The sequence below is a fragment of the Ictalurus furcatus genome, chromosome 1 (genome assembly GCF_023375685.1).
Source record: "Ictalurus furcatus strain D&B chromosome 1, Billie_1.0, whole genome shotgun sequence".
Classification (NCBI taxonomy): domain Eukaryota; kingdom Metazoa; phylum Chordata; class Actinopteri; order Siluriformes; family Ictaluridae; genus Ictalurus; species Ictalurus furcatus.
The window spans coordinates 8,907,576-9,051,754 of NC_071255.1; the positions used below are offsets into that span (position 1 = coordinate 8,907,576).

At 39.4% G+C, this 144,179-nt stretch overlaps 7 protein-coding genes across 10 annotated transcripts; 2 read left to right on the forward strand and 5 right to left on the reverse strand.

Moving 5' to 3' along the window:
• Positions 1 to 15,780: 15,780 nt before the first annotated feature.
• Positions 15,781 to 26,217, reverse strand: s100w (S100 calcium binding protein W). 3 transcript variants are annotated; one of them, XM_053623581.1, is made up of 4 exons: positions 26,124 to 26,217; positions 18,706 to 18,867; positions 18,119 to 18,258; positions 15,781 to 17,371 (listed from the first exon to the last, which is right to left on the reverse strand). In XM_053623581.1, the coding sequence occupies exons 3-4, from the start codon at positions 18,254 to 18,256 to the stop codon at positions 17,216 to 17,218; spliced, it is 294 nt and encodes a 97-aa protein (XP_053479556.1). In that variant the 5' UTR covers positions 18,257 to 18,258; positions 18,706 to 18,867; positions 26,124 to 26,217; the 3' UTR covers positions 15,781 to 17,215. The 3 variants fall into 3 exon arrangements, with proteins under 3 accessions (XP_053479556.1, XP_053479549.1, XP_053479542.1); XM_053623574.1 differs by lacking the exon at positions 26,124 to 26,217 and having other exon boundaries at positions 18,706 to 19,128; XM_053623567.1 differs by lacking the exons at positions 18,706 to 18,867; positions 26,124 to 26,217 and having other exon boundaries at positions 18,119 to 18,574.
• Positions 26,218 to 28,341: 2,124 nt separating this feature from the next.
• s100a10b (S100 calcium binding protein A10b) lies at positions 28,342 to 30,369 on the reverse strand. The gene is made up of 3 exons (XM_053623594.1): positions 30,217 to 30,369; positions 28,834 to 28,983; positions 28,342 to 28,578 (listed from the first exon to the last, which is right to left on the reverse strand). Exons 2-3 carry the CDS (start codon positions 28,972 to 28,974, stop codon positions 28,423 to 28,425), a joined length of 297 nt encoding a protein of 98 aa, XP_053479569.1. The 5' UTR covers positions 28,975 to 28,983; positions 30,217 to 30,369; the 3' UTR covers positions 28,342 to 28,422.
• A 3,676-nt stretch (positions 30,370 to 34,045) lies between these two features.
• Positions 34,046 to 38,444, reverse strand: krtcap2 (keratinocyte associated protein 2). Of its 2 annotated transcripts, none has more exons than XM_053623607.1 (5): positions 38,312 to 38,444; positions 36,367 to 36,521; positions 35,782 to 35,845; positions 35,630 to 35,696; positions 34,046 to 34,549 (listed from the first exon to the last, which is right to left on the reverse strand). In XM_053623607.1, exons 1-5 carry the CDS (start codon positions 38,313 to 38,315, stop codon positions 34,429 to 34,431), a joined length of 411 nt encoding a protein of 136 aa, XP_053479582.1. In that variant the 5' UTR covers positions 38,316 to 38,444; the 3' UTR covers positions 34,046 to 34,428. The 2 variants fall into 2 exon arrangements, with proteins under 2 accessions (XP_053479582.1, XP_053479591.1); XM_053623616.1 differs by having other exon boundaries at positions 36,367 to 36,518; positions 38,312 to 38,418.
• Positions 38,445 to 39,602: 1,158 nt separating this feature from the next.
• Positions 39,603 to 64,746, forward strand: trim46a (tripartite motif containing 46a). The gene is made up of 13 exons (XM_053623628.1): positions 39,603 to 40,336; positions 43,780 to 44,035; positions 44,287 to 44,437; positions 45,899 to 46,097; positions 46,730 to 46,876; positions 54,615 to 54,710; positions 55,060 to 55,313; positions 55,616 to 55,737; positions 56,403 to 56,741; positions 57,405 to 57,634; positions 57,795 to 57,862; positions 60,636 to 61,076; positions 61,536 to 64,746. The coding sequence occupies exons 1-12, from the start codon at positions 40,277 to 40,279 to the stop codon at positions 61,024 to 61,026; spliced, it is 2,313 nt and encodes a 770-aa protein (XP_053479603.1). The 5' UTR covers positions 39,603 to 40,276; the 3' UTR covers positions 61,027 to 61,076; positions 61,536 to 64,746.
• Positions 64,747 to 68,893: 4,147 nt separating this feature from the next.
• On the forward strand, positions 68,894 to 72,880 carry si:dkey-247k7.2 (uncharacterized protein LOC797677 homolog). Its single transcript, XM_053623638.1, has 4 exons — positions 68,894 to 68,994; positions 70,792 to 70,887; positions 71,388 to 71,503; positions 72,499 to 72,880. The coding sequence occupies exons 2-4, from the start codon at positions 70,815 to 70,817 to the stop codon at positions 72,631 to 72,633; spliced, it is 324 nt and encodes a 107-aa protein (XP_053479613.1). The 5' UTR covers positions 68,894 to 68,994; positions 70,792 to 70,814; the 3' UTR covers positions 72,634 to 72,880.
• A 12,645-nt stretch (positions 72,881 to 85,525) lies between these two features.
• On the reverse strand, positions 85,526 to 101,262 carry slc50a1 (solute carrier family 50 member 1). The gene is made up of 6 exons (XM_053623649.1): positions 101,084 to 101,262; positions 97,276 to 97,353; positions 96,985 to 97,108; positions 96,575 to 96,736; positions 89,272 to 89,391; positions 85,526 to 87,521 (listed from the first exon to the last, which is right to left on the reverse strand). Exons 1-6 carry the CDS (start codon positions 101,149 to 101,151, stop codon positions 87,414 to 87,416), a joined length of 660 nt encoding a protein of 219 aa, XP_053479624.1. The 5' UTR covers positions 101,152 to 101,262; the 3' UTR covers positions 85,526 to 87,413.
• A 4,363-nt stretch (positions 101,263 to 105,625) lies between these two features.
• efna1b (ephrin-A1b) lies at positions 105,626 to 118,060 on the reverse strand. Its single transcript, XM_053623661.1, has 5 exons — positions 117,764 to 118,060; positions 108,682 to 108,977; positions 107,251 to 107,316; positions 106,974 to 107,084; positions 105,626 to 106,829 (listed from the first exon to the last, which is right to left on the reverse strand). Exons 1-5 carry the CDS (start codon positions 117,862 to 117,864, stop codon positions 106,711 to 106,713), a joined length of 693 nt encoding a protein of 230 aa, XP_053479636.1. The 5' UTR covers positions 117,865 to 118,060; the 3' UTR covers positions 105,626 to 106,710.
• Between the last annotated feature and the right edge of the window lie 26,119 nt (positions 118,061 to 144,179).

Genomic DNA, 144,179 nt, shown 5'->3' on the forward strand with positions numbered 1-144,179 from the left:
GGATATCCACAGTAACCTGTTGGCAGTATTCTGACTCATTGCCTGTTTTTGAGTATGCCTCTGGATTTGTTGGGCTTCAATTATCACTCTTTTAGAAAAGTTGACTGTAATTGTCTGCATAAGTCAAAGTGAATTAAAATTTCTGCCAGATTTACCAAAGTTTTGTAAAAACTGATTTTCTTTGTACTCACTTACGTATGTTGAAACCAGTAAAATGCAAAGCAAGTTCCTGACACAGCTCATTTGCATGTAGTGACACCCACAAAACATAAAAGGTCAAGTGCACAGAGAGCTGGGGGCATGAAATGAATGATGAGGGAAAAGTCAGAAAGGCAAAAGTGGAAGTTATTTTGACTCACTTCCATGCCAATAAGAAATATTTAAGTGTAACATCACCTAAAAGGGTAAAAAAAAAAATTTTTTAGACAAATTATAGAAAATGTAAATTAGGTGTGAATTAAGTGAGGTGAAAAGAAACATGACATGAAAACAGCGGAGAAAAGAAGACCTACACTGTACCCAAGTAAAGATGAACACCAGTCATGCCAAACAGGGAAGTTCCATCCAACCATTTTCTATACTACTATCCTACTGGGTTGTGGGGAACCTGGAGCCTATCCCAGGGAGCATGGGACACAAGGTGGGGTACACCCTGGATGGGCTGGCACATTCACACACCCGCTCATACACTACAGACACTTTGGACATGCCAATCGGCCTGCCATGCATGTCTTCGGACTGTGGGAGGAAACTGGAGTACCTGGAGGAAACCCCTGCAGCATGGGGAGAACATGCAAACTCCAGACACACAGGGTCGTGGCAGGAATAGGACCTAACCAGAGGTGTGAGGCGAACATGCTAACCGCTAAGCCACCGTGCACCCACACAGAGAAGTTATAAAAATATTTTTAAATTGTGTTAAGTGTCACGGCTGAAGTGCTAGAAATATTAAAAGAAGATGCTGAATCTCCATGGCCGAAAGACTCACTTATACAACACTGACCCACTGAACCGGAATAATGCAAAATATTGGCCAAAAGGCTTTACTGACTCAAGGGTGCAGCTCAGGTTAGGCACACATGAATTTATAAATACTGTATACACAATTCATGAATGATTAAAAACAGTGAAAGATAAACATTTATGCAAACATATGCCAAATCTGTGTTTGATAATCATTAAGTCAGTTATCAGTATGTATGGAAATGCAGTGTTTTCACTTCCAAGTTACATTTTATCCAGTTTGCAATTGTGATGCCTGTCAGCAGCAAGTCAATGAAAGGAATGAATCAGTTCATGACAGTGACCATTTGCAATCATTTAATCAAAGTAATTCATTAAAAAAAGACTGAAACATTTGTGTCTAAGTGTCATGAAATAGAGGCTGAAGCAGATGCAAGTTCAGATTTGACATTTTGTTAAAAGGATTTGGCAAACAAATCCAAAATGTGAGGCAAAGACATAAACAGGAGACAGAAAGGGTCATGAGTTGAAAAACAATGATCTTAGGGCCAATTCAAAATGCAAAAAACAGGTAGCAAAACACAATAAAAACTAGAACATATACACACAGAATAAATGGCTTGCTAAAGTCAGGTATGGGCACACTGAGTGTTACTTTGCATTGAATGGGTGTTTGTGAGTCCTTTATATAGTGATGGTTGTGATTGGATATAGGTGTATATGATTACAAGTCTGGTGACTGTGAACACGACAGAAGTCTCCGCCCCCTGGCTGCCCCCTACCGACGTTGCCTGACTGCAGAACGGGATCCCAGCTGCTCGAGAAACCTCCAGCACAGCCCTGGCAGCCCCGCGGACAACCCCGGCGCCTGAGCACTTCACCCCACCGCATCACCTTTGCACCCACACCCTCACAGACTTTAAAATAAACTCTCTACAATTGACACTTAAACGGTCTCCTGTGTGTCTGTGCTCTGCCCACCGCTGGCTACATTCCCTACACGTGGAATACGTGACAGTTGTCCTGTCACAACAGTTTGAGGACAAGCCTAAGTTTCATCTCGCAGGTCAATAAGGAAAATGCAGACACCGCAGAGAAACAACACGATAGATGAGACTGAGACAGATGAGGCCAGCCAAACTCTGTTTCCTTTGGCTGGCTAGTGGTTCCCAAAGACTTTTGAAATCCCCAAGGATCTATGAAACTGAACCCCAGATATATTGGGACCTAGAATCAACAATGTCACTTACAAACTTGACTTACCATACAAACCTGGACCATTGGCCACGGATATCCCTCCATGACTCCATGTGCACTGCTCAACATTGAAGGACAGCCAGTGTACCTTGTTAAGTCCATACACAACTCACGTCGCAGAAATGGCAAGCTTGAATACCTCATAGAATGGGAGGTATAAGGTTCAGAAGAACAGTGCTAGATCTCAGCCCATGACATCCTCGAACCCAGCCTTTACCAAGAATTTCACTCCAGACAGCCCAAAAGTCTAGGTCCTAGGAAGAACAGTGCTCCCAGAGTGAACCCCTTTCTGGGCTCTGTCAGGTCAACCGAATGAACAAACGTTTCCCAGAACCCACCACAGCCTACAAACATGGCAACCCCAGACAACATTTCCCAAAACACACACACTGTGTTAGAAAGTAGGTGGAAGGGAGTCTCTGGTCTGGACTCTGGTCGACCCTTTTGATCTGACGCACCTGGGCCCAGCAATGCTTCAGGCGGTGGTCCTCTTTCTGCTCCCGCCTGAAGTTCCCCTGCCGGTTCACCTGTTGGAACACAGATGACATTGGATTAGTAGATGTGTGTGGCTCACCTTCTGCTATGGCGTCCCCTCATCTTGAGCCATGTAGGCCTGCCGAGCTTGTGCCTCCTTCGCTTGCTGGGGCACCTCCTGGACTTGGGAGCTGGGCTGGCCAGGAACCCTGGCCAGTCTCTTCCCAGGAGCAGTGGTACTGGGAGGTCAGGGATGACACCCACAAGGAGTGGCCAGGTGCCTGTATTTGGACCTCAGCAGCGGAGATTTCCCATGCATCCCCATGTGCGCAGGTCACCGTGATGGTTCCGTTCCTGCTGATCTTATTTGGCAGGATCGTCGGTCAAGCCAGGGTCACCGTGCTCCCTGAGTCCAACAGGGCGGTGACTGGGCTTCCATCTACCCACATGGTAAGGGTTGGTGCTTTTGGCGGGTCTGGCGTGTGGAGGGCATACCCTGCTAGCCAGGGTTTCTGGGCCTTCTTCGGCATCCCCGGGTCCAGCTCTGTCGACATGGGCTCATCCCTGGGTGTCCTGTGGATGGGGTTGCTTTGGTGGCTCTTTCCCTCCCCAGCATAGCGCTGGCGTTCGGTCTGGTGTGGCGGGAACCTTCTAGGGGGGCTAAGGGTTCGCCATCCTTCCCTGCCAAGTTCCAGGGTAGCCAAGGCGTGTTCCAGGGCGGTTAGTAGTTCCTTGGGCATCACAGGAGCTTGCATCCCCACGACCAAAAGGTCACTTAGATACTGTGGTGCGAGACCGTTCAATGCTTTATAAGTTAATAATAGTATTTTATAATCAATGCGAGATTTCACTGGGAGCCAATGCAGTGTTGATAAGATCGAGGTGATGTGGTCATATCTTCTGGTTCTAGTTAGGTCTCTAGCAGCTGTATTCTGGATTAACTGGAGTTTGTTTATGCTCCTACTGGAACATCCAGACTGTAAGGCATTACAATAATCTAGTCTAGAGATGAGATGACTAAAGCATGAACTAATATTTCTGCATCATGTTGTGACAATATATTTCTTATCTTAGAAATATTTCTGAGATGAAAGAAGGCTATCCTAGTAATATTATCTACATGAGCATCAAATGATAGACTGGAGTCAATAATCACACCAAGGTCTTTTACTACTGCACATGATGAAACAGAAAGGCCATCCCGAGTTACTATGAGAGCAGAAAGCTTACTTCTAGCTACACGTGGTCCTAGTACAAGTACTTCTGTCTTATCAGAATTAAGAAAAAGGAAGTTAATTAGCATCCAATGTCCAATGTCTTTTACACATTCCTCAACTTTACTAAGCTGCTGTCTGTCCTCTGGCTTTGCTGAAACATACAAATGTGTATCATCAGCATAACAGTGGAAGCTAATTCCATGATTATGAATAATTTGACCTAGAGGTAGCATATATAAAGTAAAAAGCAGTGGGCCTAAAACAGAACCTTGTGGAACACCAAATTTAACCTCGGTATACGTTGAGAAGTCTCCATTTACATCTACGAACTGATACCGATCGCTCAAATAAGACCTGAGCCAGGAGAGGACCCTTAATGCCAACAACATTTTCTAATCTATCAAGGAGAATAGTATGATCTATAGTATCAAAAGCTGCACTAAGGTCGAGTAATACAAGCAATGAGACACAGCCCTGATCAGAGGCCAGTAGTAGGTCATTTACTACTTTAACCAGCGCTGTCTCTGTGCTATGATGAGGTCTAAACCCAGACTGAAACATTTTATGAATGTTGTTCCTATACAAGTACGAGCATAGCTGCTGTGCTACAACCTTTTCTAAGATCTTGGAGGTGAAGGGGAGATTTGATATAGGTCTATAGCTGGACAGTTGAGAGGGGTCCAGGTCAGTTTTTTTTAAGCAGGGGTTTAATAACTGCTAATTTAAGTGATTTAGGTACATAGCCAGTGCTAAGGGAAGAATTGATTATATTTAAAAGCAGTTCAATTACTCCAGGACAAATCTGTTTAAAGAAACATGTAGGTACAGGTTCTAGTATGCAAGTTGATGATTTTGCTGAAGAGATTAATGAAGCTAGTTCGGTCTCTCTAAGGGGAGTAAAACATTCTAAACGTTGATCAGATACTGCTATATTACCATCTAATGGGTTAGTTATAAAACTGTCTGGTTTTAATTTAATAGCCTGAATTTCACATCTAATATTTTCATCTTTACCAATGAAAAAATTTCATGAAATCTTCGCTGCTATGTAATGATTAAGTGCTTCTTTCTGTAGTGGTTTTATTCCTAGTTAATTTTGCTACCGTGTTGAATAGAAATCTCAAATTGTTTTTGTTTTCTCCTATTAAGGTGGAGAGAGAGACTTTTCTAGCATCACTAATAGATTTTCTATAGTTCAGTAGGCTCTCCTTCCATGCTGTTTGAAATACTACCAATTTGGTTTGACGCCATTTATGTTCTAATTGTCGAGTGGTCTGTTTTAAGGTATGCATTTTATCGTTAAACCAGGGTACTTGCTTTTTCTCTCTAATTTATTTTCTTTTGATTGGAGCCACTCTATCTAGCGTGTAGCGGAGCATTGACTCTAAGCATTCAGTTGCCTGATCGAGTTCTATGGGATCAGACGGTGATCCAAATCTAACTGATGTCTCTGGGAGGCTATATACATATAGTAACTTACCCCTTGTTAACTAATATGGCAAATTTAGTCCTGTAGCCTAAGTGATGTGGAAAAATTGTGATATAAGATAAGTAAAATCTCTATTATCTTTTTAAAATGAAAATTTGAAGGCAAAAATGACAAGCTTTGAGACTAAAAAGCCAGTTCAGCAAGCAGTGCTGCATTTTTATGGAAATCAAAGTGCTGCTGCCAAATGTAAATGCAATTGTGAAATTAATAGTTTTACTGACTTTTACAGTAAGTGACATACAGTGGGTGTGTCACCACATTTGTGGATCTGTAGCCTAGTTTGTTTGTTTTTTATTTCATAATGTTTAAATTTTCTTTTAAAGGTTCTTTGGATTCATCTCTCCAACAAAAGTTGCCATTTTGTTATAATTATTTCTATAAATGTAAAAATAAAATACAATTAGGTTATATATATATATATATATATATATATATATATATATATATATATATATATATATATATATATATATATATAGTAGTGTCATTATCATATTCATTATTTTGACCACACACAGTCTGTTTACAATGTCTACCAGAGTGATAAGAATATGTAGTTAAATTAAACTTAGTAAAGTAGTTAAAGTAGTAGTCAAATTAGCTCTTTGGTGATATAGCCCTTTTTTTTTTTTTACATTTGAGTCCCTGCCCCTGAGGAATTCTCTGCATGTCCCTGGAGCAAGATAATACTTGCCAGTAACAAATCCATTATGAAAATGTTGTGTTTGTTTACATGAAATGAGGTTTGATCTTCATATCTGAGTAAGGCATGGCCAGGCTGCATTGCTGCATAGTGGTTGTTTTTATACTTTGTAGTCATTGGTTTTGAATGTACATTTGTTTGAGTGTCTTCTTTGTTAAATGTATTTGTCTAGATCAAATGTCTCCAAAACAATTCTGACAATTTTATTCAAAGAGCTCAATTACATTCAATTCAATTTTATTTGTATAGCTCTTTTAACAATGGACATTGTCTCAAAGCAGCTTTACAGAAACATATAGACATAGGATACAGATTTTAAGCGTGTGAATTTATCCCTACTGGGCAAGCCGGTGGCAACGGTGGCAAGGACAATAGATGATATGAGGAAGATACCTTGCTAACCTCCAGCCCTTTAATTTACTGGAATTAAGTGTAAAATTCAGTGATTAGCTATAGTAATGCATCGTTCTGTGGCTAATTTGAAGAATTTTATATGTTTAATATAAGCATTTGAGCGTCTGTGCATCGTTCCACAGTAGGAGGGAGGCCACGTACAGGAGAATAACAGGGAATGTAATAAGGGGAAAACACTTCAATACAACTTACAAAGCTCAGGAGACTTGTTTGAACATTTCAACAGCATGCAGTAACATTCTTGAAACATGCCTTTAACACACTGTGCAAATGGATACATTATACATACATATATACACTATCTAAACATTATATTTACTTAAAACTTCTACTTAGCAATATCCTAAGCAATATTCCATTTTGAATATATAACAAAACCCTAATAATATGAACTGATTAACTGCATTCAGTTTCCGTTCTTGTCCTAAAACATGGGATGCAATCACATATAATTCGTTACGCAAATAATAAAGTCAAGTGAAAGGTAATATTTGAATAAGGCCCAGAGAAGCCCTTTCAGTTTGTATATACCAGTTCAAACAGAGCAAGTAGGCTGCCATAAGAGAGTCATTCTCTCTTGCAATATGCCAGACAGGAGGCTTTGAGCCTTAAAGCTATTGTATTTAACACTACAGTGGGTGGTAGTGGATCCTACATAACGACCCAGTTAGGTAAACCAACAAATGATTCATCTATTCATTATGAGCAGATTACACTCTGGCTTGAAGGCACATACACACATGCACACACACCCAAGCAAATATATTTTAGTTTTGAGAACTCAATCTTTTATCCTTTATAACTTAATGAGGCAATTGAAATGAAGAAATAAGATTACAAATGCTTGAAAACGTTGGTTATCTCTCCAAAAGCCACTAACTGCAAAGAGTTTTACCTGATAAAACTCTTACTGAATATAGACATACAGTATAGTCATGGGCTGAAAAAATACTATGCATTATATTTACTAATATACAGTATATCAATATACATTGAGGAGAGATGTATTTGAATATATCCAGTTTACACACATAATGTATTTTGACTTTGTACTAATAAATATGAACAAATAAGTATGTATTCATAAGCATAAAAAGGATGTTTGCAAAATGAAATTAGTAGGGAAAAAATGATTCGGATACCACAAATGACCAACATTTGTCATCTCATGGCAAACTAGCAACTAATTTCCCAGAATGCACCACAAACCACAAACATGGCTGATGATGACTACAACTCCCAAACTACACACAGACACGTTAACCTACCCCAGAAGACACAGACACCTGTTCCCAATCACACTCACAATCACACCACACTTTAAAAGAAACTAGACCTTGGCAAAGTAAATTCTCAGTTGATCTAGTTGCTGTTGTTAACAAGTCGTTCTATTGTGTTCTGGTTGTGGTTTTGGTTTGCCCTTGACTCTGATTATCTGCCTTGCCTGCTCTAGTCTGTTTGCCTGATCGTTTGACCTCTGCCTGTCCTCGTTGTTGATTTTGCCTTGTCCTTTGGATTATATTCTCTTCAATAAAAGCTCTTAGCTGCACTTGCGTCCATCTCAACCTCCATTACATGACAACGTTAATAGTTTGTTGAAAAGTTGTTGTGAACTACAGCTTTGTGATGTCTTTATTATGAAGTATTGTTTTTTTTAAATATTGTGGTTCAAAATCGGCTTATTTCTTTTGCCAATTCATCTTCAATTGCTCAAGTTTAAAAGGGTCCCTCCAATGGACTTGCAATTTCAAAATCCTTGATAAATGTTCAGTGGGATTCCAGTGACAAGGTTGAGTTATTTTGACTCTTCTGTTAAAATAAAAATAAAACTAAATCATGTCAGATAATTTTCTACCTTTTAATGTGATATAGCAACCAAGAATTTTCAAGTGAAGTACAAATGGAAATATTTTGTGGATGAAAATTTACAATAACCTGGTTGCACGTGTGTGCACGCCCTTTTATAATGGGGCATGTGACTGTGCTCAGAATGCACCAATCACATTGAAACTAGAGTGTGTGATGTGTTAAGGGAATGACTCACACAGGGAAGTCTTCTTCTTTTTCTGATTGGCTCTAAGTCCACATTCTCCAAAACTCCCTGTTTTACTATTACCATTGAGAACAGCACAGTTAACATTTTCTCTCAAACAAAGAGCTTTTTTTTTGACAGTTGCTCCTCACATCAATAATATCTCATATACTGCCTTCTTCCACCTTCGCAATATTGCTAGACTCCGCCCTTCCCTCTCATATCACAGCACTCAAGTACTTATTCATGCTCTGGTAACATCCCGTATTGACTACTGTAATGCCATCCTTTTTTGGTGTATCTGATAAATTTCTCCACTGGCTCCAGATTATACAAAACTCAGCTGCAAGAATTATTACTCACACAAAGTCCACTGACCATATCACACCCTCCCTTATTCAGCTCCACTGGCTTCCTGTCCAACAACAAGTTCACTATAAAATTCTACCGCTCATTTTCAAAGCCATTCATAATCTGGCTCCCTCCTACCTCTCAGATCTTCTTCTCCATCCTTTCTTCTTTTTATTATTATTATTATTATTATTATTATTATTATTATTATTAAGTCCCTCACTATGACTGTTGCTGTAGTAATCTACCACTAGTGCCCTGTCCTGCTGTGTTGTAATGGTGGGCAATAACATCAATATAGTAAAATAGTGTCAAAATAGTGGCAGTAGAAATGTGGAGACTATGTTTGAATATCTCAAATAGATTCATGCTAAAATATTTTACAGTTTTTATCTCCCTGCTTTTTTCGATGATCAGATATTCACAAACATAAACAAATTATGAAAAGATAATGAAAATGCCATTGTCTCACTGTAATAGAAAATGTCATTGACTCACTATAACTAGTGTGCATACATCGTCAGTTAGCCTGGTCAGGGTTGCAGTAGATCAGCCTCTGTCGGGAACATTGGGTGTGAGGTGAAATACACTGAAATAAACGCGGCAAAAACAGATTGTTTAACGTGCTGCGAAAAATGTCCAGTTGTGAACAGGCCCTGAGAGTGAACTAGATGCTCCAAAATCAGATTCAATCAATGTAAAGTCAACAGGCAACATATTCAGTTACTCAACCATTAGACAATAAATTAGACAATAAACTTGCCAATAAATGCAACAATGTGGCATTCAGCAACAACATACAATACAGATGACATGGACTAGTGTACAGTCTTAATGTGGCACACTTTATGTAATATGGATTTGGAAATAATCCTTTAGGAAATTTTTAGCATGCCAAACATTCTTATCTGTGGCAGGAACATGTTTCATATGGCATATGAAAATGAAATATGATCTGTCCCATATTTCATTCATACATTCATTTGCTTTTTAAAAGGGAAAAATGTAAACCTAATGAAATTAATAAAGTCATGTTTTCATGTGAAAACTAACCATTATTGTTTATCTAAAACTGTTATTTACATGTATGGCATTTGGTAGACACCCTTATCCACAGCTTACATTTATCTTATTGATACATCTAAGCAGTTGAGGGTGAAGAGCCTTGCTCAAGCAGCCAACAGCAACAGCTTGGCAGTGCTGGGGTTTGAACTCATGACCATGATCAGTAACCCAACATCTTACACACTGAGCTACCACTGCAACTCAGCCATTTTGCCTCATTCAAACGCTTTAAGTTTGCTGGTCATATACATGACTTATACTGTGTAGTCTGATAATTAATTAATCCAGAGTAAAATATCTGTTAAAACATTTCCCATTAGCTAGAATTTGACTTGCTACTTAGCCAAATTATGTTAGCTACTGGAACTAATGCTAGTCTAACCTGGCATTTGCAAAGAAAACAAGTCAACTTCGGTAAACGCTAAATTCTCAACTGTGTGTGATCACAGCGGGTTTGCTTAGGTGTGCTCTGTTTGTCCTTTCAGTCTTTTCGCCTTGAACCTGAAAGAGAGAGGGACAGAGCTGACAAAGCGCTCTCTCACACACAGTGCCTTATCATCCTTGTGTGGATTTTCCACTGATATTATTAATTATGTTACTTAGTGCTATGCCTACACTGAAAACTACCCTTATCTTTAATATCAGTAACAAAAAGGAAAAATAAAGCTTTTGAAAAATAAAGCTGCAGGTTTTGTCATAGGTTTTCCTCCTGGGGACCATTCATCAATCGTCTGATATTCCCACAAAAAAAACAACAACATGCCTACTACCTGGAACTTTAGCCTTTTGTTTTGTTGAATACAGAGTCTCATTTGCATTTTGGATTGGGGTGTGGAGTACTGGATCAGTTTACCACACACCCTTCATTCATTACAACTTTAAAAAAGCTTTACAAAATCTTTAGAAGTCACATATGAATGCTACTTCCTCATGAAACTGTTCAGCATCATGTTTGTGTCTTACATTTAAATATGGGCAATAAGCTGCAAAGTAAACCAAGAAGACCTGTGATGAGAAATGCAATCTTTATGTTTTTGCTGACATCTGATGCTATGGTGCTCATTTTTAAGGCAGTTTATTATTATTATTATTATTATTATTATTATTATTATTATTATTATTAAACAATGCTGCCTGAAAATATAGTAACAAATATTTACACTCTGTTAGAATGAACATTTGAATATTTTTTTTTCTAATACCTTATTAACATCTGGCAAGAGACCTTAAAAAATATGTAATGTAAGACAAAAAAATGGGCAAATGGACAGGCTGAATAGAGTACAGTAAATGCTAGAGAAATATATTATGCAAGTGGTGAGGAAATTAAAACATGTCTGCACTAGTTGCTTTCAGCTATTATTAACCACTATTAACTCCTCTTCAACTTGTTTGCCAAGATCACATGCACAACACATGTGTCATCTGTGCAAAACAAGATCATGTTATCTGGTGTGGAAAAAAACAGAATAACAATGAAGCTTGACCAGCTCTGTTGGAGCGGTCACTACCCTTCATTGACATTAAAGGTTACTTTGATAGCTTTGATTTGTTTAGACAGGTCTCAAGATGACATAAGCGGTATTGGTAAACCCTTGCTAAAACTTGTGGGAGTAGAGCGATTGGGGAAAGGCGTACAGACGTGACCTCAGCCATGTGTGCACCATGGCACCAATGGTGCAGGAGGTGTGCGGGCGAACCACAGGGGACAGTGTGTTGTCTGCTCGGAAGCAAACACATAAAGTATATATATATATATATATATATATATATATATATATATATATATATATATATATACACAGTATCTCAAAAAGTGAGTACACCCCTCACATTTTTGTAAATATTTGATTATATCTTTTCATGTGACAACACTGAAGAAATGGCATTTTGCTACAATGTAAAGTAGTGAGTGTACAGCTTATGTAACAGTGTAAATTTGCTGTCCCCTCAAAATAACTCACATAGCCATTAATGTCTAAACCGCTGGCAACAAATGTGAGTACACCCCTAAGTGAAAATGTCCAAATTGGGCCCAATTAGCCATTTTCCCTCCCCGGTGTCATGTGGCTTGTTAGTGTTACAAGGTCTCAGGTGTGAATGGGGAGCAGGTGTATTAAATTTGGTGCCATCGCTCTCACACTCCCTCATACTGGTTACTGGAAGTTCAACATGGCACCTCATGGCAAAGATCTCTCTGAGGATCTGAAAAAAAGAATTGTTGCTCTACATAAAGATGGCCTGGGCTATGAGAAGATTGCCAAGACGCTGACACTGAGCTGCAGCACGGTGGCCAAGACCATACAGCGGTTTAACAGGACAGGTTCCACTTAGAACAGGACTCGCCATGGTCGACCAAAGAAGTTGAGTGCACGTGCTCAGCGTCATATCCAGAGGTTGTCTTTGGGAAATAGACGTATGAGTGCTGCCAGCATTGCTGCAGAGGTTGAAGGGGTGGGGGGGGGTGGGGGGGTCATCCTGTCAGTGCTCAGACCATACGCCGCACACTGCATCAAATTGGTCTGCATGGCTGTAGTCCCAGAAGGAAGCCTCTTCTAAAGATGGTGCACAAGAATGCCCGCAAACAGTTTGCTGAAGACAAACAGACCAAGGACATGGATTACTGGAACCATGTCCTGTGGTCTGATGAGACCAAGATAAACTTATTTGGTTCAGATGGTGTCAAGCAAGTGTGGCGGCAACCAGGTGAGGAGTACAAAGTCAAGCCTACAGTCAAGCATGGTGGTGGGAGTGTCATGGTCTGGGGCTGCATGAGTGCTGCCAGCACTGGGGAGCTACAGTTCATTGAGGAAACCATGAATGCCAACATGTCGTGTGACATACTGAAGCAGAGCATGATCCCCTCCCTTCGCAGACTGGGCCGCAGGGCAGTATTCCAGCATGATCACGACCCCAAACACACCTCCAAGACGACCACTGCCTTGCTAAAGGACTGGCCAAGCATGTCTCCAGACCTAAACCCTATTGAGAATCTGTGGGGCATCCTCAAACGGAAGGTGGAGGAGCACAAGATCTCTAACATGCACCAGCTCCGTGATGTCGTCATGGAGGAGTGGAAGAGGAATCCAGAGGCAACCTGTGAAGCTCTGGTGAACTCCATGCCCAAGAGGGTTAAGGCAGTGCTGGAAAATAATGGTGGCCACACAAAATATTGACACTTTGGGCCCAAATTGGACATTTTCACTTAGGGGTGTTCACAACTTTTGTTGCCAGCAGTTTAGACATTAATGGCTGTGTGTTGAGTTATTTTGAAGAGACAGCAAATTTACACTGTTATACAAGCTGTACACTCACTACTTTACATTGTAGCAAAGCGTCGTTTCTTCAGTGTTGTCACATGAAAAGATATAATCAAATGTTTACAAAAATGTGAGGGGTGTACTCACTTTTGTGATATAATCAGTTTACTTTTCTGTCCCTTTGGAAAAAAAAGAAAAGTATGAGTCAGGGAGAGTCTGTCTCTCTGTTTACTGATCTGCAGCGGAACACATTCAGAACAGGACATGAAGGTGGAAGGTGACAGGACTTTGAATGAAGTTTAGAGCAACACAGTGCAGTAATACAATCAAGTTTAAACACAGTAAATATCTGAATATCAAGAAATCCTGCGGGTCATACACAACTTTCTCTGATAACCAGCCTGTCACGTGCTGAGATGCGAATGTCTCCCCCCTCGCCCACACACAATATAACAAGCTATGTAGTGTATTCCACATTTTCAAAATATACTTTAGATATAATTCTTTCCACATTAGTTATTTTTGCTTTATTCTTGTAAGTGTTTTGGTTTTCTTTGCTTTACCCTGGGCTTAAACTAATAAGATGACTGTGAAAAACAGTGGTATACTTCAATTATATGCATTCATGTTGAAATTACTACATTTTCGTGTCAGTCCTTGTTCATTTTGACCAAGAACTATGCGCTATCACTTTAATTCAGTGTGTGAAGCACAGCAGACATAGACTCGCTGTGGAAACTATCGGTCCGCTGCTGCACGCACCGTTCCTGCAACGCACTGGCCATGCCACATCCGTGTGTAGTGTGAATGCTCTAACCTGTTAACATGGGCACAGGAAAAAAACATGCTCCAAATAGAGTATGTCTAACCCTGGCCTATAATCAGGCCGTTCCACTTGTGGCTCTCTCTCTTCTCGGCCAAAGGGAGTTGGGTTTTGAAGCCTCACGGATTTGGGCCGGCCGCTGCTGAGGCAACCAGTCGGCTCAGGACCTGGGGATCCCATTTGGATCTGGAGGAGGAGCCGGAGACGAGTGTTGCTTTATCTCCTGCTCTGTCTTTTGGGTTCAACTCTCTGCCAGGTTTTTGAGCTCGCGTCATGACTCGTCCTTCCGGTATGGAGCGTCAACCCACCCTCTCTGACTCCGAGGAGCCAGAGGGGGGAGCCATTGCACTAAAAATGGAGAGCCAGGTCCAGTTCAGAGCTTGACCCCCCCCCCAGTTCAGAGGGGTGATCACCACAGTAGTCAGCACAGGCTACTTGGACAAAGGGGCCATAGAACATGTACCCCTTTCTCTGAGGGAGGGAGGTATTTACTGCTGTTATTTCCTGGTCTGCAAAAAAGATGGGAGTATGTGGCCAATTTTAGATCTGCGCCATCTGAACCATACTCTTCGGACATACAGGTTCAAGATGTTGACACTCAAACTTATCGTTCCACAGATTCAGTTCGAGGACTGGTTTGTGACAGTAGATCTAAAAGATGCATATTTCCAGGAAGGCAAGTCGTCCTGGCCCAGTATATAAATGACTAAGAAATAATGTTTTTGTCTCATTTGTTTAATAGGGTTCTCTTGGTCTTCATTGAGGACTTTTGTGAAAATCTGATGTTGTTTCAGGTCATATTTATGCAGATATATTGAAAATTATAAAGGGTTAACTAACTTTCAAGCATCACTGTCCATATGCCATAAGAAGCTATCTACATAGCAGCTTGTGTGACTTGGGTCACAGTCACGGGTATCCTGTCTGTAAAACCTGGCGATAGCCTCCTCTCATATTTTCTGCCATGGTGTTTGTATTTTTTATACAGTGGGGGAAATAAGTATTGGACTCGTCAACATTTCTTTCAGTAAATATTTTTCCAATGAGGTTATTCACATGGTTTCAGATAAAAAATCAAGGCGTTAGAATGGCCCAGTCAATCACTTGACTTGAATCCAATTACACAAGATTTAAAGAAAATATGTTTAGAAGAATGGGCCAAAATCACACCTGAATGCTGCGGCCCATTAATTTCTTCATACAGGAAATGTCTTGAAGCTGTCATTACAAACAAAGGCTTCTCCACTAAGTATTAAATACATTTCAGTTAGCGTGTTCAATAATTTTTTCCTGTGTCATTCCACTTTATTACACATAACTTTATTAGTGTTGACTTTTATGTCGTGAATTCTTTATATTTGCGGATTTCTTGAGTTAATACTGATGTCTGATGAAAATATCATGTGGATAGCCTCATTGGAAATGTATTTACTGAACAAAATGTTGACGTGTCCAATACTTATTTCCCCCACTGTATATTGCTACAGAGCTCTGTAACACCCAATAATTTTGTGCATTACTGACCTGCAGCTGTGTAACTTACTCATTCTGTGGTATCATAAACAACGCATAACCTACAGAGTGAACTAGTTGTCTAATGATAGCTAGCTAGTAGGAGTGTAATGATGCATCACAATGCAAAATTGTGACGATATTGTTTACAGTATTAAACCTTGGTTCATAGAATTTTTTACATTTATTATATTTTATAGACAAAAGAATGCACAGTTTTGTATAGTTTATGATTCTGAAATAAAAAGGGAGTCTTTTCAGTCATAATTTTTCTTTATTAACTTTGTTCAAAATATTTTGAGAATTGAACTGAATAATGAAGCCAGTATTATGAACTGAATCAAAACTATAATGCCTTGTATAATGCCATGTTCTTTTTATCCAATCTCTGTGTTCTCCATGTCTTTTGATATCCAATTTTGTTATCCAGCTTGTCAAAAATAATTGTGGCACATATTTAGGCATGGGAGCCATTGGTGAATTTTGGTGGCCAACCAAATTGCAGTGTGGGCCTGCGTCACCCTAATGATTATGGGTTTTTTTCCCTGTAAAAATTCCTATCTTTAATATATTTAAATCCAAACTGTTTATCCAGCTGCAAGCAACTAAACAAACATTAAATCTGCTTAAATAGTGTACATAACAATATTCCCAGCAATATTGTTTCTTTAAAATAGAAGAAAAAAAAAACCCCCAGCTATTGGTATACAGTCCATGAACAAGTTGTAGTTAGTCTAAATTATAGTGTAGCCCTATAGCATAGGATGCAACCATACGCAACTCGATTGCTTCATAATAAGCTGAACAAATAATAAAGTCAGGTAAATAATAAAAAATAATGACACGGCTAGTATGGAATGGTAATGTTTGTATAATGATAAACAGGGCAAGGCGGTTGTCACCAGGAAGTCAATCTCCCTTGCAATTTGCTAGGCTAGAGCCTTTGAGCATTAAAGCTATTGTGCTACAGTAAGTGGAGATCCCACAAACTTGATGATGCAGAAAAAAAGAAAGCAGAAACCACAAAGTACACAAAATAAATGTATCTTTTAGTATATAAAGTGAATTGCAATTCTAGAGTGAAGTTGCATTTCTCTTTTTCTAAAAGTTTCTCAAAATCCTTTTTCTAAACCGAGTTTGTTTTAATGCATCATATCAGTCAACGTGTCAGGCAATGTGTGTGTCTGTTCAAGAAAACAGGCCCAGGAAACTCCTTTAAAGACTAGGTGTCACAGTCAGAAATTTTATAAAGCAATAACAAACAAACGACAAACATAACACTTCTAAAAAAATTTCAGTGGTGTGGGTGGTGTCTTAATTCATTAACAGTAAATTAATTATTTTAAGAAGCAACAGTCAATAATATGAAAAACAGCATTTAATTTATGTACATTTACAGAAATTAAAGTCTGTTTTCTGTCATTATGTATCTATATGCATGCATAAATTAATATTTTATTGTTTGCAGTAAACATGGCACATAAAAGTATGATAAATATATATAATAAATAAATCCATACTGAATGTATTACATAAGTATGAAATACAAAACCTAAAGAGCTTGCCCAAACCTCAATGATATTGCACCGATCAAACAGTTTTCTTTTCATTTTATAAAGATGGAGTGATGTATTAAGAAAAGTATATGAGGGATTTCACTGGTGAACTTTGCCCTTGCCCTTGCCATACTTGACAAAGCCTTGTGCAAGAATGGCCACCGATTGACTAAATTCTTTAAAGTTCACCTGGCCATTGTGGCTCTTGTCCATTTTTTGCAGGGCTTCATAGATATCCTCTTGGTCTACTTTACTCTGAGAGAGAGAGAGAGAGAGAGGGGGGGGGGATGTATGGAAGTGAAAGAACACACAGAGAAAAGGCTATTATGTCAACATTGATTGTTACTGTCAATATAATCCAAAAGATCTATAAAAAAAAAAAAACTTTGTAAAAGCATATTGCTTTATTCACTCTGAATTGTGAGTACACTAAACAGTACAGATCTGTTTCTGTTAAACCTGTTAAACCTCATTTTTATACCGGGTGTGCAATTGTGCAGATCTTTTAAAAAAATAAGATGCTGGATTCTTGCTTCACTTATGTTAGTGCTGGTCTCTCATTCTTTTCTCAACATATTACAATTTCCAATAGGGATGTTTATGCAAAACCTGCACTGTTAATATATAGCACTAAGACATGTAAAGAGATGGAATGACCTCCAGTATTCCAGTATTTGGCCAGGACATGAGTCATACAGTGAATCCCCTCATTGATTGATTTGAATGATAGACTGATTCATTTGTTTGTTCATTCATTCATCTTCACTAAGCACTTATACTGGTCAGGGTCATGTATCAGCTGCCTATCCTGGGAACACTGGGCATGAGACAGGAATACACACTGGATGGTATGTCAGTCCACTGCAGGGTGTCAGGCAAACTCACATTCACACATTCATTCCTAGGATTAATTCAGAGCCGTCTATTCACCTGTTTGCAAAGGCTTTTAAAGAGTATGTTTGAAATAAGTACTTATTTCATTTCTCTTTCAATCTCTCTCACCTGGAACTCAGGGCTCCTCAGTTGGCACATTATCCGAGCACTGAGCTCTTCATTGCTCAGTTGATTATCACTGTCTGTTCCAGCGTACTCCTCAAACATCTCCAGTATAGCAACAATGGCCTTCTCCAGCTTAGACATTGCTGAGAGAGAGAGAGAGAGACTGATTGGCAGAAACATTTTTCAGCAACAATACTTTCTGTCCCAATACACTCTCTCATTTCCAGACTAGAGTACATTTACAGTTGCTCTTGTGACACTGCTGATGAAGAGAAAAATCCATAGTAGAAAAACCTGTCTTCCTATAATAGCCAAGAAAAAGAGACTTCACCCATATACACCTAAAGAGAAACAACAAACCTAATAAAACTTTCATATCCGTCTTAGCATAAATGCTGGACATATGTCACTAACCAGTGCCCAAAGCGTTCATTCAAACTGTATGCTATACTGAAAAACAACCAACACTTGTAATAAATCACAATAAAATAAGGTACAGCAAAACTTCAAACTGCCACTGCCAGGATAATGTATATATTAGTCCTTAATCTTTGCATAATTTTCAACATTTAACATGAGCATCTACATACCTCAGATAAATGTGCTCAAGTGAGTGTTCACAGATTCTGGTGTCTCAAATGAAGAGTCACTGGAGAGTGGTAATGAATGCCTCTAGCAGCACTATAAGATGTTATTCATTACTGGTAAATACATAGTCTGCTTCTACCCTTTCCACACCCAGACTTTCCACCCTGCCAAAAGAAGAAGAAGACGACTTTTTCAATTTATAAAGCACATTTTCACACTCAAAAAGAAGACATAATTTAACACTACCAAAGACTCATGCAATACAAAGACATCCTACAGTTCTGTGCTTCCACCTATGTGGCAACAGTTTGGGGAAGACCCACATATGGGTGTGATAATTAGGTGTGCACATACATTTACATTTATTTACATTTATTCATATAGCAGACGCTTTTATCCATAGCGACTTACAAATGAGGAAACACAAGCAAAGTGATATATCAAGGGAGAACAAAAGTAGTGCTACCATACAAGATTTTTAAGTGAGTTCTAGAAAAACAAAATGTGCAGAGTAGAGTTGTAAGAGCCAGAGAAAGTTTATATATATATAAAATATATATATATAAAGGATAATGTGGGGGGTTGGTATTTTAGGGGTTAGTTACGTGCTCACGGAAGAGGTGGGTCTTTAGCTGTTTTCTGAAGATAGTGACAGATTCTGCTGTGGGGATTGAGGTTGGAAGTTCATTCCACCACTGAGGGATGGTTAGTGTGAAGGTTCTGGAAAGGGACCTTGAGCCACGTTGAGTAGGCACTACTAAGCTTCGGTTGCTAATCGATCGTAGATTGTGTGAGGGAACGTAAGCCTTCAGGAGAGTGTTGAGGTATGGGGGTGCTGTTACAGACAAGGTCTTGTATGTGAGCATCAAGGCCTTGAATTTGATGCGGCTGGCTACAGGAAGCCAGTGGAGGGAGATGAAGAGGGGTGTGACACAGGTCCTTTTGGGCTGGTTGAAGACGAGGCGTGCTGCTGCATTCTGAATCATCTGAAGGGGTTTGATGGAGCTGGCTGGGAGGCCCGAGGGTAGTGCATTGCAGTAGTCCAGTTTTGATATGACAAGAGCCTGGACTAGTAGCTGTGTCGCCTGATCAGTGAGATAGGTTCTGATTTTCTTGATGTTATACAGAATGAACCTACAGGACCGTGCAGTTGTTGAAATGTGGTCTGTAAAGGTCATTAAAAGTCACTCCAAGGTTCCTGGCTGTCCTGGTTGGCTTGACTGTGGTTGAGCCGAGCTGTACAGTGAGGTTGTGGTTGATTGAGGGGCAGGCTGGGATGACGAGAAGCTCAGATTTTGCCAAATTGAGCTTAAGGTGGTGTTCCCTCCTCCAGTCTGAGATGTCAGACTGGCAAGCAGTGATTCATACATTTAGCCACATAATGTATTCATGATATCAATAGAAAATGGGGTAAGTCAGGTCTCTGTACATGCCATTCGAGTTCTTCCACACCAACAATGGCAAACCGTATTTCAATAGACCTTGCTCTGTGCAGAGGCATTGTCTTGCTTGAAACGGTTTGGGCTAGGCCACTTTAGTACCAGGGAAGGGAAACCTGTAATGTTTAATGCTGCAGCATACAAAGACATTCTAGACAACTGTTTGCTTCAAACAAACAGTTTGGGAAAGGCATACATGTGGGTGTGATGGTCAGGTGTTCACGTACTCTCCACCCTAATAGAAGATAAAGGGTGGAGAGTATGTGAATTAGATTTTTATTTAATACTGTAGCAAAGTTAACTGGGAACAAGATGACCACAGAAGCACAACAGTGACGACTTTACGAATTTTTTGATGACAACATTGAGAATATTAGACAAGTAACAAGTATTAAATTGAAGTCAAACGTTTCCTTAAATAAAAAAAAACAGTACCTGAAGAAATCAAAAATTAAAAATAATTAAATCCTCCCTTAGCAGAGGCTATATACATAAATCCTTTAAACTAGCAGTTTTAACATCAGCCCTTGTCAGCTGATCTGAGGTTATCTCTAAGATCCTAAGATCCTAGAAATGTTTGTAGCAGAGCAACTAGGCTCAACTTGCATAGGAATCACATTCCTGAAATATTTCAGTCAAGATTTACGCCTCATCACTGTGCTGAGACAGCACTTGTCAAAGTGTTAAATAATTTATTATTCACCTCCAATCAGGGTTGTGTCTCCTTACTTGTGTTGCTTGACCAGTGCAGCTTTTGATACCATAGATCGTAATATTCTTCTAGATAGACCAGAAAATGTTGTTGGATTTAATGAAACAGCTCTTTTCCTGGCTTAGGTCTTACTTGATAGATCATGATTAATTAGTAAATGGGGACTCTATGCATACAAAAGTAAATATTGGGGTTCCAAAAGGTTCTTTTCTAGGCCCACTGCTTCTTCCTCCATATATCTACCTCATGGTATGATTATTTACAGACATGGTATTAGCTTCCAATGCTATGCTGATGACACACAGCTATATGTTTCAGCAAAGCCATATGTCCGACATCAGGTTAACAAAGTTTTAATAATAAAATTTAATAATTATAATAAAAAAATTTTAATAATAAGAAATTAGTATACGATGTTAGACGCAAGATGCAATGATGAGTTACTCTCTAATGATTCTGACAAGACAGAAGTACTTCACGTGCAGCTCTGAAAGACTTTGTTATGTAATATTATGCAGATAATATTGCAGGGATTGCATTTTCATTTCAGAAATATTGATATTGATAAAATAATAAATACTATAGTATCACTACATGATGCAGAAATACTAGTTCATGCTTTTGTTACCTTTGGTTGGATAACTGCTTTCAGTTTCAGTCATTGCCTTACTATCAGGAGGTGCATAAACAAGTTCTAGCAGCCATTACTAGAAGGGGAAGTCCTGACTACCAGATGGATCACATCACCCATATCTTATCCACACTGGAAACCATTCAAATTTCCCATTAATTATAAGATACTACTAAGGACCTATAAAGCACTGAATGGTCTCACACAACAGTATCTGAGTAAACATTTGGTCTTTTTGATCCACATCCCTGCTTTGATTAAAGTGTGCAGGCTCTTTATTAGTACCTAGAATAATGAAGACTACAGTAAGGGGTAAATGCTCCCAAATAAAAAGAACATCCTTCCAATTAGTGTTTGGCACACAGTTTTAATCATTAAATCTAGTCTGAAAACATATTTGTTTAGTCAAGACATTTATAATTAACATTTCTATTAGGCGAAGGTGCAGATCTTGGGGCATAGAGAGTTTTGGTAAACTGGGATGTTTAGATAATGTTGCCTTCCCCACACACCCACATGCTCATGCATTCACTCTGATTTGTTGACAGTGGAGTGGTGGGCCACTTTACTTTATGTCCCATTGTATCCTCATGCCTGTGCTACCTTCTAGTTATGCAGTCATAGCTAATTTTGCCAGAGTTCCTGCTTTGTGCACATGTAACATCCTCTTAAACCAATATAGGACAAGAACATACCCCCCGTTCCTCTGTCTGTCAAGATACATGTGTTAATCCTGCTATCTGATTAGATTCTGGTGCCTCCTTCTGTCCTCTATACCTTCCTGGACCACCCTGATGCCCTACTTCTACTTGGAGCTTCCTTTACCTGAGAATCACTCACTGCTGAGGATGGTTCAACATGGTATCCTAAAGATTACTGTTAGATGTGGATGGTACTAACTGTATACCGTAAATATTTCTGTGGATGGTCTGACCTGGATAGTCTAAAAATGACATTTACTGTACTGAATTCAGATTATGCCCAAGTCTTGTCGACTATTCAGTGGATAACTCCACTTGGATTCTATAGCATTAAAGCACAATCTAATGAAATCAAGAATATTCTGATACTTGTACTGAATATACACCCAAGAGGATGGGATCAGTTTTGATTCTGGTTCCTTTCAATGATTTTTTCTCATTGGACTGTTGCCAGTGTTGCGGATTTCTGTAAAGCTGCTTTGCAACAATATCCAGAAAATTTGAATCGGCTTGAATACTTTTGGCCATATAGTGCAACACCAAAGCAACCATATCACTCAATATGTGATTCTATCAGGCCACCACCTCCCATATTCACTGCCAGCTTACTTATTTAGTGCTTATTTAATACTGGTATAAAATATATTTTGTTAGCTGAGTACAGCAATGACTTTAGTCACATGGATATGTTGTCTTTTTTGGCTTTGGCTAATTGAATATTGGTTCCTCCACATTTCAGTTTAGATTGTTTTCATTGCCAAACACCTTTATAATTTAGAGAATACAAAAGTCTTAATTGTTCCACAGTGAAAATTGAATATGAATACTGGGCTTGGCTGACAATGTCCCTGTGTACTGTATAAGCCAGCGGCAGGGGCGTAGCCATGATTTCAGAATGGGGGGGGGGGGGGGGCTCAGAATGTCAAGGGTATTTTTTTTCTGACTCTTGTCTAATTGATGGGATTTATCTCTTCTGGCTCTTAATTGGCTTAATATGCAATTTATGATTCTGTACTTGCATGTTATATTCTATATTGCACTGTACTATTTAAATACTGCAGATTGTGTTTGGTGTACATTGTATTGCGTATACATAGCACACAGTATATAATATATACTTGTATATTCACACACTACTTTATTCTATTCTATTCAACAAAAGTCCACAGTTTAGAAAAGAAATAAGTCACTCAAACCACACTGTTGCAAAGAGACTGTAATTGAACTAAACTAACAAACACATCACTGTAAGGACAACTTATATCAGTACAAAAACTTTATATCAACAGTAGAAGAAACCATTATGTAACATGCAACGCTGTCTCATCCAGACATCTACGTCCCCTGCGGATTCCCTGGCCAGCGGGATACCAATCACAAGCATATTACTCATGAGCTTCTATTTAATGGCTCATTATCCAGTGTTCTATTCATGGTGACTAAAGTACTACCATTATGGACCCTATATATATATATATATATATATATATATATATATATATATATATATATATATATATATATATATATATATATATATTTTAGCAATACAAGGAAACACTTCCCTTCTCTGTATTCCAAGTTGTTGCATACAAAATGATGCAGTCAGATGACAAGATTGTATAATGTATCTTATCTCAAGGGTCAGCAATTGTATTTTGCAGAAGGTGTGGCTTCAGATATTCCAGCCAAGTAGAAGCACAGTGAGTTCACATAAGTTTCATCAGTTGATCATGGTAATCAACTCTTAGGTGTGCTGCTTTACAACCGAAATTTAATTCTATAGTCATGCTAGGACTGTCTTAGGTGTCCCACATATGCAAAAGAAAAAAACATGAGCAGCAAAGTGAATAAGGCCTAGCAGCTCTGATGACGGTTCATAATCATCATAATGTCATTTGCTGACATCTGGTGGTCATTTGGGGAACAGTCTTAAAATGATTTAGATATTAAAAATAATAATAATAATAATTAAGGTGGCCACTTTCCACTCAAGAACAGTGAACACATGCGTTCCCTAACTTAGCTGCTCAGGTAGTAACAAGTACAGAGTGAAAATACTGGAAACAGTGCACTTATCCAAATTAGGCAAATTGACAGTGATGGAGATAAATGTAGGAAAATTCATCCATCCATCCATCCATCCATCTTCTATACCACTTTATCCTTTTTTCAGGGTCACGGGGATACCTGGAGCCTATCCCAGGGAGCATCGGGCACAAGGCAGGGTACACCCTGGACAGGGTGCCAATCAACGTAGGAAAATGTTTTTGATATTGCACAGTACTGAATAATGGTAAAAATTTACAAACATGATGAGTTTATCATAGAGTACTCAGTGTAATGAATCCTAGGTGGTGCAAATTGTCTGTGCTAGTGGATACTAATGGGTGATAGAAATTCTGGCCTGTAGTGCTTGCAGACAGGTATATCACATTACCCTGCACACCTACAAAAAAACACCTACAAAGAGAATTTTAAAGAGAGCAGGCTTGCAGGATCCATTTTTGAGTTGTTCTTGAAAAACACTGTTTCAGCTGGTCATGTAAAAAGATTATTATTGATGGGGTCAACTGATGGAATCTTTGCTCCAGTGATTCCATGAATGTAGGTCAAGTTTACATACAATTTCTATTAGCATTTCATTGTGTAATACTAAACTTGACTACATCTTTGAGTAGGTTTTCTTCCTTTTAAAACAGTTGACATTTTTGTCATCAGTCCAAGCAAAAATACCAAGAGTTTCCAGTCATACCAGGAGAAAACAAAATGCCTTATTTATACATCTACATGTACGCTAGTTAATCTGGGACAGCATGTAGTTTGTGAGTAGCAGACTGCACCTTTAATGTAAGATAGTGTGATATGTCATTGTAGAACTCTAAGAAGATGGAACTTGGGCTGGTGTTCGGAATGGCTTTAGTTTGGAAGTGAAAGGGATGCTATTTTTAAATGTCATGTTTTCATGTGAAAACTAACTTTTATTACTTATCTAGAACTGTTATAAGCAACTATGCCTTTTTGCTGAAATCATCATTCAATCTCTGCATGTTTGCTTGTCATATGAAAGACTAATGCTACATAGTTTGCTAATGAATTAATCAGAAATCAAATATTCTGTAATTATACAATAGTTAGTTAATTTGTTTGGTTGAGCGGCATTGCAGAAGAGTGCTTACATTTCTTATAACCACACAGGGATATTTCACTGTGTGTATCACTCCGCTCATCTGTGTTTACCATGTAAAATTTCTACTTCCACATCATCAGTGGACATGGCAAATGATATTTTTCAGGAATATAACTTTTGCCTTAAAAATATGAAAAAAGCAATATCGCACTCACAGTCATGTGGCTATAATGTATGTTGGCACATCTGTGATTAACTACGGCACACAACCTATATTCAGTATAACCACACTCTTGCTCTTGCAATATTGCTTAAATGATCAGTATAGCTAGAATTTACCTTGCTACTTAGCCTAAGCACTGGAATCAATGCTATTCTAACATAAGAAGAAAAAAAAAAAACAAGAGACCTTCAGGGTTTTTATCTAGTACTTTGAAGGTCCAAATAAAAATGTAAGCAGTAAAAATGTTTAGTTTTTTTTTCTTTTCTTGGAAATATAAGAGTACAAGTACTCAATTTCAATAATACTCAATGAGAGTATAAATATACCAAAAATAATACTTAAGTATAGAAACAAAGTACAATTACTCAAGTATTTTCACCCCTGCTTAGCAATTAGATTAAAAGTGTTCTTATAAATAAACCACACAATGACCTCATAAAAACAATAGTGGAAAAGTGTACTATATTCTGACATTTAAACTGGCATTAATCATCCGAGAAAAACATTTTGTCAGTGGTTAGAAAATAAGGACATGAGTGTACACATTTTTTAATTGTTATATACAGTGTGACACCCTGTATTACCAGTTCCTCAGCAACCACTTTCTTTGTATAGATAACAGACACTCCCTCCTGCCCATGTGACCTGAGGGGAGGAAAAGGCATAGCAAAAAAAAAGTCAGAGGCAGAGGTCCAAGTAAAGTGTACTTACAAGTTTCAAACTTTAATACATTATGCATTTTAGTTATTTTAATGACTATTAAAGTGTTCAAGAAAAGACAATCAGGAATAGATTGAGAAATGTAGTATTGCAAATCCAAATAAAGTGCCAAAGTGGCACTTCCTTACTTTAATACTTACGTCATACTTTTTGCTAAATCACTGTTGGAAAGTTGTCTTAGAAAAACTGAGTGCCAAGAACTCAGTTTAGTAAGTAAATCTTGTGTGCCACTCTGATTCTGATACAAATTCCAAAACATTTAGTAGTATTTGAAAACTATTGTTATTGACTTTTAAATCTATTCACTACTTTAATGTTATCACAGTGCTAGCATGACTTTTTATTTAGCAAGGTTTTTATTTGTATACATAAATGATCCAGTCCTGAAGAGCAGGGTTTATTACTCTTGAGAAAATTGAGTCATATTTGTACATTTTGTCAAATAGGACTCAGACTATAGACAATTAACATTTACTATTTAATATTACTTATTGACTACAGACAATTAACATTAATGAGAAAAGATTATGAGATGGAGAACTCAGAGCAGATTGTGAGATAGAGCTAGTCTTTGTCCAAGTAAAAAAATGCACATCCTGTTTCAATGAGTCATGCGAACAACAAGCTGGATATGCAACTGACAAATGATCGCACTTCCTGTGATTTATACAATATACACTAATATTGGCACCCTTGGTAAATATGAGCAAAGCAGGACCTTGACTTTCTGGTCAGTAAACAATTTTTGTGTTGATTTTGATGTATGTTTTGGATCATTGTCCTGCTGGAAGATCCAACCACGACCCATTTTAAGCTTTCTGGCAGAGGCAGTCAGTAGAGTCCATGATGCCATGTATCCTAACCAAATGTCCAGGTCCTCTGGCAGAAAAAAACAGCCCCAAAACATTAAAGGGCCACCACCATATTTAACCGTGGGTATGAGGTACTTTTCCATATGGCTACCTCTCTGTTTGTGCTAAAACCACCTCTGGTGTTTATTGCCAAAAAGCTCTATTTTGGTTTCATCTGACCATGGAACCCGATCCCATTTGAAGTTCCAGTAGTGTCTGGCAAACTGAAGACGCTCGAGTTTGTTTTTGGATGAGAGTAGAGGCTTTTTTCTTAAAACTCTGCCAAACAACACGTGGTGATGTAGGTGACTTCGGATTGTAGTTTTGGAGACTTTCTGACCCCAAGACACAACTAACATCTGCCATTCTCCAGCTGTGATCCTTGGAGATTTTTTGGCCACTCAAACCATCCTCTTCACAGTGCGTTGAGACAATATAGACACACGTCTAATTCCAGATTGATTCATAACATTTCCACTTGACTGGAACTTCTTATTGCCCTGATGGTGGAAATGGGCATTTTCAATGCTTTTGCTATATTCTTATAGCCACTTCCCATTTTGTGAAGCTCAACAACCTTTTGCCGCACATCACAGCTATATGCCTTGGTCTTACACATTGTTATGAATGACTAAGGGAAGTTGGCCTTTGTGTTACCTCAAATTTATACCCCTGTGAAACAGGAAGTCATGGCTGAACAATTCCCTGTTCCTAGTCACCCAGGTGTCCTAATAAACTGTAAACTATCAGTGGGAATATACTTCAAATATATTTTTCTCAAATAAATTCATAAGGGTGCCAATAATTGTTGCACACTTATATTTAACAAAGTTTTTTTTTTTTTTTGATAAACCTGTTATGTTTGCAATTGATTGATTGTGATTATTTTTAATCAAAAGGTTAAAAAAAAAAAAAGACAATTTTTCACAGTCTTCTTTGCTCATATTTACCAAGGGTGCCAATATTAGTGGAGGGCGCTGTATGTTCATTGTATGGTGCCCTGGATAAAGCATCTGTTCCTGACACATTCTCAATCCTAGTTAATTTAATAAAGTTCCTATTTTGACACACCCATTTAAAACCCTTTATGAGCTGCTTTGGTTTATTGGCAGTGCATTGCATTGAAAAATGTTACAGCAAACTTACTACCCAAAACACAGGGTCTAACTAACATGTAAGTATAATTATAAAAACACAGACACAAAAGAAAATAAAGAGACATGGTTCGCAGTTGCATTTATTAAAACTTGTTTATTCAATAATATTCAGTAGAAAAATCATCTCCAACTCCCACTCTTTTGTTCCCCTGCTTTTACTTCTTTCCTTTAAGGTGCATCTGGTAACACTGTTCACAGGCAATGGACAGACCGACGACAAGGGACACAAACTCTTCAAAGCTCACCTCTCCATCCCCATTGGTGTCCAGATCTTTCATAATCTTGTCAACGGTGGCGGGGTCTTTCTGAGCCTGCAGAGAGAGGCAAAAAGATTTGATGCAGACAAAATGAAGTGGCACAACAATAACGGACAAAAAGAACTAAGGAAGCGTGAGTGTGGAGAGAAAAAAAAAAAATGACAAGCTTATGGTCTGGCAAGGGGAAAGTGTGTGCAAAATATCAGAGCCGGAAATTAAAGTACAAGACTTAGAGAGTGAGTCAGAGTTAAGAGCTATAATAAGAGAACAAAATAAGCTTAAGAGAGGAAGGGACATTGTCTGTGGTACCTTAAGGAAGTTAGCGAGCTCTGCCTCCATGAGCTGCCTGAGCTCTCGGCGGCTCAGAGTGGTGCTGTTGCCTTCTTTCCCTGCATAACGATGGAACACTGTGATCAGCGTTTCCATAGCTCTCTCCAGATCAGACGGCATGGTGAGTCACTGCAGATACAGGATGAATAGCACTTTTACAACATCCACCCGTCCTCTCACCATCTCACACACGCGCGCACACACACACACACCTGACCAGACTTTCTCACACTGTGTTATATGGAGTCATGAAATAACTGAAGTTTGAGAGAAAGGCCATGCCTGAAGCTTCACTTTCTTCTTGGGTAACTTCTTCTAAATTCCTATCTCTTTTTTTCTCCAACAGTTACACCACCTTCCCCATCTCCTCCCTAATATTCAACAAATTCCTGGGATCTGGCCATCTAGTGCAAAGCTGCCTGCTGGCACTCGCAAACTAATATGCATGACTTCATCAGACAGTCTGTCTTTTGCATGTATTCACACACCCCATGCTGAAAAGTATGCTTTGTTGATTGTTTTTTCAACCACATTTTCCAGTGATCCAAATATGACTAATGCTCCTGAATTGTGTTGGAAGCATTATTATTATTATTATTATTATTATTATTATTATTATAAAAAGCTGCTGAAGTGCTACACTTCACAATGAAACAGAGGCAAATAGGACACTGATGCTTTTCCAACAATGCATGAATTCAAGCTTTTACTTTGGGAGTTGCATCATGCACAGTGTCTGTTAGATTTGTTTGTGTGTTCCAATCCCAATCACACAAATCACTATAAATCAGTCCAAACTGTAAGTTTACCATCTGAATGGCAAAATAGTCTAAAGACCAAAGTCAAGCACTAGATTACAAATGACCAATCTGGCAACATTTCCCTCCCTCCATTGCGCACAGTGCTGGAAAAGTACACATACTAGTTCGATTAGACCAAAGTAAAGTTGAAGTAAAATGAATAGGTCGTGAAAATGTGTAGCCTGTAAGCTATATGCACCAGTAGGTTTAATGTTAATTTATATGCATAACACATTTCAAAGGAAATAATTACTCTTAGGTATGAAAAGTAGAAGCAGGCCAAGTGATTGGCGTTTTCTTTTGCAGTTTATAAACACAGTAGTGCAATAGGAAACGCCTCTTGCAAAGGGGATGGACATCAAAATAATTCATACATGTATTAAGTAGGATGCAATAGTGAAGTAGGTATAGCCTATGTGTTATTCTCCAACCCTGCGTCAGGCATTTCATATAGGTGGGGAAATGATGCCGGATGATGTTTCAATAAAACCTGAAATTAACATCCGGAAAGAAAGCTTGTGTTATGTATAGCGTTTTCTACTGCATGTACGCAGAAACTTACCTTTTTTTCCTGGGACAGAGAGGAAACTTTTGAAGCAGAAATTTTTGCCTGGAGCAGGGAAAAAAAGTGCACATTCCCCGTACTGAGCATTTATAAACCAGCCCCACCCCCGACCTGGGAGTGGGCGGATTTGTGCTGGATAATATGCGCATAACGAGTCACTTTAATGATTCGACTCTTTTGACCTACGTGTTTAAGTGAATCGAACTGTGGGAGTTGATCGCGTGATTCACCACTGAGGGCGTCGTCCAGAGTCAACTGCCTATAACTGCAACAACCTACAGTACACTTTGTCTATAGGCTATAAACATCTAGTTTTAAAAGCTAAGTAGTATCTTAAATCCACAATCACAATGCAATTTCTAATAGAAATATTGTGATAGTCAGTGCAAGACTTCACAGCTGAAAAAGCCATGAGTAAAATAGTAGCTTACAGCTCCAATAAGTGGCGTTGATGATCTTGGCTAACTTACACCCAGACATCAGCCCTGTGCCCTCCATACAAACCTCTCAAATCCTGCACCTTCAAAAACATGCACATGCATGGTGCAATTGCATTATAATGTAACATCACAATCCAAAAAGTTATAGTGTGAGTCCAAGATTATGTTCCGTGTTAGATGTTATTCACCTGATTAAATTTCAAGAAGTTCAGCAATCCCTGGTGAAAATCCAGCTGGGTGTGTCTTGTTAAAACACAGGCCGAACTGGTCAAACTGGTAGACCATCTTTTAAGTTATTAAGTCATTTTCCTTCTTGTTTGAGAACTCCTAATTGTGTTTGTTCCTTAAACAACGCTAATGAGTTAGTGTTAAAAGTAATCATTTAGAGACTGTTCTCTTTCTACCAGCACTTACCAGCTGGTATAGATGGTCTCTCAGCTCGATCAGCTCGGCCTGATCAAAGTCTGCAACCACACAAGTTTTTGGGAAATTTCATTCAAGCAAATGACACCAACCCTACAGAACACTAAGTCTTCTTTTTGGTTAAGCTAACTATGTATGTTTTTTTTTATGTTAAAATTGTTGTCTAGGTGGGAAATGTTCCGGGAGAAAGCCACTGTTGGAAACAGTCAATCCAGAACATTTGATTAAACATCAGCCATCACTTCCATAAGATATATTGATAATAAAATCAGTTGTAAACTTGGATTTATATCATACTCCATTGTCTTACTAACTGGTAAATACAGCTGGGTCATGTTGAAATGTTCTGCTGCTCTCACGGCTATAGAAATATTTTTAAGAGTGCTTTTGAATATCTGAGTGCTACCTATCAAGATGTAAAGACAGTTATGTCGAAGTGTTCATAAAAAATGATGAAGAATCTTTAATAATAAAAATTGCTAACATTTCACAACGCTAAATATAGTATTGGCTATACAGTACCTACAGAACAGGAAACATGTTGGATACTTTGATACCATGGTGAACAAACAGTTTGCTGAGCAGAAGTGGAGTCTGGTTCCACCCATCTCTCCTCCTCTATTTCCCAACTCAGTGAGTCATAGCTTCCAGCACTGCCCTTAACCCACAATCCTGTGTGAGTGTGTGTGTGAGAGAGAGTCAGGGAGGGAGGGAGGGAGGGAGGGAGAGAGAGAGAGAGAGAGAGAGAGTGAGTCAGGGAGAGAAAGAGAGAGAGAGAGAGAGAGAGAGAGAAGTGTATATTTTAGATCAAAAACTGTTTTTTATCAGACGAGTGGAGGGAAGGGCTGGTTTGGCGGCATACCACACATGCTATGTCAGATCAGCAGATCCTTTGTAATCTGACTCAAGGACTGCAGAAGTCATTTGGGTTGAAGAATTAAATATGCAGCAAAATCCCCCAAGTTAACTTTAAGTAGTTGTAGTTTGCTTTTATGTCCAGGGGAATCCATGTGAACACATTGTGTTGATTCAACACTGGGGACTTTTGGTGTTTAGGCTTACTCATGCGTACTCATGCTACATGAGTAGCTCCTCCACACTTTTGCTTTTTGCATGTTTTAATCAGAAGACCTTTTCTAAAATTAAATATCGAATAAGAATATAAAATATCTATTAAATTAAATTTAAAAGCCAGGTCCCATGAGGTAAAAGGATACTGTCAAAGCCACAGCCAAAATTCACCTTTTGAAGTGATTGTCAGTGTTGGGACTGGTATGGTAACATCATTCTCACGCGGACACGAACTACAAAGAATCCAACTAACGTCAGTTGCTTACAGGTCAGAGCAACATTCCTGTGTCTATCACTAAAACCTACTAATTAGTACAAACAGCAATTTTAACAGACACAGAAGAGAGGTGCACAATAGGACAAAAGAGCTTGCATAAGCCTGTGAGAATCACCACTCCTTAAGACTTGGAGTTTGCCTTGGGTGTGTCTACTATCATTAGAGACTATGAGTCTGAACGCATTGACTATCCTGCTCTGTTGCATTCTGTCTAAATTTTTCAGCAGCCCTCTCATTCTCTACAGTCTAGAACACGGTTGCTGCAAGTTTGAACGAGCACTGTTACAAGAATGTCATTATAAAAATCATTACTGCATTTATCCATCAATTTAAGACTCTGACATTTCATTTGCAAAGTTTGAAATATGCAAAAGTGACAGACTTTATTTAATTTGATATTGTACTCTACGTGGAGTTTCACATGTTCATGTCTATAATAGTTTTCCTCTGGGTTCTCCAGTTTCCTCACACCTCCCATAAAAACATCCGTATGTGGACCGGCTCCAGTTCCATTGTAACCCTGAGCAGGATAAAGCTGCTACTGAAGATCACAGTTGATTTGTATTAAGCTAAGCAGATTTGGTGAAACAGGAGAGTTGAATATTGTAAAAACATAACCTTTTTTTTTCTTCCTTTTAAACAAAGGAGAGTTCAGTGTTTCATTGTAGTAATAATAAATGGAACACAGAGGGATGTGACCTGTAAAGCTGTGAGGTCAAATCCTTACAATGTCAGAAGGCAATTTCTGGACTCTTGAGAAATCTCCCTATTCTTCTCTTATTCTTCTCAGTGCTTCAAGCTTTGATTGTATTCTGCCTCAACCTTTAGAGGTGCTGTATAAATGGCTTTATGTAATATACTAATCTGTAAATACACTCATGTCACAGAAATGCGAAACAATACATTTATTTGAAAAATTGTTTATTTTTGCAATTTAATACGTATTGCCGAGATAATTTAATACGTATAGGTCAGATATAATGTCAGGTCACGGCTAAAGACTGCTTTATTCAAACGTTCATGAGCCGAGTCGCATGACACTCAGCACTAATCACAAAAATAAATAAATAAATAAATAAACAAGTTCTATTTTATTCTGCCATGAGCAAGAAAATTAATGTTTTGGGTTTTTTTTTTTTTTATCCTAAGAGGCCTAAGATGCCATTTTAACAGTGGAAGAGAGCACAAAGTTATCTTTTGTCTATATTAGTCACATTATATTAATCTATACAGAAACTGGACCTCTAGTCAGCTCATAAGACAATCACAGCTTCAAATGTTCTAATAAAAAAATTCTATGACAATATCAAAATCTTAGAACACTGTGCTGTAAGGCTTGAAGAAGCTTGCTCATTTTACCAGAGTGTTACCATCCACACTAGATATCATTTCAAGACACTGTCAGAATATGATGAAGAATTTACCATACCACTGAAATAATTGGAATTCATTTTGTAACCTTTAAATGTTTTCATCCTGTAAATCGTGCAAAGCATCTAGCAGAAAGAGACTAAATAAATCTTGTTACATCAGTGTTTTAATTTGCTTGCATTCATTCGGCTACAGAATAAATAATAAATAAATAAATAAATAAAAAGAAACCAACACAAACAACAAGGTTTTTAATTGTTTTAATAGCAAAACCTTTAACAAAAGTACTTCATAAGAGAAACCAATTCACACAGCTATGACGGTAAGACATGAAACTGAGTAGTCTTTACAGATTCGATCAGGAATCAGTGCAGGTCAGTTTACTGCAGTGTGTGAACAAATGTAACACAATGATGTATTTGCATAAACAGACATATGTATGTGAGCAGTGTGTATTTTGGGTCATTAATAATCTGTTATTAATGACTCCTGATTGGGGATTTATATGTCTTGTGGAATGCAATGTAGTAAAATCGTAGAATGGGCCGAATTTCAAACAAAACATAACTGCAATATGCCAAATAATCAATATTGCTGTTGTTGGTATGATGGGGCAGGTTCAGTCATTTAGTTCTTCCTTTTGCCTTTGCCGGTAATTTTTGCGGGAGTTGCTACGGGAGCGGCCATCTGGTAAAGAGCTGCCGACACTTTGTTGATGTAGTACAGAGCGAAGAGCGAGAATATCAAGCTGTAAAGGGAAGACGAGGAGTAACTATTAAATGCGTGCGGAATATTACAGTTGTATCTCAAAAACGGACAGACATGTTAACTACAGGTGTAAACTACCTATATAACTTGTACAGTGAAAATGGCAGATATGATGGTGTAAAATGCCAATTTATTAGGTATACACATCTAGTAACTAATACACTAAGAACTGTTAACTTTGTTAGTATCAATTGTAAAACTATGACGACTAGGCAGAAAAGTACATAGTACAGATTATTAAACATGATTAAGATACTAGCAATGTTTATAAGTAGAGGTAGACCGACTGAACGGTCTTGCTGATTAATCGGCACTGATAACCGATTGCTAGAAATATCGGTTATCTGCAAAATTCCACACTGATTTTTCCAGGTTGTGGGCGTGGCTGAGAAGGGTCCTCTGTCATTATACAGTACGAGAGTGGCCTCTAGTGGCCTCTGTTGTGTTATTCGAAGTTTGTTTGTTTTTTTTTATCCAATTTGAAGGTCTCTATTTTTATTTGTTATTTAGAGTGTTACTTTCTTTGTTCAGTTTGGATGTATAAACTTAGTGATTGGTATCAGTAAAATCCACTATCGGTCGACCTTTATTTATAAGAAATATATGGGTAACTAGACACATTGTCCTCTTGTAAAGCCCACCCTAGAGTCGATAAAAATATTGAAATATGGCCACGTTTAATGATATTCATTTAGATTATTAGGATTTGGATTACTTTCATTCCTTCTACACCCGTGTTATTTTTAACTGCCGTTTATAGTTGTTATATATTCAAAAGAGCTTGTCCAAAAATGCTGTTAGTTCAGGAAAAAAGATTATTAAATGTGATTAAACATGTATTAAAAGTAGGCAGTTAGATATCTTTGCTTTGCGGTCTAAAATGTAAGTGAGACGCAGGAAAAAAAAACGCATCTATGAATAATGAACTGATTAGTCCGATTAAATATAATTCTGACTACAGCCTTGAAGAGCAGTGTTAAAACACTAAAATAACGAGTGCATGTCGTTACTACATGTCTGCCTAGCTACTGTTAATTAGCTTTTTTTTTTTGTTACTCACCATGTGGTGACACACACACGATGCACCAAACCAGACGCGAACAGGGACAGACACAGGCACAGAAAAACTGAAAAGAGAGCGAATTAGAATTATTCGTTTCTTACATGTCCAGGCATTGATATTATAATGAATAATAATTCATTATCACTCACTCTCTGGAAAGATCTTCGCCTGGAAACCTTTACCAAAGACAAGATTCTCCAGATTGTTAAATGCCTGAGAGTAAGCATTAAGGAGAAACAGACTCAGACATCATTTTCAGTACGTTACTACTTGAAAATACCGCAAAGGGGTACTAAACCAAGGCAAAACATATTGTAGGTCTCAAGCTTTTAACAAAAGGTATCTACATCCATTACATGAGCACAGGCCTCACGCTTCCTCCCTCACTGTAAAGGCAATCTTGTGAGGTTCCTGAGTGACTACAACAACTTAGAAATTTTAATGAATTGGTGGGGATTAAAAAGTGAAATATTAATAATACGACATTAAAAAATGAATTCATGCATTTGTTTCATTACTCTTTCATCCCAAGTGACCACATGTAAAGCAGAATCACGATTCCAGCACAGATTAAAGACCATTGTCACAGTGTCTCTCTGGCACTCCCCCAAGCTTCTGGCCTTAACTACGGTGATACAATTGTCTTACATTCTCTTCCAATCTGGTACAATGTAATGATGTATAGATTACAAAAAAACTGTACAATCTGAAGACCAGCAGCCATGTTAGGATACAGTGAGGGAGCAGATGAAGAGCAAGGAGCCCAGGAAACCTCCCAAGATGGTGAGCCACTCAGAGGAGGCCAGCTGCCTGCTAAACATCTGCATGCCAGCGAAGACCAGCACAGACAGCAGACTGGACAACACCAGAGACGTCCCTGTATTCACTGCTGAGAGAGAGTTTACAATAAGCATTAATCAGTACATCAGTTTATAAAATGAAAGGACTCGAATATTAAACCATCATTAGAACAAGAGTCTTTCAGCTGTTATGAATCAGTTCCCTCTTGATGATGATATTTTATTTTGTTATGGACTGAGTGCAAGCAGTGTTATGATCCTAGGCTTTTATACTGTGAGAAATTATGTTCCAAAATGCTTCTCTGAGCATAGATGGATACTATCATTAATTCTACCAAAAGGTTTGTGGAACACATATTTAGATGTTTGCATTAAGTAGATTAATGGAATTTAGCACATTGTCATTATCTTACATTATATTGATTTGTTTAATCACTAACAACTGACTTCTTGTCAGTCCTTGTTAAAATAACACACATATATACACACATATATATATATATATATATATATATATATATATATATATATATATATATATATATATATACACACACACACACATATATATATATATATATATATATATATACACACACACACATATATATATATATATATATATATATATACATATACATATATATATATATATATACATATATATATTGTAAATGTTTTTTTTTCTTTAAATCAAACTTCATATGCTTTTGTGAAAAACTAAATATGATACTTCACGTATGCTTTCCAGTGCCGTGTTGTTATAGCTGTGCCATAATCACATCACCAACCGCAAAATGGGGACTTGTTTTTCCTAAATACACATAGTCTACATCACTGTCCATCTCCAGTGTATGGAACAGGTTATAGATACATTATAGAGAAGGCCCAATGGGGGAGTTTCTCCAGGACACCGGGGTTATACCCCTACTCTTTTACTATAAGTGCCCTGAGATTTTTAATGACCACAGAGAGTACACTTATGAAATCCCACTATTTATACCAAAACGTTAGTGGCCAGACTGTGAACCCTAACCGGTTAAAACACCCCGAGTGTATTCCCTGCTGAAAAAAAAACAAAACAATTGAAACCATCACAGAAATTCTAATGGTTACCACTACAAACTCCATTACAAACCATCAGCTAACCATTACTGGTTCTTAAATGCTATCCACTAGACATAACATAGCGTGAATAGAAGGCAACAAAGTTCCAGTAGAGACCCACAGGGACCATCAGAGTTTCCATTAAAACCAATACAATTCCCATTATAACCATTACAAATTCCATGAAGGTTTCTATTGTGTTTCCCCCCCTCCCAGCAGGGTTTTGTCGTTTGTAGGCGGAAACAGCGCTAGTAAGAGGCCACGTCAGTGTCCGTCGCTCAATAAGTTCCGACTGGAAACAAGAACAGCAGTCTCCACTAAGTTATACTTCTTTTTTTAAAAATAAATAAATAAATAAATAAAAAAACACGGCGTGATTTGTGTTTCTGAAGTGAACACAGTGCTAAAACATCCAGAGTGTATTCCTACAGATTTATATAAACCAGGAAGACGCTTAGTTAAGACTGGAGATGAATGGCAATGAATGCGATTCAAAGACTGGGCAGATGTATTCACTGAACAGGCAATGAGACATTATAATTATAACAACCTCTGCACACATCTGTAGTTCATTTCTAATTTATATCTGCAGTTCATTTCTAACTTATATCTGCAAATGCACAGAAACAGCGCGCGAGATCCTCACAGCACTAATAATACTGCTCGCGTTAGACAAGTTATCTTTAATAGCTGGCTTATCTTCATTACGATTTTCAACCCTGTATTAGCTGATCTCTCTTGTTTTTGACTATGCGAAAGAATAAACACATACCCATAGTTTATTCCGAGTATGCAGGACTGTAAGGTAAATAAGCCGAAAGCTCGGTGTACGGTACAGCACTTTGGCGAGCAGAGACTGACGTCACACAACTGTCACCATGAAGGCCGTATCCCAAGTAGGGCCATAGGGTACACAAAGTGCCCTATATAGGGCGTAAAGGCTAGTTTTGCATATTCCCTAGGCAGTGTACTTATTTCTGATGTGAGAGTGTATTTGGGAGTTAACCAGAGTGAACGCCCCTTTCTTCTTCTTCATCATCAGGAATGGCAGACTGCAAATGAGCCGGGAATATCGCCCCACAGTGGACTACTGCTGAACTGGAGGATAAATAAAGGCAAAGTGGATGTTTAAAAAACAAACAAAAAACAAACAAACAAAAATAATAGTTAGTTTTCCTAGTTAGTTTTCTAATAATAGTTGTATTTCTTCTTCTTCTTCTTCTTCTTCTTCTTCTTCTTCTTCTTCTGCTTCTTCTTCTCATTGTTGTTGTTGTTATTATAATTACAGATGTTATCCTTACTGTTGTTGCTGTTGTTTTCATTACATTATTTCTATTATCATTATTGTTGTTGTTCTTGTTGTGGTTATTATTTCTGTTGGTTTTATCATTAATATTACTGTTGTTATTATCATTATTGATACTTATTATTACTGATACTGCTACTTATTTTAATTACTGTTGTTGTAGGTCTCATTGCATTGTTGCTATTATCATTACTGTTGTTGTTGTTTTCATTACTGTTGTTGCTGTTGTTATCATGTTGCTGTTTTTATCATTGTTGTTGTTGTTATCATTACTGTTGTTGTTATCATTACCTTTGTTGCTTTTATCATTACTGTTGTCGCTGTTGTTGTTATCATGTTGTTGTTGTTACATTACTGTTGTTGTTGATATCATTGTTACAACTGTTGTTATCATCACTGTTGTTATTATCATGACTGATGTTGTTATCATTACTGTTGTTGTTATCATTAATGTTACTGTTGTTGATATTATTACTGTTGTTGCAGTTGTTGTTATCAAGTTGTTGCTCTTGTTGTTTGCATGTTGTTGCTGTTGTTAGCATTAATGTTACTGTTGTTATTATTACTGTTGTTGCTGTGTCATTATCATTACTGTTGTTTCAATAAAGCCATACATACATTGATGACTCTTGCAAATCACAATATAATCTTTTAAGATTTCACTCTTTCGCACCTTTATTATTATTATTATTATTATTATTATTATTATTATTGTTATTATTATTATTATTTGTCATGGTCACGTGGCACTGCCCATTTTCCATGTGATGGTACATGTGACTCAGTGACTGTTTATTTACGGTATCGTCCGCCCTCTGGTGGTCAGCACTGTGAACTACACACGTTTACTATTTATCCCAGTGGATAACTGTGAGGATAATTCCAAGACCGCGATGAGAAAATCGAGGCAGCATATAAGCCAGTATTTTATTTATTAATTTATTTATTTGAGGATCTATTTCTAAAAATATTCCTATCTTCCTATGCTTTTTTTTTTCCTTCTCTAATTAATATATGTTCGGCTCACGCAGAAAAGAAAACCCCTCTAGCCTATAGCCTGTCCCCCAGCACGCATGCTCTACAGTGAGTGAACTCGTTTCATCATCGTGGACGTCTGTTTTTAGATGTTTTTGCTCCCTCTCTCTCTCTCTGTCTCTTTAATTTTAATTTTTTTTTTTTTTTACAGAGGGAGCATTAAGGCCATTTAAATATACAACCATCACAAAATGGAGAGAGTGAAACGGGACTGATGGATGGGTGAATTAGTTCATGATTATATGTAACAGGCTGCATTTTTTATGTGTGTCATGGCAGCTCCAGGTGAAGGCCATCACCGTGTCCGCGCTTCACTTCTTCTGATGCTCGACTGTCCGTGTGTAGCATTAACCCCTTAGATGGAATGATTTTCTGCACCTTGGCTCATTCGCAAACATGGCAGACGCGGAACTGCAGACTTTCACGTCTATAATGGACGCGCTCGTGCGCATCAGCGTGAGTATATGCAATGCTTTTATCTGCCTTTTATTTGCTTGTCACTGATGCGGATGTGCTTATTTATGTATCTGTCATCAGTTTGAACGTATTGCCGTTAATAGAGACTCTGTACCTCAATACCAGGCCATTGTACGCGTGATTCCTCATGTGATTTCATGTCATGAATTGCTATTTTTATCAGTAATATTCCTCAGAGGCGCGCGCGCGCGGCCACTGTGTTATTGATGCGCTTTAAAACATGAAACGCTCGCCGTTATATTAAGCAGAACTGTACGACATGGTGTATTCTGTGAATGACCACAGCACTGCACCTATCTGTTGTGGTTATTTTAGACTGAGTACGTAAACAGTATATTGAGAATAATCACAACGTCGATGATTAAAACACAAAGCCGCGCGAGGGACGCGCGAGTGGCACATGTTGCCATGGTGACGGACGGTGCGCATGCGCGGGGAAGGGGGAGGAGTTAAAGCTCAGTAGGAGACACTTCCGTCTAATGGAAGTCTAATGAATGTCTAAGATTGAAAAGGTTACTACTACTACTATTTAAATGTTCCCAGTTCAGGCCGTATAAACAAAAACAACAACAACAAATCTAGTTTATAATCTTAGTTTAAAACCATAGTATGGGTAGCACCATCAAGGATCGAATAAAACAGTGATTCCAGCTCGTGAAGTATTGTCGAGCTGAGGGTTATTTTCAGTTGTGTTGCACCCCACAATTCTAAACATGTTTTATACAAAGTCGCCTTGATCTCTGATTTAAAAATCTCTGATTACAAATCTGTGATTAAAACCGGGATGAAATTTTTGCCATGTCCAGAATGTACCACATGTACATAGTGCGTTAGGGCATTTTGGTGTAGGATATCCAGCTTGCTCATGAGACACCAGAATGCACTGCTCAGACTTGTGTGTCCAAATAATATCCCCCAAAAGTAGCCCTGCTGAAAAAAATACAATAGAAACCATCGCAGAAATTCTAATGGTTTCCACTACGAATACCATTAAAACCATTACTATGATTAGTCCTTAATGGTATCCACTAGACATAACATGCCACCTGAAGAAGACAATAAATTACCAGTAGAGACCTACATTGATCATTAAAGTTTCTATTAAAACCAATACAATTCCCATTATAACCATTAATACTATTACAAATGTTATTAGGGTTTCTATAGGGTTTTTTTCAGCAGGTAGAGAAGCTCCAACATACATAATTGTTTGCTTGGCATGGGAGTAAGGCACTATTTCAGACACAGAGAAGTACTGAAATATGACAAAGTAAACAAACAAACAAAAACAAAATGTTATGACTGAAAAACAGTATAAAGAATGTTATTAGTGGAACCTTTCTGTATGCTTGTTTCCTTGCCGAGTAGCTCCACGCAACATTATGTTCACCCTCTGACCATTCTCGTTGTCCACTTTCTCATTGAAAGTGACCAGGGTGGCATGGCAGTCCATCACTTTCTTCAGAACTAGTGGAAGACATCACTTCATGTAAAAAAAAAAAAAAATTAAAAAAAATAATAATTTCAGTTCTGATATTGTCCTTCACTGAGGATAAGAATAATTAAGAGTTCTGGTGCTGTCCTCTACTGAGGATGAGAATCACTCAGACACACCACAGTGTACTGTAATATACCACAGTGTGGTGTAATGGAGCAGCAATCAAGCTGCATGTCACTTTGATAATGTTTGAAAATGACACTTCTCTTAGTGCTGCACAAGAGGTGGCCATAGCGGATTGAGTGGAATTTCATGGAAGATGGAGCTTCTGGACTATGCCTGTGCAATCACTTCAGTTTCCAGCTGCATGACCTCAGTATTATCAGGTTCTATCTTCTCATGCCTTCTTAACCAAGATAGAACCATATAATACCAAAGAAGGGTTATCTCATGAATGAGATAACCTGTCTTTAGACATTTCAGCCGCTTTATGGAGCTCTATAAAGCAGCCATGTCTGTTACTTCCACATAGCATATGGACACAAGTCTAGCCTGGGCAGATTCTCATCTACAACAACAACAGATTACTTATTAATGTGCTGTAGCACCAGTACCTTTGGCAGAAATGCTGGGTTTAGCCACAAAGTGACATGTTTGAACTTGAGTCCCCAACACAGACATGACTCATCCGTCTGTAGTGATGACCAGCAAAAAAAGTCTTAATTGAAAGAAAAGATAGGCGTTCATGCCAGTCTTTCACACTGTAATGATACATTTTTTACATGCATACATAATTACAAAAATGTCTCTTTGGGAGCAGACCAGTATTCTGTACTTGAGCCTATGGGCCGTACTAAAACTTTCAGAGTGTGTGGTCTGCTGTGCCACAATGAGCTGTTAAAAAATCACATACCTGTATATTTGGCCAATCATGCACCAATGCATTCTGGACCAAAGTGTCTTTTTTCTGGGCTGTCTATGAACCTCACTGGACAGTGGGCTAGAAAAACAGATTGTCCTTTCTAATCATCCTATGGATTAAATTCTATAGCTGTTGAATAGATGTTCTATAGATTGCCTGAATTGTGGCTGATGCTGGCTGCTCACAATTTCATGAATGCATCCATAACTAAGATTTGTCTTTCATCAATAACTTTATTCTGCTGAATTGCCTGAACCTTGTCTGGTTCGTCACCTACTTACTTTGTGAACACCCTGGGTGTTCAGCTCACATTCTATCTAGTACACATAGCATGTTGACAGTTGTTTTAAGAAGAAGACATCTTAGATCCAGAATGGAGCAGATTCTGCAGACTTATTCTCTGTCTTTCAGTCTGCCTCGTGTACTATTTCTGTTCCTGTTTCTCTAGTAGCAAATCCCAGTGATTTACCGCGCTTCACTGCTGTGTCTCTTGCTGCCTGATTGCTGAGTGCCGCCTGTAGCATGTCTGCAGTCTCTGTCTGCAGCGTCAACACTGCTACATGCTGACACAAACAATAGGTCATGTGTCTGTTCTAACAATACAAATACTGTATGGCAAGAAAAGTAATGTCAAACTCTAGAATTGCCATCACCCACAAACTCATTTGATGGCACAGATAAAATTAGACCAAGAAACAATGGATTACAGCACTATATTTGGTGCTTTAGATTCCTCATCCTCAACTGCTTGGTGAGATGAGAATGGGAAAGAGGACAAACATGACGTAAAAGAGTTGTTTTATAGACTTCCTGTGTGGGGCGGTGGGGTCATGGTGATGAGGTAAAGACTTTTCTATTTCTACTCGGCAAGGAAACAAGCTCACAAGAAAACTTCACAAGTTATAAAGGAAACTGCCCTGTCAGTCTGAAAGGTAGGAAAGTAGAACTGAAAAGCATGAAATGAAATAAAACCCAAAACGCTAAATTAATAATCAAGATCTCGCTCTCTCTATCTCTCTCTCTTTCTCTCTATCTCTCTCTCTCTCTCTCTCTCTCTTGCAGTCCAATATGAAGAGTATGGAGCGGGAGCTCCGCTGTCCGGTGTGTGAGGAGATGGTGAAGCAGCCGATTGTGTTGCCGTGCATGCACAGTGTGTGTGTGTTGTGTGCGGCGGAGGTGTTGGTGCAGAGAGGTTACCCTCCTCCCGAACTCCCGCCAGAGCGCAACACACCCACGTCAAGCCCCAGCACCCGCTCACCACGACATGCTCGCCGACCACCCCCAAAAACTGACCGTTTCGAGCGTGTGCTCAAAACAGGTGTGTGTGTGTGTGTCTGTGTGTGTGTACAACTTCAATTCAACTGAAATTGCTTCAGTTTTTGAGTTACATAAAAATGTGTGACCACTGCTGCAGCTCTGCGCATGTCTCTTTGTGTGTGTGTGTGTGTGTGTGGGTGTGTGGGTGTGTTTTGTTTTCTCTCTTGTCTTTAGACAAACTGTTAATCTGATCCTTGTACAAATTGCTAATCTCTCTCTCTCTCTCTTTCTCTTTCACTTTTCCTCTCTTAGTATGTGGCACCTATCCAGGTCGGAGACGGAAAGACACGATTCCTCTGAACATGTTGTTTCCATGTCCCACTTGTTGTCGGGACGTGGAGCTGGGAGAAAGAGGCCTTGCCGACTGCCTACGCAATCTCACACTGGAGCGTATTATTGAGAGGTCAAACACACACCCACCCACCTGTTTTTCTTTGCTCTCAGTCGTAAAACACATGCTTCTTTATACAATTATAATATAAGACTAATAAAATAAATGGATGAGAAGCATTGAGATAAACATGTAATAGGGTTTTATTATATTGCCAGTATATTCCTAGTATAAAGCCAGTATATTACCTAAGTATCACATTAATCATTGCAATTGTGGTTTAATTTAACAATATGGCTCCCATCCTTGCTATTTGGCAGCTTGTAAAATAGCACCTGAGCCAGCATACCCTGTTATTTTGCATTGTATTATTTATATAGTGCACTAACATTTAACGTGTGGCCACATGTTACTAAATTGATGTCATGAAATCCTGATCTGTGTGTAGACTGAAGTTTATTTTATCACACTTTTAATTTGCTATTTTCGGTTGTCGAATTAACGAAATAATGCCAATGTTTTTGTGCCCTTTGTTGCTGAGGACCACATTCAGAAAATAAATATTTTATATTCAGGCGCACACACACAGACACACACACTCACAAAAATACATAATTATTTCCTGAATACATTGGATATCTTAGGAGGTGTTTATAATACTGTACTGAACGTTTCCCAGAAGCACATTCATTCCACATAAAGGTCTTACCAGGTAAACAACTATTTCTCAGCAGGGTTCTATTACACTTTGTTAACAGCACGACATTCTTCACGAAGCAGAATGCTACAAACCGGTTTTAGTAACATAGCTGCGAGGCAGAGCATTGAAAAAAGGATCGATGCCGAATGAGAAAAATGCTCTCAGACAGACAAGGATGCTTTGCTCGCTTTTTTCCTGGCAACAGCAGCTAGAAAGTCCACGTAGTCCTCCATTCTTCATACTGACAAATGTGCCTGTCTTGATATGGGCCAAAAAAAGCTCCTACAGAAGGAAGATCAGAGACACACTTAATTAAAGATAAGCAAAGCGAAAGGGACTGAAAAAGAAAGAATGAAAGAGAGAAGGGCCTGTAGTAGTGTGCTGATGTGGTGTTTTGTGCAGCTTTGATACGCTGAGCTGTTGCAGTGTGTGAAGATCTGCTGTGGTCATTCCTTTGCCAAACACTCTCAGGGGTTTGCACACACAGACACTTGTATTTTGGTTTTTAAACGTATAAATGAATATGTTTATGGTGTTTATGAAAATCCTGTTCGTTAGGGAAAAGTTTCATATAGTACAAGATATGCAATTTACGTGTGATAAGACATAAGATATAATTGACGATGTGTTACTGCAATTTTATGTAACTTCTTAAATATATGTTTAAATTGCTTATTTATTTATATTTTGTCCTCACGGTTTCAACTCTCCGTGATTGGAATTCATCAATGTATACATGTGAATATGAAGCAAATCAGGTTTATGATTCTGTAGTGTCTAATTGTGTGTGTGTGTGTGTGTGTGTGTGTGTGTGTGTGTGTGTGTGTATATAGGTACAGACAGACAGTGAGTCTAGGCAGCATGGCAGTCATGTGTCAGTTCTGCAAGCCCCCTCAAGCACTGGAGGCCACTAAAGGCTGCGCTGACTGCCGGGCCAATTTCTGTAACGAGTGTTTTAAGTTGTACCACCCCTGGGGTACCCCACGTGCCCAACACGAGCACGTTCTACCCACACACAGTTTCAGACCCAAGGTAAGCCCATAAGGATTTGGAGACTCCTAGGGGTATGTGGTCGTCATCATCATAGGCTTTGCCTCAAACATTTTTTAACCTAATCATTATCTGTAGCACATGTGTGATAAATACAAACATTTTTACACAGGGAAAATTAGATGATTATATGTAGACTTAGGTTATGCAGCTGCTTAAATTGATTTGTCTGGGCTCCTTAATCAGATTATGCTAATTATGTGTAGGCTTAAAAATTGGTTGCCTGATTTTTTTCTTAAGTAGAGTTTTCGGAGACAAGGGTTTTCAGTAGTATCTAGACCACCCCTTTAAACACAATCACTTGTGCTTGGAGATATAGTCAGGAAATACAGTGGCTAGTTTTAAATTTGTACGTGTACAATATGCACTGAAATTCTTCCTTGCATGTTCTCCTGCAGCAGTATTACACCAATAGACACAACGTACTTACAACATACAGCATACATATATATATATATATATATATATAAAGTCTGGCTTATGCATGTAACCCTGTTCCCTGACTCAGGGACGTACAGAAGGGGGCTTGAGCCCCTGTCCTTTTTCTAATTATAATAAGAGATGTAAATAGATGACACATTGTTAAATACTTCTTCTGTATGTCTCTCTTTCAGGTGCTGGTGTGTGTTGAGCACGAGCAGGAGCGGATGCAGTTTTACTGCTGCTCGTGTCAGCGTCTGTTGTGTGCGCTCTGTAAGCTGCGTCGTGTTCACAATGGGCACAAGGTCATGCCCGTAGCACATGCCTACCAGACTTTGAAGGTACTCCCTTAAAACCCCAAATACTTTGTGATATATAAAGCTATATCTGTCATCTGTATACTCACTGTCCACTTTAATAGGAACACCTGTACAACTGCTTATTCATGTAATTAGCCATTCATGTGGCAGCAGTGCATTGCATGAAAGCATACAGATGCAGGTCAAGAGCTTCAGTTAATGTTCACGGCAAACATCAAACAACAGTGAAAAAATTTGATTTTGGTGTCTTTGACCGTGGCATGGTTGTTGGTGCCATGTGGGCTGCTTTTGAGTATTTCAAAAACTGTTGATCTTCTGGTATTTTCACATATACAACAGTCTCTAGAGTGGGGGGGGGGGGGGTGATGACATCCAGTGAGCAGCAGTTCTGCAGGTGGAAATGCCTTGTTGTTGATGGAGGTTAGAGGAACATGACCAGGCTGGTTCAAACTGGTTCTTGGCTGATAGGAGTGGAACCCAATGTGGTCCTCTGCTGTTGTAGCCCATCCACCTCAAGGTTTTGGCATGCTATGCATTCTGAGATGCTTTACTGCTCACCATGGTTGTATTTGAGTTACTGTGGACTTCCTGTCATCTCGAACCACTCTGGCCATTCTCCTCTGATCTTGCTCAAGAGTATGGCTTTTCCCCCTGCCGAACTGCCACTTTGTGTAAACTCAAGAGACAGTTGTGCTTGAGCAGCAGTTTCTAAATACTCAAACTCAAACCCTTCTGGCACCAACAATCATACCACAGTCAAAGTTACTAAGATCATATTTTTCCCCCATTCGGATGTTTAACGTATTCATGACAACACTGGTTTTGTTAAGGCTTTAGTAAATTTAGCGAGTTAATTATTGTTTTGTTGTTTATCAGGATTATACAAATCTTTATAGTGATAAAAGAAAATTAAACCGAAAACAAAATGGCATTAGTGACAACGCTACAAACTTGAATAAGCTGCTGTACTGGTGTGGCCAATTGGTAGAAAATACACTACATACAGTTTCAATCAAAATTATCCAACCCACATTGAAAATCAGGTTTATTGTCAAAATTTACAGACTTTCAGCTGTTTTCAATGAACAAATCAAACAAAAGCAATTGAAATAGTTCAACCCAACGAATGCTTCAAGTGGTTTCCCCAAATTCAACTGAAAATGCAACTTATAATGACTTCTCCAGTTTCAAAATGATTCAACCCCGTCATGGCAAGCATCTTTAGTACTTAGTAGAGCACCCTTTTGCTGTTATGACCTGCTGCATACACGATGCAAAGCCAGACACCAGCTTCTGGCAGTGTTCCTGAGGAATCTTAGCCCATTCCTCATGAGCAATGGCCTCCAGTTCAGTAATATTCTTGGGTTTGCGTACTGCAACCAGTTTCTTCAAATCCCACCAGAGATTTGTGATGGCCCTGTAGAATCTTCCAGGACTTCTTCTGCAACCAAGCCTTGGTGGAATTTGAGGTATGCTTGGGTTCATTGTCCCGTTGGAAGGTCCAATGATGCCCAAGCTTCAGCTTCCTCACAGACGGCATGAAGTTTTCTCCTTGGATTTCCTGATACTTCAATGAATCCATCTTGCCTTCCACACGCTGCAGGTTTTCAGTGCCAGAGGATGCAAAGCAGTCACAGAGCATCACCATGCTCGACTGTGGACAGAGTGTTCTTTCTTCATTCTTCTTCCTCCAGACATACCGTTGATCCATCATGCCGAAAAGTTCCAGTTTTGTTTCGTCGCTCCACAGAACAGAATCCCAAAACTTCTGTGGCTTATTTATATTATTCTGAGCCGATTTTTCTTGTGATTTTGGGTCAGTAGTGGTGTACCTCTTGGAGTTCTGTCATAGAAACCTTCTGCGTTTAGTACTCGCCTTACTGTGCTCACTGAAACCTCAGTGTCTGTTACCACCAAGTCTTGCTGCAGGTCTTGCAGTCACTCAAGGGTTTTTCCACAACCTGCCTTCTCAGAAATCTGCTTGCAGCCATTGATAGCTTCCTTTATCTGCCCCATCCAAATATTTTATAAATTTTCTGCCCCTAGATAGTTCAGGCATTTCATGTGTTCCAGCTCAAGCACACCTGGTGCAACTAATGAAGCCCTTGTTGAATTGCATCAGGTGTGTTTGAGACAACACCTGTTTTGCATATTTGTGCTGTTTTAAGGGATTCTATTCAGGGGGTTAAATCATTTTGAAACTGGAGAAATCATTATAAGTTGCATATTTCAATTGCTTTTGTTTGATTTGTTCATTGCAAACAGCTGTAAATTTTGACACTAAACCTGATTTGCAACGGGGGTTGAATAAGATTGATTGCAGCTGTACCTGTGGGTATGTGTTTGTTACTGCATCATATGCAACTCAATATACAGTTCTTATCTGATAGTCAAATAAAATAAATAAGTAAATAAACAGATTTTAGTCTGTGTGACTAAATGCTGCACCTTTTGATTAATAATTACTTACTGTAAAATATCAATCAGAATAATTTTATTCACCATATATATTTACGTGTATTAGGATTTTTTCCTTTGGTGTTTGATCACATGATACAGTCAACACACCTCAGACAACACAATTACTATACTAATATACAAATATTGCACCAAATATACAAACATTGCACCTTAATTGGAAATGGTGTGATGCATAATAAATAATAGCAATGATATATAGTGTTGGAGATCAGTTAAGGAGGTACTCGGCGGCTTTGTTAACTTTAGTAAACAGGACAAAGACGTAATCCAGAAGCATGGTTAAACAACAGGCAAGGGTCAGGTGATGCACAAACAACATAAACAAGGGTAGGCAGGATCAAAAACGTGAATAGTAAAACTAGGTCAAAACCAGAGAATGATGAATCAATTGGCTTGGTATCGACTGGTACAAAAAGTCACAGAGTATACTTCGGAAACAGTATGAGAACTAAGAGTCTATTCATAGGTTTGTGTGGTGGTGACTGTGATTGAGTCTAAGTGTGTGTCATCAGTAATCTGCTGAGTATGAATGTGAGAGAATCTTGGTCTAGTGTCTTTCCATGTCGGTTGTATGCAAATTTCTTGTTAGTTTGGGCCATGTGCTCTAGACGTTGGTGGGCCTGCTCCCACACCTGCTTGCTCCACTGGAACTAGTTATCTAGAGTGCGTGAGTCCATGGGGTTGGCATTCCGAACAGGCGTGGCTGGTACCCCAGGATGCATTGGAAAGGGGTAAGATTAGTGATGCAGTGCTTGAGGGTGTTTTGGGCATACTTGGCCCAAGGACTGCCAGTTCCTCTTGATTGTCAGCACACAAGGTCCTTAGAAAATGCCCAATCTCTTGGTTTACCCTCTCCACTTTGCCATTAGCTTGTGGGTGGTACCCTGATGTAGCCAATTCATGGATGGAGATTATTAGGGGGCCATGATAGACAAGGGCCAATGGGGGAATTTCACCAGGACACCGGAGTATAACCATACTCTTTCACGATAAGTGTCCAGATCTTTATTTGAAAGGCTTTAAACAATGTTTTTCATGCTTGTTCAATGAACCATAAATGATTATTGCACATGTACTTGTGGAACAGTCCTTAAGACACTAACAGTTTACAGGCGGTAGCCAATTAAGGTCACAATTACAATAACTTAGGAGACTAAAGAGACCTTTCCACTGACTCTGATAAAACACCAGGAGAGAGAAGCCTGCTCAGGTGCCCAAACATGCTATAGGCCTGCTGCAAGGAGGCATGAGTACTGCAGATGTGGCCAGAGCAATAAAGTGCAATGTCTTTAATGTAAGATGCCTAAGACTGTGCTACAGGGAGATAGGAAGGACAGACGTGTCCCCACAGATGTGATTGAGAATTATTAAATGCCTTGGTGGAAGAGTGGGGTAACATCTCACAGCAAGAACTGACAAATCTGGTGCAGTCCTTGAGGATGAAATGCACTGTACTACTTATAGCAGCTGGTGGCTTTTATTGACCCCCCCCCCCAATTGGTGTGTATTTGCCCAAACTTGTTCACATCATTTGGAACCATTGGTCCACAAATGGGGAGTCAGTGGGGTTGGCATTCCATGAAAACAGAGGTGGCTGGTAGTCTAAAACACATTGGAACGGGGTGAGGCGTGTGGCTGAATGACGCAGGGAGTTCTGGGCATACACGGCCCAGATGATCTCCTCTGGGATTCCAGAGTACCCGAATACATGTTGGAACAGCAATTCGGCCACCGTAAAAGCAGATGGGATGGTTGGTATTGGAATTACGTGGAGCGATTTGGAAAACCAGTCCACAGCCACTAAGATAGTTGTGTTACCTTGTGATTCTGGTAGGTCGGTGATGAAGTCAGTGGAAAGGTGAGACCATGGGCATTCAGGTACGGGTAAGGGATTGAGCTTGCCAGCAGGCAGTGTTAGTGGAACCTTTGACTGGGCACACGTAAAGCAGGAAGACACTATGCGGTGCACATCCCTTAGCATGTTGAACCACCAGTACTTCTCCTGCAACAGATGGTAAGTGCGTTGTGCACCTGGGTGACCTATGGCGACCGTCGTGTGGGCCGAGGAAATGAGCTCCAGCCGGTGCTGCTCTGGAACAAACTGTTTCCTTGGGGGACATGCTGCTGGGATTTGTGATCTTTGTATGTGTGTGAGGACTTGATCCAACTCCCATTCTAGAGAGTTGACTACACAGGAAGGCGGGAGAATTAATTTGTCATGGTTTTCTTGGACCTCTATGCTGTGTAGATAGGAGAGGGGATTGGCCTTTGTATTCTTGTAACCTGGCTTGTAAGACAGGGTGAACTGGAAGCAGGAGAAGAATAATGACCAGCCGGCTTGACGAGGGGTCAGATGTTTGGCTGTGTGTAGGTACTCGAGGTTCTTGTGGTCTGTGAAAATGATAAAGGGGTGTGTTGCTTCCTCCAGGAGCAACATGCCATTCCTCCATGGCTAGTTTGATTGCCAAGAGTTCTCTGTTTCCCACATAATAGTTTTGTTATACTAGAACAGTTTCTTGGAAAAGAATGCCACGGGATGAAGCTTGGGATGATCTCCGAACCTCTGTGAGAGGATAACTCCCATTCCTGTCTCCGATGCATCAACCTCCACGACAAAAGGCTTGGACGGGTCCGGGTGCGCGATGGAGCTGAAACCTCTGATAAAACCTTGGTAGAAGTTGGCGAAGCCCAGAAATCATTGTAAATCCCTGACTGTGTGGAGTGGTGGAGTGGGCCAATCCACCACCGCCTCTACCTTACTTTGGTCCATGGTGACCCCCTCAGGGCTGATAATGTAGCGCAAGAATGAGATGGCATGCTGGTTGAATTCACATTTCTCCGCTTTAACATAGAGCTGGTGTTGAAGGAGTCTTTGTAATACTTGATGGACATGGAGGATATGTTCTCCAGGGGAACTAGAATATATCAGAATGTCATTGATGTATGCGATTACACGCAGGTCCCTTAGGACATCGTTCATGAAACAATGGAACACTGAGGGAGCATTAGAGGACCCATATGGCATAACCAAGTATTCATAGTAGCCCAAGGTGGTACTGAAGGCCGTCTGCCACTCATCTCCCTCTCGAATACGGACTAGGTTGTACGCACTGCCATGGTCCAGTTTCCCGAAGATTGTAGCTGATCTGAGTTGTTCTAGGGCTGCCGGAACCAGGGGCAGAGACTAGCGATACTTGCTGGAGCATCGGTTGAGGCCCCGGTAATCTATGCATGGCCTGAGACTGCCTCCCTTTTTCTCCACAAAGAAGAAACCAGCTGAAGCAGGGGATGTAGAGGGTCTGAGGTACCCTTGCTGGAGTGCCCCTCGAATATATTCCTCCATAGCTCATTGTTCTGTCTGTGATAGTGGATACACCCACCCTCGAGGTGGACTGGCACTGGGAAGCAGCTCAATAGCACACTCATATGGTCGGTGTGTTGGTAGTCTGCTGACTTTCTCCTTTGCTGAAAACCTCCAAGAGGTCCTGATATTTGGGAGGAACTTGAACTGGAGTGGGTTGGTTAGAGATTTCAATGTATGTAGCCGCCAGCAGAACTACTGGTGTTTGTAGGCAGTGTGCCAAGTTAGGATAGAAACAAGTGCAGGTTTACATAGTTTAATTCCCAAAACAGGTAGTCCAAAGGGTAATACAAAATCCACAAACTTAAACAGGCAGAGGTCAGGCAATCAGGCAAACAGTCAAAACAAGATTAGGCAGCGAGACGAGGTCAAAGAACAAGAATAAAGTCAAAACCAGAAAAACAAACACGATATCGAGGCTTGGTATATACAGAGAGCTGGTCAACTAAGCATATACTTCGCAAAGACATTGTGTGTGAACAGTCTCTATAAAGGAGTGGTGTGGGTGAAGGTGCAATTGGCAGCAGGTGTCTCTAATTAGAATTCAGGAGATGGTGAAGGTGTTTGTGTTTGAGTTTGGGAGTTGTAGTCTTTGTCGGCCATGTTTTTAGTTCGTGGTGAATTCTGGGAAATGGAGTGACTGGTTTGCTGTGATATGACAGTTAATTGAAAATGTCCTCAAAAAATGCAGATGGGTGTTTGAATTTCCAGATGAATAGCAAACTGAAGCATCTACTTCTGTGATAAAATAATGGCCCAGCTTATAATAATATTAGTTAATAAGTTAATACTTGTGATTCTACATGGAAGCAAAGATGCAATGCATAATAAGGGAAGGATTATCACCTTTAGTATGTACTTAGAAAGCTGAGTTTCAGATGTGATTAAAAATCTATATCTGGCGTTCGTACTATTTTTTTTAAACCCTATTTTTTTATACTATTTTTTAGTATTCTTATTAAGTATACTACGGCACTTTTAAATTCTGATTTAAACATTAACTATAATGGTTAAAAAGTGTTGTTCATTTATAAATAAATATAAGATTAGTGTTGGAAAGTTTCTATGGTGACTGAAAACACTTCAAGATATGCTGTTACTGGAAAATAATCAACTTTGTAGTGGTAACATTAACTGAACTTCTTGTTGGGCCACATCACACCACTTCATCTTTGAATATTTTCCTATAATAGCATGCCCTGTGATGTTTTATTCCTTACTGAATTATAATACAATAAACCTAAATATCTAATATCAGACATCACTAGTTTTAGTAGGATCATGTTACAGTAACTAATAAAACTGTAAGGATTATTTGATTCAAATCAGTGGGCCTCAATGTGTTAACCATGGCTAAACAGTGTTTATTAGCCAAAGGTTACAAAGCTGTGAATGAATCAATATGGACACCTTTGTATTTGTAAAGTCCAATACCACAAACACAATCATTCATTCATCATTCATCTTTAGTACGCATCCTGGTCAGGGTCAATGCGGCAGCACTATCCACTGCACCACTGTGCCGCTCACCTCAAACACAGCTCTTATTTATTATTAGTGTATTATTGTCGCCTCAGTGCTGGAGTCCCTGTGATAGAGGTGTGGACTTCCACTGCTCCAAGCTAAAACTTTTTCGCTGAAAACTAATGTTTTTATATGATTCATAATGATATTGAGCTGCATTATATTACATGTCATATCACATTGAGACAGTTATGAATCTAGCTATATTGAATCCCCGGCTATTATAAATGTATCTTTCATCAAGTTATTGCTAAACTATCGAGATATGCATTATATCTTCTCAGAAGGACATATGTACATGCACCCTTGATAAATATGCAACTAAAGACATTTGTGTAAACAGTGTCACAGTTATTGTTGTGCTCTGAGTGACTTCATGTTGTGATTTAACAGGATAAAATTACTAAACAGATGAGCTATGTTCTGGCCCATCAAGAGAGGGTGCAAGCCCAAATCACTCAAGTGGAGAGTGCCATCGCTCAGACAGAGGTAAGTGTTTATGTATTGGACATTTTCAAAAATCTGAATACAAGTCAATTAACTGAAATGTTCTGAACAGGTCAAAATATCTCAGAATGCACAGAACATTGTATACATTGAGCTTATTTTCACCTGAGTGTAAGATAAAATTTAGTTTTAAGTTTGAAATGACTGATCTTTGTATATATGATACAAGAAGTGATTTTCATTGCTATCACATGACCTCCCTTTCATATTTGCACCTATGCCTCATACACACCTTCTATTATGCTCTGACAACTCCATGTGTTGTTTCACTGTTATCGGTCTATGCTCTTAATGTAAAACAAATAATGTATTTGTGCACCTGTGTGTCTAGATGAACAGTGCTGTTGCTAAAGAACAGCTGAATCAGTGTGTGAACAACATGCGTGAAGAGCTGGCTGAACGGCAGTGTGCTCTGATCAAAACTCTGGAGGAGACTCGTGTTCAAAAATCGGAAGCTCTAAACACGCAACTTTCAGAGAAACAGAGTCTGCTCGACAATGCGGGGCTCGTCGTGTACACACAGGAGCTACTGAAAGAAAACGATCAGCCGTGCTTCGTGCAGGCCGCCAGAGTCACCCACAACCGGTGCGAGTGTGTCTGTGTGTGTGCATGTATGAGTCTTTTACTATGACTATGAATATATTAAAATTTTTTTGTTTTTTTTGACCATTTCTTAAAAATTTGGAGCATAGACTCAGCGGGCAGTAAAACCTTCTGTGGTATCATTATCTGTCTAAATATATTTCCTTATCACAGTATACATCAGTATATTGCACACCCCTATCCTACAGTTTATTAATCACCAAATGCCAGATGTACATTCAGCTGGACAGATTAATGTCGGAATTCTTTTGTCTTAATTTCTGTCTTCTCTGTGCCGTGGGCAGGTTCATTACAGCCATAGAGAACCTGCAGCGCTTCTCCATCTCTGCAGATCCCTCATTCCTCCGTTTCCATGTGGACATCTCCAGAGAGCTCAAGCTAATCAGCAGCATGAATTTCATACAAGGTTGTTATCAGATCCACCAAACTAAATCCATTCTTACAATGGAACTGTTAGGCCTATTTATGTGGACCTTCACCAGTTTCATAAGCCAAAGTTTTGATACAGGAATAGAAAATCGGCATTAACTTCTACCGCCAACGTGTGTTAGCCATTTCTCAATGAATTTGTTTATTGAAGATGCACTGCATTTTTAAGAATATCCATGATACCCATTCATGAATTCCTAATTTAACTTGCTCTGGTTTCCTTCTTCATTGTACTGTTTTTGGTTTATTACTTTAGCGTTCAGATTAATTGGGAAGTCTAGATAAAGTGATGTAGTGTGCTGATTCAGGACTTTACTTCACTGTGATGACTTAGCGTGCTGAATTGGTGTACTATATTGACAATAAGTCAATTATTAATTAAAAGTGCGCTAATTTAGTGTACTTAATCAGTTTTTTGCTTTATCGTGATGCCTCAGTGTGCTGATTTGTATGCAGATTCAATATGTGTTGACACAGATTTTGTATGTGTTGATTCAGTATTTTGCTTCAGTGTGATGATTCGGTATGCCCATTCAGTGTGCTAATTCATTCTAATTAATAATGCTCATTCAGTATCTTGATTTAGAGTGATGATTTAATGTGCTGGTTTGGGTCAACAAGCCTTTCTTGTTTTTTCTGCAGCTCCACTTGCTCCTGTAATCGACACCCAAAAGACTCTGGCCTATGATCATCTGTACCTCTGCTGGCGCCTCCCACAGGACTCTGCTCCCGCCTGGCACTACTCCGTGGAGTATCAGAGGAAAGATGGAAGAGATGGACCTAAGTGGGGCGGAGTCAAATCCGAAGGCTCTGGAGGCCCCAACAGTCCGTGGCAGCGCATAGACGAGGTGGGCGGGACTAGTGCAGTGATTGACAGACTGGAGATGGACAGCGTGTATGTGCTGAGAGTGAGAGGATGCAACAAGGCAGGTTTTGGGGAGTACAGTGAGGAAGTGTATCTACACACACCGCCTGCACAAGGTAACACACAATATTAGTGACAACACCTTTTCAAAGTTCAATGACGTTTTTGTATACAGTATTGCACACTCATGGGGATATTTGTCATCCTAAATTCAGTTTTCTTTAATTCATTTCTGCACTTATTTTCCATACCTTCACTTTTTCATCCATCATCCTTTGAATGCTCTGTTTACCTTCCTACTTCCTCACTTGTCTTCCCCATCCATCTAGCTTTTGTTCAGTTCCTCTCTCTCTCTCTGTCTCTCTCTCTCTCATCTTTCATTTTCCATTCATCCTTATGTTTGACTTATTTTCTCTTCACTTCTATCTGCTTTTCTTTTGTTCCTGCTCTGACTTGTATTCCTGTTTGATCTGGAATATATCAGCTGCTTGACCTTCTCCAAATCCTAGTATATGTACAATGTTCCTACTTTCCTCCTCCTCCTTGTTTCCTCTTCTCTTTAACCTGGCCAATTCTGTTCTTTTCCTTGTGTACTTCCTTTGTCCTTATTTTACCTTTGTCTTTACCTACTTGTCATACCTACTTTTTATTTCTGTCCTCCTTATGTTTGCTGTCCCTTTACTTTGTTTGTATATGATCCCCACCATTCCGTTCCCTACTACTCCCCTGCCTCTCTCCTTCTCTCTCTCTTTCTTTCTTTCGTGCCTTCTGTCTCTCAGTGCTGTCATTTTGTCTGGACTCTCGCTGGGGGCTCCATGCTGAGCGTGTGGCACTGGGTAAGGGGCAGACGTATGCCCGTAGCGTGCCTGGTCTCAATTTGCTGCAGGCTGCCGACCGCGCCCTCACTTCCTTTCATCTGACCTCTGACCTGCTGGTGGCAGACGTGTCAATCACACAGGGTCGTCACTATTGGGCATGTTCAGTGGAGCCTGGTTCTTACTTAGTCAAGGTGAGCAGCCATCTGATTAGACAGTGCAGACTTTATTATTCATAATATCTGAAAGAATTTGAGTGCTGCATTGTATGTTGTCATTGATTTATGTCTGCATGTGTCTCTGTGTGTGTGTGTGTGTGTGTGTGTGTGTGTGTGTGTGTGTGTGTGTGTGCAGGTTGGTGTTGGTCTAGAGACAAAGCTTCAAGAATGGTTTCATTTACCACAGGATATGGCAAGTCCCCGGTAAAGCTGAGAAACTCTAATCTGTTCACTATTTAAAGATACAGTGCTGTGACAAAGTATTTGATTTCTTCTGTTTTTGTTTATATCTCATACTGAATTGTTTCAGAAATGAAAAGAAAATCTAAGATAAAACAAAGGCCACCTGAGTAAACATGAAATACAGTTTTTAAATGATAATGTATTTACCCCCGTAGTTACTAATTCCCCAATTGTATGAAATTGCATACATAATGGGGTTCAGCTGGACTAGACACAACCAGGCATGTTTACTGCAAACCCTATTCAATCAAAACAACACTTAAATAGAACTTCAACAGCATGAAGTTGGTTAAAAGGTCTTACCCAGTAACACACTATGCCAAAATGGAAAGAAATTCCAGAAATTATGAGGAAGAAAGTGATGGAAAAACTTGGCACACTAGTGAACCTTTCCAGAAGTGTCTGACTTTCCAAAATTCCTCCAAGAGCACAGCAACGACTCATCCAGGAAGTCACAAAAGAGCCAAGGACAACATTAAAGGAACTACAGGCCTCTCTTGCATCAATAAAGGTCGCTGTTCATGAAAAACACTGGGCAAAAATGGCATCCATGGAAGAGTGGTGAGGTGAAAACTACTGCTAACCCAGAAGGGTTGTCTGAATTCTGCTGAAACACACCTTGATTATCCTCAAACCATTTGGGAGAATGTTCTGTGGATTGAGTCGAAAGTGGAACTGTTCACAAAAAAACATCATACCCACGGTCAAGCATGGTGGTGGAAGTGTGATGGTGTGGGGATGTTTTGCTGCTTCAGGGCCTGGGCAACTTGCAATAATTGAGGGAAACATGAATTCTGCTCTCTACCAGAAAATCCTAAAGGAGAATGTCTGGTCTTCAGTCCGTAATTTGAAACTCAAGCGCAACTGGATTATGCAGCAAGACAACGATCCAAAGCTTATGAGTAAATCCTAGTCCTAGAATTAAGTGTCGGAAGCGGTTCCATTATTGCTGCTAAAGCTGGCACAACCAGATTTTAAGTTGAAGGGGGCTGTTACTTTTTCACATGGGTGATAGGTGTTGGATAACTTTTGTTTTGCTTCAATAAAAAAAAAAAAACTGTATTGTGTGATTACTCAGGTTGCCTTTGTTTTATGTGGTATTTCATTTGAAAATCTAAAACTATTTAGTATGACACAAAAACAGAAGAAATCAGGACAAATAATTTTTTACAGCACTGTATATTTGTTTTGGTTTTTTTTACTTTTTATTTATTTATTTATTTTACATTTTTACATTTAAAGATACAAAATTGGTAGTTTAAGTGAAAATTCTGTCATGTTATTTATGTCATTCCACTTCACTATAAATGAGTATACTTCTTATTATATTTGATCCACCATCCAGCTAAATATAACTGACTGAATTATTTTATCTTTATACCACAGTGCTGTTGAATTCTCACTTGTAATTACTCAGAAGGGTGTTGATTAATTGTTTTATAAAAGCATGGTTTGAACAGTAGGTCCAACTGCACGGTTTATATTAGAGATGGCACCGATCCGATACTCAGGATGGTGGAGCAAATATCAAAGAAAAAATAACAAATTAGATTCAGTCCTGTAGCAAATTGAATTGGAAATTATTTTTGTGTGTATGTGTTTAAAAGAATTCGAAAAAGCTGCTGTTTTGTATAAGCCATGTTTTTCCTCTGTACTTTTCCCATGTATTTTTTTTTTTTTTTTTTACGTGCAGTGCTTCAGTTAAAAATCATTTTAAATCTTATGAGTTTTTAAAGGAAAAAAATGTTATCTGAGTAATGATATAGGCCGATACTCAAGGTTTCGGTACCTGTATCGGAAAAGAAAAGGCGGTATCATGCCACGTCTAATTTATATTCATGCGCTTGTTGTTATACATTATCGTTTCTATAGTTACAACTTACAAAGGAATTTACAAGGATGCACCACATAAACGGATTTGAAAAATGTGTGTTATCACTGATATGGTGAAGTGTTCTGTGAGGAGGTGTTTATTTAGGATTTTTTGGAAGGAGTCTCCGGTGTCAGGTTACAGTCAGAGGTACAGCTGTAACCTTTCTGACACAGGAAAAGACAGAGGGCTTTGTGCTTTTCAGTTACATTACAAGCAGCATTATCTAAAAGAAAGAGGGGAAAAAAAAAGAGAGCCTGGTTTATAGCTGCTGTAATTCAAATCATTTCTCTTGTTGATGTTCCGTAACAGTATACAATATATGGTACATATAACTATAAACAAAAATATGACATCACACCACCCCACTGATTATTTTCCTATAACGGCATACTCTGTTGTGTTTTAATCCTTATGTAACAAATAAGAACACATATAACAGTTGCGGCTATTAAATGTGATTCAGACAGTGTAACAAAGCTGATGAAATACCAGAAACTCTAAATGTATTGCCACCATGAGGAATTATGTCCTCAAGTGCTCACACCTCTTAGTGACGCTGACAAAACACAAAGAGAAAACAGAAAACACATTTTGTTGTTGTACCATCAAGTTATTTCTACCATTAAGTTACCAGTGAGCAAGTTATTATGAACTTGTCATTGTCTTGAAATGTTTTTAAAGTGAAGATTGAGAAGAGTTGATCTGATTTTAGATTAACTAGCCATATTGCTCCATATTATATTAATTCTGTCCCAGCCTCTTTTTGTAATTATACGATATTTACCAATAATATTTCTGGCACATATACATGTCCCAAGGATTAAATGTTGTCTTGCCCTTTTTTCTCTCTTCTCTTTGTAGATATGATCCTGACAGTGGGCATGACAGTGGAGCAGAGGATGCCCAGGACTGTCCACCTCCATTCTGCTTCCTCACTATGGGCATGGGTAAGATTCTCATGCCCAAATCCGGAGCATCTAATGGCATGTCTGGCCCTCTCACTGCCCCTTTGCCCCCGCGCCTCGGTGTGTGTCTGGACTTTGATAAAGGATGCGTTACTTTCTACGATGCCCACTCACTGCGAGTGCTGTGGGACGGGACTGTCGATTGCTCTGCCCCTGTTTGCCCGGCCTTTTGCTTCATTGGTGGCGGTGCACTGCAGCTGCAGGAGCTGATAGCCAATCGCAGCACGGAGCAAGCCCCGCCCAGGAGAGTCACCATTCAATCACATGCAACAACTCTGAGTAACTGAAGCCATAAACAGTTCTACAGCAAACTCTTAACTGTCAAGCACCTTTAAATGTTAGTATTTTTTATTTATTTATTTGAGACTTCGTGTTTATGTACGATTTGTTGTTTTGTTTCTGCCTCACAGGCAGGGCTTTATTTTAAGATTTGCTCCTGCATTATGCTTAGAACCCGCAGCATGCAGATAATCATGATTTCATGATGCAACCCTTTATGCTAAAACTAAAGTATGCCCAGTTTGGTGCATGAACAGCATAACTCACCTGTAGGCAAAAGTCACGAATGATGCGTTTCTATTGAAGGGGATGATGATTTCTAAGCTATTTTTACACATTTAGCCTGTGAAGCACCTAAAATGGATATGTTAATAATTTGTACAGGCTTTGACTAGTACCAGTGTGTTTGCTTTTTATAGGACTGTATAGTTGCCACATTTGGGTCTGTCGCCATTTGTTTAGATCGAGTCTAAGTTTAGTTTTGGTCTGATGAGCTTCTGTTTTGTGTGTAACACAGTAAGATCACCGCATAACTGTCGACAGCTCTGCCCCAGTTTGTGCTGCGTTTCACTTCATTGGTAGAGGGCCAATCACAGCAGGCCCAAACCAGAAGGGTCACCATCCAATCCAATGTCTATAATTGAAGCCATTAATGTTTGTAGTATGTGTGCGTTTTAGATGTAACATTAATGTCAGAATCATGTTGGTATATGGCAATTTCTCAAAATGATGTCACTCAAATTATTGTATTTTTAAGCATTCTTGGCCTAAATGTTTAAGTTTCACAACAAAGCTCGTTACTGTGATCTATCAGCAGACATAACAATATGAAAACAAACAATTTTAATGGAACATATCACAATATTACAGGTGTTAGTATATCACAATGTCATGTCTCAGTAAATATGCAGTATACATAGTAGAATACAATATCTAATGGATAAATATGTATGTTTATTACTGACACTGATTTTAGCAAAGCATGTTAAAATAACTTCCAGAAAATGCAAAGGTATTTTTTAAAACAGAACAGAAATCCATGTCTATGGTTAAATATCCAAAATCGGTATCAGATCCATATTTCTGCTTATGGAAATACCCTAAAATGAATAACTAAAATGTAATGCTGGTGTTTACTCAGGCCTTTAAAGTCACAACCAAATGTGAAACTACTGGAAAATGTGTGGGGGTTTTTTTTGTTGTTTTTGTTTTGTTTTGTTATTATTATACTACAGAATTTTTTATTCTGATCTGATCAGATTTTTTTTCAGCAGCTCTGTCCCAGCTGCAGTGTTTATATTGCATTCTCATACGTTATCGTTTCTATAGTAACTGCTCATTTGCAGGAACGTGTATGGCAGACGATTGAAAAGTATGTAATTATTGTTATACTGAAGTTTTCTGTGAGATTTAGCATTTTTGTAAGGAGTCTCTAGTGTCAGCACTTTGTAACAGAGGTAAAGCTGTAGCTTTTTTTTCCTTCCTGATATAGGAAAATCTTTAGGACAGAAGGCTCTGTGACATGACAAGCTGCATTTTTTTTTCCCTCTTATGAACTTCACCCGAGAGGAAATAAAATGGAAGAGGCTCTGGTGAGGGAATGACTGTTTATAGCTGCTATAACAACTTTGCAGGCATTAAACAACATTAAATGTAACTATAAATGAATAAAATGTATGATGTGGTGTTCTTTAATTGATCCAATATTTGCAATTGTTGACATTGTTTCGGTAGAAGAGGAATAAAACATGTCAGTCAGGACATGTTATGGGAAAATAATCAACTTCAGGGTGGTATCATATCACACCATCCTGTCTGTTTTTATGTTGTAGCTAACATGTACTGTCCATAGACAAACAGTACTGTATAAATGTCCTGGACATCCATTCATTCTTTCTTTTTTAAATTTTTTTTTAATTTAATTTAATTAATTATTTTTATTTTATGGCCCTTGCATTAGTGTGTCAGTGGAAAAGAGCAAAATGATGCTTCAGAGAATCATTTGTATGGTAAAGAAGTTCAAGTTTAAGTTCAAGTGGTTTTATTGTCATTTCAGCCATATATAGCTGGTACAGTACACAGTGAAACTAAACAGCGTTCCTCCAGGACCACGGTGCTACATAAAACAACACACTAACCACATGAAACACAGAACTAAATAAGATCTACACATTCTACATAAAGTGCACGTGCAGACATGTGTTAACAACACAGGACAGTACAATACTACTAAAACAGGACAATAGGCACAGGAAGTGACAGTGTAGCGCTGAACAGTACACGGTTTTAGCGTGGAAGTGTCTGATTTAACAGGTAGTGCAGAAGATAGGATAACAATATAATTTAAAAATGGTATAAATGTGAACATAACATGCTATGACTGAGTCCTCAGCAGATTAGCTTATACCAAATATGGACATAGCAGTTATTGTGGAAGCAGCTAGGTAAAGTGTTTAATAGTGACAATAAATTAAATACTATATTTTTATAATACAGTAGCAGCAAAAATGCAAATATTACAATTGGAGTGGGGTGGTGTTCAGTTCAGTGTGTGTGTGTGTGTGTCAGTCCAGTCTCTGAGTATTGAGGAGTCTGATGGCTTGGGGGAAGAAGCTGTTACACAGCCTGGCCGTGAGGGCTCGAATGCTTCACTACCTTTTTCTAGATGGCAGGAGAGTGAAGTGTGTGTGAGGGGTGTGTGGGGTTGTCCAATGCTGGCGGCTTTGCGGATGCAGTGTGTGGTGTGGTCTGTGATGGAGAGGAGAGAGACCCCAGTGATCTTCTCAGCTGTCCTCACTCTCCGTTACAGGGTCTTTACGATCCAATGAGGTGCAATTTCCGAACCAGACAGTGATGCAGCTACTCAGGATGCTCTGAATAGCTCCTCTGTAGAATATTGTGAGGATGGGAGGTGGGAAATGGGCTTTCTTCAGCCTTCGCAGAAAGTAGAGATGCTGCTAGGCTTTCTTGGTTATGGAGCTGGTGTTTAGGGACCAGGTGACGTTCTCTGTCAGGTGAAAACCAAGGAATTAATGCTCTTGATGATCTCCACAGAGGAGCCATTGATGTTTAGTGAAGAGTGGTCACTCTGTGCTCTCCTGAAGTCAACAATCATCTCTTTTGTTTTGTCCACATTCAGAGATAGGTTGTTGGCTCTGCACCAATCCATTAGCCACTGCACCTCCTCTCTGTATGCTGACTCGTCATTCTTGCTGATAAGACCCACCACGGTCGTGTCATCAGCGAACTTGATGATGTGATTGGAGCCGTGCCTTGCTGCACAGTCGTGAGTCAGCAGAGTGAACGGCAGTGGACTGAGCACATAGCCCTGAGGGGCTCCTGTGCTCAGTGTGGTGGTGGTGTTGTGGTGGAAAGGAGGATATTCAGTAATACATCATGTTTCATAAAAAAAACATCATTGATGCTGTCTGGAAACAGAAGAAACAGAAGCAAGTAAGAGCCAAAGTCTGCATAAGAGCTGTATCAGGTTCTTCAAGACACTTGGAACAACTACATAAAACTGCATGACATTGTACCTAATGATGTAGTTACACCACCTCCATCATGCTTGACCAATGAGCTTCTATATTATGGTTCATGAGCAGATCCATTCTTTCTCCACACTTTGGTAATGGTCAATCTTGGTTCCAGAACTTTTGTTGCTTATCTCTCATCTCTTTATTCTTTGCTAAAGCCAATCTAGCTTTCCTGTACTTGCTCATGATTGGTTTAAATTTGTGGTATAGCTTCTAGATTTCAGCTCTCGAAGTCTTCTTCAAACGGTGGATTATGATACCTTCACCCCTTACTTTTAACCCTTTCATGCACAGTGGTCCATTAGTCAAAATCCATTTTCTGGCTATTGCAAGGATTTCAATAGAATTCTAATTCTTCATTTGAACACATGCAGTCCACTGGAGTGGATACTTCAATAACTTTTTGAAAACTGTATGTAAAAGTAAAATGAAGGTAAAAACAAATGTTTATGCCTAAAGAAGAGTAAAAACATCCTTAATGTTTTTAAATTTAAATTAAATCCATAATTTATGCATGAAAGGGTTAAGGTTGTTGGTGATGTCACTCTCAGCTGTTGTTTTTGGGTTTTTCTTGTTTCTGTCATCAACTGCTGTTGTTTAACAAATACAAATACTGTCTTCACAGGTGAAACTAAACTCAAACCAAGAGTAGCTATTCAGAGCTATTAATTCTTTAAACAGTCACTCTAACAAGACACACCTGGGCAGCAAGAAACACCTATCAGTCACATGGTCCTATATTTACATCATTTGAAAAACTGGATCGGTTCAAACAAAAGGTGCCATGTTCTAAGTTGTTTACAACATCTAGACGTAAATATGAGGAAATGAACACTGAAATTCTGACCTGTTGTCTAATATTGTTCTTTTGATCTCAAACCCAAATGTCTTCAACGTGTAGTGAAAACAATAGAATTGGCTGTGTTCCAATACTTTCAGAGGGGACTGTAAACTTTTCATTTTGTTATTTTTAAAACGATCTCTGCTTTACAGAATTTCTTTACATGTGACTAAGACTTTTGAACAATACTGCACATCATGTGTACATACACGAAATGTGTTTGCATAGAAATATATAAATGTGGCTTTCTCTAGACTCTTTAATAAGGCAGTATATAAACTGGATAGTGGGCGCACGGTGGCTTAGTGGTTAGCACGTTCGCTTCACACCTCGGGCGTTCGATTCCCACCGTAGCCCTGTGTATGCAGAGTTTGCATGTTCTCCCTGTGCTGCGGGGGTTTCCTCCGGGTACTCCGGTTTCCTCCCCCACTCCAAAGACATGCATAGTAGGCTGATTGGCATGTCCAAAGTGTCCGTAGTGTGTGAATGTGTTTGTGATTGTGCCCTGCGATGGATTGGCACCCTGTCCAGGGTGTACCCCGCCTTGTGCCCGATAGGCTCCAGGTTTCCCCGTGACCCTGAAAAGGATAAGCGGTATAGAAGATGGATGGATGGATAAACTGGATAGTTCGAACGACAGGCTTGCATATGACACATCTCCACATATGATAAAGATCTTTTTTTTTTTTTTTTTAATGATCCCTTAAATGCACATGACAATTAATAACTAAAGTATAAACACAAGATGCCATAAACCATTTTTGAACATGTGGTCTTCAATAGTATTCCATAATATTAATTCAGTACTACAATACAATAGAACACAAGAAGGGTTATTAGTTTATCGGATGCCATGAAAACATAGCAAGAATGCAGGAAGAACATTTTAATGGTACATTCCAAAGGTGTACTTACTGGCAGCTGTGCTTTATGAAGGTGTCCATAGTGTACCTGAATTCCCATGAGCACTTCCTCATATTTTTGGTCTGTTATGACTGTATAGTTCAATATATGGTTATAAAGAAATAAGGGTAATACAGGTTTGTACTTTTCAAAAATGAATGCTGCTTAGACTGTGCAGCTGACAGGCAACTGTTTGAGAAAATGTATATTATGTATGCTAATTTTCATGTGTGTATGTGTGTGTGTATGTGTGTGTGTGTGTGTGTGTGTGTGTGTGTGTGTGTGTGTGTGTAAAGGGTGATTAATTGTATAAGTAATTGTGATTACTTGTGATTTAATTATGATTATGATTATTTAATTAATTATGATTAAATGTGCGTAATTATATATATATATATATATATATATATATATATATATATATATATATATATACTGTTGTTGGCTAAATCGGAATGGCAGAATAATGAAACAACAGATGAAAATAAAAATAGAATAAGTCATTATTACTCCTATTTATGGAACAGTATGAAATATAAACTCAGTGACCATTTTACTAGGTACATTCATGCAATTATCAAATCATCCAATAATCTGGAGGCAGCACAATGGTTAAAACGAGAAGAACAGGAATCTGAGACTACACTGGGCACAGAGTGACAGAAACTGGACAATTGAAAATTGGATAAACCACTTTAATTTCCAATTTCTATGAACCTGTACCGACTGGAGTATCAGATTCCTGTTCTTGGCTGACAGGAGCGGAACCCGAGCCCATCCTCCTCAAGGTTTTACTTTCGGTCAGATTGAACCAGTCTGGCCATTCTCCTCTGACCTCTCTCATCAACAAGGCGCCACAGAAATGCTGCGCACTGGATGCTTTGATTTAAAATAAATAAATAAATAATTGTTTGCACCTTCCTCTAGCTACCTGTGAGTGAAAATGTCAGTGATCCAAAAGTCACTATCCCCCCGCCCTCCCACCCCCAATGAATGAGAAGATGTGTTTTTAATACAGTGATCACCGAGCATATACTGAAATACATAATCCGAATATTATGGTATTTGACATATCATTTACATACACGTTTGGGTTTTTTTTTTTTCTATTTTTTCTGTTTCTTTTTTTTTTTTTTTTTACATTATCAGCTATATGTATAGATTTTCTCATCTCTGCAGGATAGCACCACAACCCTACTCATAATACTAATGAAAAACAAATCTGTAAAAATGTACAATATGAGACACTATGTGAAATCTAAAAAAAAAAAAAAAAAAGTTTGACTCTTATAAGGTGCAAAATATTTTTACTGGAGAACTATGGGTCAGTAATTACACTACAGTTGCAATAAAATACTTAAGTTTTTTTTTGTTTTGTTTTGTTTTTAATTGGCTGAAACGTGATTACTAAATACAAATTTAAGTAACTTCCTTCACTCAAAACTTATCAGCATTTTTCTGGATGTGCCTAACAGAAAAAGAAAAAAAAAAGGGGCACAATTTTGGAAACAGTACTAACCTTGAAAAAAATTAACAGTTAGCATAAACTAATAAGTTTCTTAACCTAGAACAAAGTTTAAATTTGTGTAAATGCTTGCAGCAACTGTATGAATTTTATTTCATTGATACCCTAATCACATTTACCTGACACTCATATTCAGATGCTCCTGAAATCTAAATCGGGTGTGTGGACTCAATAAATTGGTTAATGTAAGACACTGGTATGTCTGTCTCATGGATTCTTCTCTATAAAAAGTTAAAGTAAGAGTACATCGCTGCAAAGAAACTGAGTGAAACTGATATTAATAAATATCTTGTAAATAAATGTTGTGTGATTGACGTATAGGTTAATTTACTTCATTCTAAAATAATTCTAGGACTTTATTCATCACAGCGCTCTCACGCATTTGGATATATTTTTTCTTTTAAGGAAGTGTTTCTTTTTTTTTTCCCAATGACTTTGTACCTGCAGTGATTGCTGTATAACGTGTATAACAGCATTCCAAGAGGGAAAGATGGAACACCTGATATTACTCAAAAGAAAATAGTCTAGTAGTCCAATACTACTACTACTGCTACTACTACTACTACTACTACAAATAATAATAATAATAATAATAATAATAATAATAATAATAATAATGATAATAATGCATGTGTGTATGTGTGTGTGAAAGAGACAAATAGATAGAGAGAGAGAGAGAGAGAGAGAGAGAGAGAGAGAGAGAGAGAGAGAGAGTGCAATAAAGTCAGTTGCACATTGGTCATTTTTTCATATGTTTCTTGTACATTAATTGTAAATGTGTTGAAACTGTAGAAGCTCAAATATTTGGTAAATCAAAATAGATTGAATGAATATATGAATAAATACTGTAAATAATAATAATAATAAATGCCTCTGCATGTATTTACACAATACGTTCTGAATAATTGTATAATAATTCTGAATAATTTTCAGATTATCAAATTAGAAATACTTCTAATATTTTTACATGAACATGCCAACACACACACACACACACACACACACACACACACACACACACACACCCCTCACGTCTTTGTTCCTCCCTTATTTTGTTCTGGTTCCTGTAAATGACAAAGCACATAAATAAAAGGTCACGACGCATTTCGCTTTCAGTCTTCTCTTCCGACACAGCCAGAAGAAGCTCTATACTTCTGTACACCTAACACAGGTAATGATCTCATCTTTACCACAGATCTCACAGTTCATATCTTCTTTCCTCCTGGTTTTCTCTTTCTGACTTTTGGCTTACAACTGATTGTGTTTTTGATTATCACATTTTCAGAAACAATCTGCGGATCTACAAAATTATTTTGCTAAATATCTTCCACCTACAGCTCATATTACTACTAGTATTATTATTATTATTATTATTATCATTATTAATGAGTGTGGTTCCTTTCCCCCAGCTGAAATGTGAAATGTAAAATAATAATACAGACAAATGGCAACCTGCCGAAATAACATCAAGAATACAGACATTTGTGCTCTCCAGCATCAATGCGCAATTTAATAATGAGGTGATGAAAAGCAGGTGATTTATAACAGCAGTGTGTGCTAAGAAGATAAAGGACTAGGATTGGGGATAAAGGTGTGTTACATACCTTTACAGCTTAATGTCGGATGCACACACTGCCACAGTGTCTTGTTGAAACAGGCTAGATTAGTTATCATGAGGTGCAGGGGACAAAATGTAGACGGTTTTGTTTTGTAGAGCTCTGCACTTTCCATATTTACATGAATATATTGGGAAAACACTTACAGTTTAAGTATACCTTCTAAGAAATAAAGGTATCAAGCTGTTTTGCTTGTTGCAGGGGAAGTAAAGTGAAATAAAAGCTAGTTAAAAGTACATCATATATACCTTCCCAGGTAAAAGGTCCAAAATGTGTATCTTTGATGTACAGTTTGCTCCCTTTATTTCTCAGAGTGTACAGTGAGGCAGAATATAAAAACCAGGCGTGATATAGCTGCAGGAGGAGCAGAAAAACGTCTATCGGTCATTTACGTTCTCAAATTAATTCGAACTAAGACAAGCATGCAGTGCAGCAAGTCCATGACCTCCGAGTTCATAGCTTGAGTCGACTAACCAGTTCATCCTGTCACACAAATAGAACATAAGTATTGATTTCTCACTGCTGTTTTTTTTTTTTTTTTTTTTTTGTTCTCCTTCTCTCTCATACATACAGTGAACTTGGAGCTTTTGACCCCCTCTTGGGGATTTCTTCATCCTTTTTCAGAGATTTGACTGGCTCCCACAGACATACTGTCTCATCTCATACATCAGAACGATTGAAAAAAAAAAAAGAAGGAAGACTAATAAAAAAGAAAAAAGAAAAAGAAAGAAAGACTCATATTAAATCATGATGTGGAAGAATGCAAATATTTTGATAAGCAATTACAGTGGGGTCCAAAACTCTCAGGCCACTTTTTTTTCATTGAAATAAATAAAAACAAAATTTAAAGACTTTTATTTAAATACATTAAAAATAATAATAATAAAACAAAGAAAGTAAATATTCAATATCTTGAATATTTAATATTCAAGATATTGGTGTTGGGGAGGGTGGCGAATATAATATCTGACAGTTTTGACCTTGTGGGGATATTGGCTGTTTTTTTTTTTTTTTTTTTTTTTTTTTTTTGCTGAATTTATTTTTAAAAAAATTTCAAAAAGTGCAGCATTTTAATTTATTTATCTTTTTATGTAGGAGAGCCAAAAGGTTTCATTTTATTTACTTGGTTAGGGTTTAGGTGTAGACATAGAGTTAATTCATTGCATTAATAATGATGCCAGTGGAACGTCCTCACAAGGACAGTAAGACAAACGTGTGTGTGAGACAGGTTTAAACCTATTTCTTCATTTTCACCTAATCCCATATCCTCCTTTTATTGTCTTCACCTCTGCACATCATGTCCCTGACTGTCCCGTTCCCTGTGCTGATATAAATGTGTCTGTCTCTCGCAGTGCTTGGCTGAGACTTTGCTGTAATGGCTCGCTTCAGTCTCTGGGTTGCAGCGTTGAGCCTGGTTTGCCTCATCGCAGTGGTCACCTCCGACGATGGTTTGTATTCCTGGTTCAGGTTTTACAATTTCTACTTCAACACTAGAACTGTTGAGCACTCCAAACAACACAAAATCTCGGGCAAATATCTGTTATGGTTATTTAAGAAAGGGATCATTTCCCCAATGTCTCCATTGTCCGTAGTTGTCTCCACAATGTCTGTAGTTGTCTCCACAATGTCTCCACAATGTCTGTAGTTGACTGCTACAGAAGAACTCTCGATTCGTATTAAGGGACCCGGATAACAACGACAAATGGCTGTGTTAAATAAAGTTTTATTGCATACAGGCGATAGTCATTAGGCTTTTATTACAAGCTGGGATTTCAATCTCTCTCTCTCTCTCTCTCTCTCTCTAATCACACTCCTGCCAAAATGCAGAAAAGTAAGGTGAAAGTAGAAACAATTACCCTGTTAATAAATACTTCTCCTATTTAATAGCATTATTTATAACTTCTTCCATGTGGTTATAATTGGTTCTCCATCTCTCTCGCTCTCTCAGTTCCACAGATGACCACCAGTGAGAACGTCTGTCCCCAGTTCTTCAATGAAGGCTCCACCATGACTATTTCACGGGTCTTTGACATGGTCGCAATCAAATTCAGGGATTATGTGCCGGTGTGTATCTCCTTTCTGGCAAAATGTCTGTCGACACAGACATGCATACATACTGTATATGTCAGGTGTTTTTTTTTGTTGTTGTTTTTTTTTCTGCTCCTGTGCTGTGTTTCCTGTAACTGAAGCTGGCATGAGCACTGACAAGGCACTTTATATTTTGACACATTTCTCAGCCATACATTTGTACCAGTCACAACAGTGTGTAGCTAAAGAACACAACTTCTCTCTCTCTCTCTCTCTCTCTCTCTCTCTCTCTCTCTCAGTTTTCAGGGGGTTTTTTTCAGTCTTTCATGGGCTTTATTGGCATGACAAATAATTAAACATTTGTATTGCCAAAGCAAGTACAAGGAAGGGTAATGTAAAACCAAGAGAACTAAAGTATAACCAACAAAAGGACATAAAATATAATCAAAGACTTATATACACGGTGTCTAAAAAGTCTTGATATATAGGGGACTATTGCATCACGCTGATTGTGACTTCACCAGTGTATGTTCGTGGACGTCCACTTCTTGGTTGGTCCACAAGGCTTACAGTCTTTTTGGAATATATTAATAAGTTATATATTATTTATGTATGTAACATTTCGGATGACTATTTTGCTAAAAAGTGTTCATTTCCCCTATGTATGCATTTTTGACACCCTGTAGATTAAAAAAAAACAACAAAAAAAACAAGTGTACATAAATTAAAGACAATATAAAGGCACTATATAAAGAATCAATGAAAAATAAGGGTAAAATGACAGTATAAAAGTGAAATTACTAATGAAGGTAAGAACAATCATAACAATCATGAGAGAAACAAACGCGAGGCAGATCACTCACTGTCCCTCATATCGTGGCAGGCCGAGATATAACGTGCTGCCAATATACAGCGTCTTTATGTTCTCCTAGTTCTCACTGTCTCACACACAATGTTTAGGGTGTGTACTTAATTTGGGGGTATTTGGGGTTTTTTATAACCTCTCTCTCTCTCTCTCTCTCTCTCTCTAGGACCTGGGCACTGAGCTGATGCGTGACTTCATGAAGTATGCTGATAGTGACCGGGATGACCGTCTGAACCTAGCTGAATGTCAGCATCTCATTGATTTCATCAAGCATAGGACACCAGTCCAGCAAAGAAAGTAGCTTAAACGTTTGGAGGTTATAAAAGAAGCAGATACCTCAAGTGGATTTTAACAGATACACAGAATAAGAGCTTAAAATACTCCTTTTTTCTGTTTACTTTAATTACAATCAGATAGATTATATGTATATAATTTATTTTGTAGCAATTAGGATAATATACTACAACTGACTTAAGTTTACTTATAGGCAAGAGAAAGATTCTGATGTGACTGATTCGTGCAGGAATAAACTCTCATTAAAATGGGAAGTCTTGAACTGGGTGTTTACTGACATAAAGATCTGCATTTGTTTAAAAGTGTTGTATGAACATGCACATATATTGCGTATTTGGAATTTCAGCCTTTAAAGAGGTGCCATGAGTCACACTTCAACTCTCTCTCTCTCTCTCTCTAATATATATATATATATATATATATATATATATATATATATATATATATATCTTTTTCTCTCATGGTTACATAAAATTCTCTCACATTTACTACTTGACCTGTCACCCACGTATAATAAGCATTCGTATTCACTCATTGTAATTTTCACATAGACATAAAGTCTATCAAGATGTTAGAAGTAACCTGAACTGAATGAGAGGTGAAACTACTGAAGATGAGAACATTTTAGATGTATATGAGAAGCAAAGTTTGAATTATGGCACGGTTTCACATATGGACACACACATACAGACTAGAAACTGTGCTGTCAGAAACAGGAACAGAAATATCAGCGATAAATCTATAGGCAGGTTTATAATCGTAAAGTGCTGGCACAGGGGGGGAAAAAAAAGAAGCTCTTTCCCAGCGGAGAATCTTTCAGCAAAGAGAAAAGCCACACAACCTCATCAGTCATTTCCATCAGCACTTTAGCAAAACACTTAGGACAATATACATTATTAACCGGCGCTGATTATTTGGTCTGAAATATTAATGAACTGAAAGATCAACGGACCTGAAAACGAAACATAGAGGATGTCTGAGCAAAGTTTCAAATTAGAAAAGAGCTGAAGCAGAGACGCGTGAGAGCAGCACACAGGTATGTATACCAGAAACAGATGGTTCAGTAAAAAGTGAACATTAAAAGAAACAAATATCTCTGACCTGGAAAGTGCATGAGGCTCCTAATAAATACCTCCTGAAGCAGCCGCACATATAAAACCCAAACTCAGCGGGTGGTGAGGTGCAGATGCTCCACATGCAGCTTTATAAGCTGACCTCTGACCTCACCTGTTCCCTTAGCAACAGCTCTCCTCTCAGGCTTCCTGACAAACAGCTGAAAGGGTGTGCATGCATCTTTTACTCTGACTGTGTTTTTCTTTTTTTTTTTTTTTTTTACCAGTCATGATTGATTTATCTGTAAAATCATGTTTCCCTGCACTGACAAAAAAAAACTCAAAACTCACACATAAAGACACACAAACATGGAAGATGAAGAACACCTTCTGTGTTGAAGTTATAGAGAAATTAAACACAACAGGGCGTGCTGTTAAAGGACAACAATCAACAACGGAGTGATGTGATCCAGCCCGATGCAAAGCGCAGTTACTGTTACCACCCCAAAGTTGATTTTACATTAACAGCACATTCTGAAGTGTTTTATTCCACTTATACCTGCCAAGAATGATGAATTTGGCTTTATTACAAAGCAATAAGTCGTCCGTTTTAACATTTTATCGTTACATTTAATGTTGCGGAACACTAGCGAGACAAGTAGGTTCCTGTTATTGCTGATGTCACAGCTTTAAACAGTCATTCCCTCAACAGCCTCGTTTTTTTCTCTCTTGAAGTGAATATCAATATAGCCATCACTCACTTCCTGTTCACCTCTTATATAAAGCACAAGGTTCATTATGTTACTTACAAAGTCTTGCCAGTAGTTTGCTCTCATGTAAGAACTTAGCCTTTTGTATTTTTATTCCCTTACTGTGTTTGACCCTTGCTCTGCCTTTTTTACTACTCTTTTACTACTCTCTCTCATATCCCATTATATTTATGACTGACCTTTCAACAAGAATATAAAGATAAATAACAAGTGACATACTGAGTATTGTTTTCTGCTTCAAAAAGTCCAACTGTAACATTATGAAAAAAAAAAATATTTGTTTGCATTCAAACAAATATGAAGTATTTCAGTAAGAAATATACTTTTTTGGTACGAGCACTTGTGTGTGTCTGTGTGTGTGTGTGTGTGTGTGTGAGAGAGAGAGAGAGAGAGAGAGAGAGAGAGAGAGAGAGAGAGAGAGAGAGACAGCACTGAGCAAATGGCACTTTTTAATGCAGCATAAGTAACTGATGTGTACCATTTTATCGGTAAAATACTGGAAACAGGCAGGAGACCGCAAAAGTCTTTTTTAAATTTTTTTTAATTTTTTTACGTGCTTTCACTTTTTCGATAACAGAAATGCACAAAAAGTGGATGGAAACTTGGCAAATGATAACAAAATCTCAACATCCATTCTCTTCTCTCTTCTGGAATACGTTTCTTCGGTGCTTACACTGCTTTTCAAAACAGCTTTCTGTGCTATAGCGTCACCAATCTCGCCCATTCGTGCAACAGCAGCGTCGCCAGGCACGTGATCTAAAGCGCAAATCTCTCTGGATGGCCCGTTTCATTGCAGAGCGACAGGAAAAAAATCTACACACTGGATGAAAAAAAAAAAGCCTCACTTTGTCCCAATAGTGTGTTCCTGCAATACCAGACGCTGAAGTTTCAGGACCACAGTCCTAGGACGGCATTACTAGGACCCTAGTTTTTTATGAGAGCGCCACCTACTGAATTGGAGAACAGCAATCCTTTTGGAGGACCAAAAAAAGTGCAACCAAGGCAGCAGTTCCACCAAATACTAACTACTTATAGTTTTATTACACCTAAATACTACTTTTTTTCTTGCAACTCAACTTGGTTGCTAAGAGCGGCATGTTGAGAAATGTGTGTGCCCAATTAGCATAATTAACTCATCAAGGAAAATAAAGAAGGAATCATATGCTATGGCCGTTTCAATCACTAGATCTCAACCACATATTTTAAAGTACAGAGGCAAGACACAGGGATGACTCTGGGGGCAGATTCAAGATTGTGTATATGTTATAAAATAGTACATAACAACAATTGAACAGACACACACACACACACACACACACACACAAACCCATTTATTCATCAGATGCCACATGCATAGAACTTCTGTCTTCACCGACTCCTGAGAGAGAGAAAGACGGAGTGAGAGAGAGAGAATGAAATAAGGCACATTTACTTGAACATGTCACGAGGGAGTCCAGGGATGCAGATACAAAATGCAGAACTTCTTTATTGGGGGACAGACACAGGGAACAGGCTTGGGAGACAAACACAAGGAATAAACACACTAGGCACCGGGGCTAGTTGTAAAACTAGGAAAGAAACCCTAAGAAAACACAAAATATAAACAACCAGTGCATAAACCAAACACTAACAAATGTGAGAACTCAGAAACGCAAACAGAACCTGACTTTATGTGATGCTCCAGCAACTGAAGAGAAAAACCAGGGAACTTAAACAGAGCACTAATCAATCAGGGAAATGAAAACACATGAGAACGGAGGGAGACGATAGAAGAAGAAGTTCAGTTTCCTGCAAAGACAAATTCTGCAGCACAGCCAGGCTATATATGATGGCCGATCAAAAGAAAATGGTTCATTTAAATATACACAAGCAGCATACAGTATAGTAAACAGTAGGGTTTGAAAGTGCAGGAGCAGGAACATGCACAGATACATTATATTGTTAGGCGTAACTCTGGAAATAGAACACCACAGATGATCTGCACTTCATCTGTGAAGTTCAGTTGCGTTGGTGTTCCATGCAGTACTGACTTCAGATAAGCAAGAAGGGTTTCCTGTTGTTCTTCACTGTCGAGGTAGACAGGCACCCGGGAAGAGGACTTCTGAGGAAACCACTTTGAAGGGTACACCCTATAGGCAAATTATTTTGTACTAATAGAATTTTTAAATGTATTGTGTGCTAACAAAACATAATGGCAGTTGTTTGGATTCATTGCTCAAATGGAATTGATCATAACATCCAGGCTGCTTTTCATGCATCATAACTCGATTTGCATTTCCCGAGAGAATGTTTGCAAACTTTATGTTCGTGGAGAACTGCATGATTGAAACGGCTCTCTAAATGTGGTTCGACTTTACTCAACTTTGTTTGGTCTGTGAAATAAAGCCGAACTACAGAAGAAGTCCTTGCAGCATGTGGTGCATTTCTTCAGTTCGGGCAAGGATCTCCGTTCTTGGATTGTTATGTGCTTCTTGAAAAAGAGAGAGCCCAAGTGGTCAAATGAAATATTTTAAATTCAGTTCATAAACATACGTAGACATAAATTAGGCCTAAGCCTAGTACTTGATTTAAAAAAAAAAATCTTCTGTCATATTATTTCCTACATTTGAGCTAAATCGGTGTCCTTGAAATCACTTCATATAGACTATACAGTATATGACAGAATCTAACACGTGGTATTTTAATAGTCAATTATTATGCAGGCCTTTCTGTTATTTCTGACTATTAAAAATGTCAAATGTCTCATTCGACGTTACAAAAACAATGTCAAAATGAAGAGACGTGCTGATAACATGTATTGTGGGGTGAACAGGCAGTCAGCACATTGTAAATATTAAGATAATCTTAACTTAATTAAAATGGTAAAACAATGAACAATTAAACAATCTTTCAAAATGAAGACAGTAGCATTTAATGTAGCTGACAGACACGTCATATCGACACACTTTTATCAGATTTTTAAGTTCAATGCGCCGGCTAGGATTTATTATCATACTCATTAAGTCCACACATAGTTGCGGCTTGCCAGTCGCACTACAGTTTCATTAAACGAATATGCTAACAGTTTGTTTTACCACATTAGAAGCTAATATATTATGGTTTCTATATAGTGCGTTTAAGACTATAATTATCAACGCTCGGTCACTTCAGCTACGTTAACTTTGCTGTCCAATTCCATGCATCACGATTGTTTTTAATGTTAAACAAATAAAAATGGATCCACATTTGGTACTCACACCCTGATTGTCGTCCATGTTCTATGTTGCCAGAAAAAAATGCCGTCACTGGTGCTCTAATTCGTTAGGTGGCGTTATCAATAAAAACCTAGGGTCCCTAGAAATGGGGTCCTAGGACTGCGGTCCTGAAAACGCAGCCTCCAGTATTGCAGGATCATGCTACTCCTTTGTCACGCCCGGTGTGAATAGCTCCATAGGGATCGATTATTTCGATTCAAGAGCGTCATCACGTCAAACATTCGCATCGCTATAGACTATAAACCTTTCCAGTTTAACAAATACCCTTAGACCTGCATTTGCAATTAGTTTTGAGTTAATAGTTTTTCTGTTCTTTTCTCAGCACAGAAAATATATATATATATGTGAGAGGATGTGTGAGGATATGTGTGGATGTGTGTGGGTGTGTGCATTTACAGATCTTATACAAAAAAAAAAAAAGACTCCCATTCAATACTTTATCTCTCACAGTCAAACAACACGCTCTCATAGTCACACAAAAGGCTCTTGCATACACCACCTTACCTAACACATACAAAATAGTGGTTTCATATTCACCTGGAACAAGTGAATGTGAGAAGTAAATCACTGTATGTGCATAAAAATAAAAGATAATGTGGATAATATAAGCGCATTCTGTGTGCATATGTGAGAGACAATATTTTGAAAATGACACCTGTATTCCCTCCTTCACATTTTTTCTTTTATGCTCGTGGCTTTTCAGATGCGCCAGTGGCATTCACTTTTGGCCCTGTGTTTTTGTCTCTGACTTCAGTGATAGTGTATGGCTGACAAATCCAAGCAGCTGAACTGAAGGCGGCGGATGAGCACACACAATTATAGGAAAACGACAGAAATAAACACGGCAGGGAAAGAACCGATCGGACGGGAAGAAGGGCAACATTAAGGTTGAAAGAAAGCAGAGCAAATAAGAGGAGAGCGAATGAGAGAGGCGCATTCCTATTCCTCCTGCTCCTCCTCCTCTATTCCTTCTTTTCTCTACCTCGCTCTCAGTTCAAAACAACCTCTCAAGAGCTCACAGGTGGCTTCGAACTCAGAGTAAAAAAAAAAAAAAACAGCCCCTATACCCCCCTCCCTCACCCCAAAATGCAGTGCTAAGCAATCAACACTCACTTTTAAAGCAGTTCTATTTCAAGCCATTAGTGTCCATCTGGAGTTAACTCAATCTGCACTAAAGTAATGTTCACACACCAACACAGCGTCAGAGAGGAATGATATACACAAGCATGTGCACGCACCACTAAAGGTTTAATCTTAAACCATTAAAACAATCGATAAAGAATAATAAATTGCATTCCAATTCCTAATAAACTGCTTAAATAGCATAACGGCATCTTTACCCTTATTAAGGATGTATGAATATACACGAACGTGCAAAGTTTTTCTCCTGGCATCTTCGATATAGCCCGAGTCCTAAAAATATATATATATATATATATATATATATATATATATATATATATATATAACATGTCCACACATAGACAATTGTGCCACATGCAGGACCAAAGTGGATAGAAGTAGCACATACAAAACATTCCTAATAAAACATAGAATGTCATAGACACACACACACACACACACACACACACGCCATAGGCATAAACACAGAGTAAATTATTTCACCCAGCATTCACTGTCCTGCTGGGAAAAAACAAAAACAAAAAACAATAGAAACCCTCATAGAATTTGTAGTGGTTATAATGGGGCTTGAATTGGTTTTAATGGAAATTGTAATGGTCCCTGTGGGTCTCTACTGGTAAATTGTTGCGGACTATTCATGGCATTTTATGTCTAGTATCCTACTATGTAATAGAAACCATTTGGTAATGGTTTTAATGGTTAACATGTTATGGTTTGTAATGGTATATGTAGTGGAGACCATTCAAATTTCTATGATGGTTTCTATTGGGTTTTTTCAGCAGGAGGTTCAGGTTTGCATAAAAAAAAAAAAAAAAAAACACCCCAGAACCATCCTCAACACCATCCCAAAACTTGCTGTTGTGTGAACATGAACCTATTAACCTATGAATTAATGATAGCTTGAAATAGAACTTATTTAAAAGTGAGTGTTATTTGATTAGCACTGCATTATGCAGAAAGTATAAATAATTACAACATTTCAGTGTGGTAGATGATCATTTACAGGTTGTTTTTATTAATTTTTTTTTTTTTTTTTTACAGTTAGTGTGTAACTCATGTGTGAGTTCATGTTTTCAAAGCTCTTCGCATGGTTAGCACACCAGCGGTCTATGTGGATGGAACCGTAGATCAGCTTTCCCTGCTTGGACCCAAATTTGAAAATACACAAAATCTTTTCTCACTGTAACTCAACCTCCAGTTGTGCTTCTGGAGGATTTTTTACATGTACATACATATATATGTATTATTATTATTATTTTTTAACTGTTCAATATAAGTTCAAAACCCAACAACTTTGCATCTATTCCGATTCCCATGGCGTTTTTTTTTAATATACTGAATAAAAAAAAAAATCTCAATGTAAATGAATAAATCATCAACCAATCACAGCTGATTCTCAGTTTCTCAAGACCTACCCAGGTGGTTTGTTTCCACAGCATACATATACATATACATATATATATATATATATATATATACAGTGTATATCAACTATCAACTCTCTACCTGAGAGAGTTTAATGAAAACCATAAAAATGCATTTTCATGAAAGAAGTTTTCCACATATCTCTTCTCCGGTCCGTAAAATGGTTTAGTCCGATGGTTGTTAATTATTTCAGCTAAGTCAGTGACAAACAGCAGAGGGACCCAATATATAGGCAATTTTATAGGCTTGAATTAAATAAAAACATAATATACGAAAATTTTAATGAGGCTATATTTTAGCACTTCCGTCACTGAAACAACTCAATACAGCCTTTTTGTGTCGTGTTGTTGCAGTGAGAAACAGCCTTAGGGTGCTGTGGGATTAGGTATTGTGATTAACCCACAGAGGAGAGGAGAAGAAGTGAAACACGCACATTGCTCTGAGGAATACTTTATTTATTTTACAAGTGTAGTACACCACAAGCCTATAACACTGAAAGAAATACCAGTAGGATGGTAACCTAAATAATATGTTAAAAAGCTAAATATTAAATTTAAAAAAAATGCGGTGGGGTGTCATGCCTGGAGATGGATCCTGAGATGTGTAGGCTAGTGTTTTGCCCGTTTAACACTTACTGTTTCCCCACAAAGCCGACATATGGCTTCATCCAAATGTTTTGGTTCAGCTCGTTCGTTTAAAACGCTCCCAGATCGCCAATGTAACATCTGGTTTCCCAACAAGATCCATCGCAGCGGCAGAACCCGAAGTGAAATTGCAGAATTCCCCTGATCGGATTTTGCCACGCTCAAACAAACCCGCGCCAAACTAACAGACAATATTATATAAGGCGTTTGATTATGATTACGTAATTTGTGTATTGATATAAAATCTCCCATTATATGGTAGGCTATAAATACAGCTGAAAAAAATAATAAATAAATAAAAAATCCCTAACTCAGGTAGACCGAATTGATTTTGATAGTTTTCGTGCTTTTTGGATGTGAGGTAACCTGCTGTACTGAGCTGCATGTTGCTAAAGAGAAATGTGTAAAACCCAGTATTGAGAGATGCGTGTAACCAATGGTAAAACAAAAAAAACATTATAATAAATAAAAAAAAATTGAAAACTAGAACCAAAACATTATGAATGAGCCTCCCCAATACACCATGTGCTTCGTGCATGAAAGCAGCCATGATCAACACCAAGATGTGCTTTAACATGAAGAAGGAAGCTGAGACAACACACAAATCCTTCATAAATCAAAAAACTACTCCGGTGCCAAATTCGGACCTGCACCTACACGTTAGCGGGTAGCACCACCCATCATGAAAGAATATGTGTTTGTTTACAGTCTGCCTACACCCCAACATGAGACAAAGAGCCACAGCATAGGAAGATAATCTGGTCTATGTGTGTGTCTGAGACATAATATGACTGCAACAGCGTAGTGTGTGAGTGATAGATAATCAGAAATGGCCTGTGCGTGAGTGTGTATGTGAATCCCATGGAGACCACTCAGGAAACACAGGGATCCTGTTTTTGAGCTTTGTGCAAACATCCATTGTTGGACTGATTAGTCTCACACACACACACACACACACACACACACACACACACACACACACGCAGAGTTGTGTGTTACAAGTCTCAGAAATCTATTGTCATTTAAAGACCCTTGTGTACGTCCTGTCCATTATTCATTTAAATACTTAATACTGTAGTTAGAGCATGCCAAACATAGTCTTCTTCAGTGGACTCTCCTTTCCTATACACACACACACACACACACACACACACACACACACACAGTAATCTCACTGTCTCCATGCTTGCTGAACATTACAGCTGACCATAACTGTATGCTCAAGCTCTTTTCATTAATATACATGAATATGACGCAAAAAGTAAAGCCTTTTTCCGTCACACTTTATACACAGCACATAGCTCCAGGGTCCTAACTTCAATCCTGAGCCTGGGATAATGTGCAGTTTTGCGTGTACTTCCCGTGTCTCTGTGGGTTTCCTGTGCATTCTCCGGTTTCCTCCCACCACCCAGAAACATGTCAGTAGTGGGATTGAACGAGTGTGTGTTCACGGTGCCCTACGATGGACTGGTATCCCATCCAGGATGTCTTCCCACCAGTGTTCCTGAGCTAGGCTCTAGACCTACAGTGTCCCTGACAAGGATAAATTGGTTAACTCTTTAACTGGCTGCCGCATTCTCAGCCAGGAAGATCGCAGAAAGCATCTACCCGACTGAATCACATGGCAGCAAAGCAACATCTCTCCACCTCTAATTAAAGTAATGACAGCTTCATATCCACAGCACGTAATAAACATCAAACGTTCAGCCGGTGACATCACCGAGCGTCTGTTTAAAAAAAAGAAAAGAAAAAACAAACGAGCTAAACACCTGAAGCAATTTGGCTTTTGAAAGAAAAAGACATTCCCCCTGAAACATCACTAAACTCAGCAGAATCTTCTTCATAGCTGGCAGTCAGCATCAATGACTCACATGCAGCAGAATTAGTGTGTTAGTGTTAGTGTAAGCATCCTTGCAAAAGTATCAGACACTTTAACAACCATCACAGGAATAAGATGCATAGGAAAGTGCGTAGCATCCATTCTAACAAGACCTCTTGATAGTTCTTTTCAAACGTTATAATGTACAACACAGCAGCCCAAGTGGTGCGTTTATAACCTAGAATGATCTGTGTGGTTTCATTGTAATACTGAAAATGGCTGCAAGCATCTGGTAATATTTGCAAACGTAAGATTCAAACGACTATGGAAAGAAATACAGTAAAGATTTCAATTTGGTTTTTCGTTTATTTACACGTTCGGTTCATTTGACTTTATCACTATTACTGTTGCCACCAGGTCACTTAAGGAGATCAGCTGCAGATATTGGCAGGAAATGAACCTCAGCTGTGTGAGGGGAAAAAACAAACTGTCATTAAACTGGCCAACAGATTTCCACTCTTCGCTCAGACCTACGGCTACTCGCGGCGACAAAGTGACCGGAGACCATTTTCATTGAAAGCTGGCTACTTCCAGCAAAGTTGAGAAAAGTTTAACTTCATGCAAATTTGGGGCGACTTGGTTGCAGTGACGACCAATGGGAGTGAAGACAGTAACGCGCACGAGCCCGAATTGTTTCGTGGACCGAGACAGTCCAGCACCGCAGAGAGATGGCCGCAATGGCAAAGAGCACACACCGTTTCTCCTTCATCTCGTATATGACGATGCGCATATACACTGGCGAATTTTATATACAAACGCTCTCCGTTCAGAATGTTTCATTTTAGCGGCAAGAAAACTGGTTTGTTGTCAAAAGTGGAATGCTAGTTGCGCCACCCGCTGATAAATGTTAGTATGGCAACCAGTAGTAGGAACACCTACTGGCAACTTCATAGTACAGCAGACTTGCCTGATCCATCATGATGCCCTACCTCATCAACTGGAGGCTACAGCCTGGAGATTGCTGAGGATGGTACCGCTTAAAGTACCATGGAAATGGTTTTGGACCTCAATTCCACATGGACATTCTTGCCGTGGTTGCTGCGATGGTCTTAGGACTGCAATTACCACATACAATTTTGTACTCAAGTCACTGGACTAGTTCAACAAACAGATTTCATATAAAAACCATAATGAACTTTCTTTTACTTTCACACTATCCGTTATTACCCAGATGAGGACGGGTTCCCTTCTGAGTCTGGTTCCTCTCAAGGTTTCTTCCTCATATCATCTTAGGGAGTTTTTCCTCGCCACCATCTCCACCGGCTCGCTCAATAGGGATAAATTCACACACTTTAAATCTGTATCCTGTGTTTATATGTTTCTTTAAAGCTGCTTTGAGACAATGTCCATTATTAAAAGTGCTATACAAATCAAATTGAATTGAATTGGCGACTTGCAGCGATAAAATCACTGTATGTTTGAGCGTACTTTTAGCCATATGTCCTGTGATTACTGCATGAAGGGTTGCCAGGTCTCAGTGATCTATCCATCTCGAAAAAACAACACATAAAGACCTGAAACTATCACAAAGAGTTTGTGCATCCTTTGCGAAAACGATGGGAATTCTTCTTCTTCTTTTTCTCAGTCTTTTCAGGGGGGGAAAAAATCATGCACACAAATTTCTGACTTACAATATCAGAAATGCAGCTTTTTGCAATTACCTAGAATGGTCGTAATCCCCCTCTCCCAACCTTTACAATATGTCTTAGCACTAACAGAAACGCTTCTGTACATCGCAGATACACCGTCTGAATTTACGCATTCACTTTGTTTGCCCTCGCCTATGTGTGCATACTTGATTCGATTTGATTCCAGTTATTTGCGTTAAAACAAGACCTTGGTGACCACCCCATGGACTTGCTTTTTCCACTTGCAACCCTCTTCCAAAACAAGCTGACTGCATAAAATGCAACAGTTTTGGGTGGGACCAAGTAAAGACCTTTTCATAATTCATAATGCTGCCCTCATAAACATAGCATACACATTTTTGCACAATGTACTAAGTGCACTTAAATGCATTAGCTTAAACCGGAGTGCTTTATTCAGTATCAGTGTTGTGTCGTTCCGTGTAGTGTAGAGAGCTAGACACTTAATGGGGAGAAGCAGCAAAACAAAAGCACCTTCACCAACTGCAGACTTTGGTTCCACTCTGCCTCGTAGAACTGCTATTAAAGTCATAAAAGTGTCTACTCATGTATATTTAGAGACAAATTAAAGGGCTGTACGTGGGGGTACAAATGTTGTGTACAACCACGGTCTCTGATATGCATGTATTATATATCTGTTTCTTAACACAACAATTAAACCTTCTTAAATCTGTCCCGAACACCCACCACCCCGTGTCTTTTAAGTTGACCTCCAGACATTTGTGATTATCAATCACTCCCATGTTCCCTGCTTTTATCTCTCCCTGACCAGAGGGAAGGAGGTGCATGCAGAGCCGCCCTAGGATACACTGACAATTATTGCATTCATGCTAGTGGTGACATTACAAGCACCAAAAACAAAAAAAAAAAACTGTCAGGCAATCTCCCACAGTAGTACTTGTAGCTAGCTATTCCTATGAATCGCATTCCATGTAGTGAGCTATAATACCAAGGATAATTTTTTGTTTGCCTGCGCTTTTCACTGAGAGATTATCCTCTCTGAGAGAAAATCCACCGGCATTCACATGCTAAGCTGTGCTCGTCTACTCTAATTCTTCCTTCAAAATCAGACACAGAAGATACCCATTACATAAAGATCATCATCATATAAGCTTTTATTTCTGAGACATTCAGGCAAAAACGGAAAACAGTGAACAAAACATCCACTCAGTCCACACTGATAAACCGTAGCGCATAAGAACATTGCACACGGTAAAACTCCTCACACATCATTATGGAAAGTGTTACACTTTACAAACATATTCAATATATTTGATCTGAATAACAGCATAATGATCATTGAGGTAAATATTTATTTTTTTGTATCGAAAGTCCCTGGCTTGAAACACCCCGGTTTAGTGTATAAAACGTTGTTAAACACAACGAAGCACAGATAAAACAGTATCAGAAGCTTTTTGTCTACACCACTGACAATAAAGCACTTTATGAGAAATAAGATGCTGGTTCCAATAGCTCGTTCTTTTATTTGCTTTGTATAATATGTGAACGCATACGAGTAAATATGTACCTCTGTTGGTCTCTTAACGCGAACCTTGTGGACTTGAGCAGATGTACTGGAGCAACATGCCAAGAACTCCATCTGCGCTCTCTCACCTTCTCACGGATCGGTCGTTTTTCACTCCTCACTCGACGCCTTGCTCTAGATTTTTGGTGAAATCTAATGCAAGGTGCAAGGAGTCTGGACATGTATATCTGTACCGCTGATAAAGGATACACTGCTCATTCTTCATGCTGCAATTCTTTGGGAATTTTTTTTTTGGACTAGTTGACTAGTGGAAGTGAAAGAGCGTAACATTTACTATCGTCACCAGTCCCAGGTCAGCTGCTTCACATAAAAACATCATTAAATCCGCTTTTCTGGGTTGAAGACGGAAGTGAAGTGAATTATAAAAAATACTTTAATAGGGGCTGTGATGGCTTAGCATCTTTATACAATCCAGTGTGGGATACAAATATAGAGTACTATGGGAATAAATGTCTAAAGGCCAGTAAAAAAAAAAAAAAAAAGAAAGAAATGTAGGACACTAAAGCAACAGATAAACTCTGGAGTAAAGTTCTGTGTAGATTTAAAAACTAGACCCAAACCAAATCAAGGAGTCAAGGGCTTCTCTAGGTTTAGCGTAAGTGCACAAGCTCTTGGCCCATCAACAGATGTAAACTAAGTCACACCCAGAGATCAGGGTGTGTGCGTGTTCGCTCCAGCCCAAACCAAACACACCCGATAACGCTATTTAAGAACCAGGGGTGTGTCAGAGTGGAGCTGCAGCGAAAAGCTGCCAAGCACGAGTTTTAAATCGTTGTCTGTCTGGTCCTGGGTCAGCTTTTACACTGTATACCTTCGGCAAATCGTCACGTAAAGGCATTTACACGGAAATTACGAATCACAGAATTCGAAAATAGAAATAAATTGGCAATTAACAGGCATGTTTGTATAAAACAATAGCTGAACATATTGCTTCAGGATATCAGGATCTAATTTGCAGATAAGACCGCAATTTCATTTTACTGCTCTTATCTGTTAGCGAGCACAACTCTTGAGGTGTCATTTGTAAATTCGCGGATCAATCGACCAAGGCTTGGGGAAAATGTCTTCCCGCATAACCGTGCTTTTTAAATTGGGGTCACAGTGCATACAGACACCATGAAGCATTTGTGGGTGGAGGGTCTTATTCAAAGTGGCAGTGTGACAAAGCTTGGAGCTGAATTTACAAAACTTCCAGCAGACGACCATAACCGCTGAGCTGAATCATATTCTCTCAGGATTGTTTGAGCAATGGTGAGTTTGGTTTAGGTTAGAATCGGCTTCTACTAATAGCGCTAAAGTGAATAGGCAAAGAAAACCTCATACATACATGGTATAAGGACAGGGTGTGATGTAAGAGGTGTCAGGGGATTTGGTTTAGATTGGCATAGGGAACATGGCTAAGGCACTTGGTGACTTAATTAGATCTGCTCAGATCTGGAGGGATTTAGAAGATGGCTTGCCTTGACTAGCCGAGTCGAAAAGCCGGAAGAGGAGGAAACGGATGAGACTTGTTGCAATGCCTGGTGTGTTGGGCACCTGAGAAAGAGAGAGAGAGAGAGAGAGCGAGAGAGAGAGAAATGAAATCATTCATAAACAGTATGTTTTTTATTCCTTAAAGTGCACCTATTATGCTTTTTCCGATGTTACCCTTCATGTAGTGTGCTCTATAGCTGTTTGTGAATGTAAAACAAATCATAAGTGCATGACAAATGGAGTTATTGACTCCCAAAAGAAGGAACCGATTCTGAACAGCTGAAACGAGTCGTCAGAAATTCCAGATTTACTTCCTGTACTAACCTACGTAGCTTTGTGACAAAAAACCCGCCTCTGGTCTTCATTGGCTGCGCGTGAACTTTGACCCGCCCTCAAACACTACAGTTCCGGTTGCGTCCTGAAACAGTTAGGTTCGTGTCTAGAAGACGTCGTTTTCTGTGCTGCAAAACCAAAACCACTTTGCATGGACTCCCAAAGGATGAGGATGTAAAGCGTCAGGTGGTTAGAATTCATTTTAAAACGATACCACAGCAGTTCAACTCCGACCTTCATTTGTGTTTTTCACCGACGACTGCTTCTCAAATCTAGCTGAAGACAACGCGGGATTTGCGAAACGATTATTCATTAAAGATGCGGCTGTACCCACTTTATTTGGACAACCTGTAAGTATGATTAATTATTTATGTATATATTTTCTACAGAGTGTTCCAAATACGTGGTTTTGTGTTGTATACATGTACAGACAGCGCACAGCTGTTAGCCTCTGCTAACCGGCTAACTCACGTGATTGCCAAACTACATATAAACTTACCACTGAGAAACGTCCTGTTCTCGTCGTGCTTGCGATGGTGGTTCGGGTTGATCTTCCGATGCATCACTATCAGACTCGGGCTCAAATTGCTAATGTAAAACCGACATTATTACGGATCTGATAAACTCGGATATGGTAGAGGGCGTTTCCTTTCCGACACGCGCTGTCTGACCAATCAGAGCAGAGTAGGTTCTCTGAAAGGAGGAGTTTAGAATGAACGGATCCTTGAACGAGACACTGGGAAAAAAAGGTAATGCTGCAATGTACATTATGAGAAAATGAAAGTGTGTTTTGACCTTGCTTGCATGTAAACCTATTGTATGAGACTTTTAAAACAAAATTAGGCACGTTTAAAAACCATAATAGGTGCACTTTAAACACATTTGCATTTGCAATTGCATCTCAAAACGACTCGTCTGCCAATTTAACCCCTTAAACTCTAAGGCAGGTCCAGAATCACATCAATCAATCTTAACAGCAACATCACAATCATATAAACTTAAGACGAATAACTGAACAATAACATGGCTTTAAAAAGAAGCATTTAAAGTGTTCTTTATTATTAAACTGCGGGTTTCAAAATTACGAGCGGCATGAAATGTGGTCTTCGCCTCTGCTCTAAGGTTCTAGTGATGTTACACACATGCCTACGAGAGCTAAAAGACAAATTCCTTCATCATCAAAAGTCACAAGTGAAAGCTATTAATAACAACTGAACCAAAATACATTACATTTAGTACACGCCACATTTCGGCTTTACACCAATGATACTAAAGACCTGAAAGCACTTCAATCTGGAGCCGTTTCAAAAAGCCGGGTTAAGTAAGATGAGATGAATAAATTGGGCTTCTTGTGAACTCAAAGACATGACGCTCGCCGAGAACAGGACACCAAGCTCTTCATCTCGTTACGCTTGTCAAGAGCACGTCGGTGGTATACAAATGGCTAAATATGAATTATGTATGAATGGTCTTTCCTCACCATAATGTAGTAATCCCCCAGCTGAAGGCCATACAGAGTCCAGGAGGTGGATGTCAAGAAGGTGGCAACGGTGAGGGAGAAGGACAAACGCTCTACTGAACGAGTGCGTATTATCTCCAGCTGGAAGAGACACAGAACATAATGGATTAAAATCTGTTAATCGCTTAAAGGCTCCAAGATTTTAAGTTGTTGACGAGTTGTGTTTCAGTATCACACACACACACACGCAGAGTGAGAGACACAGACACAGAGACACCATTTCCCAGCACAAAGACATAAAAGACATGGATACTCACACAGTGACATGAAAAACAGGAAGAAACAAAAAGAGCGAAAAGAAAGACAGGAAACTAATTATAGCTTCGTGTAGACAGAGCAATGGATCAAAACGCATACAATAGCATGAGACGGAAAAAAAAAGACACATAGAGAGACAGACAGACAGAAAAGCTGTTCAGCAACCTTACTTTTCATGTTTCAGTCGGTCTGCTCTGTTCCATTGCCAAACAAACACACTTATAATCCGAAACAGTATTGCTCTTATGACACTGATGATGAAGAGAAAAATCCATGATGTGAAAAACAAAAAACAACAACCATGTCTTCCTATTATAGCTAAGAAAAGAAAGATTTCTCTCGAAATGTTAATATTAATGCTCTAAGACCTAAATATATAAGTATTAAACAAGCGTGTAATTGTAAACAGTGTTTGGGGTGGTGGGGGGGACAAGATTTAAATGCCAAACACACCTGCCCTTTACAAAATGACTGCACCATATGGCAGGTATAGCATTAAAATAAACCTACATCTCATTTTTATGCAATTTATTATTCAGCAAATTCAAATGAGCTCCAAAACCATTGCTGTAGTCGAAGGAACCCGCATTGCTGAGAGAAACTGCTCACAAACTTGTCATGATGACTGTGACAGATTGCAGTTCTATTCAAAGGGCTTATCTCACAGCAGTCCTCTTCTTGAAAAATAATCTCGTTTCTTTTTAGATTTGCTATCGCTGGCATGCATGAGGCATCAAAATCAGGTTTTTCATGGGCTAAGCCAGTGAATGTAGTCTACAGTTGATGGGCAGGAACAGTTTAAATGCACCTGTAATTACGTAATGGTATGCCAGTGCTGCTGTATGTTTGCCATGCCTAAGCTTTTATTTAGCACAAACGTTTCTAATTTATTTCTTAAGACAATGGATGGGTCTGGCGTTGTAAAGCTTCCATCACAGAAGTCTGATCATCATCATCTTCATCATCATCATACAAGAGATGACACTGTCGTTCCAAAGAAGCACTCTCGGGCCTGATTTATATCTTTACATCTGCGTATTTGTGAACACGTGAGGGCGTTGTGCGTGGGAGGTCGCACAGGTGTCTGCCAACATACTCGCAAGGAACAGGTACATATCCACAAATGAAAAACATGAAATGAAAGGCTCGCGCTTCGTTCCAGAACGAACTGGAGAGAAGAAGTGAATCAATACTGCTTATTTCCAGGTTCTAACTCAACAATGCACTGCTATTAAAGTATTAAAGCGCACCTGTTATGGTTTTGAAATGTGTTGTTTTAAAGGTCTCGTACAATAGATTTACATGCATCCAAGCTCAAAAAACACTTTAACGTGCTCATAATTTAAACTGCAGCATTACCTGTTTCCCCCAGTGTCACAAACGACTCGTTCAATGATCCGTTCTAAATGATTCATTCTAAACTCCTCCTTTCAGAGAGCATACGCTGCTCTGATTGGTCAGATGTCCCAGTCTGTTGTGATTGGCCTACCGCCATCAGAAAAGGAAACGCCCACTACCATAACGACTTTCAGCTCCGTCTGTCAGCGGGCAGCCGATGAAGACCAGAGGCGGGGCTTTTTTATTACAAACCTACGTAGGTTAGTACAGGAAGTAAAGTCTGGAATCACTAACGACTCGTTTCAGCTGTTCAGAATCGCTTCCTTCTTCCGGGAGTCAATAACTCCGTTTGTCGTGCGCTTTGATTTTTGAAACTTTGCAGACGTTTTTACATTCACAAACAGCTCTAATACACTACATGAAAGGTAATATCTGACAAACCATAACAGGTGCACTTTAATAAGCACTGCGGCTTTGAAACGCTGTTCATATTCTGCTAACAAACATCTACCTGATGCTCATGTTAACTACTGAAACAGTTAAAATATCTAACTAATATGATCTGAAACAAACTTGGAGGACTGCACGCTAGTACATCAATGAGCCACGTTTACCCACAAACCCTCTCTCATTACTACATTGCTGCAAATATACTGTAATGCAGAAGAATAAACGAGGGATAAGAAAGACAGGGTTCTTAGCTTCCTAAAAAGGTTCTAGTTTAGAACCCTTTCTGATGTGGAAACATTTTGTTGTATACATAGAATTGAATTTTTAAGGGTTACATAAGAAGGACAAGCCAGTGAATCCTAGATTAGAGTTCTAGATGCTGATTATGTTGAACATCGTCGCAAGTTCATACGACTATGCGAGTTGACATCGACACATGGAAAGGATTTGTAGACTGTTCTAATAGACCTGATAAGGGCAACTTAATCACAGAATGAAAAGTCTTTAATTCATTCTACTTTTTAACCCCAAAATGCTGAACTGTCTAACACAAAGTAAAGTTGACATGTTTCTATCTACTGGGGAACTGAAAATCTATGCCCCTTTCCCAAACCACAACAGCTACAGTGGATTGATTCATTTTCCATTATTAAGATGATAAATTCCAGATCCTTTAAGATGATAAATTCCAGGATTCTGAGTCTGGCGAGGAAATGCTGTCCCGGTTGTTTCCCCAAATGTTTACAATGACGTCGTCATTTTCAATGACCAAAAGAAGAACAAGAAGGCTTTAAAGCCAGACACTAGAACAGAAACAAGAAAGTAACACAGACTGAAATGGTGATGTGATGGCTGAAGAAACAGTTTGAATAATATTATATTGTCTGTGTAATATTCCAGCCACCCATTCATTTTCTGTACTGATTATCTTATATGGGGTTGTGGGGAGCCTGAAGCCTATCCCAGGGAACTACTACAGCGCATGTCTTTGGACTGGGGGAGGAAACATCCAAAAACTCCATGCACACATAGGGCGGAGGTGGGAATTGAACCCCCAACCTTGGAGGTGTGAGGTAAACATGCTAACCATTAAGCCGCCATAACCCTAGTGTAAGATTCAAATTATGTTCTCGGTTCCTATATCAAGATGTTACACACCATGAATTTAAAATTATTTTTATACTAACAGTTTGTTCTGGTCCATTAATTTGATTGGACACTCAGCTTTCCAAGAGTGTTAATATTTAATACTGGTACGTTGCACTGTTCGTATCACGCCCCTTTCTCTTTGTTTGCTACATTAAATTCCAATCTTAGCGATAGTTCATTACATTGAAACCTTTACTACACTTACTACGAGCTGTCGGTCAGTCTGTGTTGTCATGGCAACGTTCTATTCAAAGTTCTATCCAGCTGTGGCTTCTTTGCGAATTATTTTCCTTGACGGCGCAAAAACCCCTCGAAATATTTGCCTATATGGGGTCTGAAATGCCAGTTTCACAATATTAATTACTTGTTTATAGAACTTGCTGTCTAAAAGCAATATAACACTCGCAGTCGTGCAGATGCAGTGAATATTCTTGGCATTCAGCATATCGGCACTCTTGCTCATGCGATATTGCTTATTTCTAACATTATTATCATATACAGAATACCACAATATTAGAATAACTTAACAGAGAAAAATATTGATATGACCTCTACCAGAAGCACCATTCATATTCCATTCATATTAATGCTTTGCCCTTTTGAAACACATCAGCTACTGCTCTGTCTGTTCACGGCACTGCTTGCTGCTTCTCTGCGTTTCTGTGTATCTGTCCTACTTTCAGAATTCAAATGTGCCATTGTGTTGCATTAGGTCTCTCTTCTGATTGCCTTCCACAGCAGGAGCACAAAAATTAAAGCTGACTTTTCCGACTGGAAAATCTGGCGTATAAGAATAACGTATAGCTTCATGGAATTCTCATGATCTGATAAACATACACTGGCCACTTCATTAAGAACACATTGTCACCCAATCCAATCGGGCAATCATGTGGCAGTAGTGCAATCATAAAATTATCCAGATACAAGTCAAGAGCTTTTACTGATGTTCATATCAAACATCAGACAATGGGGTAAAATGTGATCTAAGTGACCATAGCATTTCAGAAACTGCTGATCTCCTGGGCAGTTCTGCGGGCAAAAGCGCCTTGTTGATGAGAAAGGTCAGAGGACAATGGCCAGACTGGTCATTCTCCTTTGTGCTGACAGGAAGATTATGGTAACTCAAGTAACCACTCTGTGAGCAGAAAAGCATCTCAGAATGCACAAAACATTGAGCCTTGAGGCTGATGGACCAAAACAGCAGAAGACCACATCGGGTTCCACTCCTGTCAGCCAAGAAGAGGACTCTGAGGCTATCATGGGCCCAGGCTCACAGAAACTGGACAAATAGATCAGGTGATGTTTTTCCAGTTACAGTGAGCCTGTGCCCATGATAGGCTCAAGTTCCTGTTCTTGGCTGAGAAGAGTGCAATCCAATGAGGTCTTCTGCATCTCAACACAAAGTAGGAGTTATAATACATTAGCTTCCCAGTGAACTTTCATATCAAAATGAAATGTTGCCTTTAAATTTAAATTACAGGCTTGAATTGTGTCCGTTGACGCGTGCACTATCAACTGTTCAAGATTTCTCAGGAAACGCTCATTTAACAACAAGCACATTGAATGAATTCAACTGTGATGGAGCACCCCGTGGTTCCTACACTTCAAATACACTATGTGGCCAAAAGTTTGTGGACACCTGACCCCATTCTATGGATTTAAAAACTCTGTTAAACACACACCCCTGTGTATGGCAGGTTTTTTTTTTGTCATGTAAAAGTTAAATCAATCATGTCAGAACCTTTTTCACCTTTATAGTGAAATTGCGACGTATAAATATCATGTGACAAACACCCAGAAATGTTTTTTTTGGGGTGGGGAAAGGAAAAACAAAAAACTTGTGTGCACACCCTTTTATAATTGGGAATGTGGCAGTGTTCAGAATCAACCAATCTCATGTTAAATACTAATTAGTATACACCTGCCATCAACTAAAGTGACTGATTAACCCCAAATAATGTACAACTGTTCCTATCGGATTTTACTGACACCTTCTTGGTAACATCCAACTGGACAAGCCATTGGCCACAAAGAGCTTACAAAGCAGGTACGAGATCTCATTGTTGAAAAATATCAATCAGTAGAGTGTTAGAAATTTTTTACAAGGCATTAAATATACCATAGAACACTGTATAGACAATAATCAACAAGGAAAAATATACCACGACAGTGACACTACTAAGAACAGGACGTCCCTCTAAAATTGATGAGAAGATCAGGAGAAAACTGGTCAGGGAGGCTTCCAAGAGACCTACAGCAACATCAAAAGAATGGCAGCAGTTTCTGGAAAGTACTGGTTGCTCCCTACATGTGACAACAGCCGCTCAAATTCTTCATATATCTGGGCTTTGGGGTAGGGTGGCAAGGCGAAAGCCTTTTTTTAACCAGGAAATAAATTTTAAAAATATATCAAATCTCCCAAAACCATGTGGAATAATGTGTTATGATATCTGATGAGACCAAAGTTGAACTTTTTTCGCCATAATATCAAAATATATGTTTGTCACAAAAAAAAAAACACCACCACCAAAAGAACACCATGCCCATGCTGAAGCATGGTGGTGGCAGCATCATACTTTGGGGCTGTTTGTCTTCAATTGAAACCTGTGCTTTAATTAGGGTGGAGGGAATAATGAATAGCTCCAAATACCAGTCAATTTTGATGCAAAAACTTAAGGCTTCTGCTAAAACACTTAAGATAAAGAGGAATTTCACCTTTCAGCATGACAATCACCCAAAGCAAATCTCTAGAACAAACAAATGGTTTCACCAAAACAAGTTCAAGGTTTTGGACAGGCCTAGCCAGAGTCCAGGACTCCAGACCTAAATCCAATCTAAATCTGTGTGGTGACCTGAAGAGGTCTGTGCACAAGACATGCCCAGCCAATCTGACAGAATTATAATGCTTTTGCAAGGAAGTATGGCAAAATATCGCTAAGTCAAGATGTGCCAAACTGACTGACTCTTACCACAAAAGACCGAAGGCTGTGATAAAATCTAAAATCAACTAAAGTTTACACTTACACAACCAGGTTATTGTACTTTCTTCCCTTCATAATGTTTTTCACTTTAATTAATAGGTTAAAAATTCACAATAAAGGTAGAAAAGGATCTGATATGATTTATCTTGGTTTATTTTATTTATTTATTTTTTAAATCACAAAAACCTGCCACCCCAATAGGGGTGTGTAGACTTTATATCCACTGTATGTACTTTTTGAACATTTCCCTTCACTGGAACTAAGGGGCCCAAACCTGTTCCAGCATGACAGTGCTCCTGAGCACAAATGTGTGTCCCTATCCAAGCAGTGTGTGTTGCATGTTGCATTATAGTAATGATAATGATAATGAGTCTTTATTGATCACATATACATATGTACAATGAAATTCTTTTCTTTGCATACCCCAGCATGTCAGGAAGCTGAGGTCAGAGTGCAGGGTCAGCCATGATACAGCGCCCCTGGGGCAGAGAGGGTTAAGGGCCCTTGCTCAAGGGCCCAACAGTGGCAGCCTGGCAGTGCTGGGGCTTGAACCCCCGACCTTCTGATCAGTAACCCAGAGCCTTAACCGCTGCCCCTGTGGTGTAACAGTAGCCACCTGTTTCCCCTGTCCAGTACTAGTTAAAAAGTTAGACTTGTGCATATAACCAAGATCTTTTTATCTAAAGCTTACACTTAACATTTGTTTCTAAGATACATCCAAATATTTACGCTAATGAGCTAAGTCGATTAAAATTAATTGATTATATTCTTCTTTTTTTTTGTGAAATACTAAAATTATATATATTTGTTCCTTCTATAAATCATTTTTATTCAGACTATAGAAAAAAAAAAATCTGCCAAGAAGTGCACAGCATATGGGAACTTCTTGAAGCATCCCAGCTGCATGCTAAAAGAATGCCAAAGCTGTCATCGAGGATACTCTGAAGTACCTTAAAGCTACGTTTTGATTTTTTTTTTAAAGCACTTTTCAGTCAGTGAACAATTCCACATGCCTCATTTCATAGTTTGATGTCTTCACTATTCGAGTATGTGGAAAAGTCAAAGAAACAGTGGAGATGTTTTCATACCAGGTCAGCGAGCGGTGAAAGGTACATGGCGATGGTGAAGACGCTGCAGGCGAGGCCGAGCTGCGAAAGCTGAGTGCTTCCAGTAGGAACAATCATGCTGAAATACACCCACGATACACACAACACACACACCATGCCCAGTGTCTGCACAAACACATTCCTCTGAGATAGACACCCACCCCACACACACACACACACACACACAAACAAAGAAACAATCCAAAAATTAATTTGAAATCTCTACTGCATGCCCAAACACTATATATAACTTGGTAACTATTTAGTGCATCTTCTGTAAAATGCCATATAAATGCCACAAAGCTTTCACTATAAACAACAGCCAACATGCCAGATTTTTATTTGTTGTAAAGATTAGTTAATATTTTGGCTCTGGATCTTATTGTACCCACCTTCTCTTTGGCATAATGGAAGTAGGTGAGGATATACAGACACTGTAGAGAGGCTCCGATGGAATTAACGAACATCAGCGTGCCATCGTTTTTCAACACGCCATAGTACAGCCAGCCTAGATTACTGAAGATATACAGAGACACTGTAAACGTGTCTGGTTGTTTTATCATCTAGTATGCAAAACTGTTGTGCACACAAGCAAATGTAGGCATTCATACATACATACAAGCACGTACGCACAAGACGACACTAACAGACGGTATACATTTGCATGAATCCTGGGCACTCACTTTAAGCACGTGGTAATGAAAGGCAGGAACTGGACACTCTCGGCACTCTGGGTGGCTCTCATTTTCCTCAAATCGGTCCTGCAATATACACACACACGCATACACTGAAGGATTTGTCAGACAGAAATAGAACTATGCTGGCCCAGTCCGTTTGGATAAAGGCTCACAAAAATTTTTTTGCACTAAATAAACGCACACACTGCCAAGTAAGGTTCAGCAAAGACTTCAGAGGCATTTGAAGCGTGCATCCCCTCACAGTGTGGAAGTATGACCTGTATGACTCGAGTGTTCACTTTATAGTCAGGAGCAGATTTTTCCAAACACATCAAAGCTGATTTGTACTTCTCTCTGACAGTCCGTACTGGGTTTTGTAATTTTTTGGGCAGAAAACAACTTGAAAACTGCAGAAATTGCAATTGCACTGACTTGTCTTTCACAGTGATATTTGTTGGTAAATGAGACCTTTTAGCTGTACTCATGTTCGACGCACGTGAATCGAAGAGGGCGCTGACCGAATGCGCGCCGTGATGACGTCCGATTGGATCCGAATTGATGGAAATTTTGAAAAACTGAAAGATCTTCTGAATACTGCAGAGTTTGCTTGATTTTGCGTTCATTTCTGTGATTGCAAAATCGCTCAATCCTGGAGGGACTGTTCTGAACAGGCTGCCAGTGCTTTCAGAGGGATGGGATTTAGACAGAGGGGAGCAGCAAGAAAATTCATTGATTCATCTTTATCCTGGGTCAGAGTGGTGGTGGATCAGGAGTCTATCCTGGGAACACTGGGCATGAGGCAGGAATACACCCTGGATCAGATGCCTCGTTATATATACACATATTATATATATATATATATATATATATATATATATATATATATATATATATATATATATATATGTAACCTGCTGCATCCATACACACCAGTACGCACTCGTTGTTCTTCTGAGTCCAAATTGTTGTCTGTCCCTAGATGTCGCCTATCCACTTTTGATAGGAGATCCTTCAGTGTAGTTGCACCTAAACTGTGGAGCCTCCATCGCCTCTATTTCTATTTTTAAAACTCAGTCTTTTCTCTGACTATTACTGATTGGTGTTTTATAATCGAGATAATAACTTATGTTCAAATGTATATTAATCTACTTTGTCCTGTTAAACGTATATGAAGTGTAAAGTGTCCTTGAGCTTGTAGAAAGGCGCTATATAAATAAAACGTTTTATTATTATGCCTGTCCGTCTAAAGGCACGACACACATTCACACACTCATTCACACCTAGGGGCAATTTAGCATAGTCAGTCCACCTACTGGAATGTTTTCGGGAGGTGGGAGGAAACCCACTAACTCGTGGGCAGAGGGCGAACAGGTGAACCCCTATACATAATAGTACCCCAAGTTTAGGATTGCACCAAGGACCCTGAAGCTGTTATGTGGCAAGAAACAATCTTTGTGACTAGACAGTCCATCCATCCATTTTCCATACCACCCTTCGGGCAAGATCTGTTCCTGAAGGTTACGGTCATGTTGCCTCAAAATCTTTGGTCCATAAAAGAATAATCTAAAACGTCACTCGAGCCAATAAAGTATTGAAATGGCCCTTAAAATGCCAGTGATTCCCCCAAGGGAAAAACGGTGAGAAGAAGCTAAAAGTAGCACATTAAAAAAACAGATTGGAAAGAGATGAGATATACAGAGTGGAAGAATGAGGATAGTATCAGTTCAGCCCAGTGACGATTGAGTTATAATAAAAAAATATATTTGTTTTTATGTACGTTCTAAACCAGCTAATATTGGCAGAACATCTCAAGTTAATACTGGCTGAAGTAAACTAAATCAGGCTAATAATCACCTCAGAGAGATACAAAAAGGCCTACAGAGTGCCCGTCATTTCATGCTGCACCTTCAAAAGATCAACATTAACCTAACGTAGTAAGGAAAGCTTTAAAAAAATAAATTAATTCAAGCAGAACATAAACTTGTAAACCTGCTTTCCTGTTCAAATTGATCAGCTGTGGATTTAACACTTTAAACAAATGTTTAACAAGATTTAGCAAGTATGATGAGTAGGTGTCTTGTAACTGTGCCAAGCTGAGTGACTGAATCCAAAATGGCTTCTTATAGAACATACAGTATTCGACACGGAGTGTAAAATCATTCATTTAAATACACTGCCAGTCAAAAAAAAAAAAAAAAAGTTGCTGAACACTCTTATATCACACGTTTTTATTTCAATGGCGACATTTTAAATACTAACCATGTAATAAGTATAAGTGAATTGACAAATGTTTATTATTAAATGTTTAGTGAATTGAGAAATGTTCAATCTAGATCTAATCTAATCTAATCTAAATGGAAGAGGTCAAAATGTTTAATCGGTCTACAACTAGGCATTTTCGACACATTTTATGTTTTACAGTTCACACTAGCATTGAGACTCGTTTATCTGTAGGCATAGTGAGTTTCTCCTCCAAATGGGTCATCCTTTAACAATCTCCATTAGGACGTGAAAGTGAAGAGTTATGTTCCACAAAGATTTAGGTTTCCTTATGTAATTGCTATCCTGTATCATTTTGGGTTGTAGCAATAATAGCTCCTGTATGATATGGATATACACAGATCAGCCATAACATTAAAACCACTGACGTGAATAACATTGATTGTCTAATTACAACGGCACCTGTCAAAGGGAGGGATATATAAGGTAGCAAGTGAACAGTCAGTTCTCAAAGTTGATGTGTTGGAAGCAGGAAAAATGGGCAAGCGTAAGGATCTGAATGACTTTGACACGGGCCAAATTGTGATGGTTAGACGACTGGGTCAGAGCATGTCCAAAACAGCAGGTCTTGTGGGGTGTTCCCTGTACGAAGTGGTTAGTACCAAAAGTGGACCACGGAAGGACAACCGGTGAACTGGTGACAGGGTCATGGGCACCCAAGGCTCATTGATGCGTGTGGGGAGCGAAGTCTAGCCCATCTGGTCCGATCCCACAGAAGAGCTACTGTAGCACAAACTGCTGATAAAGTTAATACTGGCTATGACAGAAAGGAGTCAGAACACACAGTGCATCACAGCTTGCTGTGTATGGGGCTGCGTAGCTGCAGACCGGTCAGAGTGTCCATGCTGACCCCTGTCCATCGCCGAAAGTGCCTACAATGTGCACATGAGCATCAGAACTGGACCATGAAGCAATGGAAGGTGGTCTGGTCTGATGAACCACGTTTTCTTTTACATCATGTGGACAGCTTTGTGCGTCACTTACCTGGCGAAGAGATGGAACCAGGATGCACTATGGAAAGAACGCAAGCTGTTGATGGCAACATGTGATGTGCAATGTTCTGCTGGGAAACCTTGGGTCTTGGCATTCATTTACATGTTACTTTGACACCTACCACCTACCTAAACATTGTTGCAAACCAAGTACACCCCTTCATAGCAACAGTATACCCTAATTCAGCAGGATAATTGTTCAGGAATGGTTTGAGGAACATGACAAAGAGCTCAAGGTGTTGACTTGGCCTCCAAATTCCCCAGATCTCCATCCGATCTGAGGAGCTGGCCAAACAATTCCGATATGATCCAACTTACAAGACTTAAAGGATCTGTTAGACAGATCTACACAATATTGAGCAGATAGTTTTAATGTTATGGCTGATCGGTGTAACTCTCGTGAGTAACGCTTGATAAGGTTTGATGAGATGCGTTTTGTGCGCAGATATTATTACGAGATTGTTGACAGTGGTGTTAATTCCTTTACAGGAAGTAAATGTACACTTCGGTTCATAAATGTGGAGAATAACGTGGCAGCTTACAGTCCTGTGGAGAACATGCCGATGGTAAACAGGATGCACGACCATGATAACAACTCCAGAAAATCCATAGAACGAGAAAGTAAACTGGACTTCAATTATTAATTATTAATAAAAGTTCAACAGTGCAAAAAATATCCACAAAAACCTAACGCTGTATGCACCGTTGACGTCTACGCTATCTATTTCCGTGTTTGTATCCGGAGGCTGCATATTCCTCCGCTCTGATTGGTTACTGAACCAGGAAGTAAAACAGAAACACAGCCAATGGAGAACTAGTTATACAGTATGACGTGTCTCTGTAGCCCGGTTAGATTTCCCCTTTGACCAGAACAGCAAAACAACAACATGAAACGGTTTTTTTTTTTTTTTTTTTTTTTTTTAAAGTTTAATTGAAACTTTTACTGTATCAGCAGCTCTGACAATAGTTCCAGCTGCAATTCAGTATTAATGCGTTGTAATGTTATACATCATCGTTTCCATAGTAACGGCTCATGCACTTGTATGCTGGACACCACATAATCTAAGCCTAATAATACACTGATTAAAAACATGTTGTTGTTGTTTATAACAAAGAAAAACTTCGTTTTCTTTTCTGTAAGGAGATAACATTTAGGGAAAGAGCCTTGGATGCCAGGAAAAAAAAAAAGTTTGCACTGCAGTTTTATAAATGAAATAACAAGCTTTGTTGTTGTTGTTGTTTTATTAACTTCAAGAGAGAGCAAAGAAAATATAGCTATTGTGACGCAAGCGATAAAATGAACTAACATCTCTCACTGATTTTTGATCTACAAAATGAAATGTAACTATAAATGATTAAAAAGTATAAAGTGTCCTTCATTGATACATTGGTATTTTTAATCATTCACAAATCACTGAGGTGTAAAGGGAATAAAACACATCAGGACGTGTTGTAATTGGAAAATAATCCACTACAGGTTGGTTACAGTAACTCTACTTCACATCAGGCCACGCCACACCACCCTGTTTTCGGTTCTTTTCCTGTAACAGCGCACCCCATTGTGTTTTATCCCTTACATAATCGTTGATCCTTTGTAATTAGTGTTGTTGTCTGTTGCAGCAGTTGGTAATAATATTGTAATATGTGTGTAAATAATTAAAAAGCATCTAAGCCACCAGAGTCCTTGGTTACTTTAATGCTGGAACAAAACATGTTATAGGAGATTGATTATTATGTATAATAATAATCCCCCCCCCCCCCCCACTCTTTCCAACACAAATGCTCTAGAGCTATCAAATTGCAAAGAAATCTCCTGTACACAGCCCTCTTCAAGTCCTTCCACCAGATTTTGATAGAATTTAGATCTGAGCTCTGACTGGGCCATTCCTTTATTGACTTGGATTTGTGCTTTGGATCATTATCGTGCTGAAGGTGAAATGTTTATTCATCTTTAGTTGTGTAACAGAAGCCCACAGGTTTTGTGCCAAAACTGATTGGCATTTGGAGCTATCCATTATCTCGACTAGACCCCCAGTCCCAGTTGAAGAGAAGCACGATGCTGCCACCACCATGCTTCACCACGGGTATGGTGTAGCTGTTTTGTTTTTATGTCCAAAATTTTCTACTTTGGTCTCATCAGACCATAACACATTTTGTCACATGGTTTGAAGTGATTTAGGCATGAGAAAGGCCTTCCGTCTATCCACTCCACCCCATAGCCCAGACAAGACATGTGAAGAATACAAGAGATAGTTGTCACATGCAAGGAGGGACCACTACTTGCCAGCTATCCCTACAGTGGATGTTTAATGTTGGCATAGATCTCTTGGCAGCCTCCCTGGTAAGTTTTCTACTTGTTCTATTATTAATTTTAGAGAGGCGTCCTGTTTTTTTTTTTTATAACGTCACTGTAAAGAAAATCCTACACAAACAACGGATCTTTATTTGGGGTTAATCTAAATCACTTCATTGATGACAGGTGTATGATGATTACGTTGGGATATGATTGGTTAATTCTGAGCACAGTCACATGACCCATTATAAAAGGATGTGCACACTTATACAACCAGGTTACTGTAAGTTTTTTTCTTATTTTTTTCCCCTGAAATGTTTCTATTTGTTTATTTATTTATTTATTTTTTTACATGAATTTTATTGCTAGCTATATCACATTAAAGACTGAAATCTTTCAGACATGATTTATCTTGGTTTCATTTTTAACATCACAAAAAGGTGCAATTTTAACAGGGGTATGTAGACTTTTTATATCCACTGTATAACTAAGGTCACAAGCCAAATAAAAACTGTGCTTTCAGTGCTATACTGAAAACCATACGATCAGCAAAATGAAGAATTTGAAGACAGGACACATACTAGCTCTTATATTAGTTTATTTACAATGTATGAGTTTATTAAAGGTGTGCTGTTTGTTTGAGGTTTGTCATATCAGACATTTTGCAGCCAGTGACCCTTTCAACTGTAAAATAAATGGCAGGGACCCCCCTCAGCTCATTATTTAAATTTGTACCAAATATTTTGGCTATTTACTGCAGCCATGAACTGAGATTTCCACTCAAGGAACATGTTTTTATTAGATTCAAATTTACATTATTCATAGAACTACTTGTTTTTAGATCAGATATTTTGTTTACCTCACCACTCAAATGGGTGACTAGCTATAAGATAAATAATACTAAAGAATAACTCCGATAATGGTCAGTTTTGATTTCCACCACTATAACAAAGAACTCATGAACCTATGCAGACATCAACAATATCGTCAGCTCTTCACAGATCTGGCGTCTATGGGAGCGTGGCCAGTGGGAAGCCACTTACTATATGACAAAGGCTAATATATAAACGATCTTCAAAATCTTCAAAAGCTTTTGAAAAGAAAAGTGAGCCATTGTTCCTAAAATCTAAGCATTATGTTAAAAACAGTCTAACATGCAATTAACACCACTCCTACCATAAAGGGCGGTGGTGGTTGCATCATGCTCTTGGGTTGCTTTTCAGCAAGAGGAATCATTGTTGCCATCACAGGCAACGTAGATGGAGCCAAATATAAGCAAATTGTTGAGGAGAACCTGTTCTAGTCAGTCAGACATCTACATTTAGGGTGAAAATATACAATCAGATCCATAAGTATTTGGACAGTGACACAGTTACTTTCGGCTTTAATTCAAGGGGTTTAACAAAAAATATTGCATTAAATGTTTAGGAAATAACGAGTCTTTATTGATCACATATACATATGTACAGTGAAATTCTTTTCTTCGCATATCCCCAGCATGTCAGGAAGTTGGGGTCAGAGCGCAGAGTCAGCCATGATACAGTGCCCCTGGAGCAAAGAGGGTTAAGGGCCTTGCTAAAGGGCCCAACAGTGGCAGCCTGGCAGTGCTGGGGCTTGAACCCCCATCCTTCCGATCAGTAAGCCAAAGCCTTAACCGCCAAGCCACCACTACCCCGAATACAGCCATTTAATTTTACATAGTCCATTCTCACAGACTCAAAAGTAATGGACCCAACTGTATATTTTCCAAAGTAATGGCTTGAAAAAAAGGAAGATTTGTGATCTGTTATGGCCAAAATCCTGACTTAAACCCAATTGAAAATCTGTGGCATGACTTGAAAATTGCTGTCCACCAACATTCTCCATCTAATCTGGCAGATCTGGAGAATGCACTGAGGAACGGAAGAAAACGTACAAAGCTAAATCAAAATGTACAAAGCTCATAGAGACACAAACGAGACAACTTAAATCCGTAATTGCTGCAAACTGACAATTTACACGGAGGGGTTGAATACTTATCAGTTAAGCGGTTTTGAAGATTTTTTTTTTTTTTTTTTTTTTACAATTTTTAAATAATTCTGAGTACATCTAAATACTTTATTTCATTTTTATTTCTGTAAAGAGTGACTTCTTAAGGAGTAGAAAACATACACAAGTTCTGATATGCTTAAAGTTCATGTTGCATTAAAGAACAAAAAACCAGAAATAATCAAAGGGGGGCGAATACTTTCCTGAGGCACAAACAGAAAAAGTATGCAGTCAAATGTACCGAGACTGATTGCTTGAGCGTATTCTACACGCGCGACTTCGGTCATTTCGTTGACCCCAACACCATCTGCATTAGTGCTGTTTTCCTTTTCAGCAAATTTAGTGAAATCAATGGAACATTGTGTACATTTGCTGGCCAAACAAAACTAGCGCTGACAACTATTGACTTTTCTCAGGAGAAAGATGTAGAAAGCAGGGTGGAAGTGCCAGAGAAAATGCACTAAAGTGACGTCCTCGCACCCTGGTGACAGTTTACACTCCTTGCTCTCCTTTCATTCCCCCCCCCCTCCTGGTGCTCGGGTGTTTGGATAACGAGTGTGAAGCCGTGGCCGGGGAACGAGGGATGAAAAGAGGAACAGAGGAGAGGAAAAGAGCGAGATGGAGCACAGGGCTGACATTTGGCTTGGCTAAGATGGGATTTGCTCACACCTCATGAATAAATCTTCAGAAAACCACCAATGTGTGTGTGTATGTGTGTGTGTGTGCGCCCCTCGCTGCACTCAATAGTAAGAAAACACAACCGTTTTTTTTTCCTTTACGTATCACAATTTTTTTATTATTTTCTTTCACAATTTTGCACATTTTCATAATTAACAAAGGCATTATATAACTCTCTGTACACTTTTTTTTTTTTACACAATTATTTACAGATCCGCAGAAATAAAGAAAACACAGCTTGTCTTGTGAACTTGGAGAGCTCCACACATCCCTGCGTCCATGAGTGTGTGTGTGTGTACAGTTGTACTGAGCATGTTCTAATGTCAGAGAAGACCAGCTCCTCTCTCTCTTGCTCTCTCTCTCTCTCTCTCTCTCTCTCTCTCTCTCACACACACACACACACACACACACACACACACACACACACACACTCAGCACAACTGCACATCTGTGTGTATATGTACATTTATGTCAGTTTGCCTGTATAAAACAGATTTAGTGTCTGTCAAATTATATATAGTGCTTCGTTACATAAACCACCCTGTAGGCTTTGAGGCAAAAAAAACAACAACAACAACAACAAAAAAATAGTACACGTGACAAAACACTAGCAAATGGCTACATTTCAGGTTGCACATACGTGACGACATGCACGAGTATTTTCCTCTGAGGTCCAATAAGCAGGACATATTTGAGAAGATCAGCATATTTTTTGGCTCACGTTCTGAGAACTTATTATTTTTTTTAAATACATACTGCATATATGACACTAATAAAAACTAACAAAAAAAAAAAAAAAATGCAGTTACACATAGGGTCCATGAAGATCTTCCAGCTACTGCTTAAAGAAGGCGTCCAATCTGTGCTCTTTACACAGACTACAAGAGTAATGTCAAAAAAAAAAAACCTCAAACAAACAAACAGGGAACGCTGTCAGGTAATAATCTTCCTCTTTAAAAACAAAGAGGAGAGCAAAAAAAAAAACAATTTTTTTTAAATCACTCGCACAAACACAAGCACGTCACTCAACAACTTACACACCAGCACCCATGCTTCACATCATTTCACATATAAAAAAACATCCGTGTATAAAATCAGATCCGGCGACCAGCACTGGTAAAAAGTCTGTTCATCGGCAGGTCTTCACGACCAGGGAAGATGACGCTCGTCTCAGTGTAAGAGCAGGAGGAAGACGGGAACGAGCGTGACGAAGAAGGAGAGTGCTGTGACGTGGACGGCGGAGCTGCCTACGCTCCTCTCGACAACTGGGATCATAACAATAGGATCATCTGAAATAGAAAGAAAGACAGAGAGGAGCGATGAGAACACGGCATATAGGGTCGCAGGCTTCTTCCTGCAGATCTTTGTAGAAACGCGATGCTGGAATAAACCCGCAGAGATGAATGGAGGGAGGACGGATCGACATCGCTCACCTGCCGGAAGCCTGTTGGACGGGTTGTGCGCTCCTCCTGCGCCCGTCCGTCCGTGCTTTCCTCCTTCCGTCTCCTCCTCTTTCTCCGTCGTCTTCTTGTGGGTTTTGGAACCTAAGAGCATCAATCAGCACCGTTACGGTATACGCAAGAAAGCTGTAATTAAACAGATGCGCTAAAAATAGCCGTGTCTGTCAGGTGCTAGCACATGCTAAGCATGTGTTGAATAAAACAGGCTGTGGTTACTGCTAGGAATGATAATAATATAGTCGGGGCTTACCATGAGGTCCGACTACGTCGACCTTTAGCCGCAGGCAGTCGCTCCCATGCTGGTGCAGAGGCTTGGCTGTGAATACAAGGGGAACATATAGAAATGTTTAGAAATGCAATAAAGGACATATTTAGTGGCTATAAAATAAAAAATAAAAACTTACGGGAACTTTTAAACCTAAATTCAACTTCAGACAGCTGGTTCATATACGCATTGGTTGTATGTACAGTGATCTCACTGGTTCACGAGACTAAATAAAGGAGCCAGACACTATGTCCAACAATGTATAGAGTTTATGGTGCTAGTTTATGGCTAGTGTTACAGTTCATTGCACCGAATAAGTTCAGACAGCAAATGAATTCAGCTGCAAGGCAAGTATTACATTTGCAGCTCGCCTGCCTCAAACCCATTAAAGTGCTCAGATTGGTTGTTTTTTTTTTTTTGGTAAAAAACACTTTTGCAACTACTGACCTTTTCTTTTAGTTTCACTGTAGGCACTGTAGTTCGTAATGCACCTTAATTACTGAATAACGTCTTTAAATGGCGTTTGCCGAGGGAAAACGAACAAGATTTATGCCAGGTGTGTTCTTTAAAAAGACGTCTATACCGGTTTAAACACGTCACGTTCTCAGATATAAAAGGTACTAAACTGTTCCTGGGGTGGTACCCCGTGTACATCTTTTGTACCTTTAGTATGCATCTTTGAGGGCGTTTTCAGACCTGTAGATCTGCGCTTTGTTCCGAAACGGTGACTTAAATTGTTTTCTCCTTGGCTCGGTTCGCTTTCACGGGGCGAGGCGTACGAACATGTGTTTATGCAAGTTGCACGTGACTACACCGTCCTCTTCTCAGTAAGAGCACGCCTGTTTATGTTCCTGGGATCCGAGCATATCGGTCCTCCATTAAGATGGGTAGACAGCAGCTCCGCGAGCTTATAGTGGCTTTCTTTTTTTTTATCTGTGGTTGTTAGAATTGATCTAATTCATATGTTGAACGGCGCGATTAAAGCCCGTCTCCTTGAGACGCTCGTTAAACACCTCGTAAACCTCACGGTTTTTATGCGTTTTTGGAAGCTGTTCAGAAATATGTCCGCCGGACTAAATTTAAACGAGGCTTTTTACCTCGTCTTTGGTCCGAGTTAAACCGCAATTAATACTGCGAGACGTTAGCAAAACAAACACGCTTTTTCCCGTAACGCAGTTCCCATCGTGCGTCGCTAAACAGGTTGGTCCGTTGGCTCGGATTGCTTTCTCGCACAGAGTTTCGTTTGCACTGGACGAGGTGGTCTCGGGTGGATCGTTTTGGTGTGGAACCGAGCGCTATTGCCGTGTTCATATATACCCTTACATCTGAGGGTGTATACTACCCCATGTGTTAGCTTCCTGCTCTCTTCCTATATCTCACACGTCTCAGCTAGTTCGTATCTGGTGTGACACTCACAGATGTAGTAGTAGCTCTCTCCTTGGCGGAACTCCTTGCCCAGCGTGAAAGGTGTGAAGCGTTGGAACTTTTCGGAGAACTTCTCAGGCGCGTGGGCGGCGAAGGGCCTGGAACACTCCCAGCGCAGCTGATCGAACGAGTGCGGCTTGCACACCTCGTAGTCCTCAAAGTCCACCATGTAGAGGACGTAGCGCTCGGCCTGCTGGGACGGGACCTCGCCACGCTTGTAGTGCGGGCAGACGATGTCCAAGTAGTCGTTGATGCGCACGTTCACTGTGTACTCGTCACCTATAAAGCTGGAGAGAGAGAGAGAGAGAGAGAGAGAGAGAGATGATTGGTTATGATCTTAACCTGATAGAGGGCTGACAGACGTTATCTATGCGAGATCATGTACCCTTCACCTCATTCTACTGGTTCTGTCAAAAGACATAAACACCTTTTTTTTTTATGACCCCGCCACCTCCTCCTCCACCTCCTCGGTGTCTCCGTCAGTGTTTGTGTTTTCTGTCACGTGTGCTATGTGAAGAATTTGGATTGCGCGATGAGGTCTTGAGATCTTGACATGACCACCTGGGTCCAGATATCTTTCTCTTGTGTGCGAAAATCACGCGCTCTCATTTGTGCCGCCTCTTATCCATGCGGGGTTTATAATCGTTCAACTTTGAACTTTTGCGCATGCTGCTTCGAAGTCATGACCCGTGTCCTGCCATCTTTCCTTCGTTTATCAAAACGGAGACGGCTCAGGAGACGCCCAGGCTCCGTCTGCTTTCCCGGCCGTCCCCCCTCCGTGTGTTTACGGCCTTCTGTCTCTTGACCGTCTCAGTCGTTCCCTGTGTTTTCCTGTCTTCCCATTTTTCCCATGAACAGAGTCTCTACTTTCATCATTGTGGTGTACGGTTTACCAGATGAACACCTGAAATTTCTGTTCTCTCTTTTCTGTTGCTTTAAAAACATTTAAAAAAAAAAAAAATTATTTATGCCACTGACGAGCATGAGTGATTCAAATCCTGTGGTAAAAGCTACACGTAAGAACGATTTACAGTGATTGCAGTTTTGGATTTGACTAAGTGTGTAATTTTTTCCTTCCCTAAATGCACCCCTCTCCTGTGGTGACCACGAGAACTGGTTGCACGGCAACGTTTCGATCCCGCTGTCTAACGAGACGCCTGATTGGCTGCTACTACCCGGCCGTGTTACTATGCTATAAACTCCGCTTGCAGATTTGCATTTTACAGACCTTGGGTCTTTAAGCGGAACATAACTGACAAGCAAACTTGTGTGTGTGTGTGTGTGTGTGTGTGTGTGTGTGTGTGTGTGAGCGAGCTGCCATCAAAGCAAAAGCTGTCCTCTCAACCCTCACCCTTTCTCTCATGTTGTTGTCAGGACCCCTGGTTGAGTTTCAGACAGAGATGCGCTGGATCCTACACCTCAGCCACACACTCACTCCTACTCTCTCTCTCTCACACACACTCACAACTCCATCTCACACCAGTGTTTTTCTCTGTTAGAATTAGCAGACCTGTCAAAACAGCCTTACAGTCTATTCAGAATGAGGTAAACACACACACACACAGCTCTTGTTAGCACAGGCTGCTGCTGGGATTAGAGCCCATCTTGCCCAGCCTTGTAATCAAAGCCACGTTCAAACGGCGGGGTGTATATGCTGCTAAGCCTGTAGCCTTTTCGCCGTGTGGGAAAATGGCACGTGCGTCGTCTGTTTTCTGGCGGAGCACGCGGACGTCTGAGAATAGTCGGCCATTGTGCTAATCCGCAAAGTCGCAGCGGCGCTCACACCTCTTACACCACTCTTTAAACCTGACTGCTCTACTTCACTGACCAGTGGAACACTCTCTTAATCACCCTGACTAGATCTCACTCAGTCAGCTCCGTGGCGTTCAACACGACACGGGGAAATCCTGCGTAACAGAACTCACGTGCTAACTTGCTAGCGAATATGAACGCCGAATGTAAACTTCGCTAGTTTGACAGATTTCCCCCCACCCCCCCACTACTACTACAGTAAATAAATAAATAAAATCGTTGACATTAGGTCTATGCAAAATCAACACTGAAATCTCACTCGTGGCTATGCGTGACAAAGTGAGCTAATTTACTAGCGGTTAGCTTGCCAGCTCATTTAGCATGACAGGAAGACATTTGGCAGTTGCTTTTTATTTTTTAAATTTTTTTAAACATATGATCAGAGATCCTGGTGTTTTTATGAGATGTAGAGACATTCCTGGCCTATATTTAGTCGCTTTTCGAGTTTTTTTTGGTGCTTTTATTTATTTATTTATTTAGAAAAGCTACTTGAGTATTTCGCGCAATACCTGAACTACTCAAGTATTGCACGCAATACTTTTTCACAGTGATGTTTGTTGGCAAATGAGACCTTTTAGCTATACTCGTGTTTGACGCACGGGAATCAAAGACGTACGCGCGTTGTGATGACGTCACGTGACGCGTCTCGGCCCAGGACCTCCGGAGATCTGCCGTAACTGGGATGAAATTATGATGAAAATGATTCAGAGAACGCAAAAAACCCAGAAGCGACTGACTTCTTGGGCATGAAACATATTAAAGCTGTATATTGTTCTATATGTTGTCTCCCTCTCTTTTTTCTCTCTCGCTTTCCCTCATCCCCCCGCTCCGTTTCTTTGAAGCAGAGGTGATTAGGAGCTGTTTAAGACCTGCTTGCAATGTGGTTCTCAAAAAAGGAGGAGTCTAAACGGAGGCGTCGTTAAGATGCTTGAAGTGTCAGTGCTCGTTGTAGTGAGTGTGTATTACTAATAAAGTGTGTGTGTGTGCATGTGTATTTAATATATCCGCCTTGATCCGAGGCCTAACAATCACACACACACACGAGTGCGTTTTGTTGTTTTTTCTCCTCTTGGCCACGCCACTTCAAACGCCTGCTGTGCTTGTGCAGCCGGTCCGTCCTCTCGTTCCCGTGTGATAGTTAGCACAGTGAGGTGCTGGCTCAGAGCGAGTGAGGGATGCTGGTAAGAAATCAACTGGAGATCAACCTGCTTTGCTCAGTTTCTGTTTCTCATCTAGCTTTCCTCTGTTCCATCTGTTAACTCGGTGTCTCTAGGAGTCTATGCAGCTGCAGGGCCTTAGGCACAAGCTATGTAAGGAAAACACTGTGTGTGTGTGTGTGTGTGTGTGTGTGTGTGTGTGTGTGTGTCTCTCAACAGGTACTAAGATTAGAGAACTTCATACTGTCCAAGAGCTCTGTCTGCCATATGTTATGTGTGCTTTTTGCATTTCTCTACGTGTGTGTGTGTGTGTGTGTGTGTGTGTGTATATATATGAGTGAAGAGCGTGTCTCGGGATGTACAAGATGCAGGTTCAGCGTTCGGCCCGAACCATCTTTCTTTCTCCCTCTGGAATGTCTCAAGCTGCCGAGCTGTCAAGCAGGTCAGCAGAGTCAAAGTGCAGGGTCAGACGTTTCACACACACTGTCGGAGTCAGCACAACACACACACACACACACACACACACACACACACACACACGTTACACAACATGTTCAGACAGTCAGCACTGAACACATGCCCTCCACAACAACTGCACTATAATGGCAGTCGGCACTCCACACACTCTCTCACACACACACACACACACTACACACACACACACGCACACGCACTACATTTGCACACCTGTGTGCTCGGTTTTTGGAAAACCTTACCCGGGGTAGAGGGAGGGTGGGGGGTGGCAGCATGTCGTGACAAGCATTTTGAGTCTATTTTGGAGCTTTGTTCTTAGACTGCTGGGTAATAAAACCAGTCTATCCACACCCACACACACACACACACACACACACACACACACTCAAGCGCTTACTCTGTATTACCAGCGGATTTCTGGGGGAAATTCCATATTACTGGATTCATTGTCAGTTGCTTGGAAATATTACGACACGTTATCGATAACGTTAAACTTCGTCATGACACACTTTTCGTATTCTTCTCGGTTAGTAGTATGAGGCCGACTGACTCCACCGTTACTCATTCGTCGGTCTGATGTATTTCCCGTTCCCCTTCGTTTTTTCCCCCGGTGTGTATGTAAACAGAAATATATGTGAAACCATCATGCCATCCAAACGCCCACGAAATTTCACAATTCAGCGGGGACTTAGTGATACGTGTGATCACGTGTGCTGGAAATGTCTCCGGGAGAACAGCGATGCATTTCTGCTGTATTACACAAGCCTGGTGCTAATAAGCGGCTGATCGTCTCGTTATCGACCATGGCAGTGATTAGTCCAGCCACAGAGGACCAGGCCGGAATGCTAAGCGGCTCCTCTGGTATTCCCAAGCGGAATTATTACATCTAGCTTCTCTAAAGTTACCCCAAATACAGTGAGTGTGCGTGTGTGTGCGCACTAGACAGTGAAATCTTAATCAACTCAACGATGTGCCTTTTTTTTTTTTTTTTTGTCCCTACTAAACATTTTCTCTGGCCACCTCTTTAAAACCTCATTGGAGGCGCCTTGCCCTTTTCCGCAGCCTCTCAATTCCATCCCATCCATCACTGTCCCCATCTCTCCTCCCCCTCTTTGTCCATCTTTTATTTCTCCGTCTTCGGCCCATCCCCCTCTCGGTCAGTCTCTCGTCCTTTTTCTCTTTAAGATCACATAATAAACCTCTTTATCGGGACTAATTTTTAAGCGACTCGCCCCTTTCTTTCTGTCTGACCCCTTCGCCCCTCCGCCCATCCCCCGCTCTCTCTTTCTGTCTTTAATGCCCTCTCCCCATCTCTTTCACTTTTAAATGGATGCTAATCGCTAGCCGGTAGGACATCCTGTGAATCTCAAGCCATGCCCGAAGTCATCCGACTCCGCGCCGTTAACAGGATATGGATTTTTGTCTTTATTAATTCAATTCGCGCCTGGGTTAAAAACAATCAACACATACAGCCTTGATGATAACGATTCGCTTTGAACGCTCAATAGGTGGCAACAGTGAGCTAGCCGGGACACTACGGCTGGATGTAAAGTAATCCGGTCGGGCTAGATGGCGGAGCAGACACTAATTAAAACACCCGGGCCTCGTGTGTAAACAAAAGCTGCCAGATCGTGCGCGCTACTCTACGACGAGTGCAGCGCACCAGATCACAAAACGGTGTGTACACAAGGAGAACAATACCTTTCAGAGTACTACAAAAGCGGTGACAGGAAAACGCTGACTCTTTGGTGTGGTGAGAATCCAAACACTAATCAGCGTGGGAGACGGAGAACGGAGATGGTGTAGAGAAAGACTACGAGCGAGGAAGGGGAAGAAGAAGAAGAAGAAGAAGAAGAAGAGAAAAAAAAACAAAAACGAGCGCAGGAAGAGAACAGAGGAGCGACTGTGAGAATGGGGACGTGAAGAAGAAATCAAGGAAGGCTGAGGAGGAAGTCTGGGATGGAGATAAGACGGAGAGGTGGGGCGCGGGGCTGAGAGTAAGGAAAACACGGGGAACGGAGTGGGAACAGGATGGGGGTGAAAAACAACTTAAAACCAGTCTTAAAAATCGACTTACTTACTGGGAACCTACATTACAGGAATTACCGAGTCAGTCTAGGATCGCATGCATAACACCGACTGCGAAGGGATTTCGGATTACTTTAAAACTCCGTGATGGTTTTGAATGGTTTCGTCTGCCCGGATTACAGAACCTGCGCCTGTAATCTGAGCCTGAACTCTGCCCTTACAGCAGATTACAGTCGTCTGTATGCACGCAGCTGTGCGTGCGATTAAAGCAGAACTGTCAGGGGAAGGCTTAGAAAAAGACAGACGACGCTATCCGGAGCCGAGAGAACAAAGCTGACGCATCTAAACAGCTACTTTTCTTGAAGATTACGCTTGCCTTCCAACTCACACTTTGAGACACCAATACAAAAACAGAGTCGCATAAAATGCGAGGAGACCTACAGCGGAAGACGATACGGGTGCCTCGATACGAACGCTGATACAACGCAGGCTGTGTAGGGTTCTACTGTACTAGTAAAAAGGACAGAGAGTACTTCGCTGCTCAAGAGTAAAAACAGGGAGGCGATCGCATTTGAGGGATGGAGGGAGTGGAGACGGAGAGTGGTACGGACAGGTACTGGGAAAAAGGAGGGGAGAGAGTGAGCGAGAGACATTGGGAGGATGAGTGGACAGCTGACGGTCAAGTATAGCAGTGCATCTGCTGCCAGCGCTCTACACTTACTAAATATACCCAAATCAGACATTCCGTGTGTGTGTGTGTGACCTGTAGATCACCGAATAAATCCAATCCTCCTCACTGAACGCTTAAACGCCAACGAACACGCCAACGACCCAGTGCCTTTCGCCCCAGCTGTTTCTCACTTCGTTATGTTTTTCCCCCTGCAGCGCCCAAACACTTATACACACACACTGCAAGCCGAGGCACGCCGTCACTGCTGGAAGACGCTCACAAACAAGTTTGCGTCGCCCAGACGGGGTGTAGAGACATCAGACCTGACAGGCCCGTCACCTTGGGCATTTACACGCCAAACCAGAGAGGCGACTTTCCAAAGATGCACGCAAGGGATTAAATCATTACTGTCCACACTCCAACATAAATGACTGCACACACGCCCCCCCCCCCCCCCCCCACACACACACACCCAGAAGCAACTGGTGCGCTTCATGTCCAAGCACGTACATGTGTGTGTGTGTGTGTGTGTGTGTGTGTTTGTGTACAACTGACAGGTTCTCGGATCACACACACGAGTAGGCTGATGGTCCACTAGGGCCATCCATTAGGGACTAATCCACTCATCCATTGATTAATTGAGCGTTATGCTGTGATTCATGGCAGTATCGGCGAAATTCGCCGAAACACTAATCTCCGAGTGCATTAGCAGAATCCGAGTGGAAAATAGCAAGGAAACGCGAGTGAAAAGAGAAGAAGATTAATTGTAACTGATGAACCAACACTGCATTTCCGTCCCTTCCGGCGCAGGCGAGATTAAGAGGCTTTACAGCGAAAAACGCTGTATGAATAGCAAATAAATAAATAAATAAATCGCCTACCAGATTAGGCTCGTTATAAGCGTGTCGTGTGCTGTTTACAAGTAGAAAAAAGAAGAAAAAAAAAAAACCGACAGCTTGAGTGCCTACGACTTAAGAGTGTATTTTAAGGCTGTCTTAATTTAGTAGTGGTCAGAAGAGATGGCGTCATGTTATATGGATTTCTTTTCATTATGCAAGTGAAAGCTCTGGCGTGAATGTGGGATTGAAACGGAAAGGAAAACTGGACTACAGATGAGGTGTTGTGATGCAAATTTTAAACATTTGTTTTTTTATCCCTGTCTCCTTTCTCATTCAAATATAATAATTTCTATTCTCTTGCTGATTCCGAGCGTCCCTGACTGACTTCTGTCTTCTCTTCTCCTCACATCCGAAAGAGATCGGCTTCGACCACGCAATCTCTCTCTCTCTCTCTCTCTCACCTAGCTGTTGATCTGTCTCACTCTCTCTACGCAACCGTGCTGACTGATGGTGAGTCAGCCAGTGCAGAGTCTGGTCGAAGCAGGAACAGGTAGGAAAGTTACGCAATCCCATTAACTGTGACGCACTCTATGACATGTGATTGACTTAACAGCGCACCCTGAGAGTGGCTTACACCACCACCACGCTGGGAAAAAAAACTTCCCAGGAAATTTTCCAATGATTGATTTTTCAAATGTGGAGGTTTAATTAATCGCTTGTTTGTGACAGAGCAGGACTTCTGATAAAACGGTCATGACGCTCGATTCCTGCGCATTAAAGCTGTTTCTGGTGAACCATGTGACTGCAGCTCGCTGAAATGTAAGACATATCCCTGAGCACCTCTATTAAGACTTAACGGCCCGGCCACTAAAAGGCTATAAAATTCCACAATCCTGTCTTCAGGTTTGCCTCGAAAAGCTCGATGCGATCACCCCGAAATGCCCTGTCTCGTATTGATCCCTACAAAGTGCCTGTTTGTCATTTCAACCTTCCTATGCAGAGTGAAATGAGAACGCAATCAATTACACAAACGACTTTAAAGCCCTATTTCTGCACGGCCGAAAATCGACTGCGTTGAATTAACACCTACCGTGTTGACGTAAGTCCAGATGGACGTGTACGAACACAGTAAAAAGGTACATTTAACCTTGGGGGAATTTACAGGGGCGGATTTGAGCTTCATTCACATTCTGATTGCACCGGCAGGGCTGTGTGATGCCTTCTTGCCCCTGGTAACACACTGTAACATAAGACTTCCCTTAAAATTAGTAGTCTACTACAGACATGCCTACTGTCTAGTTTGCTTATGGTGGTCTATTTATTGCTCTGGACATATGTGTGTGTGTGTACGTGTGTGTTTGTGTGTGTATGTGTGTGTGTGTGTGTGTGTGTGTGTATCAGAACACTACAGAAACGTGTGATTATATTTAATCTGATTAGTCTAACTGTTTGTGGTCATGCTTTATCCCTGTGTGTGTGTGTGTGTGTGTGTGTGTGTGTCAGAATACCACAGAAGTGTGTGATTAGTATTAATCTGATTAGTCTAACTGTTTGTGGTCATGCTTTATCCCAGTGTGTGTGTGTGTGTGTGTGTGTGTGTGTGTGTGTGTGTGTGTTTTAGGGTGGGGGGTTGAATGGGCCTGAAGTAATTACAGTCCAGTTAGTGTCATTTAAAACTTGGAACCAGATGTAAATCCAAAACCTCATGACACACACACACACACACACACACTCCAAGAGTCCATGGAAATGAACTGCTGCATATATATATATATATATATATATATATATATATATATATATATATATATATATATATAAATAATGCACTCTGAGGCTTGTGTTGGTGAACAAACCCATAATCCTTCCAGTGTTAAAGCTGGCACAAGTGGCACCGCTCGTGCTTTGTTTACACGCTAGTGCGCGCGCGATAAGGAGCAATCCCGTTCATTCCCGTTTTAACACCAACATGCATGCGCGAAGTCAAGTCCACTCGTGCATTAAGACGCGCAGTGCCTACAGTCAGACTGTGCAGACCGAAGAAGTAAATAAAACAAGAGAAGACGCACAATAACAGAGAAGAAGCTACTCACTTTGGATTGCTGCTGTTCCAGTAGACGCTGTGGCGCTCCGCGGACACGCACATGACGCACAGGACGCTCAGCAGCGCGCACAACAACCCCAGAAAATCCATGGGTCACTCTTAGCGAAGTTAGTCTTCAAGAGGATTTAAAAAAATAATAAAATAAATAATAATAATAAAACTGGCAGCTTTTGCAGAAATGGCAGCTTTTGCAGAGAAAACGCGAGGCTCTGTAAAGAGCTGAGTATGAGAAGAACACAACTCTGACCAGTAAATAACCGCGCGAGAGAATAAACACAGCGCGCCGCGTGCTGCTAGTTTTAATAAACGACCACGCCTCTTTATGTAGCTCGACCAATGACAAGGATGGAGTACACTTTGGCCACGCCTACGTGTAATGTTTTTGTAGGGTTTTTTTTTTAAGCTCTCAGCTTCGATGAATAAATTACTACGCTTGAGGCGAGTGGTGCTAATGGTTAGAACTAAACCAAAACCAAAAAAAAAAAAAAAACCGCACAAAACAAATTAACGCCCCATTCCGACATCCTCAACACATCAACCAAACTTTTTGTAAAATAATCCAGTGTGTATGAGTGTTTCTGACATGCTTTACTGTTTACCCAGTCTTCTTTTCCTTGTAGTTTTGTCAGAACTCCAGTCTGGCCTGAATGGCAGTAGTCTAAGACAACATCCTTTCAACCAACAGGCCGATATTAATTCAGACCAAGAAGCCATCGCAGAAAGTTGGGCGAGAGCTCGTTAAATATTACTTTTGGAAGATTATATAGCTCGAGTGACAGCACTGACAACAAAAACAAGCTTTTTGTGGGTGTCAGTCAAACTACATAATCCCAGCAATCCTTCTCTGCGTGTGATAAGGATATCATGGCCTCCCCTATGGAGTCACCAGGGCTTTTCCTTCTTTCATCCCACTCATCCAGCGGCTCCTGGTGTTCTTAACCCAGTTTGGGAGCTCAGCCAGCCTTGGGGCAACATGGAGACAGCCAACCCCTTCATTAGCCCAAAAACCTGGAGGACAGAATTGGAAACAGGAGAGAGTAAATGTATGTTTGCCTGTTTTCTTCAGGCTCGGCCGAGATCAGGGCAGGTACACACACGTCTCGTACTGCCTGAGGCTCCAGATTAGGGCTATTAGTCAGGATTGAGTGTGAGTGCATGAATAACACATGGATGGTTTAACCATATGTTTGTCTCAGTGATGTGTCATTTTGTCTTAATCTAAAGATCTGACTCTGGTATGGGGCCTGGCTCTGTGTGCGTGTGTGTGTGTGTGTGTGTGTGTGTGTGTGTGTGATGAACTCTCAATAGATAGAAATCTTCTCCACTAGTTTCACAAGTTTATATCTATATAGAAATATATATAGATAGAAATATATATATATATATATATATATATATATGTATGTATGTATATGTGTGTGTGTGTGTACATGTATATGTATGTATATGAATATGAAGAAAAAGATAAAAAGCTTTTATTTGTCACATATAGATTCAAATTGATTCAAATTGGACCTCCAGGATTTATGGTGTATTGTTTTGGTAGTTTACTTAAATAGGAACATAATCTCAGATTGTCAAACTTGCCAGCCAATTGGTTTATTTCTACCTTGTGTCTGTAAACACAAAGTAAATTGACATGTCTATATTCTAAGCAAAAGATATAAAAATTCAGAAATTGGGCCAAGGATTAATTTCAAGGATTAATATCCAGCTATATCAAATCTATTAGTGCTGCAGTAATCACTATCATCAGCTGCTATCATCATGGGTTTCATATCAATTTCATATTTCAGATGGATTTTAATGCAAAAAGGTTTCAAATTATTACAATTTACGGACCAACAACACAATTGTTTTGGGCAACCTATTCACGTTAGCAACAATAAGCAGTTCCAGTGGTTCTGTAATAGCTATATGATGTCCACACGGTGATCTATTTGATTTAAATTCGATTCTCAGACTGCATCGCAAGTCCTAAAATGCACAGCCCTCCACTGCCTTTTTTTGTTTGTCCTGATCATGCTGTACATAGCAGACTAGAGGCTAGCGTTGGAGATTCGCTAGTGTGGGTGGTAAAAGAAAAAAAAAAATACCGGCCAAATGTTCATGAACAGATCAGGCCTCAGCAGGCCTCTGGCTCTGAACACCGTGAATCTCACGCCTTGCGAGGCCCTGAAATCCCTTTCGTTCCTGTCTCTTTCTGCTGCCCTCTATTCAGTCATCCGTTGAAACTTCTGTGCTGGAGTTATAAATGTTCTCATTGAATTCAGTGTCAAATCAGCCAAAATAGAAATGTTGTGTAGGAAATGATGCATGTTTTGAATCAGAATCTCTATTCTATCTATCTCTGACCAAATACTATGTATACAAGGATCAATTTCCTTTGGGAAGCTGTTAACATAAGTACCAGTATTATAAACGATGAAGGATATAAGGATGGATCTATGTGTTATGTTCAAAAGATATATAAATCTGGTGTTGTGAAACTGTTGATGTACCTGTTGATGATGGACCTGTTGATGTTCCCTCCTCATGACATCTCGGGGAGTTTTTCTTTGCCACTGTCATCTCTGGCTTGCTCATTAGGGATCTAAATCTCCATCGGGATTTCTGCAAAGCTGCTTTGTGACAATGTCTATTATTAAAATTGAACAGAATAAATATACACCAATCTATCAATGTGCACTGTGTATCTGGCCTCTGAAGAAGGAGGTCCATGTTTTTGAGACTAATGGCCTAGGAGAAGAAAATATTCAGGTGCCTGTTCGTTTGGGCTTTCAGTGTTTATGATCTTATTTCCTCTGTTCATTAGAGTTTCTTGCTTTGTGCTCATTGCCCTGTCCTGCATTGGCGTTTAGAATTATGAGCTACTAACCAGAAGGTTGCCAGTTCAAAGCTTAGTACTACCAGATGTTTATGTGCTAGTTGGAAAACATGTTACTGGTGCTGAAAGTATGTGTTTTTTGAAAGCAGAGTAAAAAGCGAGAAAATGGCTGTGCTGTGTCCTCATTCCAATTACACTATTTTACACAGTCATGTTTGTTCTTCCACACTTTTGCACTGTCTCACACTATTCTCGCTTTGTTCTCCGCAGAACTGTGTGGGTGGATGTAACATTTGTGCAGCATGCTGTCCACTAATGACTGCGAGTCTATGTATGCGCGCGTGTGTGTGTGTGTGTGTATGAATGTGAATGGACAGTTGTCCAGCTCCCTCAGCAATAGCTGAACAGGTCAATTTTTAGATAATGGCCCACAGAGTTACTAAAGAATTGGGGGTGTTAATGGCTCTGCATTCAGCCTGGAAGCCTCACATCCACAGCTAAGCAAACTCCCCAAAGCCATGCTAATGTCGCTCCAGTGTTCTTTTAATGTTGCTACTACATTCCTCACCAATGTCCTTACTGTTGCTCTAAACTTACAAGATGCATAAAACAGCCATTCTGAGAACAGATTGAGGCGTAATGGAGAGTCAAGCAACATGGAAGGGAAAATGGGGCAATCACAAAAGCTCCCCGAGCTGGAAAGATAATAGTTTCAGTGTTTTAATGTTCTGGTGAACCATTACCCACCAGATGCAGCAATGAAGTTACGTTAAATATTCAGCAAGACTTTAAAAAGTCTGTGAAAACTCGGTCTTCCTGCCATATGGGCTCTAAACCCTCACTATTTTTGCAGTGAAGCATACAAATCACCTCTTCACTGAGAGCGACAAGAGTACTCTTCGATAAGTCAGACAGTGAACGATATGGTAGATGCTGAATGCTGCCTTCGAAAACAAGACTCTGGGTTGTTATTGTGCTGTCAGTGCGTCTCTATGGAAGAGCGGCTCGGCGTGTTCAACCACCTGACATGCCAATTTATTACCACAATTATGTGACAAGAACAACAACCTCAACAGCACTCCTGATAGTTAGGCAACTAATGCACAACGCCTAGAAGAGTTTCGGTCTAAAAGCAGCACATGCACTCATACACACACTCATGATATGTTTCGCTGCATAGGGCCCACCTTTACCTGTGTTACAATTGCGTGAGTGGAGTAAGCAGTGTGCAAATACATCTTATCAACTCCCTGGAGACAGAAAGAGAGAGAGAGAGAGAGAGAGAGAGAGAGAGATCAATTAGGCATGGACTTGACGTGGTAAATACTGAAAACCGGAAAAGGAAGGAATGATGCAGAAAGTGTAGGAGGAGAAACAGAAAACGAGAAATGTGTGGGCCGGTAGGAAAATAGGAGCTAGGCGATGGTTTGGTAGAAAGAAAAACAAAAAGAGGGAACTAAACAGTGGATCGTAATAATGTCACGGAAAAAAAAAAACCTGTATTGTTAGAGAGAAAAAAAACAGCAGGTAATCCTACTTAAAGGTGTACAGGATAAATGAACAAAAGAGAGGGATAAGCCAGAGAGTGGGAGATGAGGTGTTGAATATTAAGCAAAGATAAAGCAGTCAGGAGTCAATATTCCATATGAAATCTCTGAAGAACGAAAAAGAACAGACTTCTCATTCTGCGTAGATGTATGTGATTCCCCCCTCCCCTTTATCACATAAGAAAATCTGATGCGGGTTATAGCATCACCTTCAAATAAATCTTATATAATGAAGAACAGAAGCTGTAGATGTAGAAGAAGCACCAAAAATGCCTCATGTCTCCCCATACAGACAGCAGCTGTGTGTGTTAACTCAAAGTTTGGCTTTAAAAACGGTCAGTCTCCGAGCTTTGTGTTAAAGCGCCTTCATTGTGCACAAGGGAATGTGAGTGTGAAAAGGAATTAGACCGATTGGACAATGATCTCCTTTCATCTTCTGTGACCTGCACCTGAGGTCACCAATTAAAAACACCACTGGTTGACCCCTACTGCATACACACACTCACACATGTCTGCATCTGTGTTTAACCCCCCCTGTTGTGGCACACTCCGACAAGCTGCTCTCTTTTTGGCTTGACAATAGGATGGCCACTGATTACCATACAGGTGGCCTGCATTGCCCTGAGTGTTCTGGAGTGGTCAGCACACACACACACACACACACACACACACACACACAGAGAACTCACAGAATACTAGTTAAACTCTTAAGTGAGGCCAATGATTAACAAAAGCATTCTTGGTGCATACGTTCAGTTATTTTTAGTCCCTCATCTGTCGTTTTTTTCTCTGTCGCTCGTCCACATGGCCACTTTTGAGTTTTCATTTCACTTCTGGAGCATCTCCGTCCCTCTGGCCTATTGTCCTTTCCAGCCTCTTAGATATACTTCTGTTTACTGTGTGTTAATGCTTATAATAATATACAATGGTGCTTGAAAGTTTGTGAACCCTCTCGAATTTTCACTATTTCTGTATAGATATGACCTAAAACATCATCGGATTTTCGCACAAGTCCTCAAAGTAGATAAACGGAACCAATCAAACAAATGAGACTCAAATATTATACGTGACCATTTATTTATTGAGGAAAATGATCCAGTATTACATATCTGTGAGTGGAAAAAGTATGTGAACCTCTAGGATTAACAGTATAATTTGAAGGTGAAATTAGAGTCAGGTGAATTCAATCGATGGGATGATAATCCGATGTGAGTGAGCGCCCTTTTTTTTTGTTGTTGTTGTTATTGTTTGTTTTTTAAAGAACAGGGATGTATCAAAGTCTGATCTTCACGGCACATGTTTGTGGAAGGGTATCATGGCACGAACAAAGGACATTTCTGAGGACCTTCTTCAGGCTGGAAAAGGTTTATGCGGATATATAGAAAATTCGCAAGGGTTCACGAACTTTCAAGCACTACTGTAAATGTATTGATATATCCGTATAGTCATCCATAAAATAGTTTTTTTTACTACTGCTGGTACTATAATAATAATAATAATTATTATTACTACTTCTAATAATTCAGAAGAAGCCTTTATTGGACACGTATACTTTACAGCACAGTGAAATTCTTTTCTTTGCATACCCCAGCTTGTTAGGAAGTTGGGGTCAGAGCGCAGGGTCAGCCATGATACAGCGCCCCTGGAGCAGAGAGGGTTAAGGGCCTTACTCAAGGGCCCAACAGTGGCAGCACTGGGGCTTGAACCTACAACTTTCTGATCTGTAACCCAGAACCTTTAACCGTTGAGCCGCCACCGCCAACATAATAATCCTACTAAGTCTCCAGAAGAACTGTGGCTGGTTCTGTAAGATGCTCAGTAAAACGTACCAGCTAATTTCCTTATAAAACTTCATAAATTGTAAATGAAATGACCTTTTTTTTTTTTTTAAGCAAAGGGTCATCATACCAAATATTGACTTTGTTTAATTTATTACTGCTCTTTATAAGGTTTTTCTTTGAAGGCATCTTTCCTCTAGAGCATTTCTTTGCCTGTGCTTTTGCACAGTACTGTATATCCAGTAAATTCATTAGTTCCCACATTTTTCATTCTCTTTAAATCATTCGCACAAATCTGTCCTTGTCCTATGATTGATGTCCTACATGCCTGTGTGCACCCCATCTTTGATCCATGTCTCATTGTTCAAATCTCTTTTTCTCCCTGTCAGCTTTCTTGGAAAACCATCTAAATTTAGATGTGGTCAAAAGGATTAATGTTATGATTATCGTATATTTGTGTTCCGGTTATGCAACTGGAGGCTTTTCTCTGAATGTGGACCATGTAGGAATTAAAACAAGCAGATCCAAGATTGGACCACAAGACAGTCTGCTGCCATTAAATCCTATTTTGCACCCTCTCTTTGTGTTTAGTGACCCAAAGTGTCCATCCCTCACTGGGTTTGGCACAAACTCCATATCATTTCATGTGCCTTGCATTTTTAAACATGACCAGCCTGGAAATGAGCTCGAAATGTTCAAGTTGGAAAGAAAGTGCGACTTAGAATCGAGTCAGAATCCAATCGACTTGCAGTAGTCAGTAGATAGTTTAGGGTCTGCTTTGAGGGTTCCACAGTCTCTCTCTCTCTCTCTCTCTCTCTCTCTCTCCCTCTCTCTCTCACTGTCTCTCTCTCTCTCTCTCACTCTCCCTCTCTCCCTCTCTCTCTCTCCCTCTCTCTCTCACTGTCTCTCTCTCTCTCTCTCTCTCTCTCTCCCTCTCTGTCTCTCTCTCTCACTGTCTCTCTCTCTCTCTCTCACTCTCCCTCTCTCCCTCTCTCTCTCTCCCTCTCTGTCTCTCTCTCTCTCTCTCTCTCTCTCTCTCTCTCTCTCTCACTGTCTCTCTCTCCCCCTCTGTGTCACTCCCCCCCCACCCCCTCTCTGTGCTGGGATTTGATCTCACAACTGTCCAGTCACTTGCATTTTATATATCACTTCTATATTATATAATGTGATTACCATGGACAAGAATGTAAACATTTCACTGTACCGAGAAATAAATGTTCATGTGAAATTTTGTAGAACACTTTAGTTAAAAAAATATTTGTCAGTTAAGCCCCAAAGCTGTATAATTCTCTGTTTTAGAGATGAGAATACTCTTTCCTTTGAAAGGGATGAATTAGGGCTTATTAAAATAATAATTAGCTGACTGTGCATGGAAAGTAATAATAATAATAATAATAATAATAATAATAATAATAATAATAATAATAAGGCCTGACTGTGCATGGAAAGCACAAAACCATTGGGAAAGTCTAAATAATTATTTACAGTATTGCTCCACATTTAGACAGTCCACAACAGTCCTTCCAGGATTTCGTGATTTTGCGATCGCAGAAATGAATGCAAAATCAAGCAATCTCCGCAGTATTCGGAGGAGCTTGCAATTTTTCAAACCTTCCAGTAGTAAAAAACAAACAAAAAAAAAAAAAACAGCACAAAAAACTCTGAAATCCTGTACGGACTGATATAAGAATATCTTTGGTGTAACATTTTGCAGAGTATAGTAACTAATTGGAAATCTTTTATTAATGGAATTGTCTTTTATATGTGGCGAGTACAAGGCCAGTAGGATAATATGTAAGAATGATTTAAATTCTCTTCTATAAATGTTTGAATTCACCATTACTTTTCTTCTCATACAATGTTACCTCTCACCTACTGTAACTGTTCAGTTAAACTTTTAGCTTTGCTCGCTCCTAACTTCTGTCTTGTGTCTCCATCTCCACACCTCTACGGATCTGTGCTTCCCCTCTGCCCAAGAGCTATTGCTCTATTCATCAGCACTGACTTAATGATCCCAGATGGGCTGACTTGTATTCTGTGGAGGCGAGGTGTGACTGGCAAATCTCTCTCTCTCTCTCTCTCTCTCTCTCTCTCTCTCTCTCACACACACACACACACACACACATGTGAACACACACGTGGACGGACACACTCATTTAAATTCAGTTTAATTCCAATACTGGCAGAGAGAAGCATGTACAGGTGGCAAAAGTGTATGTGTGTATGTGTGTGTGTGTTTGTGTGTGAGCGTATGAGTGTGTGGGTGTGTAAGAGACGAGCAGCCGGAGAGAAATGAGATGGAAAGCAGTAAATGAGAATGAGAATGAGCTGGAGAAAAAGAAAAGACCAGGAACAAAGAGGCAGACACCGGGATGCCAGATCATCCTCTGGACCGAAGTGTGCCTATTGTTTCAAAGAGCTCCAGTGTGACTAACACACACACACACACACACACACACACACACACATTTACCATCAGTGCAGCTTTATAAATGTGTGTCTCGACTGAAATAGAAATAGTCTGGTCATGCAGCTAGGAAATCGGGAAATCACCAGTGCTGCTGGTAAGCTTACACATCTATTCACACTCTCACACACACACACACACACATGCACACACACGTACACACTAGGATCACTAGACAAGAGGTAGCTGTCATGTTTTCCAACATCTGTTCCTACAGATGTAGAACAAAGAGCTTTCACAGGTACTTTTATTATTGTCTGTGTTTCACAGTTACTGTACTGTGTATAGGTGTCTAATCAGCACACCAACATCCGTCCCAAACTCGTTATTAGTTAGTAATTTTGCTAAGAAACCAGCCAAAATACAGAATGCACTGGGTACATACCGTATGTACGTTTTAACAGCAAATTTAACAATGCGATAATTATATACCAAATCAGCTTTATTTCACATCAACAGAGAATGAAGCTCTGGGTCGAATTATCTTGGTAGTGCTGCATTTGTACAACATTATTATTGTTATGAGAGTATTTTAATACTCTGAGAGTTTAATACTCTGAGAGTATTTTAAATACTATTTAAATGCAAAACAATAAAATAAAATCAAATCAAAATACTCAAAGTTTGTGTCCCACTAAACATTCACAGTTTTTTTTTTAAAACAATATACTCCTAATGTTTTCTAACTGTAATGGGATATAACAGCCGACAATCACATTCAAAACTCACATTCAAAAGTAGTTCATCATCAATGAAGTGATGCTGATTAACCCCAAATAAAGCTCAGCTGTTTCTGTTGGATTTCAGCTGACCGTTAAAGCCACGGTCCTCAAAGAGCTTACAAAGCATGTACGGGATCTCACTGTCAAAAGATATCAATCAGGAGATGGGTACAGAAGAACTTCCAAAACATTAGATATACAATACCATGGAGCTCTGTGAAGGCCATCATCAACAAGTGGAGAAAATGGGGCAACACAGTGACATTACTGAGAAAAGTACATCTCTCCAAAATAGACCAAAGGACAAGGTGAAAACTTACCCGGGAGGCTGCCAAGAGTCCTACAGCAGCATTAAAAGGGCAACTACTGGTGACTCCCTGCATGTGACAACTATCGATCATATTCTTCAAATGTATGGGCTATGAAGTAATATGAAAAAACAAACAAACACCTAAGCTAATCTAAATTTAGCAAAAACTTGTTAAATTTTAATCACCCCAAACCATGTGACAAACTGTGCTATTGTCCGATGAGACCAAGGTACAACTTTTTAAGCACAATTCTATAAGATATGTTTGGTACACCCCGTGACCCTGAAAACGATAAGCGGTATAGAAGATGGTTGGATGTATGGATGGATGTTTGGTACAGAAACAAGACAGCTTATCACACAAAGAACACCATACCCATGGTGAAGCATGGTGGAGTCAGCAGCATTCTATGGCGATCCTATTTTGGCACATAACCTGCAGGCCTCTGTTAGACAGCCGGAGATGAGGACAAAGTTCACCTTCCAGCACGATAAAGACAGAAATCCAAAGCAGAAATCCAAGTCAATAAAGGAATGGTTTTAGAAGAGGGAGAAGATCAACCTTTTGGAATGACCCAGGCAGAGCCCAGATCTGCACTGTAAATAGTATCGAAAACCTGTGGAATGACATGAAGAAGATTGTGCACAGGAGATCCCCTCACAATTGGATAGACTTGGAGCATTTTTGCAAGGAAGAGTAAAAAAACAAACAAACAAACAAACAAAAAATCAAGACTGAGTGCTGTATTACAAGCAAAAGGTGCTTAAACAAATTATTAGTTAAGAGGTATGCAGACTTATGCAACCATTAAGTTTTGACATAATTGATCTTCGTTGCCTTTTTTTTTTTTTTTTTTTTACATCACAAAACCCTACAATTTTACCAGGGGTGTGTAGACTATTTAAAATTTTTTTTTTTTTTTTTTTAATATGCACTAAAGCTGTTGGTCCAGTTTGGCTGTCAAACTCTATTTTTAATGGCTCATCCCATGTCTAAAACCTAACAATTAACAGGATGTGCGTGTTTAGCACTGACATAATAACTACCTGCGTTAAGCAAAAAAAAAAAATACAGCAATGAACTTCAGTATTGTCGTATTGTGTTGTCGAATAATGGTAGCCATTTTGGAAGGTTGTCAAACTTGTCATAATGATGTGCGTGCAAGTGGAACGGCACAAATGAGGGATGAGCTGACTTGTGCATACAGTGAACAAGACATCGCAGACAGAAACCAGGAAAACATTCTTAGACAGAGACAGGAATTCAGAAAACAATACAAAACTACTATCGATTATGTATTTTGTTAGATTTAACATTACAGCCCCAAAGATAACACTATTTCACCATTATCTCAGATGTTTTTGTGTCCCCCCGTCCCCCCCCCCAAAAAAAATCAGCCTGTTACATTCATATTTACTGCTTCTGATTGGTCTGATTCTGATTTGGTCTACATATTATTAGTTAGCGCGCGATTAGCTAGCTTAGTGATTGGCTCCAATATTACATGAAATGTCATTTCTCAAACCTTTTAAGCGTTTTACTCGTTTAATTAAATGATATCAGTATAAATTATGTAAACTGAACGATGCTAATCCTATACAGTAATGTTCAGAAATGGTGGTTTTGTTTGTAACTATGCCAGCATGGCTGTGTGAGTTTAGGATTATGAGGATTGGGTTTTATTTTGGCTTCACATGACTTAGTGGTCATGACCTACTGCTGAACCCTACGAAGCTTCCACGCTACATTTACATCCAAGTGTGTTTCACTGCCATGTTCATGAACACATGTGACACAGATATACACACATTCCATCAAGCATGTAACACGAGAACACAAGAACGTGACCTGTAAATGCACACGACACACACTCGCATCGTTCTTTCGTTTCACCGTGTACTCTACCAGCTGTACATGGTTGAAATGACAATAAAGCCACTTGAACTTGAGCTTGAACTTGTATGAGCCATGTCAGGGTTTATAAAATAGCCTTCCAACAAGGGCTAACGTCAGACACTTGTTATAATTTGTTTTTTCACATATTTTATTTTTACTTCTGGGTACATGTTTTGTCCCATGCATGCATACAATGTGTAGTATTTGGTAATTGTAAAATCTATTCCTTCAGCCTTGCCAGAAAGAATCAGACGATATTTTAATGCTAACTGACGTAGGAAATGTCCATGACATAATTTTTGAAAGTCCCTATATCCACACATAAATTCATCCATCCATCCATTTTCCATACCACCTATCCTACACAGGTTTGCAGGGAACCTGGAACCTATCCCAGGGAACTCGGGGCACAAGGTGGGGGACACTCTGGATGGCGTACCAATCCATCACAGGGCTCAATCACACACACATTCACACACTACAGACAATTTGGGAATGCCAGTCAGCCTACAACGCATGACTTTGGACTGGGGAGGAAACCGGAGTACCCGGAGGAAACCCCCGCAGCCCGGGGAGAACATGCAAACTCCACGCACCATATACATTCAGTGGTTCTGTTAAACCTTGGTCATAAAGTTACTGCACGTCATTGTTTGTAAATATGTGAAATGGATGAGTTGGAGCTTTTCTAACTGCTACTCATGCTGTGTCACAGGGCAGAGTAACACACTCTGGGGAAAGTGCTATCTACCCTCTTGCACATACATGTGCTCACTCACACCCACGATTGGTTAGTCTCTCTGTGAGTGACAGGTTAGACAGCGTATGCAATCCCTTCCTCCAAGAGCGCACATGGCGGTGGAATAATCAGGATCTGAACTCACAATCTCCCGAATTATTGTACAGTCTTTAAGACACTCTTTAAAAATACATATCAAATAAAAGCTTTGGTGTCAGCTTAGTGTAAGCTTAATACAGTGGTGCTTGAAAGTTTGTGAATTGTTTTTGCATATTTCTGCATAAATATGATCGACAACGTCATCAGATTTTCATACAAGTCCTAAAAGTAGACAAAGAGAACCCAATTAAACAAATGAGACAAAAATATTATACTTGGTCATTTATTTATTGAGGAAAATGATCCAATATACATACACAAAAGTATATAAACCTCTAGGATAAGCAGTTCATTTGCAGGTGGTAGTATCATGGTTTGGGCCTGCATCTGGGCCAGGACAGAGCAATGAATTCTGAATTATACCAGCAAATTGTAAAGGAAAATGTTAGAACATCTGTCCGGGAACTGAACATTAAGAGAAAGTGGGTCAAGACAACAACCTTAAGCACACAAGTCTTTCTACCAAAGAATGGTTAAAGAAGAATAAAGTTAATGTTTTGGAATGGCCAAGTCAAAGTCCTGACCTTAATCCAATAGAAATGTTGTGGAAGGTCCTGAAGCAAACAGTTCATGTGAGGAAATCCACCAACATCCCAGAGTTGAAGCTGTTCTGTACCGAGGAACGGGCTAAAATTCCTCCAAGCCGATGTGCAGGACTGATCAACAGTTACGGGAAACGTTTAGTTGCGGTTATTGCTGCACAAGGGGGTCACACCAGATACTGAAAGTAAAGGTTCACAAACGTCTACCACTCACAAATATGTAATATTGGATCATTTTCCTCAATAAATAAACGACCAAGTATAATACTTTTGTCTCATTTGTTTAATTGGGTTCTCTTTCCCTACTTTTAGAACTTGTGTGAAAGTCTAATGATGTTTTAGGCCATATTTATGCGGAAATGTAGAACATTCTAAAAGGTTCACAAACTTTCAAGCACCACGGTTTAAGCACAGAAACCCACTTTTTTATTGCCACAAGAACAACTGTTTCGACTTAGAACTAACCGTAATATAAATAATATTTACATCGAGTGAGAAATAGACTATGCCAGAGGTTCCCAAACTTTTCCAGGGCAAGGCCCCCCAAATGGCATTAACATTTGACCGAGGCCCCCCTTTTGCAAGATGTCTTTAAAACACATTAAAAATACAGACTTCTGAATATGTATCCCTTTTTTTTTTTTTTATTAATAATTACATCTTACATCTTTACATTACATTACATTAGGAATTGATTGTGTGAGTGTGTGGCTGTCTGAGAGTGAGAAAGAGAAAACATACTAGTAGGAGGGATGGGCACACCAAATTGTTGAGGTACCCTGGGCGCCCCCTGCCGCGGCCCCCTGCCGCGGCCCCCTGCCGCGGCCGCCGCTTTGAAAACCACTGGACTATGTAACGCTGTCACGCATTCCACGTAATGAAGGTTAGGACGGACACGAGTGCAGATAAGAGCTTTTAATAATGAGAGACAGGCAGACAAATCCAAATCCAAATCAGAAGACAATAGTGTGATCGAAAACAGGCAATGAATCAGGCGAACAACAAACAGGCATAAACTCGGCAAGGCAAGAATTGAGAACGAGGAACAAGAAGCAAGATCAATGAACATGAATCAAAACGGAACAGGGTACAAACATTTGGTACGGTGATAACACTCAATACTTCGCAAGGTCATTGTGTTCAAGCAGTCTCTTTATACTGTGGTTGTGAGTGCTGTGAATTGGATGCAGGTGTGCATGATTAGAATGAATGTGAGAGTTCTGGGAATTGCAGTCGATGGCGGTCATGTTTGTAGGCCGCAGTGCAGGATGGGAAATGAAGTCACTGGTTTGCTGTGACATCACAAATGCAACTTTTTTTTTTTTTGTGGACAGGCCCATATGTTTCTTTTAAATAAATAATGTATTCCAAATGATACATTGCATACAAGTTCTGGCAATAAAATAAACAAGAAAGACCGAGTTAAATTAAATGTAAAAGACCGCTCCAAATTTCATATAAAGCTTTTTACAAATAATGTTGGTTTAGCTGTTCAGATGGGATATGGATTGCTTAATAGTTTCATACACACACACACACACACACACACACACTTGTTTCTTTCACCATAACCAGTGATCTGTGTGTCTATTTGTATGTAAGTACAGAAGTACATGGTGTTTAAGTGGTTGTGTAGGTTTCCTGCAGAGCACGTTTACCACTTAGTATGTGTGTGTGTGTGTGTGTCTTAATGACCAGGCCATGACCACAATGCGGTCAGGTCACAGTCTTTCCTTTCTCTCTTCCTCTGCCATCCCACTCTCTTTCACCTCTTCACCTCCTTCTCTCTCTGCTCTCCTCTTCCTGTGTGTGTGTGTGTGTGTGTGTCTCGTTCAGCTGTACAATTGTGTTGCGTTTCTGTCTCGTGAATAAGGTGGGTTTCTTGGAAGTGCTGTTGGAGGGTCACGCATTTGTTTCTGCTGTCCTTGGATCAGTGTTTATCCGTCTGCGTGTATGACAGCCTCTACGCTGTTGTATTGTACGATTTCGTCGTGTGTCAGTCCCGATCATGTGTTATTTTGTTATTTGTTGGTCATGCTGTGTTGTGTTGATTTGTGCGTGACTGATCGGGACAGCCTGTGCTATTGGCGATGATGAGTGTGTGAAATGTTGCATAAGCACAACATAATTAACAAGAACTTGATGTCTCACACTGACTCAAGAGCATCAAGGGCTCTCCCTCTGGTTTTCCAACACACACACACACACACACACACACACACTGTTTCATTAAAACTTACAATGTTAATATAGTTCAATATTACTGTAGGATATTATTTTCTGATAACTTCCCATTTTACAGGTGACTACATGAAATTAATAAGCAGCAGGAAGCAGAGCTGCTATCCGAGCATCTGAGTGAAAACTGAAATCACATACACCCACCCAACCATGATATAGTCTGTGCATATTTAACAGCATATATGCAATCTGCTACAGGAAGAAATTCTATTACAATGTAGTAAAATTGGCTTTCTTTTAGGCTATAAAAACCTTACTATACTAATACTTGCATTTCATTCTTTCAATCTTTCTATTCTTTCTAGCTATGTTCTTTTATAGTTGTTTACTAGATGTTATCAAGTCACCTAAGCTGTCTTCGCTTTGTATTGGGACATGTTCAGAGGCGGAAAATATTTGAGTAATTGTACGTTGTTAGTGTGCTTTAAAAGACTGTACTTTATTAAGTATTCTTGAAATTGAATATTTGTTTTCTCACACAAGTCTGAATGGCATGCGAATTTTTTTTTTGTTTTGTTTTGTTTAGTAAGATGTTATCTTTCCCTGGAATTTTCTAGTCATAATGGACGAGGTGTCTCATTTGCCTGCATAAAAAAAAAAAAAAAAGAATAAAAAAATTGCCATTAAAGTTAAAGAAGCAGAACTCTCTACTGCTTGACTTTAAGTACATTTACATAAAAATGTTTATTTTAAATGGATTTTTATTACTTGCAATGAAAACAAAGTTCAAAGGAGGTCAGGGTGGGGAGGAGGGCTTAACAATGTGCAATGGTGGAAAGTATCATATAGTGAAAAATAACACAAAATGCATTAGATTACAATTCCAATTAGTGCATTGTACCAGACTATAAGTTGCAGGGTTTTCTTTTTTTTCTTTCTTTCTTTCTTTCTTTCCTTTTTTTTTTTAAACCTAGTAAGCATTTAAAAGTTTTTACATGCTCTTCTGGAAAGGAATTGCAGCTGTAAAAAAGTATGTGGATGGATTTACTCACTCAAAATACATAAGAAAAATTAGATCCAAACATGTTTTGGGTGAAGTATTTATTTATTTTTTTAAAATTCTTTCTCCTGAATTCTTAATTTTTTTTCCCTTGAAACATAAAAAGTTAGAACATAAGGTGCTATTGCAAAATGTTTGAAATTACTGCAGTTTTTCTTACTTTGAACGTGAAAAAAATGTAAATATACTATTATTTTTGCGATGTAGGCCTGTTTCAATTCATGAAAACATACCACGGCTCCATTATCGCATGTTGTTGCCATATGGCAACAATTACATTTTACCATTTAACAAAATACGCAAAGTATATAAACTTGTTTAAATGACAAAAAATATGTTAACTTATCTCAGATAGTGTTTGAATTTTTATCTTTAAGTATTTTCGCTTAAATATTGAAAAATTTATCACATTTTGAGAGCCTTCCGATGATGTCCTTCATCCTGCCATGTGATGCAGAAAAAGAAGCGTACACAGCAATTCCTAGTCATCTGACATGGCTTTTTTTGTTGTTGTTGTTGTTATGCCAAGACTAAAGGACAAATTTTCTTTTTTTATAATTGCCAATCAAAAAATTGGAGAAAAATTAATTAACACCACACAGTAAAGAGTTAAGTTAACCTTTGTCGTATTAGCTAGTTAATGCTGTAATTGAATAGCTTTTCAAATTCGCTAGCTATTTAAGTTTTGTTTTCATTGTCAATGTACTTTAGGATTCATTCCAAATGGGTTATTAAACATTAACTAACCAGCAAGCCAAATTCCAGGTTTGTCTGAGCAGAATATTTTCCTCATGAACGATTGCTTAGTGAGCTAGCTAGTCATGCAGGGTCAGTCATGATGAAGATGTGGTCAGCTCTTTTCATCAGTTAAAAACCTTTACTTTTTTCTTTACCTTTTCCCCTTAAATTTGAGATACCCACCCAGATATTTTCTGACTTTTAAATTTTTCCTCCTACTCTTAATTGAATAAGGTTTTGACACACTAGCCAGACTTTTACTTAAGTACAGTTTCTTTGTACTTTTTCCACCCGTGGACATGTTTGGCTACTATTAAGTAAAATCACTGAGAAAATGACAATGCGAATCAAGACTCATTTATGTCTCCCTGAGGCTAAGCTTGTTTACTAGCAGTTAACTAGCTGTCTAGCTATTGGGCATAGGGGGTTGTTAGCCAATTGTATATTCATCAAAAATCCTGGATTTTTCTTTATGAAGGTAAAGCTGTAGCGCTGTGTTATTAGTATTATTGTTTCAGGGGAAAAGGGGGGAAAACATTAAGCAAAGCACTTTTCTGCACAGATTATTGTTAATGGTTTAAGATTATACATTCAGGGAGACTTTAAGCAGTTTGAGTTGGCAGAAATAATGTTCAAAGTGTTGCTATGGTTGCTAATGTTCTCTGGGCTGCATTCTGGCACTTGATAATGCATTGCTTGAGTCCATTAAGATGAATTATTACACCGAGCGGTGGAATAGTGGAGCAGGATAAAATATGTACTCACTAAAGGCAAAGCGGTAAAGACGAATATTCAGAAAATGTTCAGAGAATGTGGAACTGTATTGAACAGCAATTCCGGTTATGTTATTGTTTTATGAGTACCATGACTGTATTCTAAGGCCTCGATAGCACCCGGTAATGCTCTGCTACAGGTAGCAAACCTGCTTAGCGCTTGTGATGAAGTGTGTTTACTTTAAAGAAGCCATATAATTGGTCATTATTGACCAGTGGCAGTGTAAATACTATGAACAGACCTACAGATTAGCTGTAGCAGTTGGAAAGCTTACCTATCCATTTATCCGCCATACTGCCTAACAGGGAGCCTGGAGACTATCCTAGGGGACTTGGGGCACAAGGTAGGGGACACCCTGGACAGGATGCCAATCCATTGAAGGGCAAAATCACACACACGTACACACTACAGATAATCTAGAAATGCCAATCAGCCTACAACACATGTCTTTGGACTGGGGAAGGAAACCGGAGTACTTGGAGGAAACCCCTGAGGAAACCTGGGGAGAACATGCAAACTCTCAGTGTACACAGGATGGAGGCAGGATTCAAACCCTCAACCCCGGAGGTGTGAGGAAAACATGCTAACCACTCAGCCATCGTGTCCCCCATCAAGTTCTTTTTGTTTCTGATTCTGAGTATGTTTTCCTCATGTCTGTGTGCTTTTCTTCCAACTTCTTTTGTTTCCTCCCACATCTCAAAACCATGCTGTGTGTATATGTGTGCATGCTGCCCTGCAATGGACTGACATCTCATCCAGGGGGTTTATTCCCACCTCACATCCAGTGTTCACAGGATAGACTCCGGGTTCCACTGACCAGGATAAAGCAGCTACAGGAAATCAGTGAGTGAGAACGAAGAGAAATTAAATAGCTAAAGTAAATCAATAAACTGTTTTTATTGTTACATTAGAAAACCGCCTGTAGCTTGTGCATTTGTATTTGCTCAGATTCAGGCCCGTAAAAATGAACCTGGCGGCACCATGGGGAGGTATTTGTTACTTAGTTTGTCTTCATTATTGAATAATGGTACTTGTCCTTGTTTACATAAGTGTCATCGATTGTGCAACATCAAAACACCAGCTCTGACTTTGATAATGATGTTTACGTGCACTCTCAATGGCCTTTCTGTTCAACCCCTACTAAATAGGGAGGGCAGAGGGTGTAGACTTCAGAGGGAGTGGGACATAGTCATGATCACTCCAGAAAGGACCACAACATACTGCATGTGAGCTGTGCGTATGCAATACACGTAGGAGAAAAGATCACATATAAGAACATGACATAACAGAATATATAACTGTATAAAGCAACATGTGTTTTCTTGATTATGTTAAGTCAATAACATGCCTTCTTCTGTTCTCCGTCGAGTCCGTAATCACTTAGATAATGATTTACCGAATCGGTGAAATGTCACAATATTCAACATGCGTGATATTATTAACTAAATAAAAGGTCACATGGATGGCACTGTGTACCAGCTGCGATCTATGACGACACAAAATTCACGTTACGTAAGCTTATTTGTGCCCAAATTCTTCCCAGTAACAATGCTTACAGGTAAAAAAAAAAAAAAAGAAAGAAAAAAAAAAAAAGCCATTTAAATGTAGTATCAAGAGAATAATGAGATAATACTGTAAACAGTGATAAAAGGTTAGGCGATTAGTTTAATTCTAGCTGATCCTCGTGTTCCCTAGCACGGTCTCAGACATCTCAACAGGCTCAACACGACCATTTTCAACACAAATAAAGAATTGAATCTTGAATCATTAAATCATTAGACAAATCCCTACTTAGACATTTCACAAAGTGTGACAAAATACCTTAATCACATTTGGCGCCTACTGAAAGTCTCATAATAGCTGGCAAATATGATTAAGGTATTTTGTTATTTTGTCATAAGCCTCCCTGTATGTTTATTCAGAGTATAAATGAAGACTCAAAACCTCGCGCTACCTCTTCACCAAGCGTTTAAATGAACACAGATATTTTATTATTATCTTGATCTTACTCTTTGTACTAGCATGAAGAGTTTGTGATGGAGTTGCTTTGGATAGATTCTATAAATGTAATTGTAAATCAAGCTATGCTCAGAAGGGGGAAAAAGGGCTAAACTGTACAAAGGGTGTACTCTACCCTTTTCTTTTGTACCTTTAGTATGCATCTTTGACCTGGAAACACAGGTATAATGTACCTTTAAAAAAGATTTAAGATACATAATTGGACTGTATTTACCTTTTAGAGTGAAGCTGTGAATGTATACTACTGTATATGTACCTTTCTACATAAAAGATATATAATAAAGGTTCAAAAGGTGTGTGCTTGGGGGTACCAATGCAAACACCAAAGAACGGTACAGTTTAGTACCCATTTCCAAGAGTGTATATAGAGTCAAAAGCACTTACCTTTTTATGTTTGAAGCCCAACCACCGAGCTCTACCTTTGGAGCATAATAGCCTCTTTTTTTCCCCAATAATAATAATCATTTTCCTGTACTCTTTTCTCCTTCTCTTTTCATCTTTCCCCCTACATTTTTTAAATTCTCTTTTTTCCCCCCTATGCTGCATACATATGCCTTTCCTCTATCTCTTACCTTTATATACTTCTCAACATTCAAATTTATTTCCATTCAAATTGATTCATTTTGCAGATGCTTTTATCTACAGCAACCTTGAAGTGAGAAAAAAAAAACAAAAAACACAGGCATATAGTTAAAGGCTTAAAGCCAGTGGTGGCTTGTCCATAGGGGACAGGTAGGGCAAATGTCCTCATTCACCTCATCTCCATAGATTTTATATTCCACTGAAAGACTAATGGCTTCTTTTGAGTGACCAATGCTTTTAAAAATTGCTGCTGCTATTTTAATTCGACATTGATTTTCCCACCTTTCTAGACCTTGTGCAATTGTGGGGAAGCACACTCATTTAGCGCCATAGAGTTATTATTGCACCTAGTGGTAAAAATGGGAACTGCAACAAGCGTTAATAGAGGCCCAAAGGGGGCAGGACTCATGCTGCCCTATGCTCACTCTATGAACATTTTCTGTACAGGATTTCACAGAGGTATTTTGTGATATTTGCGGCCAAAAATGCTTGAGTCTGCTGCGAGTTTTTTGCTCTTTTTTTTTTTATTGGCTTGTATTGGCGAAACTACAATTGCGCGAAATTGTTTTGCACGCTCTTTCACAGTGATGTTTGTTGGTAAATGAGACCTTTTAGCTGTACTCATGTTTGACGCACGTGAATTGAAGAGGACTTAATGCGTGTTGTGATGACGTCACATCACGCGTCTTGGCCCAAACCTGTGGAAAATCTGCCGTAATTTTGAAAAACTGCAAGCTCCTCCAAATATGGTGGAGTTTGCTTGATTTTGCGTTCATTTTTTGCAATTGCAATATCGCAAGCTCCTCGAGGGACTGAAGTGTAAGTGTACACAGTGTGTCTATGATGTACAGAACCATTTCGATTGTAAGATATACTGCAAAAATTGTGAGCGAGACAGGGGATTATGACGTGTCCATACCTTAGAAATAAATGTGTGTGCACCACAGAGTCCTTGTTTCCCCATGCAAAAGCTGAAAAAAGAAGAAAAATGTTTCCTCCCCTTTCGCAATGCCCAAAATCCTTGGACTAGTTTCAGGTCTTTTGTCAAGTGTTTTAAGATGTAGTTAGACTGGAAATTTTTTGCTGAAACCTGACACTTCTGGTAAATGATATTAGTTCTACTCTGTCACTTTGACAGGAAACACACCTGCTGTGTCAAACACAGTTGAACAAAGGTATGTCTAAAACTGCTCAAAATGTCCTGCTAGACTGTGTGCTGGATGACTGTATGCTGTCGACTCTCAACTTCCTGTTATGGAGTTTTTCTGAAAAAAAAATTACTAGATAGTAGCCTATAGCATAAGTCAAGTGTGATAGCCTGTCAACTTAATCTTGTTTAAGGCTTTGTCATTATTACTGTCACCCTTGGCTTTTCTAGAATTTCAATTTACAACCTTATATTCGCTAGCAGAGAACCGTAATCTGCAAAGCCACCACTGCCCTCAAGACTTACAGATTTACAGACTAACAAGGGAGAGATGACTGGACTTGTTTTAATTCTGAAGCCAGTTTGCCTCTCAACAGTTCATCAGTGCTGTTTTCCTTCATCCTGATTATCTGGTTTTTCCTCCTCTTTTTGTCGTACACCTGAAACAATAACATTATTAAATACAAGACATGAAGTGAACTGAAAAGCAAGGTAAGACTAGAAAAAATATATCCAGGTCCTAATGGGGCAGTTTGTCCTGGCTTGAACAAAGGTTGAGTTTTGGCTGAATGAACTATTGCTGTTGTGCAGGTACAAGCGTCAAGTAGAGATGTGGAGCCAGATTTTACCAGTATGTCTACTAACATACCTTACTTTTGCCCGGATGATGGTGTGATTGGGATGGGTGCTGGCTACGGGGTCCAGTTTGGAGAGGGGAGTTTAGTATGGCCGACTATCCGGGGAGCCGTGTGGAGAAGGTGTCGTGGTTCGGGAGCGTGTTGAGGACTGTCAGCGGTTGGAGAGACTTGTTCTTGTTCTTGAGCTGTCAGGGCTCAGCGGTTGGAGAGACTTGTTCAGCATTAGGTGGTTCGGACGATTTGTTTGAAGACTATGATAATGTAAAAGTTTTACATTTTGTGCATTTAAATGTAATGAGTTTCTTTATATACCAAAGATTGTTGAATTAAGGTGGTTACTTAAGAATTGTAAAGTGGGGATTTTTTTGCTTAACAGAAACAGATTCATCACGAAGTGAGAATGAAATTAGTGTTGAAAATTATAACGTAATTAGGAAGGATTGCAACAGACAAGGAGGGAGTGTTTGTATCTTTATTAGATCAGACATTAATTTTAATGTGTTAGATATTAATGTTGACCATGAGTTATCGTTCGTGGACTTGTTAATACCTGCGACTAAGCCAATACTGTTTGGAGTTTGTTATCATCCACCAAGTCAAAAAGATTTTTACAAGGGACTTGAGTTTGTTTTAAATAATTATAATGCTCTGACTAAAGAATGTATTATTATGGGGGATTTTAATACGGATACACGTAAAAGAATAGGGGATAATTATAATGCTTTGCAGTCACTATGTAAGTTATTTCATTTTAACTAAATTATAAACAAATCTACTGGAGATTGGGAAGGCGGGGAAAGTACCATAGATCTCATTCTGGTGTCTGGTGGTGTAAAGTATATTTTTCAGAAAGGAATAATAGAATATGACATTATCCATCCATCTTCTATACCACTTATCCTTTTCAGGGTCACGGGGAAACCTGGAGCCTATCCCAGGGAGTATCGGGCACAATCACATACACACACTACGGACACTTTGGACATGCCAATCAGCCTCCTCCATTCCTGGGGGAGGAACCCCTGCAGCACGGGGAAAACATGCAAACTCCGCACACAAGGCCACAGCAGGAATCAAACCCCCAACCCTGGAGGTGTGAGGCAAACATGCTAACCACTAAGCCACCATGCGTATGGCATTATTGATCACTGTATTATCTTCTGGAAATGTAGTAACTTAAAATTTTGCAATTATAAAACAGTATGGTCTAGATCGTTAAAAAAATATATAGCATCGGAGTACTTAAAGATCAGCTTAAGAGAGTTAAATGGAATGACATTTGTAATACCTCAATAGTTGATGATGCTTGGACACATTTGAAAGTTTTCTTTCTTTAAAGTATTGGATGGAATTGTCCCCCTTAGACAGGTGAGAGTGAAGCAAAGTTCGAGTCCTTGGATGAATCAGGAAATAATAGAATTATTAAAAAGCAGCGATAAGGCTCTTTTGACTCATAGGAGAACTAAGAAACCAGAGAATTAGGAAGAATTTAAAGCACTTAGAAATTTAGGTCAGAAGTCTATAAAGGAGGCAAAAAAAACTTTTATAAAGGAACAAATTCAAGTAAATAAGGAAGATCCTAAATCTTTGTGGAAGGTGCTGAACAGATTTCTATCAATTGATAAATCAAAGTTTACTGTATCAAAAATAGGATTAGATATAGATGGGGAGATAGAATTTGATTAAAATAGAGTTCTTAATAAATTTAATAATTTATTATTTTTTTTTATCAAAAGCAAAATCCAGTGTTGATTTAACACCCAGAGTGTTGATTTTTCACCCTACAGTGTTTATATAAGTCCACTGGACATAAATGAACACTCTGGGTGCTAATTCAACACTAGGGATTTTACTCTGTAGTGGATAAGCTGCCTTTGTCTAAAGGAATGCATGGAATTGATTTTGTCAAGAGATTTTCGTTTTTACTAAAGTGACAGTAGATTAAATTTCTATTATGTTAAAAAAGATCTTCAGGTGTCTAAGTCAACTGGGCTTGATGGAATTCCAGCTGGGTTTTTAAGAGATGCTGCAGATATTATAGCTCCAACTGTTACATTTATTGTGAATCTTTCTTTAGAAAAGGGTATCGCCCCATCTGACATGAAGATAGCTAAGGGCATTCCATCCTACAAGAAAGGAAATAGATATGATCCTGGAAATTACTGTCCAGTCTCCGGTCTTAGTGTGGCTTCAAATTTTTTTTTTTTTTTAGAAAAGATTGTATACAAAAGATGTATCAGTATGTATGTGAGAATGATTTCATTTATGATTTTCAATCAGGTTTTAGAAGATCTTATTCGACTGATACTTCTTTACTTTATTTAACAGATTTTATAAGGAAGCAGATTGATTGAGGTAAAATGTGTGGAATGGTACTCGTGGATCTCCAAAAAGCTTTTGACACTGTAAAGCATTCAATACTGTTAGATAAATTAAGTGTCATGTTTTTGACACTTTGTCATTTTATTTTATTTTATTTTTCTTTAATTTTTCTTATTCAACTGGGAAAGGGTAGAAATTCAAATGGTAGAAATTGATGGGATTTTCTCTGAGGAAACTATTATAACTAATGGCGTTCCTCAGGGAAGTGTCTTAGGCCCCCTTTTATTCCTCCTATACATAACTCTGCTTTACTAGTTTCAGACAAGGATGTCAGCAAAAAAGAAGTGATATTAGGTGAGGAGCTATGTACGGTAAGAGACTGGCTCCCTGAAAATACACTCTTATTGCATTTAGGTAAAACGGAATCCATATTATTTGGGTCTAAATGTAAACTGAATAAGCTTCCTAACATGTCTATCAAGGTAGGGGATTGTGTAATATCAAGAACTACTGTTAATTATCTTGGATGTGTCCTTGACAATGATGTAAATGGTGCTAGTATGGCTATGAAAACTTAAGGTTAATGGTCTTGCCAGATTTGTGGGTAAACGCAATTGAAAATGACTTGCATCATGTCTAGAGCCATGTCATTTTGAGTACGCATGCATTTCATGGATGTCTGATCTGTCTCTTGTATGGTTGGATAAGTTACAGAAATCTCAAAATAAATTGATACGGTTGGTTTTAGGTTTTAGGAGTTGTACACATGTTGATGTATCCCATTTTAGACATCTTGACTGGTTACCTATAGAAAGCATATTGTAAACTAATAATTAATAAAATAAATACATATTTCATGAAAGACATTTTTATAATACTAGACAAAGTCTCATGGATCTTACGTTATATTGTTTTAAAACTATTTATGGTCGTAGGTCTTTCGAATACTCAGGGGCTCACGTGTGGACTAAGTTGCCTCTGGATATTAAAAGGATTTCAAATATGGTTAGTTTTAGTCAGAAGTTGGTTATTAGGTAAGTTGTTTTAGTGCTGAATTTGTATTGTAAATTTTGCAAATGTGGAAACTTTTTTTTTGTACTGTCGCATTTTAGTAAGCAATGCCAAAGTAACCTGTTACTAAGAGCGAAGTTTGTTCTTTACATCAAGGACTGCAATGGAAACAAGTTTTTAACTTTATTGGGGTATCCTTCACAAATGAGTGTATTTCACTACTTTTTTGTCTAATAAATCAAATCAAATCAAACAAATATGTTACTGGTCCCTTGTTGCCTGAGGTCCTCTTTGTCAAGGTCATTCACAGATTAGCTTCATATTACCCACAGGTCAAAGCTCAAACTCAAAGATTGGAAGCAGGCAAGCTCACTCTTTGCCTTTTACACAGTTAGAAGTAGTGTGTGCATACGTGTACATGAGGTCAAGAGTGCAGTGTGTGTAATTTGGTGGATTACAGAAAGGCACACAGAATGACCTTTTGCTTGAGGGTGAATAACGCTTATTAAGGTTAGAAAGGATTAGCATGTCTACACGTCCATACCGCAGCTATGCTAGCACACGCGCACACACAAAGGAAATGAGGGAGCAATTACAGGTTTAGAAGTAAGATCGAAACTATTGCTCATGCAAGGTTGTCTTCGACTTGAGTGTCAGTTGTGTAGCAGTATTTGTGCATGCTGCGAGGTTCAATTTGTTCTAATGAATATTGCTCGGTAGTTAATGGCAGGACGTTCATTATTCTTTTTGTACATGTTTGGTGCAACAGTGTGAATTATGCATTGGTGTGAGTTTTCTTTTTTTTTTTTCAAAAATCAATGCTGTAATACAACTAGCAGTACAGTTTTGATTGTTTTTAATAAATTCATCGCAACCTGAGCAGTCATTTCAGATATGTTCAGTCTGAATGGGTTATTTTGTGGGTTTACAGGCAACAAAAGGATG

What these genes read in the sequence shown, in the direction of transcription:
- s100w (XM_053623567.1), bottom strand. Translation starts at nt 18,295, where the DNA reads ATGTTTCTGCCAATCAGTCTCTCTCTCTCTCTCTCAGCAATGTCTAAG. An exon ending in TGAGGAGCCCTGAGTTCCAG is followed by an intron (nt 17,372 to 18,118) that starts GTGAGAGAGATT and finishes TCTCTCTCTCAG; the next exon opens with AGTAAAGTAGACCAAGAGGA.
- s100a10b (XM_053623594.1), bottom strand. Translation starts at nt 28,974, where the DNA reads ATGCCGTCTGATCTGGAGAGAGCTATGGAAACGCTGATCACAGTGTTC. An exon ending in AGCTCGCTAACTTCCTTAAG is followed by an intron (nt 28,579 to 28,833) that starts GTACCACAGACA and finishes CTCTCTCTGCAG; the next exon opens with GCTCAGAAAGACCCCGCCAC.
- krtcap2 (XM_053623607.1), bottom strand. An exon ending in TCTTCATCTGCTCCCTCACT is followed by an intron (nt 35,846 to 36,366) that starts GTATCCTAACAT and finishes GCTTACTCTCAG; the next exon opens with GCATTTAACAATCTGGAGAA. An exon ending in CGTGTGTGTGTCACCACATG is followed by an intron (nt 34,550 to 35,629) that starts GTGAGTAACAAA and finishes TTCCCTTTACAG; the next exon opens with CTTGATATTCTCGCTCTTCG.
- trim46a (XM_053623628.1), top strand. Translation starts at nt 40,277, where the DNA reads ATGGCAGACGCGGAACTGCAGACTTTCACGTCTATAATGGACGCGCTC. An exon ending in CGAGCGTGTGCTCAAAACAG is followed by an intron (nt 44,036 to 44,286) that starts GTGTGTGTGTGT and finishes TTCCTCTCTTAG; the next exon opens with TATGTGGCACCTATCCAGGT. An exon ending in CTGGAGCGTATTATTGAGAG is followed by an intron (nt 44,438 to 45,898) that starts GTCAAACACACA and finishes GTGTGTATATAG; the next exon opens with GTACAGACAGACAGTGAGTC.
- si:dkey-247k7.2 (XM_053623638.1), top strand. Translation starts at nt 70,815, where the DNA reads ATGGCTCGCTTCAGTCTCTGGGTTGCAGCGTTGAGCCTGGTTTGCCTC. An exon ending in AGTGGTCACCTCCGACGATG is followed by an intron (nt 70,888 to 71,387) that starts GTTTGTATTCCT and finishes TCGCTCTCTCAG; the next exon opens with TTCCACAGATGACCACCAGT. An exon ending in AATTCAGGGATTATGTGCCG is followed by an intron (nt 71,504 to 72,498) that starts GTGTGTATCTCC and finishes CTCTCTCTCTAG; the next exon opens with GACCTGGGCACTGAGCTGAT.
- slc50a1 (XM_053623649.1), bottom strand. Translation starts at nt 101,151, where the DNA reads ATGGATTTTCTGGAGTTGTTATCATGGTCGTGCATCCTGTTTACCATC. An exon ending in TTCATTACCACGTGCTTAAA is followed by an intron (nt 97,109 to 97,275) that starts GTGAGTGCCCAG and finishes GTATATCTTCAG; the next exon opens with TAATCTAGGCTGGCTGTACT. An exon ending in TGGGGGATTACTACATTATG is followed by an intron (nt 87,522 to 89,271) that starts GTGAGGAAAGAC and finishes TCTCTTTCTCAG; the next exon opens with GTGCCCAACACACCAGGCAT.
- efna1b (XM_053623661.1), bottom strand. Translation starts at nt 117,864, where the DNA reads ATGGATTTTCTGGGGTTGTTGTGCGCGCTGCTGAGCGTCCTGTGCGTC. An exon ending in TGGAACAGCAGCAATCCAAA is followed by an intron (nt 108,978 to 117,763) that starts GTGAGTAGCTTC and finishes CTCTCTCTCCAG; the next exon opens with CTTTATAGGTGACGAGTACA. An exon ending in CGACGTAGTCGGACCTCATG is followed by an intron (nt 107,085 to 107,250) that starts GTAAGCCCCGAC and finishes TGATGCTCTTAG; the next exon opens with GTTCCAAAACCCACAAGAAG.